Source organism: Rana temporaria, chromosome 13, assembly GCF_905171775.1.
Source record: "Rana temporaria chromosome 13, aRanTem1.1, whole genome shotgun sequence".
Taxonomy (NCBI): Eukaryota; Metazoa; Chordata; class Amphibia; order Anura; family Ranidae; genus Rana; species Rana temporaria.
This window is the reverse complement of record NC_053501.1, coordinates 50,068,670-50,212,848: the sequence shown is the minus strand read 5'-3', so window position 1 is coordinate 50,212,848 and position 144,179 is coordinate 50,068,670. Positions and strand designations below refer to the sequence as shown.

At 43.9% G+C, this 144,179-nt stretch overlaps 2 protein-coding genes across 7 annotated transcripts in view; both read right to left on the bottom strand.

The window, feature by feature from the left end:
- Window positions 1-15,577, bottom strand: part of PAPLN (papilin, proteoglycan like sulfated glycoprotein) — a 144,049-nt gene extending 128,472 nt beyond the window's left edge. For 2 of the 4 annotated variants that reach the window (XM_040333468.1, XM_040333470.1), the window contains exon 1: window positions 15,190-15,575. The gene's annotated coding sequence lies outside the window, so the exon portion shown is untranslated. Of the gene's footprint in view, window positions 1-15,189 lie in introns of all 4 variants that reach the window. The other 2 variants (XM_040333471.1, XM_040333469.1) reach the window with 2 other exon arrangements.
- Window positions 15,578-47,372: 31,795 nt separating this feature from the next.
- On the bottom strand, window positions 47,373-131,039 carry PSEN1 (presenilin 1). Of its 3 annotated transcripts, none has more exons than XM_040332760.1 (12): window positions 130,942-131,039; window positions 117,941-118,057; window positions 116,798-116,915; window positions 101,815-102,047; window positions 85,720-85,861; window positions 68,615-68,682; window positions 66,731-66,951; window positions 64,190-64,288; window positions 60,903-60,989; window positions 60,092-60,268; window positions 56,264-56,382; window positions 47,373-47,890 (listed from the first exon to the last, which is right to left on the bottom strand). In XM_040332760.1, the coding sequence occupies exons 3-12, from the start codon at window positions 116,879-116,881 to the stop codon at window positions 47,735-47,737; spliced, it is 1,386 nt and encodes a 461-aa protein (XP_040188694.1). In that variant the 5' UTR covers window positions 116,882-116,915; window positions 117,941-118,057; window positions 130,942-131,039; the 3' UTR covers window positions 47,373-47,734. The 3 variants fall into 3 exon arrangements, with proteins under 3 accessions (XP_040188694.1, XP_040188695.1, XP_040188696.1); XM_040332761.1 differs by having other exon boundaries at window positions 117,941-118,054; window positions 130,942-131,032; XM_040332762.1 differs by lacking the exons at window positions 116,798-116,915; window positions 117,941-118,057; window positions 130,942-131,039 and adding an exon at window positions 108,667-108,769.
- Window positions 131,040-144,179: the final 13,140 nt, after the last annotated feature.

Below are 144,179 nucleotides of genomic sequence, written 5' to 3'. Positions count from 1 at the left end.
GTTTACTAAAGCTAGCAGTAGACATGGTTTTATCTTGAATTCCAGGACGACAGATATGGACAGTGGGAAGAAACATACATTTTATTGTTGTACAGAATACATTTAGGACATTACTTGGTAGCTCCAAAGCAGGGAGAAAAAACAGCCAGATCAGAAACTAAAAGCATATTGCACACAATGCACATTGTTAAGCACACGGTTAACCCCTTCCCAGCTAGTGTCATTAGTACAGTGTAGGTGTACAGTATTATCACTGTGTTGGTGTCACTAGCACCATCAGTGTCAGTTAGTAACCCTCCCATATAGTGTTTCTTAGTGCCAGATTGCCCACCAACCTATCCCAGTCACACTATGTCGCTGATCACGGTAATCACAATATAGTGTTTATAGCTGCGTAAATTCCAGCATATACCATAGTTTGTAGACATTGGCCCAGATTCAAGAAGCACTTGCGCCCGCGCAACCATAGTTGCGCGGCGCAAGTGCTTACTTGCTCCGGTGTAACGAGTGCTCCTGATTCAGGAACCTCGTTACACCGAATGCAGCCTAGGATGTGACAAACATAAGCCTCCTTATGCCTTCACATCCCAGGCTGCATTCTTGCGTTGGCCGCTAGGGGGCGGGGCCTTTGTGATCGGCGTGTAGTATGCAAATTGCATACTACCACCGATTCACAAAAGTTGCGCGGGCCCTGCGTACGCAAGGTACGGAGTTTCCGTACGGCGCCTTTAGCATAAGGTTGCTCCTGCTAATAGCAGGCGCAGCCAATGCTAAAGTAAAGCTGCGCCTCCCGCTCGCGACGTTAAAATTTCACGTCGTTTACGTAAGTGAACCGTGAATGGCGCTGGACGCCATTCACGTTCACTTACAAGAAAATGACGTCCTTGCGACGTCATTTGCCGCAATGCACGTCGGGAAAGTTTCCCGACGGAGCATGCGCTGTTCGCTCGGCGCGGGAGCGCGCCTAATTTAAATGATTCCCGCCCCCGGCGGGATCATTTACATTAGGCAGCCTTGCGCCCGGCTGCTTAGCATATTGCCCGCGCAATTTACGGAGCAACTGCTCCGTGAATCGCGGGCAAAGCGCAATATTTGCGTGGGCGCAGAGAAAAAAATTTGCTCTTTGCCCACGCAAATATTGCGCAATTCTACTTGAATCTGGGCCATTATAACTAGGGTTGTCCCGATACCAATACTAGTATCGGAATCGGGACCGATACCAAGCATTTGCCCGAGTACTTTTACTTGGGCAAATGCTCCCGATGCTTCAGCCGATACTTGTACTGTCAGGGGTGATCAGTGCATGGGGAAGTTACAGGCAACAAACACCGCTATATAAAGTATTCCGGCGTGTATCCCGCCGTTTATTCCTCCGTGTATTCCCGCCGTGTATTCCTCCGTGTATCCCGCCGTGTTTCTCTCCCCTTCCGTGCTCCTCCTCCACCCCCTGGAACTGTCAGGATGGAAATCGGGGTAGGAGCCAGTAAATCCAGCTCCTTACTGACTCGGTCCATTCACATAACTGAAACATCGTAAACTGTGATTACAATGTTTCAGTTTATGAATGAAGAGAAGACGCTGTCTTCTCTCCTTTCATTTTCAGCGCAGCCGAGAAAGGGACTGGGGAACATGTGTCCCTAGTCCCTTTCTCTGTCTCAAAAGGGGAGATGTCAGAGGTCTGTTAAGACCCCTGATATCTCACCAAAGCCCCCCAACAGGGCTGAAAAAAAAAGAAAAAAGAAATAAAGAATAAAAAAAAATAAAAAAAAATAAAAAATGAATAAAAACATTATTGTAGAAAATAAAAAAATAAAAGAAAAAGCACACTGACACGGTCCACCCCCCCCCCCTTAAAAAAAAGAAAGCATTATAAATAAAATAAAAATTGTAAAAAAAAATATATTGTAAAAAATTAAAAACAAATTGTTAAGGATAAAAAAAAAAAAACTACTGACACATGTGGTGCTGTCACATGAGATTAAAAAAATATATCGGTATTCGGTATCGGCGAGTACTTGAAAAAAAGTATCGGTACTTGTACTCGGTCTTAAAAAAGTGGTATCGGGACAACCCTAGTTATAACTTTTGCACAAACCAATTGATATACACTTATTGGGATTTTTTACCAAATACATGTAGCAGAATAAATTTTGGTCTAAATTTATGATGAAATTTTACTTATTTCTTTATTGGATATGTTTTATAACAGTAGAAAATTTCATCATTTTTTTTTTATTTTTTTATTTCAGTCTTTTTTTGGTTCATATAATAAAAAATAAAAAACCATCAAAAGAAAGCTCTAATTGTTTTAAAAAAAAACGTTTTAAATGTAATTTGCATACAGTGTTGCATGATCACACAATTGCCAGTTAAAACAGCAAAAAATGCTGTGGTGATGAAAGGGGTAAAACCTTTCTGGAGGTCATGAGGTTAGAACAAAAAAAAAGCATATACGTAATTTGGCCACGTGCCTCTTTCAAAAAGACTGTTCAGGTATTATTAGAGGGCAGTTAGTTTGCAGACCCCACTAATGTAAGGTTACACATATATAAATGCTTCCACGCACACTCCAACAGGGCCGATCCTAGGGTCACAGACGCCTGGGTGCAGAAATATTTCTGGCGCCCCTACATGGGCGTGGTCATCTTACCAACTCCTCCCCTTTACAAATGTTTCTATGGCAACGACAAACACAGAGATGCTCCCCTAACATGGACAATGAGAACACGGTAGGCACGGACCGCACCACACCCCCCCCAGCGACGTCACTGCACAGCTGGTCTCTCTCCACACAGAAACAGCCGCTGCTTCACTCTCCTCCTCTGACAGGAGGAGGGAGGGGGACGGACTTGAGCAGGAAACACAGTGGTGGCAGTGGTGACGGCGGAGAGAGCCGCCTCTGGACACGGACAAGGAGAGGAGAAGGAGGGAGGGGAGCACTCTGGTGCTTCAGTGCCCCCACCTTTGTGGCACCTGGGTGCACTGCACCACACGCACCTGCCTAGAATCAGCCCTGCACTTCAAATATTAAAGTACATGATTTTGTTGAGATTGATCTACTGTAACTTATGATGGCTCGGGAAGGACTTGAAGCAGTGGATGAGCTGCTAAAGGTATTTAGAATTGAATGGTTGCAAAAGCTTTGTGTTTGGTAGCAAGAACATCCATTGTGCAGAATCGCTCATCCTTACCTATGTGCTGTATCAACAATCAAAGCAGGGACAGAAATAAGGTCATCCATATTAAGAATGCCCAAAAATTCTCTCTCATGAACTATTATATATAGTCTTTGGAGTCAGCAATTAAAAGAGCTTCTAAGCTTTTGCCCCTTTGTAGGGAAGACTAAAGAAGACATTTAATTATATTTAGTTATGTTACCAGCTTTAATTTAACATAATATCTGAATGATATCTGGATGTTTAAATTAGATGGGAGTATTTGTTAGCCGTTTATGCAAAGAAGCAGACCATTACATAAGCCACTCAATGGTAAACTTCCATGTGTGTGTGTAGCCAGGTGTGGGCTAATGTTATAAAAAAAAATCCTGGGACACTTACAAGCAGGACTATGGATTAAGTATTTTACTCTAGTGCTCAGTATTTGGGTAATTACATCACTTCCTGTTAGCAGAGCAGATCTAAATCCCCTGGGACAGCAGAGGATCTTGAGGCCTGTAGTCCCGCAGCTAATATATACTGCATTCCTGAATGCAGACTAAACAACATATCGCAGCAAGCTGGTGGAGCAAGGAGGATTCTGGGGAAGCAGATATAGGCTGGCTGTCACACTCACTCAGAGACTGCAGGTCTTTGCGACCTAATTGGTGGCTGTGATTATTGGAGACATTGCTGTGGCGCAGATCACTACACTGAGACCGCATCTGATCTTCTCCGCTCGGGGCCTGCCACCATAAATTCCCGCACAGCTGCTGCTGCTACACTGCACAACTTTTCTGAGATCCAAGAGCCTGTGCAAGCACCCTCTATTCCCTGGAGAGTGTGTGATTAGCAGGATTGGTGAGCAGGTGGATGCCTTTCTGACATCCATCCGGTAGAGGCACTGCATGCAGACAACTTTACACCTCAGCTATCGAGAAACCTTTACCGTAAGCAGCTCAGTTGTTCAGCTGTTTAACCAAATTGGTCTACAAATACTCAATAGTATCCACTGGCCCCACTATTACTAGCAGAAGACAACTGTTACCGCCATATTAAAACCTGTTCAAGCAACACAGGACCCTCTTAACAGAGACCCTAGAGAATAAATTGGAGATTGTTGTAATTTATGTCATATGGTATTTGCACAGCTATTTTCCAAAAGCAATTTTTTTGGGAAAAAATACACTTTTATGAACTAAAAAACCCCCACAACATTTACCCCAGTTTTTTGTATAATGTGAAAGGTGATCTTACACAGAGTAAATAGATACCCAACATGTCATGCTTTAAAATGGCACACAGTCGTGGAATGGTACCAAACTTCAGTACTTAAAAATATCCATCGTCTATTTTTAAAAATCTTTACAGGTTACCAGTTGAGAGGTAAAGAGGAGGTCTTGTACTAGAATTATTGCTTTCACTTTAACGTTCACGACAGTGGCGGTGCGTCCATAGAGGGTGCAGGAGCGCCGCCCCCTCTAGCTCCTGCACCACCACTGAATACAATACACAGTTTCATGCATTGCATTAATCTATGTATTGTTGCTTCCGCCCACTATTCAGATGGCCGGCCCCCTGGTGAGCGCTGGCCATCTGAATAACGGCAGCAGGTTGGCTTTGGAAGTGCTTATCAGAGCCAGCGGCTCTGATAGGCTTTCCGATTACAGCCTGAGGGCTGTAATCGGCTTCCAAATAGTTTACAAGGGGACGCACAGGGGTGCATTCCCTGGCCAACACTGACGGGCGTCTCAGCCAATCAGGTTACCGGTAACCTGATTGGCTGAAGCGTCATAGAAGGCGGGAGAAGACATCGAGGGACCGTGGAAGGAGGGTGGCTGACCCCAGAAAGGTAAGTGTAAGGGCAATCTGGCAGCATTTTACAGGGCACAGTGGCGACAATTGATGGGAACAGTGGCGACAATTGATGGCACAGTGGCTGCGTTTGGCATGGCACAGTGGTGACAATTGATAGGCACAGTGGCGGCAACTGATGGCACAGTGGTAACAATTGATGGCACAGTGGTAACAATTGATGGCACAGTGGCTGCATTTGATGGCATGGCACAGTGGCTGCGTTTAGCATGGCACAGTGGTGACAATTAATGGGTACAGTGGTGATAGATGGCACAGTGGCTGCATTTGATAGCATGGCACAGTGGCTGCATTTGATGGCATGGCACAGTGGCGACAATTGATGGCACAGTGGCAACAATTGATGGCATGGCTGCGTTTGATGGGCAGTGAGGCTGCAATTGTTTTTTTTCGTTTGTTTGCGCCCCCCAAATATTTTGAGCACCAGCCGCCACTGGTTCACGGCGATACCTCATATGTGTGGTACGAATGGCGTTTACATATGCGGGCGCAACCTAAGTATGCGTTCGCTTCTGCGTGTGAGCACGAGGGGATGGGGACACTTTTAAAAAATCATTTATTATTTATTTATTTTTACACGGTTTAATTTATTTATTTTTAATCACTTTTATTCCTATTATAAGACATGTTAAAATCATTTGTAATAGGAAAAATGCATGACAGATCCTCTTTATGGAGACATCTGGGGTCAATGAGACCCCAGATATCCCCTCTACCCTAGAAAGCATGAGATAAAAGAGAAAAAAAATAAAAAACAACACACATCGATCTCATCTTTCCAGGACAAAAAACTGTCAGTGTTTACATCATGACATCGCTTTCGGCCCCCCACCAGATTTATGGTAATCCGGCTTCCTGATCGCACAGGAGAGCCCAGAAAGGCTCCAATGGGCAGCGGTAGAGGACGCTAAATAGCTGCTAGGATGGCTTTTACATTAAAGGGAATCGCCGGCTGAAAAGAAAGATATCTGAATGATGCCTAAAGCTGCAAGCATCATCCAGATATCACCACTTCAACCTAAGGACGCCATATGAAGTGGTTAAACCTGTTAAACATTGATAACTGATTTATGCCATTGTGTTTAGTATATACTGCTTCTATGCTCTGAATGAGACTGTTTATACTTGTCTAATTACTTTCATCTACTTGTTGATCAAATTCTAATTTAGAGGTGTTACTAAAGAATTATGTCTCCTGCTTCATTGTTCTCTATTCTTAAAATATGTCTGAACCTAGAATGTCAGAAGGGTCGGATAGCTTGCAAGGTCAGGACAACTGGGGACAAACATCAGCCAGCGGTCCCTACGGGGGTAGCTCTACATGTGTAATGTAACAGACATGTATCATCTAAGATGTACGTATGATACCACCTCAAATCCAGCAGACTGATCGTATTATTGTAGTTTTGACTGCAATATCCTATTAAATATATATTAGAAGATCTGCAGCTGAAACAATACATCTTCTTATATAAACATGAATCGGCTTGTTTTCTTAGGCTATAAATAACCAGACTCCCAAGATTGAAAACTGCAGGAAACACTGGGGGAATTTCTAGCTTCTATTTTCAGCAGACCTAAGGGAAAAAGATTGATCAGGAAAAGTACTAGATTGGTTGGTTATTTTTTGTGTTTGCTGAATTTCTACGGACAATAGTCTTTACATATATATATTTTAGAACATAAACCTAAAAATATATGATATAGGTAGAAAACTTGGGAAGGGGAAATATATTTTTGAAAGACTGACAAACGTGAAACAATAATTTGAGCATATATATTGATAACCTCTTAAACTGTCCATACACGGGGGTGCCTAGAGCAATCCCTCCTTCTCTTGACATGCAAGTTCATTATAAACATTCGACTTCTCTGTGTAGAATCTGCAAAAGGCCCCGTACACACCATAGAATCCATCCGCTGAAAAATCCCAGCAGATGGGTTTCAGCGGATAGATCCTATGGTGTGTACACGCCAGCGGATCTGTTTCCGCGGATATTTCTCCCCTGGGATGGATTCCAGCAGATCGAATATTTGCTGACATGCCAAGCAAATCCATCTGCTGGAATCCATCCCAACGGATGGATCCGCTGGTTTGTACAGACTCACCGGATCCATCCGTCCGAAGGGATCCCCCGCATGCGTCGTAATGATTAGACGCATGCGTGGAATTCCTTATATGACAGCGTCGCGCACGTCGCCGCGTCATAATCACGGCCGCGACACGTCATCGCCAGAGGATTTCGGCGCGGATTTCAATGCGATGGTGTGTACACTCCATCGCATGAAAATCCGCCGAAATCCTCGAGAGGATTTATCCGTGGAAACGGTCCGCTGGACCGTATTCGCGGATAAATTCTCTCGTGTGTATGGGGCCAAAGTGTAAGCTGAACAGGACTTTCTAACCTACTGTACCCCCCTAAAATGATATTGACCATAGCCTATAGAGTGGTACTTTGAATTACAAGCATTCTTCTGTAATGAATTATGCTCGTAATCCAAAGCACTCGTATATTAAAGCGAGTTTCCGCTTTAATCAATGGAAACTCAGATAATTTGTTTCACAGTCACTTCTATTGTATGCAGTACCAGATATGGCCAGAGGTGGGGGGGCGCTACAGACGCTCGTAAGCCGCTCGGATGCACTCAGAAGACACTTAGAGAGTTTACAAGTGTTTCCGAGTGGCTCTGAGTGGATCCAATCGGCTCCAAGTGGCCCAGAGTGCCACTTGTGCCCCCGCACCTCTGGCCAAATGCGGTACTGCACACCACAGAGGCTTGAATCCTGCTAGTTTTGCGAGACAACGCTCGTCAGGATTTTGTTTAAATAATAGCTTGTATTGCGAAACGCTCAGAGGTATTACTGTACATACAAAAACATCTACTGTTTACTAATGTATGTCTTTTATTTAGCTTTAATTAGAGAGCATTTATTCTTAAGTGCACTAATCCAACCAATTTACTCTGCTAATCTGACTTCATCAGATTGAATTAGTTAGAGTGTATTATTTGCCAGCGGTCCAATGAAAAAAAGGATCCAAGAGCTGCTGAGACTTTGATGTGAGATTATACAATGTGGCGAGAGGACAAAAACATTCATAGAGCTCACTGGCTCAGGTAAGGCATTATACAACAGAAAAGGATACCCTCCAGTGGGTACCCAGCAGGTTACCAGAAAAAAAACATGGAAATAGCATCAGACCAACGAATGGGTGTCTCATAAAGCATTTCTCTATAAGAAATAATGGAAACTCAGAAGACTGCTTCTTTGAGCTGCAGTGGGCATGAGCCCTTAAAGTCTATGGACACAAGTCGGTTAGAAGTCGCCTTGAAGTAGTCAAAGTTGGAGGGACTTCAGTAGTGCTAATTATTACAGTTTTCATTAACTAAAATGGGACGTGACCCTACTCCTATTTTATCAAGTTAAAATTTATAATAAAAAAAAATGCTTGTCTTGTAAAACACTCATAGAACAAGTTACTCACAATCTAAAGTTTTACTTTGTATCTTATAATTGTATTAAAGTGGTTGTAATTCCAAATGAAAAAAAAAAAAAAGCCTGCAAGACAGAAGACATAATGAGCTAGTATGCATTGCATACTAGCTCATTTTGAAATATTTACCTTAGAACGATGCTGTTGCAGCGGTCCCAACACACCGCTGTGACCAGGGACAGCTGAAGAAATGGCACGAGCGAGCCCTTTCTTCAGTGCGCATGTACCGATGACGTTGGCACATGCGGATACAGAGGAATTCATGGTACCTACAGATAAGCCTTTTTATAGGCTTACCTGTAGGTAAAAGTGATTATACAGGGTTTACAAACACTTTAAGAAAGTACACATCTGATTGCAGCTGGGGCAGAAAATAAAATTCACAATATTGATTCTGAACAAAGCCAATAATATTGATTCACCTTGTCTGCTCCCACCATTGAAGTAGAACGCAAGTTCTAAGGACCTTTCACTTTCAATACATTTTTTTTTTACGTTTTAGCAGAATGCAAGATGTATCCCGTACCAATATAGAATGAAAACCAACGCATCAGTGTGTATCAGTAGTGTGATTAACAAAATGTTGTAAAATATGATAACTAAAGGAAAACAATAAGTATTCTGGATTGTAGACAAATAAAACAACGGAAAGGGATTTTTAGCCCTGCTTAGCATCCATAACTATCACAAAGTAAAAAGAGCATGTAGCTCTCACACATCCACCACTTGTGAGAGGGGTGGATGAAAGGAGGTCGATATCTGCTTATGGGAAGGTAAAGGAAGTAGCTGTAGCTATATATGAGTGTAAAGGACCTCAACCCTATATACAACACAAAGGGAAAATGCTAAAGGCAGAAACTCCTCAAGCTTAGAGATTTTTTACCAGATAAAAAGTAGGGTGTGACACAAAGAATCACTATCAGAGGTCATAAATAATTCTAGCCTGAGAGCCCGGAGTCAGAGGCGTAACTACAAATCATTGGGCCTCATAGAAAAATCTTGACTGACTCTCACTGTAGCAGCTTACAATATTTGTCATTGATCTTACCATTATGTTTGCCCGAAGGACAAGGACAGGCAGCAGAGAAAACAGACAACTAGAGACCAGAGCTTTGAATACAAATTATAGATGTAATAGCCATGTTGCCATTTTTTGTCAGTCACCAGCCCCGCACTTACCCCATCTAGGTCGTAGGCAGCGCTTCCTCCGGGCGACGGGTGGCGGCTTCCCCTGCATCTCCTCCTCCTCAGCATCACGGCGGCTTCTGCCGTGCGTCTCCTCCCTCCTAAGTGGCCAATAGGATCGCTTCTCCTATCGTCCAATCAGGTGACGGGTCTTAGGACCTACTTCCTGATTGGCCGGGAGGATAATCAGGAAGATAATAGCGAATACGAATTTGCTATTGTCACACAACTGGTAGGGCTCAGGGCACAGTGCTCTGCACCCCAAGCCCACCCTTTTTGAAGCCTATTAAAGCCTCTGGCTCTAATCACATGCATCAAAAAAATAAAAAATAAACCATTGGAATCAATGTATCCGGCTCCCCGCATGTAGATTAGGGGGCCGGACGCATGACTAGGGGGAGGGGGGGGCGGTGCCCTCCATTACATGCCGTCGCTGGACATTGTATTCTGCCAGGGGGTACTCTCCACTGTGAGAATACACTGAGAATAATTTTGCCGTTTAACAGAAGTCGATCATTAGAGGGAGCATATGAACACATAACCTTACTGAAACTGCTGAATTTCAATCCATTTATAGCCATCTTTAGTTTGCAAGTACTGGTTGCAGATGATCACTTGATACATCACATATGCTTTTAGATACTTAGGTTGAATGTGCTGCCACCTGTTCTACAGGTGACTGCAATCAAGATAGACATCAGTGATGACTCACAATACGTTAAGTTCCGCCTGCAACTAATGTGTGGCATGTACAGTTTTTCAAAACTAGGGGGGAAAGCATTCATGATACTTGTGCAGACAAGGCCTAGAACAGAATAGTCATGGCTAGCTTCAACTATCCTGTATTGTCAGTATAGTAATCATTTTTACTAAACAGCTTTTTAGAGAATAAAGCCCATCCACATACATTATCAGACCCACTAGGGATCCAGGGTGTGGTTGTAATAGGATGTCATTTTTAAGAATTGAATTCCTTGTGAATAATTTGGAGATTTACAATCTAGCAATATTAAGTATATTGTAAGAAGACAGTGGGATCAGTACAAGGGTATGAATGCACAAGGCACAGACAAGTTTACTAGCCTAAAGTCAAAAGGTAGGAATGCCTGCTGTAAGCTTTAGCATCAGTACGGTCATCAATCAAACTAACTACATATGCAAGCATTATTAAATGATGACACCTTTCTGATCCTGCATTTAACAAGAGGTCAACTAGTGCATGTATTGAATAACAGGAATATAGTTTTATAAAAGCATACAGAAAATTATTCAAAAAGTTAAAAATATATACTCCATGGATCAGGGCTCAAGTCCTGCGGGAACGCGTGGGAACGGCGTCCCTGCACTTTTTTCACAGCAGGAACGCAGTTCCCATTGCAGGACTAGAGCAGCCGAGAGCAGCCGAGCCGCCCGAACCAATCCTTCACTAAGCGGCGATGCCCAGCTCGAGTTACTATCAGGGGCAGGCGAACCTTAGTAATCCTTTATGTTACTGGCCGCTTCCTGTATATGGATTCATCGAGTAGTGTGCAGGTATTCCGTCACTTCCTCGATGCTGCAATGTCTCCTGGGAGCTTTTGTCATTGTTCCCAGGAGACATTGCGGAGGTCTGCCACGAGTTATCACGGGATTTAGAAAGAACTTGCTTAAAGTTCTTTCTAAATCCCGCGATAACTCGCGGCAGACCTCCGCAATGTCTCCTGGGAACAATGACAAAAGCTCCCAGGAGTCATTGCGGCATTGAGGAAGTGACGGAATACACGCACACTACCCGATGAATCCATATACAGGAAGCGGGCAGTAACATAAAGGATTACAAAAGGTACAGTGGATCGGAAAAAAAACAAACACACGCGGTTTAGTAATTATGCATATGAGCGTATAATTTTTTATTTTTTTGGTGGGGAAGTGGATCTTGGGTGGGACTTCCCACACTTTTTTCCCCAGGACTTGACCCCTGCCATGGATGAAACTAAATCTGAGACCTGGAACTTTCATTTCTGTAAAGTAAATTTAAAGAGCCTATTTACAAAATTAAAATAAAAATATGAGTGGAAAACATGCTTGTATTAACCAATCAACGGGACAGGATTTCCATGGATGGAGCCTGTAGGCACATAAGTTTTGATGCCTAAAACACCCCTTTGCTCTAATTATTATTTTTTACACAAAAAACCTTTGTGTTTTACCGATTCCATTCTATATTAATATATGGTGACAAAGCTCAAATAATGTCCTTGAACTGACTGTATTTCTAATCATGATGAAAAACTTTTTATACTTCTATTTTTTATGGAAAATTAAATTTATAGGGTTGTCTTGCATAACATTTGCATGTTGCATACAAGAGAAAGCATGGGAATATACTGAATTGGTTTTTACTCTACATTAAAAAAGTTCTTTGATAAAAAGTGACTTGTATAGACAAAGTTATTTAGCTTATTGTTTCACGTCTGAATATGGTTGTGAAATATAAATTCCCATATTAAAATAATGTACCACTCAGGTGGCACACAAAACCAAAGTCAGTATGCTATATATATATATATATATATATATATATATATATATATATATATATATATATATATATATACACACACACACACACACACACACACACACACACACATACATACATACATACATATATATATATATACACACACACACAAACACACACATACTGGCATCAATGACTGCACAGTATAATTCTCCAAGTGAATGGGAACTACTAAAAACCATTAAAGGGCCTGCATTTTAGCAGGAGGTTGCTTCCTGTGACAGAAACATGAACACTCTCACTCTCTGAAGCTGCTTGCATTGAAACTCCCTTGTGCTGTGAATGGCAGGCGCATTGTGCTGTGGAGTATAGGCGTGCGCAAAGGGTGAGCCAGTTGTGGGCACACCCTAATCCCCTTGTAAGGTGCAAATTTCCCCTGATTCCTGGCTCCCTCCATCTCCCCCTGCAGTGCTGCCAGCTTCTCTCTTCTTCTCTTCTTTCCTCTCCCTCTGGCTGCTGTGGGGGATGTAAAAGGATGGAGAGCGGGGAAGGGGCTGGTAAATATTACACTTACCATCCCCTTCCTTTTCTGAGTAAACACATCGAGCAGGATGGACCAATTCCTCATATGTTCATTCTTAACCATTTCAGCCCCGAACCATTTCGCTGGCCAAAGACCAGGCCACTTTTTGCGATTCCTCACTGCGTCGCTTCAACAGACAATTGCGCAGTCGTGTGACGTGGCTCCCAAACCAAATTGACGTCCTTTTTTTCCCACAAATAGAGCTTTCTTTTGGTGGTATTTAAACAATAAGGTAAACTGTCAGCGCGTGTGTTTGACGTCACCACGTTCTGACCCGATCGGTTTTTGGAACGATGGTGTGTACACACATCAGACCATCAGGCCACTTCAGCGGTGAACCGATGAAAACGGTCCGTCGGACCATTCACAATGGTTTTGTCCGACCGTGTGTACGGGGCCTCAAAGGTCAGTTAAGCCAAAATTCGGTATTTCAGTTTTGGGTCAATGCAGGTAGGCGGAACAGTATTCCAGGTTCTTACGTCACGCAAGGTCTGGCAAAATTTCTGTGCCTGAATGCGAAGATCCATGCACCGACTCAAGCCATTATGACAAGACGATTTCCAAATGTATGTAAGGGTGTAAGCAACTGAACCATACCACCTATAAACTTAAATATCAGTTTTGGTCTTGGGTGAACTTAACTTTGAGTCAGAACTGCATTAATGCTCTAATCTGTAGCAAACAGTTTGTACTTTATGTTTTTGTATGTTAAATATAAAGTTTGCACAATTCACAGATGAAATGTGCTTGAAATTGTGTAAAGTCTTGGTGATATACAAGTATATGTGTTATTTTCATACAATAAGGATAGGATTTGATAGAGTTTATTTGTACGCTTGTATTGCATGTAGATGAGCTACAGAGGTTATGCCAGAAAAAAATGATGTATTTGCACAGATTACCATAGTGCCACCTTCCAAAAAGTTAAACAAATGCATCAACTCATTTAAACTACTTAGCTCAACATCTTTGTTTTGTAAGTGATATTACCATGTCGCTGAGATTTATTGATTAAAAGCTACGATAATGTGTAAAAATGCAATAACCATTGGCAACTTGATTATTGTAAGCTGAAACGATAGGTTCCCATAGGTTATTACACTTAACACATTTATTCCATGTTGTGCTGCCTTATTAAATAAACCATGTCGCCTTTATTGATTATAGAACCATTTCCAAACCTCGGGGCACTTTATTTCAGACATGTTTGTCAATCAAAGAAATATAAAAGCAGAACAATTTCTAAAAGATTATACTGCAATAAAATTCTGATACAAGATGTGGAAATGCTAGTTAATAAAATTAACTCCAAGCTGTTCCAAACCACCAAATGGTCAGTATCAGAACTGCTGTATTAGATATTCCGGTAATGAACACAGTCAACAATTTGGGCACAGCAATTCTTTACCATATGATAAAACGGCAGCAAGAATAATAATAATAGCCCACAAATGGAGAGATAACAAAAGCCCTAACATCACAGAATGGGTATGTGAAATGAATGAAATACAATATATGGAAAGACAAATAAGAGAAGGATATATAGAGTATCAAATGCCAGAAATATGGCAAAAATGGGATGAATTTCAGTCCTCGATAAAAATGAATGTTTACAAATGGAAAACAAAGTAAAAATATAAAAAGGGAGAAGAAGATTGAGTAAAACTTTTTTTTTTGGGGGGGGGGGGGAGAGGGCAATAGGATGAATGAGTACAGAAGAAAGTAAGAATAGTAGGATTGTGAATGGATAAACATTTTTATGATAAAGAAGCTTATAAATATTAAACAAGGTTCTATATTTTGGATAACGAGTGAACAAATGTACATTGCAATGAATCTTGTATAAATGCAACATTTTGTATAAAGAAAAAGATCAATAAAAAGAGAAATTGAAAACAATTTGGGCACAGCATAAAATTCAGAGATAAAATACATTGCAGGGACATTCAAAATCTAGTTTACACTATATAAATTATAATGCTTTAAAAGCTATATATTTCAGGGCACTTGAAGTCTCCAAGACCTCACATATAAATACATATTGTATAACAAACTTAAGTTCTATTTGAATCTAAATAAAAAAAAAATATATAAAAAATAAATACAAAAAATTAATATAGGGTCTTTGTTGCATGAACCAATGCCAAGCACTGCTTTATACTTGCCCATAGCAGTAAAATACCTGCAACTACAATCACAAATAATGGAATATCAGTATGACTTAAAACTTGGCTCCTCTAGTATATAGTATAGAAATAAGTCTATTTAATACGTTAAAGAACCTTTAAATGCACAGCTTAGTCCTCTTTTTAGATTTACATTAACAAACCTGGAATCTCTGAAACACATCTGGCAGTGGTACTCAATAATGATCACCATTAGTTAGCGTCTTACCTTGGGCCTGCCTGGAGGGGAGAGTGCTGAAGAGCAGCTGTTATCTCCACTGGCTCAGGAAAAAAAAATCACAGCTTCCCAAACTTCTGTTTCTTCTCTGAACCCACTGTACACCAGTAACAAGAAATCTGCCTCTGTTGAACCTCTGAAGTTTCTTCTTTCAGTGTTACAGCCAATTCCAGAGCACAGACAAGAGCACCCAGCACACACTCAGGACCTTGCTAGGGGAGTAGATTCCAATCAACAAAAAAAAAAAAAAGTGTTCTCTTTCACCTTATTTTTGTCTTTCGCAGCGGCTCCTAATGTTGCTTTCTGGGTGGGACCCACTCTGCTAGTTTTATTGTAGCCCTGAAACACTAGACAAATGGGACTTGAGACAGCCTCTGTATTCTGTGCATTGCACACGAGAATGAGGAAGTGTCTCTGGGTGTAAGCAGAGAGGAACACATCACTCATCTAAACACGGACTTTTTTTTTATTTATTTCTTTTTTAGAAGTACCGCTTTTCTTAACCATTGTCAATAGTATGCAAGGAAAAAGATGAAGAAACTGCACTAAATTTCCTAAAAAAAACTTAGTTGCATTAATCTACATTCCCTATAATTATAAACATTTTGGAGCATGTGATTAATTGTGTTACCAACAGTAATGAGACACTAAACAGTGGTTTAAAAACAAAAGTACTAGGGCTGTTACTGATTAAAATTTTTGTGTTCGATTAATCGTTTTTTTTTTTTTAATCGATTAATCGACTAATTTCGATTAATTAACGCACATACAGATACAACTACTTTTAGCTGATCTCCTTACATTGCAACTCTGCATTAGTCAGTGGTAAATGTGGTATACACTATATACAATCACTCGACACTAGTTGGTTTCCACAATCCATGACTTCCCCCCCATAACGTAATATCCACATCTGCCCCCCCCATACCGTAATATCCACATCTTCCCCCCATACTGTAATATCCACATCTCCCCCCCCCCCCCATACTGCAAGAATATACACATTTGCCCCCCATACTGTAATATACACATCTGCCTCCCATACTGCAAAAATATACACATCTGCCACCATGCTTTATTATACACATCTGCCTCCCATACTGCAAGAATATACACATCTGTCCCCATGTGTACATTACAGCATGGGGGCAGATGTGTATATTCTTGCAGTATGGGGGCAGATGTGTATATTAAAGCATGGGGGGCAGATGTGTATATTACAGTATGGGGGGCAGATGTGTATATTACAGTATGGGGGGCAGATGTGTATATTACAGTATGGGGGGCAGATGTGTATATTCTTGCAGTATGGGGGCAGATGTGTATATTAAAGCATGGGGGAAGATGTGTATATTACAGCATCTGCCCCCATGCTGTAATATCCACATCTGCCCCCATGCTTTAATATCCACATCTGCCCCCATGCTTTAATATCCACATCTGCCCCCATGCTTTAATATCCACATCTGCCCCCATGCTTTAATATCCACATCTGCCCCCATGCTTTAATATACACATCTGCCCCCATACTGCAGAAATACACATACACCGGCTCATAAGTATAAATGAAGCATCTGCCCCCATACTCCATGAATATATACATCTGTCCCCATAATGGTTGTCCACTCTTACCTGACCATACATCAGGCAAGCAGACCCGTCCGCAGAGTAGCTGATGGACACGTGCGGTGCGCAAGGGAAGATGATACAAGCAGGCAGGCAGGTGATTATGACGTCAGCGCGCCGCTACTTAGCTGCCGCAGGGTGGACCAAGATGGCCGCGGCTCCGGAGCTAGGCCGAAGACGCGGCCTTTCCTATGGGCGAGACCGCGGAGCTCACTCCGCGGATCTTACTCGATCAAATTTTTTTTAATCGATCAAAGAAATTAACGATTAATCGACCAATTAATCGTTAATTTCCGCAGCCCTAAAAAGTACATACATACACACACACACACATTATATTATTATTATACTGGATTTATATAGCGCCAACAGTTTATTACCAAAAGTATTGGGACGCCTGCCTTTATATGCACATTGGGCCAGATCCTCAAAGAAGTTACGCTGGCGTATCTATTGATACGCCGCGTAACTTCTAGTTTGCTCCGGCATACCTTTGTTTTGTATCCACAAAACAAGATACGCCTGAAGCTGTGCTAGATCCGACTGGCATATGTCTTAGTACGCCGTCGGATCTATGGTGCATATTTACGCTGGCCGCTAGGTGGCGCTTCCGTCGAATTCCGCGCTGAGTATGCAAATTAGCTAAATATGCGAATCCACAAACGTACGTCCGGCGCAATTTTTTACGACGTTTCCGTAAGGCTTTTTTCGGCGTATAGTTACCCCTGCTATATGAGGCATACTCAAAGTATGGCCGTCGTTCCCGCCTCGAATTTTGAATTTTTTACGTTGTTTGCGTAAGTCGTTCGCGAATAGGGCTTTGCGTAGAATGACGTTCACGTCATAAGCATTGGCTTGTTGCGGGTTAATTTCGAGCATGCGCCGTTCAAAAAAAATGTCATTTACGTCGGGTCAAGACATATTGACAAAAAACACGCCCCCATCACATCCATTTGAATTGCGCGCCCTTACGCCACCAAAGTTGCACTATGCCGCCGTAACTTACGGCGCAAATTCTTTCAGGATACAGAAAATACGCTGTAAGTTACGGCGGCGTAGTGTATCAGAGATACGCTACGCCGGACGGAAAGATGCGCTAAGGTACGTGGATCTGGCCCATAAACTTTAATGACATCTCAGTCTTAGTCTGTAGGGTTAAATATTGAGTTGGCCCACTTTTTGCAGCTACAACACCTTCAACTCGTCTGGGAAGGCTGTCGGTTTAGGAGTGTGTCTATGAGACTATTTTACCAATTTTCCAGAAGTGCATACATAAGGTCAGGCACTGATGTTGGATGAGAACACCTGGCTCACAGTCTCCACTATAATTCTGTCAGGTTGAGGTCAGGACTCTGTGCCCTCCACCCCAAACTCACTTCCTGCTGGAAGGTGAACCTGCACCCCGGGCTCAAGCCTTTTTCAGACTCTAATGGAGTTTCTTCTAAGATTGCCCTCTATTTGGCACCATCCATCTTCCCATCAACTCTGACCAACTTCCCTGTCCCTGCTGAAGAAAAGCATCCCCACAACATGATGCTTCCTACCACCATGTAATAGTGTGTTTAGGGTGATGTACAGTGTTATGCCGCGTACACACGATCTGACATTCCGACATCAAAACCGTGGATTTTTTTCCGACGGATTGTTCGCTCAAACTTATCTTGCATACACACGGTCACAAAAATTGTCAAGAACGCCAAGAACGTGGTCACGCACAACACTACAACGAGCCGAGAAAAATTAAGTTCAGTGATTCCGAGCATGCGTCAAATTGATCCCGAGCATGCGTAGGATTTTTGTGCGTCGCAATTGGCTACAGACGATCGGAATTTCCGACAAGAACTTTGTCGGAAAAATTGAGAACCAGCTCTCAAACATTTGTCGTCGGAAATTGACAGCAAATGTCCGATGGAGAAAACAGTCGGATTTTCCGACAACAAGCTCACATCGAACATTTGTTGTCGTAAATTCCGACCGTGTGTATGCGGCATTCGTTTTTTTGCGCCACACATAGCGTTTTGCTTTTAGGCCAAAAGTTAAATTTTGCTCTCATCTGACCAGAGAACTTTCTTGCATATGTTTGCTGTGTCCTCCACGTGGCTTCTCGCAAACGGGACTTCTTTATGGCTTTCTTTCAACAATGGCTTTCTTCTTGCCAGTCTTCCATAAAGGCCAGATTTGTGGACTGCACGACTAATAGTTGTTCTGTGGACAGATTCTCCCACCTGAGCTGTTGATCTCTGCAGCTCCTCCAGAGTTACCATGGGCCTCTTTGCTGCTTCTCAGCTTAAAGGAACACTAAAGGCAAGACACTTACTTCCACTGTGCAGTTCGTTTTGCACAGAGTGGCCCGATCCGTGTCTTCTAGAGTCCCCCGGCGGCTGTCTCTGCTCCTCCTCGCAAAAGCTTTCCACCTTCATGCGAGCTCCCTCGCATGGTGGAAAGCTTTTGCGAGCGCGCTCCCGTGATACAGCGGCGGCCATAGCCGCCGACTGTATCACTCGGCCCGCCCCCCGAAGCGCCACGTCATCCGCTGTGATTGACAGTAGTGCCAGCCAATGGCTGCGCTGCTATCAATCCACCCAGCCTAGCCAATCAGCGGCCAGGCTGGGAACCGAACAGGATGACGAGGACGTGCCCTGGACTTTCGAGGGGTGAGGCAAGTAAAACGGGAGGATGCATTAAGGTAAAAAAAATTTTACCTTTACAACCCCTTTAATGATGTCTTTGCCTGGCCTGTTAACTTAGATGGAAGGCCATGTCTTGGTAGGTTTGCAGTGCCATACTCTTTCCATTTTCGAATGATGGATTGAACAGTGCACGGTGAGATGCTCAAAGCTTGTTTTTTTTATAATCTAACCCTGCTTTAAACTTCTCCACAACTTTATCCCTGACCTGTCTGGTGTGTTCCTTGGCCTTCATGATGCTGTTTGTTCACTAAGGTTCTCTAACAAACCTCTGAGGGCTTCACAGAACAGCTGTATTTATACTGAGATTAAATTACACACAGGCGGACCATTTACTAATTAGGTGACTTCTGAAGGCAATTGGTTCCACTAGATTTTAGTTAGGGGTAGCAGAGTAAAGGGGGCTGAATACAAATGCACGCCACACTTTTCAGGTATTTATTTGTAAAAAAAAAATTGAAAACCATTTATAATTTTCCTTCCACTTAACAATTATGTGCCACTTTGTGTTGGTCTATCACATAAAATCCCAATCAAAAACATTAAAGTTTTTGGTTGTAACATGACATGTGGAAAATTTCAAGGGGTAGGAACACTTTTTCAAGGCACTGTATGCACACTACTAATCCCATAGTCCCTTGTCAATCCTGGAATGAGCTAGAGAGGGTAGCTATGTTTCTACACACAGTGGGACAGGGAAGGGCTGGCAGCCTTAGGCCTGGGGGGGAAGTCCAGTCAAGTGGCCCATAGAGCGTGGAAAAGTGATGGATCGAGGAAAAGTGTCTACGATTTTTCATGATCACAAAGGTGGGGGGGAGGACAATGTGGCCCTCCAGAGCCCCTTGCAGGGGCTGACTGGCACCTTTTGGCCCAGGGGCAAGTATAACCCAGAGGCCCATGGTGGAGCAACTCTGCCCCACTCTCCCTCTTCTCTGCATCCTCCCAAATCCCACTTTTGTCATCCATATTAAATTTACCTTTTCTTAGCCAGAGCCATTTTTGCACACATGATAAAACAATTATTTTAGGCCTGAAGATTACACAAAACCACCAAACATTATATATTTCCTGAAAGCAGACACCATAGACAAGAAAATAGTGGTCGTTTTTTATATCACACGATATTACCGCAAAGGTCTAGGAAACATAAATTTTCTGTTAAAAAAACACACTAAAGCGAAATTTAGGGCAAACAAATGCAATAAATTACCCAAATTTAAAATGGTGGCAAAATTTAGTACCCTATATTTTCTATAGGAAACGCTTCAAAATCCCCCTATAGGTATCAGTTTAGTGTTACGGAGGAGGGTCTTGTGTTGCTCTCATTCTGGCGTGTATGGTAATATGTAAAATGTATCGCAATCAACGTTTAACGCGTAGGCTCCCCTGAGGCATGCGTTTACGTTCGTTCATGTGTATATGTGGGGGTGGTTATTTTTTTTCCATCACATAAGGGACAAAAAGTCCCCTATGTGATGATTTTAAGGTGACAGGAGGCGGGATGAAGAGAGAAGCCTGGAGTGCCGGCGGGGGACCCCAGAAGAGTCTGGGCTGTTCTGTGCAAAACCCTTTGCCAGAGCAGATAAACATGGCAAGTTTGTTATTTTTATATAAAAAAACAACAACATTTACAACCACTTTAATCTACAATGCTGTTTGGAATATGCAGCAGGGAGGGGGGATAATGTATTGCTATCAGTGGCGGCCCGCACATAGGGGGCGCCGCCCCCCCTCCTGTAGGCACAAAAAAAAAAAAATATATATATATATATATATATATATATATATATATATATTATTTTTTTTTTTTTTTCAGTTGCCCCTTTAAGAAACTTGAAAAAAAAAATGTTTTTCCTTTATTTAAAACATGTTTGAGCGCCGGCCACCATTGCCCTATGAAGCGCCGTGTCAATGCAATCTTTAGATTGCATACATGGTGCTTCATATGAGGCTTTTCAATCCCCGCCTATCGAGCGCATTGCAAAGCGCTGATGAGCTTCCCGTCCCCCTGACAGTGCTTCTATTGGCGCTGGGAGGCGGGAGCATTGTTACTTCCGGCCATTCGTCTTTTAGACGAAAAGCGGAAGTGACGTCACGCGGGAGCGCACATCATTTCATACAGCCCGAGCGGAGTGTAAGCCGATGGATGCCTGCCTGGGTTGTTGTGTCACGTCACGGCTGATGACTTTGGGGGCGATCAAGCCAATCCTGCACTACTTGATCCCCATCCCGATTGGAGCCTGTTATTGTAGTTAGACTGCTGGGACTTGTAGTTCTCCATCTTCTCATGGAGAAGATGGAGATTGGAGAACTACAAGTCCCAGCAGATTATACATACAATAAGGCTCTGAGGTGGATGGGTGTGTGGATTGCATGCACCTATCAATCCCCGGGGGGGGGGCAGGATCAGATAACACTGTTATCCGATCCTGCACACCCCCCCCCCCGGGATTGATAGGTGCATGCAATCCACACACCCATCCACCTCAGAGCCTTATTGTATGTATAATCTGCTGGGACTTGTAGTTCTCCAATCTCCATCTTCTCCATGAGAAGATGGAGAACTACAAGTCCCAGCAGGTTTCATATACAATAAGGCTCTGAGGTGGATGGATGTCTGGACAGTGACAATTGATGGGCACAGTGGTGACAATTGATGGGCACAGTGGTGACAATTGATGGGCACAGTGGTGACAATTGATGGCACAGTGGTGACAATTGATGGCACAGTGGTGACAATTGATGGCATGGCATAGTGGTGACAATTGATGGCATAGTGGCTGTGTTTGATGGCATGGCACAGTGACTGCATTTTATGGCACAGTGGTTGCGTTTTGATGGCACAGTGGTTGCGTTTGATGGCATGGCACAGTGGTTGCGTTTGATGGCATGGCACAGTGGTTGCGTTTGATGGCATGGCACAGTGGTTGCGTTTGATAGCAAGGTAAAGTGGTGATAATTGATGGGCCCAGTGAGGCTGCAATTGTTTTTTTTTTTTTTCCGTTTGCGCCCCCCCAAAAAATTTGAGCACCAGCCGCCACTGATTGCTATTGGTCACTGACCAGTGGCAATTAACCCCTTTATGCTGCATTAGTTGCAGTGGCACCAGTGTCAGTGCTAATTAACTCCTTAAGGCCCCTTTCACACTTATACGACTTGTCCCACGATTTGTGATGGCAAAGTAGCATGACAAGTCGTTTCCCATGATTTCCAATGACAACCATTCATATTAGTACGACTTCAAGTCGCTCTGACTTCAAATTAGTCCCTGCACTACTTTGGTCCAATTTTGATGCCACTAAAGCTGCATTCACATCTGAGCGACAGCCGCGTTCGCGTGTAGCGGCGTATTTTGCCACGAGTACAAAACTTTCACTTTTTTTTTTCTCAAAGTCTTCCCATTGCTGTCAATGGGAAAACGCCTATGTCGCCTGAAAGAAAGGGTCCGGGACTTTTTTTCAGGCGACAGGCGTTCGGCATCTATGAGATGTGAACCATCTCCATAGACAGCAATGGGAATTCTCCCCTCGAGCGACAGAAGCGTCCGGCGTCGGGCGTTTTGTCGCTCAGGTGTGAATGGGGTCTTACACAGGCATTCCCTGAAATTGCGGCTGCAAAATTGCGGTGAAGTGTGAAAGGGGCCTTATGCTGCAGCATGAAGGGGTTAATTAACTTCCACTGGTCACAAATGCATCAGTGACCAATAGCAATACATTAACCCCCTCCATGCTGCATATAACAAATATCATTGTAGATTAATTAACCCAATTTATTTATTTTACCACTTCAGTAAGATCAAAGCAGTGCAGCAATGTTCAGCCGTTCGCTCACCCACTGTAGTGGATGCTCCCCGCAGGTCGCAACAGAACTCCTCCTCTTCCATCCCAGCCTCTGAATGACATCATGATGGGCAGGAACTAGGAAGCTCCTGTCGTGCGAAGATCCCTGACAGGGAGAGAATTATGGTACACTTGCCAGCAGACTGACAACACTCAGGGCCCCCGGACCAAATAAAGCAAAGGCCCCCTGTCAGGCCCCACCCCTGCCCATGACCCGCCCCTGGCCTCGCCCCCACATTTCATGCAAAGTACAACAGAGTCTTTTAGAAAGCTTCTCCTCCAGGCTTCATTAGAGACTACAAAGTAGTATAATGGAACCTGAAGGGGGCCTCTTTCTAACAGAGTGTACAGTGAACACCTTCATTCACTCTGGTCCTCATGGGACCCCCTTCTTTTACTACGACTCTCACCCCTGTACATTACATACTCCTTACCCCTGTACCCTATAAAATTACATACTCCCAGAATCCTGTCCATTACAAACTCCTGACCCCTGCACCCTGTACATTATGTTATGTACATCATTATGTAAGCATCGAAATCGCCCCCCCTTACATCAGAGTCTGCACAGAGGCCCCCCTTACATCAGAGTCTGCACAGAGGCCCGCCTTACATCAGAGTCCGCACAGAATTTCCACTTACACTGTAAGGGGGAGGTCTGTGGATTCTAATGTAAACGGGAACCCTGATTTAAAGGGGGGGGGTCTGATGTAAGGGGTGTGCTGGGAAACTTGATTTAAGGGGGCATGCTGTACACTCTGGTGTAAAGGGGGTCTCTGCTCACCAAAGCCTGCCCCCCTCCCCTTTAACAAAGTCCACAGAGCTCCCCTTTTTATACACTGAGAGGCAGGAGAGAGGGTGAGCTTACCAGGATGGAGGCTGAGGCGCAGGCTGTCTGCTGCTTTTCTGGGTTTAAACTTCCTGCCCAGTGCCCACACATGCCCGGGGAGTGTCGGCGGGGTAGACTCAGAAGGAGGACGACTAGATGAGCTTTATCTCTCCTGTGCAGAGAGAGAAGGGCATGTCAGCGCTGGTGTGCTCTGAGGCGGAGCTATGCGTGAGATGAGACAAAGCTCAGCCCTGTAGCCATCTTCCTCGGAGTTGACACAGGCACGGATGCACAGCAGGAGGTGAGCGGCGGCTGTGATAACAGAGTTCCAGCAGGCATATTCCTACCACTCTGCAAACACAGCATTTGGTAGCGGAGGCCGGTGGCTGTGCATAGTGTCACCGGCCTGGGGGAGATTGCCAACTGCCCTCCGGCCCAGCCCGCCCCGCGACCATGCAGAATGAAACTAGCCACCCTCTAATAGGAAGTCTGATCATAGCAACAAAAATAAAGGAAGTATTTCTGGCAAGCTGGATCATATATTCACTTCCAATGGCTTGTTCATTCACTGGCCCGGAATCCCTAGCCATGTAAGCAGAAAGGTACTGCATGACATCAGTGAACAAATATTTGGTTAATGACCTCACACTTGCCCCTTTGTTTATTTTTAGTGGCAGGGCCCCGGGCAATGTAATTCGGCAGTAATGGGAGTGAATGTGTCTCTCAGCAAGACTTATTTTTGCATGCTGTCCCCCTTGAGATCCATAGCAGTCTCATCAAGAATAAGGGACTGGTATTGGAGCAGGGTGCTGAAAAATGTGTGTGCGGAGGGTGTCGCGGGGTCCTGAGAGTGTCATGGGGTTCCGAGAGTGTCACAGAGTGGTGAGAGTATCGCAAGGAGAGCTGGGAGTAGTGTAGGGTACCAATAGTAATATTTCTTATTATTCCCACTAGAATAGTGGGTAACATGTCCAACAAGATTGGTGATGCCACATCGTGCACATCCTGTTCCACAACAGAGAGGCAGCAGGAGCTTAGGGAACTGGACAAGTGGCTGAGGAACTGGTGTAGGAAAGAGGGGTCTGGGTTCCTGGAGAACTGGGCTGACTTTTCTGTCAGTTATCGGCTTTTAGTAAGGACGGGTTGCACATTAATGTGGATGGTGCAGCTCTATTGTGAAGAAAGATGGCCACAAAGTTGGAGGGGCTTTTAAACTAGGTATTGGGGTGGGAAGGGGTCAGAGGAAGCATTTGCCGGCAGCGAGCAGAGGGCAATAGTGGTGCCAGCAGTGATGATAAAGCTGAAACATCTAATCCTGGGGGTGAATGCGTGGACAATTTGAAAAACAGAGCCAGAGGAAATATAAGGACGAAATAATATGCACTCATACAACACTGAGAGGCATATACACAAATGCTAGGAGCCCAGATAACAAAATAGAGGAACTGGAGCTGCTATTACACAAGGACTTAGACTTTGTAGGAATAACTGGAACTTGGTTTGACAGCTTTTATCGGAAGGACAGGGAAGGTAGAAGAGGGGAGGGGTGTGTCTGTAAAAAATGGATGTAAGGGTGGCAGAGAGGAGTGACATTGTGAATAGGACGAGGGGGAGGTGGAGTCAGTGTGGGTAGACTGAAAAAAGAAGAAGTGGGAAATTAAAAGTGGGGGTATGTTATAGGCTCCCCAACCTGAAGGAGGAGGAGGAGCTGGACCTACTATCACAGTTAGAATTGGCAGCGGGACAGGGAAATGTCATCATAATGGGGAACTTCCTTATATAAACATCCACGTTTATATGTGCATAAACGTGGGGGACTTAAATATTTTGGAGCTTTTTTTAAAACACTGACACTGACCTGACCCCTACACTGACACTGACCCCCTACACTGACACCGACCCCTACACTGACACCGACCCCTACACTGACACTACACTGACCCCTACACTGGCACTGACCCCTGCACTGACACTGACCCCTACACTGACACCTGCACTGTCACTGACCCCTACACTGACACTGACCCCTGCACTGACCCACCTAACTCCTACAGTAGAAGTCCATCCTCTGAGTCCTCCTTACCTGTGTCTGCTCTTCTCCAGAGACTCCTCCAGGACGGACAGGACCCCAGCACTGGATGTGCAGAACTGCTTCGGACGGAGTTCCGACTCTCTTCCCCGCCGGCCGCCAGCACCATCCACCCGCAGCTCGCTCCATGCTGCAACTCCCTCCACACACTGGCAGCGCCGTACCGCAGAGCACCAGAGCGGAGGGGAAGACGGCGCCGGCGGCTCACACTTTCCGTGCCTGACGTCTCCCGACGGCCGACGCCATTTTCAGACTTTCCCGGCGCTCTGCGATTGGACGTATGGCGGTCATGTGCGGAGGCGGGACTTCCAGCCCCACTCCTCACATGACCCCCATATGCCCAATCACAGGGCGCTGGACAATACACATGGTGGCCGCTGGCCGCTCGGGACATCCGTGTCGCGGTGACACGGGAAATTACAATTAGGAGGAGGCACGGAAAGTCGCCCCCCTAAATGGTTCGCCCGGGGCAACAGCACCCCCTGCCCCCCCCTTCCTACGCCAGTGGACAGAGGGGACAGCTCACTCATTAAAGGCCCGTCATTTCACGAATGTCTTAAAGGAGAACTTCATGTTTCAATTGGTGGATTCCCCAACTAGAAAGAATGCCCTGCTAGATCTATTAATTATGGACTACCCAAGTCTGATCTCAGATGTGGCAATATGGGACAACTTGGGATCTAGCGATCATAGGATGATCGCATTTAACGCAAATCATAGAAAAAGGAGGCGTGAGGATAGCACAAGAATCCAAAATTTTAAAACGAGCCAATTTTTATGAACTGCCGTCATTACTACCGACTGTTCCGTTGACCATGGCCATAGGGGCTTTTCACCATGACATAATCCAATTCCAAGTTATTTCCTCACCTCATTACCCGGTGGTTATCCTTGGTTACAGAGGCACAACCCCTCTTTTGAGTGGCTTTGTGCCAAGGTTTTTTCCTGGTCGTCACAGTGCAGTCTTCACCCTCCTCCTTGCCAGAGGAGTACCGCAAATTTAGCAATGTATTTGACAAGGGTTAAGCCGGTAGTTTGCCTCCATACCATTCGTATGACCTTCAACCTGGTGCTATGCCTCCTCGTGTCGGAGGATAAAGATATGGAGGACCATGTTACGACACACTTTCTCAAGGGTTTATCTGCAAATCCTTGTCTCCTACTGGTGCTGGATTCTTCTTTGTGAAAAAGAAGGGTGGTGAAATGAGACCTTGTATTGATTATAGGGGTCTCAATTGCATCACGATTAAAGCAGTTGTATAGTCCCCAAAAGTTTTTTATTTTTTTAGTCACCTGTAAGGCTCAAAGGCATAATGAGCTAGTATGCACCGCATACTAGCTCATTATGAAATACTAACCTTAGAACGAGGCATCGGTAACTTACCTGGTCCACGCCGAGGGAGATGACATTTTGCCTCGACGTGTCTTTCGAGTATCGCGGCTCCAGCGCATGCATAAAAGATACTGCTGAGTTCCATTTTTGGACTTTTACTTACAGGTAAGCCTATAATAAGACTTACCTGTAGGTAAAAAAACAATCTCCTAAACCTTTACGTTTAGGAGATATTCCCCTCGCAATGAGCCGCTGACTGCAGCGGCGCAACCTACCTGCTGAGTTCCTTCAAAAATTGTGTGCAAGTGTACCTAGAAGAATTGATGCGGTTTGGAAAGCAAAGGTTGGTCACACCAAATATTGATTGGATTTCTCTTTTGTTCATTTACTTTTACCATTTTGTTAAATTGATAAAAAATAAGCTATTAGCACTACTATTTTCGCACATGCATAAAAGATAGGGGGAAGGTAAGCCTGGAGGGAGCCCATCCATACTTAAAGGCATAAGGCCCCTTTCACACGGGTAGATAGATCAAGTTTTTAACTGCAGATAGATCAAGTTATCTACCACAGCTAAAACTCACACAATGCTTTCCTATGTCCCCATTCACACACTGCATTTAGTGAGTTTCGTTACAGATACAAACAAATGGCCATTACCCCCACCTATAGCTGGCCTTCACAGCAAGGAGCACATGGAAGGGTGACTCATGTCAAACAAAACCAAAGAACATTCCAAGCTCAACCTACCAACCAGCCTGCAACAAACCAAATTATCCGGTCTAACAGTGTGTGCTAAAAACAGGGGTTTAGTTTGCACACATCTGCAAATACATGCTTATGCTGCAGAGCCTTTTCACGGCAACCGAGTATTATCTGCAGTCCCAACTCTATATAGTTTTGAGAAGCACATGCATAATAAAAGGATAGATAGAGGACAGGTAATCCTGGAGGGAGCCCACCCTTCCTTAAAGGCAGCACACTGGACACCTAGCATATAGCACAATGGCAGTAAAGGTGCCCAGTGCATCCCCTCCCCAGGGATAATTCCTGTCCTGTAGTTAGACAGGATAATTCAGTTTGTTGCAGGCTGGTTGGTGAGTTGAGCTGGGAATTTTCTTTGGTTTTGTTTGACATGCGTCGCCCTTCCATGTGCTCCTTGCTGCAAAGGCCAGTTATAGGTGGAGGCAGTGGCCATTTGTTTATATTTTTACACACCTGCCTAAAACCTTTGCACAGTAATTTATATGTGAAGCTGTCATTTTCAGTAAATTAAATGCAAATGTTAGCTAAACCATCAAAACTGTATTCAAAGGGAAGTCGAGAACGAGAATTAGGGAAACAGACATACAGTATTCAGAAATTATGATAAATGACATTGACAGTGATTGACTGTAGACCTAATTAACTACAATCTAACTTATTCATCTTGCCCATGTAGTAAAATCATGAGGTCTACACAAAGTCACCTATCATTCCATTTCAGTTAAGACACTTCATTTTCCCACACCCTGCCCTTTTACAGAAATGTTCAAAATGTAAAAACTCCAACAAAACTGGTTTCATTATTTAAAAAATAAATCAATCAATCACACCAATATAGATTCTGTCACATCATACACATCTACTGTAATGTTAAAATGATTCTGGATTCCCTCTAAAGCTAGATATGTTTTGACACATAAGAAACTTTTAGTCAATATGCTATCACAGGGTAAGAAAATCTTTGTGCCCAAAAAAGGCAACATTCTACAAAAAAAAAAAAAAAAAGAGGAATTGGCAGAATTATGTTAAAGTTTAGATGCAAATTAAAATCCACATTTTACATTTCCAAACACAAAAAGGCCTATTTATAAAGCAGTGAATGTGACTGTCACAAAACCAGAGGGGTTAAGTGCAGTGTTTATTGATGTTATTGCAACATTTTTGCCATATTGGTTTACCTCCACATATCCAGGTCATGCATTTTTTTTAGCACCAATTAATATAATAATGTCACTGGTCCCCAAAAAGTGACATGTGAGGTCAGATTTGTCCGTCACAATCCCGCAAAAAAAAAAAAAAAAAAAAAAAAAAAAATCGCAGATCACCACCATTACTAGTAAAAACAATAAACAAAAGTCCCTAAATCTGTAGACGCGATAACTTTTGCTAAAACCAATCAACATATGCCTATTGCATTTTAATTTTTTTTACCAAAAAGTATGTACAAGAATACATACATGTATAGTGAAACAGTGCAGCGCAAACAAAATACAAATATAAAAGTATAAATATGAAAGAAGGCCTGTAGAAGTCAGAGCGTGTAGCCTGTTCTCCCCAGCTCCCTCTCCTCCTGTGCTTCTCCTGCTTCCTTTTCCTGTGACATCATCTCCTGCATTCCACGCTGGACCTAGCTGACTTTCTGGTGGCCACAGGATAGATTCCTCCTTACATCTGCCTACCCGTGGAACCAAATGCACCTGAGACTGGATCGCACCGTTCACTGGAGACACAGATGAGCCTTTTTTAAACTTCTGTCTATATCCTCTTGGGCCCATTATTGCCATCCGGAGATGTCTATTGACCTGCCGACTGATATTATCAGGACCCGTGATTTTATACCATGCTCTGTGACTCCTTGAGGGCCGAATGAATGAGGTGAGAGGCCATCTGATTTTCTTGGTGGAGGATCTTTCTTTGGTCACTTGATCTGAATCTGCACCGTTTAATGAAATTCATTGGGATTTCTCTTCTACACATTCACTTATGGACTTTTAATTTCATATTTATACTTTTATATTTGTATTTTGTTTGCGCTGCACTGTTTCACTATACATGTTCATTTGGGAAGTTTATTTGAATTTATCATAAGTGCTGGCTAGCATTCCTTTTTCACTTATTTTTTATTATTGTACTATTTTTCCAGCGCTGAAAACTTTTTACTATTTCAAGAATACATATCAGCCTAAACTGATGAACAAAATTTGTTTAAAATATTTTTTGGGGATATATATTATAGCAAAAAAAAAAATTTTTTTTAAATTGTTGCTTTTTGTTTATTTTTAAAGCAAAAAATAAAAACCGCAGAGGTGATCAAATACCACCAAAAGCAAGCTTTTTTTGTGGGGGAAAAAAGGAGGTCATCAATTTTGTTTGAAAGCGGTGCTGTATTGCAAAAAATGGCCTGGTCATTAAGGGGGCAAATCCTTCCAGTCCTTAAGTAAACATCAGTTATAGCCAAGTTAATGGATACACTCCTGAAAAGGATGATTTATCACATAAAAACACACAACTTGCTGGACCCAAAGCAGCATGGCTTTACTGAGGGCAGATCATGTCAAACTAACCTGATTGCATTGTTTGACTAGATTTCCAATGTTTCGGACCAGGGTGGTGCTGTGGAAATATCATATCTCCATTTCAGCAAGGCGTTTGTTACAGTTCCACATAATGATCCAATACAAAAGCTGTACAAGACTTAACCCTTGGTTGGTTCATGCGGTTGGCTAAAGGATACCAGTGTGTGGTTGTAAATGGGGTTCACTCATAACAGAGACCAATCATGGTGGTGTACCACAATGCTCTGTATTGGGTCCTGTTCAATTTAATATATATGCAAGTGATAAAACTAAAGGTTTGTTGGCCAAGGTATGTCTTTGCTGATACAGAGGTGTGTAATAGGGTTGTTATTCCTGGGAGTTGTCTAACATGGAACATGATTTGGCATTTTCGGAAGATTGGTCAAAGCAATGGAAACTGCAGTTCAATATTTCTAAATGTAAAATACTGCACCTAGGGAAAAAGAATCCCTTGAGAAAAGTACAACATTGGAGGTACATTGTTGGCCAGCACTAAAGAGGAAAAAGATTTGGGGGTACTTAATTCAGATGATTGCAAAATGAGAAAACAGTGTGAACAGGTGGTGGGAAAAGCGAATAGCATTCTAGGATGCATCACTAGAGGGATCACCAGCAGGAGAAAGGAGGTCCCGATTCCCCAATATAGATCATTCAGAATACGGTATCCAGTTCTGGAGACCTCACTTATAAAAAATATATTGATAAGATAGGACAAGTTCAGAAAAACAAGTAACAAAAATGGGGAAAGATTTGGGGGATAAAACATAGAGGGCAACTTCAGGAACTTGACATGTACAGTCTGGAGGAAGGAATGGAAAGAGGAGGCATGATTGAAACCTTTAAATACATCAATAGAGTGAATAGGGTTCAAGAGGGCAGTATTTTCAATATGAAACCAAGATCTAAAACATGCAGACTCGATAAACCACTTGGTCTTTTTTCTGCCGTAACTTTTCTATGTTTCTATACCAGTTAAAAAGCTGAAGTTAGGCTGGTATATTAATTTCTTGATTTTGTATTTACTAAGCATATTCAATATAAAAAGCTAAAAAAAAAAAAAATTGGTTACTGGAATTAGTATACATTTATTGCGTATATGCCACATGAGTCGATATATAGTGGTCATTTTCGGGTCTAAGCATCTGGGCTATGACTTTTCTTTTTATGATCATGGAACATTTAAAAGGATCACAAAGACACGATCGTTTTTCGGCATGAAAAAAAATGACGTTTTCAAAAACGTCATTTAAAATGATTGTGTGTGGGCTTCACATCGTTTTTCGGCTTCTGAAAACCGACAAAAAAAAAATTCAAACATGCTGCATTTTTTCATGTCGTTTTTTTAAAATGCAGTTTTTCGTGTTAAAAATGATCGTGTGTGGGCAAAAACGACGTTTTAAACCCGCGCATGCCCAGAAGCAAGTTATGAGACGGGAGCGCTCGTTCTGGTAAAACTACCATTCATAATGGAGTAAGCACATTCATCACGCTGTAACAGACAAAAAAGCGTGAATCGTCTTTTAGTAACAAGGAATCAGCTAAAAGCAGCCCAAAGGCAAATAGAACTTCCCCTTTAGAGTGCCGTCGTACGTGTTGTACGTCACCGCGCTTCGTTCATCATTTTTCAAAAACGATGGTGTGTGGGGTAACATCGTTTTTAATGATGAAGTTGGAAAAACGTTGTTTTTTGGACATGCTGAAAAACTATGTTTTTTTTTAATGCCGAAAAACAATCGTGTGTACGCGGCATCAGAGCGAGTTGGCATACTTTACAGAAATAATCCCTGTTTTTTTTTTTTTTTGAAACTCAATGGGTGGCGGCAATTTCCCATTCATTTCACAGCCGTTATCGGACGTCTACTTAGAGCTTCCGTCGATGGAGATTGGGTTGGATCGCCTGTAGAAAAAAGGTATGTATACTGATTTTTTGCTTTTCAGGGCTAGATAGGTTAGTGTTAGAATGTTAGTGGTTTCACCATTTTTTTAAATGTCTCTTAAAAGAACAATTCTGTGGCGCAAAAATGCCTTTCCTACAGGGAACTCTAAACCCAGGGCACCTGAATATTCAAATAATAGTTTGCACTAGGGTCCAAACTAATCGATTAATTGACAACTAATCGATTATGAACGGACTTTAAACACAAAACGGTGCCATTTTGATTTTTTTGGTTCAATATTCTTCAATGGAGAAGCTGCAGAAAAGCATGTAATGTGTTTTTGCGGCAATTTGTTGTGTTTTGTAATTTGCCCAACAACAAATTGGTCCCAAAAAAAAAAAAATGCAATTTTTTTTTAAAGGCTATTATCCGATTAATCGAAACAATAATTGGCCAACTAATCGATTATGAAAATAATCGTTAGTTGCTGCCGTAGTTTGCACATTGATGACCGGTTCATACCCCGCCGACTCTCCTGCCTCACAATTGGTCCTTAAAAGCAATCAGCAGTATCTAGAAAAATATTTGATCAAAGTGGAGCTCCACCCTAAAATAAAAATATACTTCACTAGCTTACTTTAAACATGATTAAACAAGTTCTGAAAAAAATAAATGTTTTACATGCCTGGAATTCTCCCTGTTGCTATGCAGAATTCCTAATCTGCCCTCTTCCTAGACCGCAGTCTTTCTCCTCTTCAACCTAAGCTGTACAGACTCCTGGGAAAGGAGTGTCATAATTTCCCAGGAGACTGTGCGCTCCTCTGTGCCTCTGTTATTTACGTACGCATAACAACGGGGCGGGACATTCCTCCAACGCCCCAGTTGTCATGACAACGGCATAAACAACCTGCGCTACGAGCAGCGCTCTACTGCACATGCCACGAAGGGAAGAAAAAAAATGTTCTGGGCTTCGGATGCCCACACATAGAATGGAAACGGCCACAGAATAACGAGCAGCAAACAAGACAAGTGTTAAATATATTTTATGTTAAGTGTATTTCAATTTAACTGGCCAAAAAATAATAATGACCGGGACCCTGCTTTAACTTGACTTTGGGGTCCAAGGGCACTCCAGAAAGCAATCAGAGGTGCAATCTTACCATTATGTATTTGTCAAAAAAAAGCTTTTATTTCAGTACGGTGTGTAAATATAACATTTATGACACTTGGCACTTTCCAGGTTCCAAAGATTGGTGTATCTGCAAAAACATATAGAATTACCAGATATTTTCATAGACAAATATATTTACTGTACTCTTGGTCTACAGTCACAAAATGTGATCAAGAGGAATATTTGGACATCTGGCGATGAAGGTAACCTAGATGAAAGGCAAGTAATCCTTATTAAACGTGATGGGCGTTCTCTTAGAAGCCGATTTCAATCCTTATACGCAAGATTTGCAGCAGAGCTCAACAAGCAGTGATTAATATTGCAGCGTTGCACTCATGGAATAATCAGTGACACTGCATTAAAAAAAAAAAAAACGTACTCTGAGAAATATGTACTATTTTTTTAGTTGTCTAGCTGTTTATGGTGTCAATAATTTGGAGACATACCCTTGGAACAAATGCAGATCTGAAACATTTGTCACGACGTAACTGTTGTGAGTTAATGATTGAAGATGTTATTGGATCAGGCTGACAGTGAAAGAACTAGCATTTTCAGAAGAATGGGTCAGCAATGGCAACCTCTATACTTCCTCATGGAAGTTATGAAACTGAAGAAAGATTTCTCATTAAAATTTTAACTTACAAAACATTTATCACGGATCCCATATCACAAAGCAACAGACAAATAAGGCAGATGCACTAATTCTGCAATATTCAAAACTGCTGTTGACTAGGGTCAGACAGCAAAATACAGACCTGCATTGGTCTATTTTACATACATAGAGCTCAGAAGATGTCCAAAGTCTACACAATATTTGTAAACTTACATAGACCAGTCTTGATATGGCAAAAGGAGTGAAAGAAAATGAACAGATTTCATATGATACTAAAACTACAAGAATACCACAACTATCTGACTAGTTATGAATTAATGCATAGTTATGAATTAATGCATAATATTTCTCTTTGCACTGTGCTCCTAAATAAAATGCTGTGTCAAAAAAAACAGGATTTGATGTCGAAAGCTAGCAATAGTTCTGCAACTAAAATACACTATTCTGTGTTGTGCGGATGTATTTCAGACAAACCTGTACAAGGATTATTACAGAACAAAATTTGATCTATTAACCACTTGCTTACTGGGCACATATACCCCCCTCCTGCCCAGGTGAAATTTCAGCTTTCGGCACTGCATCGCTATAACTAACAATTGCGCGGTCGTGCGACGTGGCTCCCAAACAAAATTGACGTCCTTTTTTCCCCACAAGTAGAGCTTTCTTTTGGTGGTATTTGATCGCCTGTGCGGTTTTTATTTTTTGCGCTATAAACAAAAAAGTGAGACAATTTTGAAAAAAATACAATATTTTTTACTTCTTGCTATAATAAATATCCCAATTTAAAAAAAAAAAACATTTTTTTTTCTCAGTTTAGGCCGATACGTATTCTTCTACATATTTTTGGTAAAAAAAAAAAAAAATCGCAATAAGCGACTGGTTTGCGCAAAAGTTATAGCGCTTACAAAATAGGGGACAGAATTATTTTTTTTTTATTATTTTTTTTTAATAGAAATGGCGGCGATCTGCGATTTTTAATGGGACTGCGACGTTATGGCGGACACATCGGACACATTTTTGGCGCCATTCACATTTATACTGCGATCAGTGCTATAAATATGCACTAATTACAGTATAAATGTGACTGGCATTGAAGGGGTTAACACTAGGGGGTGAGGAAGGGGTTAAATGTATTCCCTGCATTGTGTTCCAACTGTGGGGGAGGGGGGGTGACTGGGGGGGTGACCGATCTGTGTCTCTATGTACAAGAGACACAGATCGGTCTCCTCTCCAGAGACAGCACCGCTGTCTCTGTGTAAAACGGCAATGAGAGATGATCTCATATGTTTACATATGAGATCCTCTCTCATTGGCCGCACAGATCGCCTCGCGAACGGCCACTCTGATTGGCCGTTCGCGGCGATCTGTAATTGGCTGTGTCCGAGGGACACGGCCAACACAGATTTTCCCCGCAGCGCGCTCTGGAGCGCGCGCGGGGACCGCCCTAAGGGGCGGCCGTCAATTGACGGCAGTTTGGAAATTGGGATCCGCACTGTAGCCGTCAATTGACGGCAGGCGGATCCCAAGTGGTTAAAGGATCTTTAAAACACACAACCAATAAAAGGGAAAACTGATTGACACAATACTTGCAAATAGTGATTTTAGAGGCCGTTTACTTGTTTTTTATAAATAACAAACATGTTATAGTTACCTATGTGCAATGCTTTTGCATAGAGCAGCCCTGAACCATTGCCTGCACTCTTTCCTCCTCCATGTGCCCCTATAGCAAGCTGCTTGCTATGGGGGCACACATGCAAAGTTCCCCCTGAGCTGGGCTGGGGGCGTCCAAAGACAAACAGCAAGGCGCAACCTGCCCCCTCCTCACAAGGCCTCTTGCTGCTTTCACCCAAGCTTGTGAGAGCCCAGAGAAGGTGAAGAAGAACTGAAGCCAGTTAATGAGGTGTCATAAGTGTAAGAGCCCTTTCACACTGGTGCGTTTTACCGCTATTTTGACGCTCCGCTATAGGCGTTTTCAGTGTGAAAGGGCTCTTAGGGAGGGGATCTGGGGAGCACTGTTATTGGAAGTTTTTTTTTCTACCTTAATGCAGACAAATGCCGATTGCCCCACTTCACACTATTTGAGTGCACTACATTAAAGCAGTCTGTTCATTTTGTTTAGACTGCCAACACACCTAGGAGCACTTAAACCTTTTTTTTACAGTGCACCGCATGGCAATGCATGGTAGTTGCCTTACAGTTTACTGTGGTTCATTGCTCTAGTGCATTGGGTGCCATTTAAAATGAAGGCCACTACAAGGTACTAATGCGTTCATTACTTTGTGCTTTACGAGATATGAAGCGGACCTTATTTTCCTTAGGAGTGAATGTCCAAATACATTTTGTTTAAATGATTTATTAAAAACACCAAACAAATCTATATGTGCATTTCAATTTTGCATTTATTTTGCCAATTTCCAATTATAGTGGCATATTTTTCGATATAAAATTAGCAAACAGTTTTTTGCACAATTGAACAAGCATTTTTTTTATCTGGCATATATAGAACATAATGTATATATGAATGAAAACATGCAGATAATCATTGATATGCCATACAAAACATAACAAAGCTAAAATAAAGTGGTATCCTCCCAATTTTAAATTTGTAACCTGTACATGAGTAGCAAACAAAATATGAGAAAAAAAGAGAACCAAATAATTAAACAGAAAAATAATAAAAGACATGTAATACATACGAAAAATAAAAATGGTCAAACATGCACTGTGAAAAGGTTACGAATCTATTTTGCGAAACAAAATATAAAAAGTAATTAGCCAGTCCACATAATAATTTAAGATTGAATGAAAACTAAAAATACTATGTAAAAAGTGGTATTGCGTTCTTCCTTCCAGTGCCACTGTTAATAGGCATCTGAAAGATTCTGGGCTGCAAAAGGAGTCAAACTATACATCTTGGTTCTTGACAAACAGAATATAATAAAAGCTCCAGTTTTCGTCTTTTGAATATTATGATATGCTTAGAAGTACTGTAGAAAAAGAGCTTGGAAAGAAGACAATAGTTTCTAATTGCATGCCAATCTAAAGTCCACTTACAAATCAAAACATATCCATAAGTGTTGTGTGAATTTTTCAGTTCAGAAGTTGAGTATCACAGAAGAACGGTGAACTACCTACACGCAGCGCATGTTGCCATCCATTCTTCACACATTTTCCTCTGATAATTTGAGTCCATTTTATTGCCATGAAAAACAGCTGCTTTCTTTCAGAGAGGTAGTTTCCATTACATTTAAGGATGTCTTCTGTCATTGTTATTTGCTCATGGTTTTCACAGCTGCCTGCTCAGTTTCTGAGCCTGCCTTTCCTTTGCTTCAAAGGCAAACTTGGTGTCTTGAAGTTGCCCAATGGCTTCTTTTGCCTCCTGCATGTCTTGAGTTATTTGAGAGTACTTTTTAGCCAAGTCCTTATTCTCTTTCCGAAGGTCTAGCACAAGCTGGTTGACCTCATCGGTTTGCTTGGAACAGTGAACCTTTAGCTGTTCAACTTCAGACAACATGGACTCCATGGTCTTGACCAGCGAGTCTAACTTCTCTTTAGACATATTGCTTTTGTTCTTTAACTGGTCAGAAGCAATGAAAAATCCCCTCAAATAAACAGAGAGAGAAAGCACTGGACCCTGGCAATCAAATTTCTGTCTGCTAAAACCGTGATTTATAGAGCCTGTGCACTCACTCTGTTTTACATCATCAGTAATCTTCTTTCCTAGGATAATCTATGTCCTCCACTAACAGTGGAATAATCCATTAGGATTTGAGCCTTATGCTGACTGCTACAGATGTAACGCAATACAGAGAAGTACAAAAGTATGTCATCAGTAATGTTTTGACCATGATGAACCTTTAGCCCCATCACAATTTTAATCAACTCACTAGTAGCATGTGGTATACACCCAAAAGGAAAAATAGGTTAAAGCAACATAAAGAACAGTATAAGGAATAAGAGGGAAACCAGACTTTAAAGTCCAATTTCAAATAATATAATTGTAAGTTAAACATAAAAGTAAATATATGCTGTTGTATTTTAAGAAACTTTGTGTATACATACATGGAAACAAAAGTGAAATCCAAGACAAGTGAAAAAGTTTAATACAGGCACATTGTATCAAACAAGTACAGAATGATGTATCCAATTTATTTATTTATTTTATTTTTTAAAAACAACTCTGGAACAGGTTTAGGCCACTTTCACACTTGTACAACTTGTCCCGCGATTCGAGACTGCAAAGTAGCGTGACAAGTCATTCCCCACAGTTTCCAATGACAACCATTTAATATGAATGACAACCATTCATATTAAATAAAAAAAGGATGTCTACACAGGCGATTGGCATGTGATTTGACATGTCAAATTGCATGCCAAATCTTACCAATGTGAACCTAGGCTAAATCTCAGAACTAGAAGGAAAAACATACAAATACCTGGCAGGTAAAACTGTTGCCATATATCTATTTCAACTGTATATTTATTTTTTTATTCAGATATTGTTTATTAGAAAAAGATTTTTGTTTTCAACATACAAGTTAAGTATGTTGGCCATAAAAAAAAATAAAAAAAAATAATAGGTAAGCATAAAAAAAAAACGAAAATGGAAGTTAACAGGTGTCTCCAGAAGATGCAATAATTAAAGTGATTGTAAAGTCATTTTTTTTCCTTTAAAAATAAACATGTCATACTTACCTGCTCTGTTGCAGTGGATTGGCAGAGTAGCCCAGATCCTCCTCTTCTCTGGTCCCTCTTCTGTGATCCAGACCCCTCTCTCCTGATCAGTGCCCCCATAGCAAGCAGCTATGGGGGCACATGAGCTAAATCACAGCTCCCTGTGTCTATTCAGACACTGAGCCCCAACCAGGCCTCTCTCTCCCCCGATTGGCTAGCTGACTTTGACAGCAGCGGGAGCCAAAGGCACTACTGTGTCTCAGCCAATCAGGAGTAAGAAACTCTGACGACTGAGACGCTCCTGGACATCGCTAGACAGAGAGGTACCTCAGGTAAGTTTTAAGGGGCTGATGCACACTGATGGATTTTTATCTTCATGCATAGAATGCAAGAAGATAAAAAAACAAAAAAAAAAAAAAAACTTCTGCCTTTGTAACCCCTTTAAGACATACTTTTACATAGTATAAGGGAGATATCAAATATAAAACATATACCAACAAAGTACAACTGTATATTTAGTGGTGTGACAGGAGTAGCTTTAAAGCTCGATTCCAGCTTCAGCAAGACATGCAGAATGGATGCCTGAAGCCCAATTACAGCTTCAAGAAAAAAATGCAATGGATGCCAAGACAGCCTGTGAAATTCAAAAGGCAGCTCCAGCTGCTATACTTGCCTCCTTGTCTAGTGCCGTTTCCCACAGACTTTCACCTGTTTAAGGAACCACAGCCAGTCTTTTTGCAGGTAAATGACATCCAGCATAATTTACCCACTTACTGTAACAGTAATTTTCTGCACACTGCACAATAAAAACGAAAAGCGTTTGCCCTGAAACCAGTGGATCCAACACTCCAGATGAAGAACATTCAATACAGGGTGAGATTATCCTTCTCTGTAGCCATCAGCTCATTCAAAGTCAAGACTTTGCAGATGGGCATGGATTTCTCAGTAAAATACAGCTTTATGTCAAAACTGGAAAGATGGCTTCTTCCAAAAAATCATAAATAGTGAGATCACGCTTAAATAAAAAAAATAAAAATAAAAAAAAATAAAAGAAAGAAAAGATAAAATGCATGTCAGAAAACCAATATGTTGGCAATTTTTATTTCTACATATATTATTTTTTTAATTGGATAGAATAAAATATCTAGAATTTCCAAAGAAATCATGTTCTTGACAGGTTGGGGATGGAAGACTGTTGGATCCCAATCTTACAAAGCATTAAAGTGATACTAACAGTTCACGTTTTAAAAAACAAAAAACAACAAACTTGTCATACTTACCTCCACTGTGCAGTTCGTTTTGCACAGAGTGACCCCGATCGTCCTCTTCTGGGGTCCCACGGCAGCTCTCGCGGCTTCTACCCACAATTGATAACCGCCTCTGGGAAGCTGTCTCCCAAGGGGGTTACCTTGTGGGCGTGCTCCTGTGTCATACACTCGGCGTACATGGCTGCCAAGTGTATGACTCGGCCCCGCCCCTGGTGGCCACGTCAATAGATTTAATTGACAGCAGCAGGACCCAATGGCTGCGCTATCAATCTATTCAATAAAGAGCCGGGAAGCCGCGGGGAGAACGATGCGGGATCACGCCCATGAAAATTTGGGGCTCAGGAAAGTAAAAAACGGGGGGCAAGGTGTTTTTTCACCTTAATGCATAGGATGCATTAAGGTGAAAAAACACAAGGCTTTACAACCCCTTTTACACGTAGTTAGAATTTTCCAGCTACTCTAGGGCAGCTCCCTCCCAAATAAATGTACCAACACATCCACATCTGCAAAAAAGGAATTGGGTATCCAGGTTGGGCAGTTGCGGAAGACATACAGAAATTTAGAAAGGAATAGCATCTTAAGATGATTTATACATCCCATAAGATTTAGTAGCAGGGAGGCCCACCTAACCCGAAGCTGGGACAGGACCGGAAGCAGGTTTAGTAAAATGAAGCTCGTTAGATCCCGCCGAATCTGGATACTACCTAAATTGATCCACCCAGAATAACGGGACATCTGCATTGGGACCCCTAACCTGGGGGTCCAAAGGGAAAATGGTTGATTTAGACCAATTTATACAGATTCCCGAGAACCTACCAAATTCGTCAATTAGCTCCAGCGCTGCCTTCAAAGACCCGTCTGCGTCTTGTAGATATAATAGAGCGTCAACCGCTTAGAGATTTCCTCCTTCAGGAAGCCCACCCTCAGTCCCCGTACCCTTCCAGAGCTCCGAATTAAAATTGCCAGGGGCTCGAGCGCCAGGGCAAAAAGATGCAGATGGCCCATTAGCTTGGATACGAGCCTTGGGTGCCCAGTATAGCATACGTATCCACTGAAGGAACTTGGGGCCAAAACACAGCAACGACTCACACAGGAAAGTCCACTCCACGGAGTAAAATGCCTTTTCACCATCTAAGGAGGAGATGACCAGACTACCATGATTTGCATGGGATAGCAAAAGATTAAGAAAGAGGCGGTGGAGGTGGATATCGGTGCCCTTCCTAGGCATAAACCCAGTTAAATCAACATGGACTACATCCTCTAGGACCGCAGACACCCTGTTTGACAGAATTTTGGCCAAAAACTTGGCGTCCACATTTATGAGGGAATTCGGTCTGTAGGAGGAGCAGTCCTCTGGGTCCTTTCCCGGTTTGGAAACCAACACCACCACCACCTCAGATATGGAATCAGGAAGAGCTTCCAGTGAGAAAAACTGAGCAAAGAGGGACACGAGTCGTGGGGCCAGCAGGTCTTGATAGTGGAAGTAAAACTCTGTTGGGACGCCATTCATCCCAGGGGTCTTTACCGCTTGAAATTGCAAAAAGGTAATCTGTACCTCCTCCAGGGTGATACAAGACTCCAAGTTCATGCACAACTTTTCTCCAAGAACTGGAAATGTAGTAAAAAAAGGTACGAGGAGAGCTCTTGAGGAGTATAATCCACCCTGGAGGAATACAGGTGCTGGTAGTATTGCGAGAATCTTCGGTTTATGTCACTAGGTGATCTCTGCCTACCCCCTCAGAATCCTTTACACTGCTAATGTAAGTAGCCAGCCATGCCAACAGGCAGCCAATCCAATTGCTGTACTTAAAAATCCTTTGAGCCGTGTTAAGTGATTTCGGTGTCCTCTCCACTCTACACAGGCACACCTCTCTCAGAGCAAACTGCCAGGCTCCTTAGGCTACCTGGTCAGGATGTGCTACATAGGCTGACTCCATTTGCCTCTCCAGAGAATGCACTGATCTCCTACGTGCCACAGAAATACAAGCAATATACTCTCCTCTGGTCCAGGCCTTAAAAAGCATCCCACAATACCAGAGGAGTAGTAGAGTCAACATTATCCAGTAGTTACAGAGCTCTTCCTGAACAGCCTCTTTAATCCCCTCATCCTCAACCCAGTATCTGAACAGCCTCCACAGCCTCTCCCAGAAGGGCCAAAGGGACAGTTTAAGCAGTAGGGGAGCATGATCTGCGATTCCCCTGGGGAGGATAGCAATGTCTGACTTTCCCGAGTATAGTGTGAATGGCGTAGATCACATTTATGTGGGAAGAAGTCCAAAAAGTAGTGGAGTGGCATGAAAATTCCCGAATGGAAAGGTTGAAATGGCACCAGACATCAGTTAGAAAGTACTTGCCCAGTTGGGAAGGCCAGGGACCCAGCGAGAAGCAGAGTGGAGTCTGTCCAGGTCCGGGGAAGGAGTGAGGTTTAAATCTCCCATCACCAATATATCCTCCACCCCATAGCCGAGTGCCACCTGCCTAACTGTATATGGTGAGGCGGCAGATAAATCGCTGCGAAAAAACACAAGGACTATTAGCAATGAAGGCATGTATAACGATATATCATCCCCCTGGGTCTGTCCTGATATCCAAGAGCTGGAAAGGTAGCTTCTTGTGTATTAGGAATACTGACCCCTCTGGAGTACGTTGTGTAATAATGTGAGCTCACCCAGGTCTTCAGGCTCAGGATCCTGGATCCAAGTAGGTGAGTTTCCTGTAAAACACAAATTTGGGGGGAATATTTCCAAAGAAAGCTGAAAACCAGTGATCTTTTATGGGCATAATGAAGTCCTGGCATGTTCCAGAAAACTATGGAGACATGTGCCATGTTGGTGTAGTTGTGCAATAACAGCTATATGGAGCCATGAGGAAAAAAGTACTCCATCCCTCCAAGGGAGCAGCCAGCTATCTCCTGCTATCCCAACCCGCCCCCGCACTGTAGTCAGAGAGAAGAAATAAGCCACGCCATAAATGGAACACACAAACCTTTTAAAATTGCAAAAATACACCCAAATAACATACCCATAATGCAAACAAAAAATGACTAGCAACGGCTGGCAACCCCTTTCGCCCCACCCCTGAGATCCCACCCAAGGCAAGGCTGCATGAATCTCAATTAACCTGCTCGAAGGCAACCAGCATCTGGGAGGAGTGTGTGTATATGTCAAGAGCCCAGCATCACCTAATCTCCCGCAACAAAAAGGAAACAAATAGGGGTAAAAGACAAAAATAGAATTTTGTTGAAAGAGGAGACATATTCCTTAAAAGATGCTGCAATAACATTGTAACCGGGTTCGTAAGAATCACCTGGACAGGGCCAGGGGGACTTCACTTAGTAGCTTATACTCCAACGGGAGATATAGTACAGTACATGTGTCCAGTGCAAAGCATTTAAGAGCAAGGTCAAAAGCTAAAAAGGGGGTCAGCCGACTCCCAGATATCAGGAAAATGACTGTCTATACCTGCTTTGCAAAGAAGGTATAGACAGTCAGTAACAAACCAATAGTACATACCCCATCCAGGGAAGTGAGAGATTCAAAATGATATACCAGCAGAACTTTTAATAACGCAAGGGGGGTATAGTCTCCAGCCAGTCCACGGCTTCCCTTGGGGAGGTATAAAAAAAAAATCCTTCAAAGTGAATTTAATGGAAATCAGTTGTGCGCGTCAGTAATGTGACAATGAAGACTCCAAGCAAATGTGTGAAAAGGTATTAAAAAAGCACGAGTCGGGGAGAATTATTATTGTAAATATACTTAGCATATGCAGGTATAATATATCTTGTCAAGTGCTTTTAGTTACCAATTATAGGAAACTATAATTAAGACAGTTCAATGGCACTGTAAATTGAATGGTTTCAAAACAGGTAAAGTTTTATTAAAGTTAGTGTTTAGCCAAATAACAGGCTTTATAAGCCAATATGTATAAATTAAAAGAGACCGAGGAAGCAAAACTATTGTTAAGCTCTGAAAATGTCCAATCTGTGTCTTTCATTAAGTAACAGTTTTACTGCAGCAACCTGTGAAGTATGTTTAGAGTCACGGTTTCAGAAATAGTTTGTGCACAAAGATTCACTAATATCCTAATTTCTGTAATTCAATTTCGTATACAAACACATCTAGTCACCAGCTCTGGCAGGGTATGTAGATGTAAACATATTTACATAAAAACAAACCCAGTAGGTGTGTAAGTGAAGGGCAAATGGCGTAAGAAAAATACCAGCTAAAATTTACTCTGAAGCGGCGGTCTTCCGCTGTAGGCTGTACTATGGGAATTTTGCTTTGGTCCCAAATTCAAATCCTGGACTTTCTTCCACAGCTGGAATAACTATTGAAGTACTATCACCCACATTTATACTGCATAGGGAAATGAGACCGGGCTGCCACCTCTCACCAGGGCCATTTTCCCCAACTCTAGAACCACTGGCCATACAGCTGCAACCTTCAGAGATGGTACAGGGCACACAGTGGATATAAAAAGTCTACACACCCCTGTTAAAATGTCAGGTTTGTGTTTTTCGAAAGAAAAAAAAAAAAAATGACAAGATAAATCATTTCAGGAGATTTTTCCAATTTCAGTGTGACTTATAAACCTATAAACTGAGATGCAAAATCTGCTCTCATCAGAAAGGAGGACTTTGGACCACTAAGCAACAGACCAGGACGCTTTTTCTTTAGCCCAGGTAAGACGCTTCTGACGTTTTTTTGTTCAGGAGTGGCTTGACAAGAGGAATACGCCATTTGAAGCCCATGTCCAGGATCCGTCTGTGTGTGGTGGCCCTTGATACACCGACTCCAGCCTCAGTCCACTTCTTGTGAAAGTCCAACTCTTTTGAATGGCCTTTAGCCGACAATCCTCTCCAGGCTGCGGTCATCCCTGCTGCTTGTGCACCTTTCTCTTCCACACTTTTTTCATAACTTTCTATTAATGTGCTTTCATACAGCACTTTGGGAACATCCAACTTTTTTGGCAATTACCTTTAGAGGCTTTCCCTCTTTATGGAGGGTGTCAATGATGGTTTTCTGCACAACTGTCAGGTCAGCAGTCTTTCCCATGATTGTGATTCCTACTGAACCAGAGACCATTTAAAGGCTCAGGAACCCTTATGGTTTAATTAGCTTATTAGAGTGGGACACTGAGCCTAGAATACTGCACCTTTTCACAACATTCACATTTTCTGAGATTGTGGATTTGGAGTTTTCATAAGCTGTAAGCCATCACAATTATGACAAATCACGGCTTGAACCATCTTACTTTGAATGTAATAAGTCCATCTAATATTAGTTTCACCTTTGCATTAGTGAAATAAACAAACTTTTGCACAATATTCTAATTTATCAAGTTCACCTGTATATGAGATGAATTGCATCGTGATAAGATATGCATTTTACATTTGGGCAAGACAGATTGTGTCCTCCCCCCCATCCTCCTAATCTACCAGGTATGCCCAAGAATATGCATGTTTCTTATTGGGCCATTCTTTTCTCTACTAACCATGTAGGCATCTCTCATCTGGTGATCAATAAATCGCACTTGCATTCATTCGGGGGAGACATCCTCTTTGGGAGGAGCATTTTCTTATGTCGTGGGTATTCAAAACGCTGAAATTAGACTAGCCTTATTCTTTATATTCAGTAGGATAAATCCTCTGATCTGTATTTAAGGGAACTTGTATGTAATATATATTTTTTATTTCTAGACTATTTCAGCCTTGAGCACAACAAACCTTAGAAAACTTACATTACCTAATTTATGGGGCTCCCCCATAATCTATAAACATTCAGATTTGAAGTTAAATTTACCCCTCTTGTACATTTTTCTTGTACAGTTCCCCTTTGAACTGATACCAAAGCCTTTGCTCTGATAGGTATGACACCATCAATGCCCCCCCCCCCCCCCCCAATATATAGAAAAGCTTTACATTATTCTTTGCTTTTTGAGTGGCCAGATAATCTTTTTTGGCTACCTTGAGGAGTGCATCACTGCTGGTTTAGTATTGGGAGTTGGACATCTTTTTTGTCACCTTGCCTCTTTATGGAGGTCTTTCTGCCTCTCTTGGATTCGTCCCCACGTCTTTGAGGTCAATCAGGCAAGCATTATATTTAACTTCTTATAATCCCCCCACCCCAAAATACCCAAATAATTCTCAAAATATAAATGTTTTAATAGATATTTATGAACTTTTCTTAGTCTATGTTTTGTTTAGTAGCATCTACCCAATCTGTCCTGAGGAAGAGTGTGTGTATGTATATATATAATATATATATATATTTACACACACTCTTCCTCAGGACAGATTGGGTAGATGCTACTAAACAAAACAGACTAAGAAAAGTTCATAAATATCTATTAAAACATTTATATTTTGAGAATTATTTGGGTATTTTGGGGTGGGGGAATTATAAGAAGTTAAATATAATGCTTGCCTGATTGACCTCGAAAAGACGTGGGGACGATATATACACACACACATATACACACACATATACACACACATATACACACACATATACACACACATTTTCTTATTTAGACTGCGAATTTAGAGATAGTTTGGCATATAAGGATTGACAAGTCCTACGTACTAACAGACTCCAACAGTGTTTATTATTGGAAGATCATGTTTGCTGTACAATATATTGCTTTATATTACAGTGTTATTCACTCCCAGCTTAGTGGGAATTCCAGTAAAAAAAAAAAAAAAAAAAGCCCTGTTTGTTCTTGAGGGTAAAAGCGAATCAGACATCTCTAATGGTCTGCCTTCCATTTGAATATCCACACTTGAAGGTCTTCACTTTCACACAGCTGCTGCCGAGCCTTTTTGAATGTGTTTTTTTTTTAAGAAGTGGCACATTCAGTAGGTGAAGATTATGATTGAACTCCCTTTTCTCACCATGTACACTTTTCATGAGGCAACACATTGCAGGTACAAAAATGCCACCACAATGAAAATTTCAGATGTCTGGGACTCCTTTCTTGATAATGGGATAAAAAAAAAAAAAAAAAAAAAAAAAAAAAAACACAACAACCGTACCTGCTTAGTACTAGAAAGAGGGCAATCAAACACTTTCCCTCAGATTTCAGGGATAAAAATCAAGAATTAGATGCGCTTTTCTGTTAGCTGTTCACATATGCAGTCACTTTGAAGAAGGGGGGGGGGAGGAGTCCCAGGAAAACAAGTGTCCAAAAGTTAAATATAAAACTGGTGGAATGCTAACTGGTCCATAAAGGGCTGTACTAAATTGTCTGTGGCAAAGTAAAATACAAGACCAAATGTTATTGAGATGGGCAGGGCAGGTAAAGCCTTCTTGAAAATGGCAAGGAGTAAAAGAGTAAGGCACAGACCCTGCAACGAAAAAAAAAAAAAAAAGCAAATGGGGATTACAAGAAAACACTTTGGAAATTTTTTTTTTTTACTGTGGGACAGTGAAAGTAATATTTACAGTAGCCATTTGCTTTTTTGTACTTAGGGCTAATTTTAGATTTTTTGAAAAAGAGAAACACACAGATATTGGCGCTGCAAACCCCGGTATATATAAAATAAAGGGATTTTTAATACAGCTTACCTGTAAAATCCTTTTCTTGGAGTACATCACGGGACACAGAGCGGCATATTCATTACTATGTGGGTTATATGGAGTACCTTCAGGTGATGGACACTGGCAATCTCAAACAGGAAGTGCCCCTCCCTATATAACCCCCTCCCATAGGAGGAGTACCTCAGTTTTGTAGCAAGCAGTATGCCTCCCAAAATGGTCCCCATAAGAGGGGTGGGAGCTCTGTGTCCCGTGATGTACTCCAAGAAAAGGATTTTACAGGTAAGCTGTATTAAAAATCCCTTTTTCTTTCTCGTACATCACGGGACACAGAGCGGCATATTCATTACTATGTGGGATGTCCCAAAGCAATGCTTACAATGAGGGGAGGGAGAACATCTTCCCAAGACAAAAGGATTTAATTTAGAGATATACTTAAATCATAATAAATCCAACTTAGTTGAGAAAAAATAATTTTTAAATTTAACTCAAAAAGGGAGCCCCCGGAATCCGAGGGTCTCAAACTGCAGCCTGCAGCACTGCCTGCCCAAAGGCTGCATCAGTATTCCTTCTTACGTCCACCTGGTAAAATTTAGTAAACGTGTGGACAGAAGACCAGGTTGCCGCCTTGCAAACTTGAGCCATAGAGATCTGGTGGTGTGCTGCCCAGGAGGCGCCCATGGCCCTAGTAGAATGAGCCTTTAATGATAACGGAGGAGGCAACCCTTTCAAGCCGTAGGCCTGAGAGATTAACTGTTTAATCCATCTCGAGATGGTGGATTTTGCAGCTGCTTGCCCCTTCTTGGGCCCATCCGGTAAAATGAACAACACATCTGTTTTCCGGATCTTCTCTGTAGCTTTAAGATAGGCCTTCATGGCCCTGACAATATCCAAGGTATGCAGCAACCCTTCCTTTCTGGAAGTAGGTTTAGGGAAGAAGGATGGTAATACCAAATCCTGGTTTAGATGAAAACTGGATATAACCTTCGGTAGGAAGGAAGGATGAGGGCGGAGAACGACCTTGTCCTTATGTAAAATAAGATATGGTTCCTTACAGGATAAGGCTGCCAGTTCCGATACTCTTCTGTCGGAAACTATGGCGACCAAAAATACTAACTTCCTTGTTAGTAAAACCAAAGGAATTTCAGCCAACGGCTCAAAAGGTTGTTTCTGTAAACTTGACAGAACAAGATTTAAATCCCATGGACAAAGCGGGGATTTAACTGGAGGATTAATACGTAAGACCCCTTGAAGGAAGGTCTTAACTAGCGAGTGGGTGGCCAGCGGCCGCTGAAACCACACTGACAAAGCTGAAATCTGTCCTTTGATTGTGCTTAATGCCAGTCCTTTATCCACTCCTAGCTGGAGAAAACTTAATACTCTATCGATGGTAAATTTGCGAGAAAGCCATCGCTTGGACTCACACCAGCCTACATAGGCCTTCCAGACCCTGTAATAAATCACCCTAGAGACCGGTTTCCTGGCTCTGATTAGGGTAGAGATTACTTTCTGAGACAGACCTCTACCCCTGAGAATCAGGGATTCAGCTTCCAGGCCGTCAAATTTAGATGCCGTAAGGCAGGGTGGAGGATCGGACCTTGCGATAGCAGGTCTGGCCGTAGAGGAAGAGTCCAAGGGTCTCCCACTACCATCTTCAGGATTAGTGAATACCATGCCCTTCTGGGCCATGCTGGAGCTACCAGGATGACTGGTATGTGCTCCACCCTGATCCTGCGCAGCAGGCGGGGTAGTAACTGGAGCGGGGGAAATGCATAAAGAAGTTTGAACTGATGCCAAGGGCAAACTAACGCATCGGTTCCGCAGGCTCTGGGATCCCTTGTGCGGGACATGAACCTGTCTAGCTTCTTGTTTAGTCTCGATGCCATGATATCCACGTCCGGCACTCCCCACTTCTGGCAGAGTGTCTGAAAGACCTGTGGATGCAGAGACCACTCCCCCGGCAATAGAGTCTGGCGACTTAAGAAGTCCGCCTGTAGGTTGTCCACTCCGGGAATGAATATAGCCGATATGCAGGGCACATGGGCTTCCGCCCACAAGAAAATCAAGCTCACTTCTTTCTGAGCGGCTTGACTCTTGGTTCCCCCTTGGTGATTTATGTATGCCACCGCCGTGGCATTGTCCGATTGTATTCTCACCGGGAACCCCTGCAGTTTGGACGTCCAAGCCCTGAGGGCTAGTCGGGCAGCTCTGAGCTCCAAGATATTGATGGGCAACTGCTTCTCTGCCGCTGCCCAAGTGCCCTGGCGAGTGCAACCATCCAAAATTGCTCCCCAGCCGATCAGGCTGGCGTCTGTGGTTACTATCTTCCAGGTCACAGGACTGAACGTCTTTCCCTTCAGGAGATTCTGAGGGTTTAACCACCAAGATAGACTTTGCCGGACTCTTGGTGAGAGTGGCAAAGGAATATCCAAGGCCTGAGGCCTCTTGCTCCATGCTGACAGGATGGCTGCCTGCAGGATGCGAGTGTGGCTCTGAGCATACGGTACCGCCTCGAAGGTGGCCACCATCTTGCCTAGTAGCCACATACATAGGCGAACAGTTGGCTTTCTCTTGCTCAGAACTATTTGTATTAGCTCTTTGATGGCCTTGACCTTTAATAGAGGTAGGAACACCCTCTGTTGTTCTGTATCCAATCTCATGCCGAGATATTCCAGCTGCCTTGTGGGCCGAAATGCTGATTTGTCTCGATTTAGGACCCAGCCGAACCTCTCGAGTTACTGAACCGTGAGGGCGACTGCTCGTTCCAGGCCAGGAAACGAGTGGTCTACGACCAAGAGGTCGTCCAGGTAAGCTAGGACCGTGACCCCTTGGGTCCTTAGATTGGCTAGGATTGGGGCTAGGACCTTCGTGAATACCCGGGGGGCCGTAGCCAACCCGAAGGGGAGCGCCACAAATTGGAAATGACGCTGAGCCACCGAGAAGCGTAGAAATACCTGATGTGGCTGAAAAATTGGCACATGAAGGTAAGCATCCTTTATGTCTATGGACGCCATGAAGTCGTCCTTCTGGAGCACGGCGACAGCTGACCGAATAGTTTCCATCCGGAATGAGCGGACCTTTAGGTACGCATTTACTCCCTTTAAGTCCAAAATTGGCCTGACATCGCCGTTGGGCTTTGGGATGATAAACAGGTTGGAGTAGAACCCCAAGCCCTGTTCCTGGACTGGTACTTCTACTATCACCTTCTGGCACAGCAGATGATTCAATGCCGCCATCAACGCGGCTCCCTTCACCGGGTCGCCTGGTACTCTTGACTCCTGGTAATGAGGAAGAGGGAATTCTGAAAATTCTAGTTTGTAGCCCGTGGCCACGGAAGACCGTACCCAGCAGTCGGGAATGCTGGCCTCCCAAACTTCTGCAAAGAGACGTAGCCTTCCCCCCACCATCGTGGGTGGGGGCGCCCCTTCATAAGGCCGACTTGGGGGCTGGCTTCGCAGGCTTGCGGTACCACTGCTTCTTGCCCCCAGTGGCTTGGCCTTGTGGCTTATTGTTAAAGCCTGATCCTGCAGGAGGCCGTCGATACTGTCTGGTATTAGAGGGCCCCTGTCCCGGGGAGGGCTGGCGCTTAAACGCGGGCCCTCTGGCTTTCTTCTTGACTGGCAAGAGAGTGCTTTTGCCGCTTGATATAGTCTGAATATATCTATCCAGATCTTCTCCGAAGAGTCGTCCTCCATGGAAGGGAAACCCTACCAGGAGCTTTTTGCATGGGGGCTCAGCCTCCCAACTCTTCAACCATAAGAGCCTTCTCATATGGATTAGAAATAAGGATAAACGTGATGCCTGCTGGATGGAGTCCTTGATAGCATCCACCGTAAAGCGTATAGCCCTCGGTATATCCGAAAACTCCTCTGCCTGCTGGGCAGGGATAAGTTTAAGCATTTGCTTAGTCTTATCTGATAATGCTTGGGTAATTCCAATAGCAGCCACAGCGGGCTGAACTATCGCCCCCTGCTGAAGTAAAGGAGGCTTTCAGTAATGTTTCCAAGCGTTTATCAACCGGATCCTTAAACACCTGTACGTTTTCCACCGGACAAGTTAAAGATTTGTTCACATAGGAGATGGCTGCGTCCACCGCCGGGGGCGCCCATCTTTTGGAGAATTTCTCCTCCATAGGATATAAAACAGAGAATTTTTTAGGTGGTAAAAAGACTCTATCTGGCTTAATCCACTCCTGAAACATGACCTCCTCGAGTAGAGGATGGATCGGGAAAACTGCGTTGCTTTGAGGCGTTCTTAAAGAGCCTTAAGCTGAACCACCGATACTTGAGGTTCTGGTATGGGTAACTTAAATGCCTCATGGACCATGTCCGTTAAGGCCTGAACCCACAAACTTTCCCCTTGGGAGGCTGAACCAGACCCCTCAGTATCCAGATCCTCGATCTCTGAACCACCCTGGTCAAAAGCGTCAAGTCTATCCAATTCCCCTAGGGAAAGGATTTCTGTGTCTGAGGGTTCTTGCTCGGGTGACGGAGACCTAGTCCGCTTTCTACCCGATATAGCTTTAGCTATCCTTTTTGCCATTCTTTTCTCTAGTTCACCTAAAGAAACAGCAAGAACTCTCTCAGTGACAAAGCCGGGGTTGGACTGACCTGGATCAGCCCCAGCACCAGATCCCCCAGGTCCCATCAAGGCGTGCCCTGATATGTCCTGTGGGGAGAGCAGCGGCATAGCCGTGTCTGAGCCCTCGGATTTTGCGGGGGAATCCCCACCCCTTGTACCCTCTGACCCAGAAGGCATGGTACAATACCGAGGTACACCTGCTATCACCCAGCCACAGACGTAGCTAAGGGGATCTGTCGGTTTGGGAGCGATAGAGACTAACGCCCAAACTGAGAAGGGAGATCAGCAGTTCTTTCCCTTCTTCTTTTTCTTTTTTTTTTTTTTTTTGAAGAGGAAAAGAAACCACTCTGTCTCCCACTAAGTATTGCCAATAGCCATCTGCTGAAAAAAGGAAAAGAAAACCTATCTGTAGGTTTGACAGTCCTTAGAAAAAACTGCAATTCTTCCTTTCGCCACCGGGTGTCCTCGGCGTGCTCCGCTCTGTGTCCTCCTCTCCTCTAGCTCAGGAGGACACTGAGCTCTTGGCAGCTAATGGAAGGACCTCCCCTTCCTTTATTTGTGATTCGCCGCCCACCGGGACGCGCCCCCACCACGGAAACGGCGCGAAAATCGTTTATATCTCGGGCACGCGCGCCCGTCGGCGGGGGCCATCACACATGGGAGGACGGAGCAGCGCAGGCACCCAGGCAGGTAAGCCCTTTAGGTAGGTCACAGACCTCCTTTTAGCATGGGAAAAGACTCCCCTCTTACAGAGATCCCACACCTAGCGCCAGCAGCCCAGCTAAACAACACTTACCAGGGAGGTCACATATTACTGGGGAAAAAAGATTGAATCATCCTGTCTCTGTCATAGACATAGTGATTCCTTGAAAATGCAGAGCATACCCAGGCCTGTCCCCCTGTGCACCCCCTGTAGGGAACCTGCTAAGAACCAAGTTCCGCAAGCTCCCCCAATACTTACCTGCTCCATGCCGCAGGACTTTTGCACAGCAAGAGGTCCAATCTTCCCCCATCTCCGTGGGTGGCGTCTAGACCTTCAGGCCCTGGGTTCCTATGAAGGAGCCACTGTCCTGGGCCTATATAGCACCCTGGCAACAGAAACATTAGGCCCCCAAAGGTTTCTAAGTTCTGGGCCCAGGGTCCAGCTCTCTGAACAGAAAGCATTATGGGCTACACCCCAATGGTTTGGGGTCCGGTTGCTGACCACTTTAGCACTGAGGCCTTTGGACAGAACCGGTTAGCCCACCTTAATCCCAAGGATGTGGAGGTAAGCTAAACCATGACCAACACCTAAGACACTGGCGAAAAAACTGAGGGAGGGGGTTATATAGGGAGGGGCACTTCCTGTTTGAGATTGCCAGTGTCCATCACCTGAAGGTACTCCATATAACCCACATAGTAATGAATATGCCGCTCTGTGTCCCGTGATGTACGAGAAAGAAAGGACATTTTCCCCGGTGGGGCTTTGGACAGCAATATAAACGTGATCGAAGAACTATTTGTAGAATAATAGTATAAAGCATATTTATTTGAGAGTTGTCAAATGTCAAAACGGTCTGGCCAAATAAAATCCTGCATAATCCAATATTGCCATACATACAAAATGTAGAACAGGAGTACCATACATGCAAAGTGTAAAACAAGATTGCATAGCATATGTAGTCAGGTATATATCCCCGATGCGTTTCGACCATGGGGTGGTCATCTTCAGGGGGATCGTTTACTCCAAGAGACATATAAAATCATTCCAAATATTCAAAACATATGATCATACATCACAGTGCAAATATGGCGTGGCGATATAGTTACCGCTTAAAAAGAGGAGTAGACAGTTGCATGGCCGGGCAGGTCAGGAAACTGTGGAGCAGTCTGGAGGATCCTGCGGTCACCCGCCACCCCCCCCCCACACAGGGGGAGGGAGCCCAACCCTGTGGGCTTACAAGAAGCCACACCGGTGACCGTGTGGCTTCTTGTAAGCCCACAGGGTTGGGCTCCCTCCCCCTGTGTGGGGGGGGGACACACACACACACACACACACACCGCACGATCCTCCAGACTGCGCCACGGTTTCCTGACATGCCTGGCCATGCAACTGTCTACTCCTCTTTTTAAGAGGATGCATGTATGGTACTCCTGTTCTACATTTTGTATGTATGGCAATATTGGATTATGCAGGATTTTATCTGGCCAGACCGTTTTACATGTTTTATTTATTGTAATTAATTATGACATTTGACAACTCTCAAATAAATATGCTTTATACTTTAACAAATAATTCTTCGATCACGTTTATATTGCTGTCCAAAGCCCCACCGGGGAAAATGTCCTATTTTAGTTTTTTTAACCCTATTATGTTACTGGCCGATTAATCGATGAAAATTGTAATCGATTAATTTCATAATCGATTAGTTGTCGATCGATTCGTTGTTTTGGCCCTACACAAGACACATGTTTTGAATCATGGTGTGTTCACACTTGTGGACTTTATGCTACCAATTTAAAGCATTATATAAGGTTTGTGTTTTTCTTATGACACTGTAGGTATGATGTCTTTACTGTCAGTTTATGATCGTTGGTCACACATGATTTTTCATAATTAAGAGTTTAAAGAGATTGTGTTGCACTATTTTTTGATTTATATATCTTACTAGCCTTTACCACCAAGTGTCAAGAAAAAAAAAAAAAAAGTCAGCACCAATCATACATTTTATGAGCACACATGAACTGGTGCATTTTATAGTGCTAGTAAAGGAGATGTGTTAACTGCAAAAATTAGCTCAGCATACTCTGGCAGTCATGTCCCTACTGACCATTCTTAAAACAGGTGCAAATCTCAGAGCAAAAACACCTTAAAGCGGGGGTTCACCCTATAAAATAAAAAAAAAATTTTTTTTTTCTTCTAGCCTAAAATTCGGCATTGTAGCGCGAGCTACAGTATGCCGGTCTTAATTTTTTTATCGCCGTACTCACAGTGTAATCGTACATAGTAGATTCCATCTGCCCACGGGGAATGGGCGTTCCAATCCAGACGGAAGGTGATTGACGGCCGGCTCTGGCGCGTCACGCTTCTCCGGAAATAGCCGAAATAGGCTTGGCTCTTCACGGCGCCTGCGCATAGTCTGTGCGCAGGCGCCGTGAAGAGCCGAGACCTACTCCGGCTGTCTTCGGGGAGCGTGACGTGCCAGAGCCGGCCGTCAATCACCCTCCCTCTTGAAAGGAACGCCCATTCCCCGCGGGCAGTCAGAATCTACTATGTACGATTACACTGTGAGTACGGCGATAAAAAAATTAAGACCGGCATACTGTAGCTCGCGCTACAATGCCGAATTGTATGCTAAAATGTTGTTCTGCAGGGTGAACCACCGCTTTAAGACTTGGGTATGTGGATTTCAGAGTCAGAAGGCAAAAGGAAATATACACTTTAACCTGCTTTCGTCCTGCTTCCGAGTGGTTTATGATTAGCTTATGGATTTTTCTAAGCTGCTTTAGCATTTGTAGGGACTGGATTGGGAAAAAAAAAAAAAGTGGACAAAGACCTATGTACACAGGTACTTTCTACTTTCAGAACTTTCACTGAGAAACAAAATGTGTTTCATACTTACAATTAGAATGGCAACAAAGCAAGCCAATGTTGTGTTCCAGTCTCCACTAGCTGTGGCTGAAGCCTTCCCAACAAGGACACTGTAGAATATAAAGTCGCCTAGTCCCAGTTTCACTCCACCTAAAGAGAAGTTTACAGAGTACAGATAAAGCTCATCAGATTAACCTATGCTAAAACACAGGTATAAAAAAAAAGGCACCTACAGATGTTTGGCTGGATCATACATGACTCAAATGGCAAACAATCAATCTTAAGGAACAGGCTCAGAAAAATTAGACTCAGGAGATCCACTTATCTCCCTGCAAAAAGAGAACCTACCAACATTCAACCTAGCTGATAAACTTTTTCTTCCTTCATCCTTCAAAATGGAGAACCTATCAACATAAAAACACCAAGGTTATGCTCCACAGGTCATGATACTAAGGTTACTTCCACACTGAGGCACTTTGCAGGCGCTATAGAGCTAAAAAGCGCCCTGAAAGAGCCACTCCTTTCACTCCAGTGTGCAAGTCTGAGGGCTTGCACACTGGAGCTGTGCGCTGGCAAAACAGTAAAAAAAAAAAAAAAAAAAGTCCTGCTAGCCGTATATTTGTGGTGCTGTAGGATCAGTATACACCGCTCCTAAAGCGACACCCCTGCCCATTGAAATCAATGGGCAGCGGCGCTGAACCGATGGCAAAGCGCTGTTTTGCGGGCGGGTTTTAACCCTTTTTTGGACAGTGGGGGTTAAAAGTGCTCTGCTAGTGGCCGAATAGCGCCGCAAAATGTCAGAGAAAAATGTCAGCTGCTCAGCCTTCTAGAAATCCCTGAGATTTTTTTCTGCCAAAGAGATCTGCAGCTGCGTATTCACAAAGACTAGTACTACGATTTGGGGAAGGGGGAGTGAGGGGTTATTCTGAGCAGATGTGATTTTATAGTTAACCAGTAGAAAGTGGAGAAGTGTGTTATAAAGTGTACAGTGTTAAAGTTCAAAAGTCCATGTAAAGTGAATAAGATTTTTGAACAGTCCTTTAGCTCTTAAAGCGACACTAAATTCCTATTTGAATGCATAGTCTTAACTCCAAAAAAAATATTATTGCTCTCTGGATTTTTTTTTTTGCTGCTGCGTTCCAACTTCTTGTTAGAGGGTGGCTATGTTCAATCTCCCACATTGGTCCCAACTGTATGTAGGAAGGTTGCCATCCCCTCTTGCTTACTCCCATGATGGACTAGGGATTATGGAATTAATAGTGTGCATAGAACAGTGCAAATCAATGCAACCAACATGCACTGTTCGTATCAAACACCACAGTAAGAAATTATTTAATGAAAAAAAGATTCCACCGCCATTAGATGTTTATAGATTATTTTTGAAGAATAAAGAATTTCATTTGTGTGTCACTTTAAAGCATTTTTAGGGATTCCCAGTACAGAAATATAGTCTGTATAATTACAGGCTAGGTTTTGTCCTGTGAAACAGATACATAGGCAACAGCTCACACGGCGGCACAATGGCTTTCCTGTGCGAATCGCCATAGGTGTACGGGAACAGTGGTCAGGAACAGCTGTCAATCAAATCCAATAATGCGGCCACCGGGGGTGGGACCGAGTCATACACTCGGTGTCTATGGACGCCGACTGTATGACACGGGAACGTGCCCGCAAGGAAACACCCTTGGGGGAGAGCTTCCCAGAGGGGGTTAGCTATTGCGGGGAGGAGCCAAGAGAGCTGCCGTGGGACCCCAGAACAGCAGGATCGGGGCCACTCTGTGCAAAACTGCACAGTAGAGGCAAGTATAATAGTTTTTTTTTTTTTTTTACAAAACACCTTTACAACCCCCTTTAAAAATAAGCAAAAGGCCTCTCCCTTTGAATATAGAAGGGAAAAAAAAATCTACATAAACAGCAGCCCCTAAGGAAAGCAGACAGTCCAATGAAAAATTTTGGATGATCATTTTAAAATTCTGTAGCAGGGCTTTATCTTATAGCCACTAAACTGCAGAACATCTGTAGAATAAAATATGTATGTGTCTGACCTACTGATAGAAAAGCTGTGCAGTGTTTGTAGACCTCCTAGAGACTTTCCTGAGAAATGTCTGTGGGCTATGAGGTGGCTCACAAAGCACAAAAGAGTCTTGTTACATTCCTCATAAGGGAGAGAGAACAGATTTGAGGTGGAGAAACGTGTCCTGTAACAGCACACACCTGGGAGCACTAATCAGAAGAGACAGCTTTACTTCACGACAGGTGTGGTATAGGAATTCTCACTATTCTCTTGAGCCCAGGTTCACACTGGGTATGTTCTGCTTCGATTTGAGATGCGATTTCACATGTGAAATCGCATCTCAAATCGGCGGCATTTGCCGGCAATGACACTGTCCTAATCGGTGCGACGCCGCATCTGTGGCGCTGCACCGATTTAAAAAAGTAGTTCATGTACTACTTTTTGCGATTTCGGGCCGCGATTTACATAGACATCTGTGCAGAAACCTGCACAGATGTCTCTTAAATCGCGGCCGAAATCGGGACTGCCGGCGGGAGTGAAATCGTGTGAGTTCAGCTGAACTCGCACAGGGCTTCACTCCCGCAGCCCAGTCTGAACCAGGGCTAAAGCTTCTTTGCAGTTGGATAGCTTGTTTTCAGCACCAACATGTATTGTGTGTGGCCAGGTTATTCCATAAAGGTTTTCAGAGTCAATATTCTGACAAATGTAATTGTTTTCATTTAAGCTGGACTTCATTCACATAAGAAAACAAATGAACAAGCATTGTATGGTGTTTTATTCTGTTAAGACTTCGGAGTTGAAGCGCGTCCAGCAATTCCCTGAAATAGATGATACCAGCAGAACCAAGAATAATTTTGCTCCTCAGACGTCGTCCGTTAAAAAGTTGGCGACTATTTCCATTTTGCTCAATGAGAGCAACTGTAGCAGTTCCGTTTTCCATGAAAACATTGAATTTCTCTGTCTTAGAAAGCCATTTTCACAACTTTCACTAAAATGGTAACTATTAGATCAATGCCCATCCAGAAGAAAGCAATGGGTTTGTTTTAAAGGCCCTCTGTCCAGGAGTGCATACTCTCCTTTCCTTCACTCCCCCATAGCTCCATTCAAAAGTAGAGTAAAGAAAGAGCATAGTGTTGTAGTTGGAGCTTACACTAAGGTGAGGACTCCTTCCACACTCATGTGATAGGGCTGGGCCAATGACAGAGCACTGTCATACGTTCCTTCATAACAGAAGTATTGAGTTTTGATTTTTTTACCTCCCAATGGCTGAATGGAATAGCAGGGGAAGAAAATGTGAGCGACTTCGCTATAGGAGAGGGACTTAAGAGGAAGTAAACCTCCCTGGTTTGTTTGTACCTATAGGTAAACCTTACCTATAGGTACTTTAAATATCTCCTAAACTTGCACCGTTTAGGAGATATTTACTGTATACCCAGCTGATGACATCATCAGCGCATTCACTCTGAAGGAGAGGCCACACGTGCAGTTTCTTCAGAGCCCTGTTTCCCGTGATCGGCAGCTCCCGCAAGAGTGACATCATCGTGGCTGTGGCCACTCAGCGCCGAGCCCACGAACCCAGAAAAACAAAAACAAACACTGTCTCAGCTGTGTGCAGGTGTCAATGGAGGGCTTCGTTCTAAGGTATGCAATGCCTTAGTCTTACAGGTTTGTGTTTCCCCAGGGTTTACAACCTCTTTAAGCAAAATTTTTAACAGTCAACAGTTTTCCTTCCAATTAGATTTATAAATATATTCATATTTGGTAAACTACCATCGAGTACAGAAAACGTAATCTTATCCTTGGAATTTATTTTCCACTTCAATCATTTTATGGCAATCTACTTACGTTCTTCAGGGTCTTCACTTGGAGGTGCATTACTTGGGAGGGCTTGGACAACTGCTCGAGTTTCTGCGGTGGAACCAATTGGTCCAATTCTTGCATCCATGTGCTCCTCCCACTGAGAATCAAAGCCCCCATTATCATCAGATGTAGCAGCATCACTGCCTTCCTGGACTGCAGGCACTTTGTATGTAAAAATCCAAAACCAAATTAAAGCACGAAGATATATAGAACAAGCATGTATAATTACTGTTCAGGATGAAAGGTTAAACTAAATTTAGGACAAGATGATGCGATTCATTTTCAAATGATGCACTGTACAGTATACCATGCAATCTGGCAGTAAAAATGTACATGTTATAATTCAAGCTTGCCTTGCTGTTGAATATCAATAGAACTATGTAATGTGTGGACATGCATTCATAGCAATCTAATACATTAAAAGGAATGCTGAAAGATTTCTTTACACGTATATTTCGACTGCAGGCAAATTCCATTTATGGGAGAAAGCCAACAAAAAAAGTGATTGCAAATAATTCTTAGAATCTGTATGTATTTATATTAAGAAGTCGGTTTAGATGACAGATCCCCCAGATAGGCTATCACAAGGCACTGCTTGAATGTCATGGATTTATTTAAATACATTCCAAAATGTTTGAGTCTTTACTAAAGCACAATAATTGTATAGACTTTTGTATTCAAGGGTTTGTGTGTCTAGAATCTAAAGTGTCATTTAATGCAGAAAACACAGTGAGAAAACACACAGGACATGATAGTTTTTCTAAAGAGTTCTACTCCTTGAGAGATGAAACCCTACCTTGCATGTTGTATGTTGGCTTCTTTGAAACACTTTGTATGAATCCAGGATCCCCATCAGCCATCTTCACTAACCAGATCATTGTAGCTGTTGATGACATAAGATTCAATTACATACTGACCTACACTGGCTGCAACCGTAGTGAAGGGACACTGCTGGAGCAGTTTTCTTCCCAGGAAAATGCAAACTGTATGCTTTAAAGCCCATCTCCAGACAGATTTTTTTTTTTGTTCTGCATACAGCAGAATAGAGTTAAAACCAGTCAGTTCTCCTTTCCATCTTCCACATACTGGGGAGATTTCCACTTACTCCCTGCTGTCCTACAGCAAGTTAAGTGGACCTTATCCAGCAAGGTCACAGACCACAAAAAAAAAAAAAAAAAAATATTATATTATATATATTTTTGATGTTTTAACTCTTTCACTGCTGGTGACTTTGCCATTACTTCCACTTTACTTGTACACTATGGGACTTCTATTGTAGACCACGGGATGTCCCCAAACAATGAATTGAGGGGTGGAAAGCATAGCAAACAGAACTGCCAATGGGCTCACAAAGAATGTGAAAACACTCATAACGCTGACTAAGGTGGGAATAACTGACAAAATATCCATATTCTATAGGACCAAGTTTCAACAGCCTTGCCACCAAGGCACCTCTCACACTGGGGCGGGGGTAAAGCGTTGCCATTTTTAGCGGGGCTTTACCGTCAATTTTGCTGCACTTTTCGGCCGCTTTTACCCCCCGCTAGCAGCTGAGAAAGGGTTAAAACCACTGCAAAGCGCCTCCTCAGAGGCGGTATAGCCGCGGTGCCCATTGATTTCAATGGTCAGGAGCGGTATACACACGGCTCCTTCACTGCTCCAAAGATGCTGCTAGCAGGACTTTTTTTTACCATATTGCTAGCACACCGCACCGCTCCCTCGGGGCTTTCACACTGGAGAGACAGTAGCGGTTTCAGGTCGCTTTGCTGGCGCCATTTTTAGCATTATAGCGGCTGCAAAGCGACCCAGTGTGAAAGGAGTCTTAAGGCAGCAACTGAAAAGCAGGATGGAACTGGAGTCAATAGGCCACCTCCGAGTACCCGATTCTTCTGGCCCAAATTTGATGCAATGGTACCCTGACTGAGTGACCTTGCAGAAGGGAGAGCTATTACTGTAGAGACAATCTGATGGCTTTCCGTTAAGTTGATGGGGAATTCCAGCTCCTGGACAGTAGGGGAGCTGAAATCTCCTCCCCAGTCTCTAAAGCTGGAAATCCATTGTCGCCATCCTCTAAGGCATGTGAAGGAGTGACTTTACCAATTCCAGGGCAGGATTGGAGATCCAATATGCTAGGAAGAGTTTTATTTTGCTTGCTTGTCCCACGTCGTGGATATTTTGGGTTGAAGGGGTCTGGAGCGAGACGGGGCAAAGGTAACTGCCTCAAAAAGGAAGCTTGCATTATGTTCAGGACCTTTATGCTGAGACAACCTGAGGGGTGCAGATATGACGATGATCCACATATGGGAACTTAAGGAATACAATTTTCTCCTGAGGAAGGAAAATTCTGACTTGGGCTGTGCCCAAGATTAGACCAAGATAAATGTGTGAGGGCTTTAAAACAGAGTTTGGAAAGTTGATTTTTCAGTCAAAGGTTGGAAGAAACACAATAATTTGCACCCTTTTGAATTCAAAGATTGCACCCAAAAAAGGACATCTCATGCCAGAGTCGTACAAGGAGTCCGGGTGCCCCCTCATTGTGGGGATGACTTCTGGATAGGCTTGGGGGACATACGAGTCCAGAATTTGGAATGCAAGGAAGTGTTAAGCCTTGCACAACTGCGCAAAAACACAACTGTGCCACACATTAGGTATTATGTATGCCGGAGCAAGAGCGATCAATTACCGCTAAATTGATAAGCTGTAAACTTTTAAATCATCATCTATGGACGATTCAATATTAGTAGTTTTACAGGCATGCACAGTAGTGAGGCTTGACATATTCTGCATTCATGTACTCCATGCAACCTCATCTTTCATATTTTACGCAAAAAAGGGTACAATATTGAATTTGTGTGCACTAAAATTAATTCAAAGGGAAATTTTTGAACATTTAAAAAAACAGTAGTGCAATTACCATGCGACGTAAAAAAATGTAAATCATTTTATTCTACACGATCTAAACTGCGGGTTTTAATTAAAATTTAAAGTGTTTGTTCCCCCCCAAAAAATAGATTCTATTCCCTTAAGGCATGCAGAACAGCGCAGTGCTTGAGCAGTGTAATTTGGCCTCTTGTATAATTTAAAATACCTGGCTGATCCTGCCTGGTTCTGCCCTCCCCTATGTAAATGGTTTGGTTCATCATGGCTGCTGAGCCCTGACACCGGGGTCAGTTTATGTGTCTCCATGACCCGCAGACTGGGAGAGGATAGCAGTCATGTGAGCGCTAGGTGGCACTCGAAATAGATATTTTTTTTATAAAACACGTACTGTGGGGAACATAACGTGATTTAAAACAGAGGGGATTGTATGTTCCTGACAAAGTGGCTTTACAACCACTTTAAAGACTCACCTTTGTTCACTTATATTTTTCTAAATTCCAGCTCTCCCATGTACCAATATAGTATATGAACTTATTTTGCAAAAATAAAACAGCTTTTTAATTCTACACAGGCTTACCTCACTCTCTCCATAGCTGTTTAAACACACTACTCGATTACGGTTTTACTTCCTGGTCAGACTATAGGTCATGACACAGTAAGGAGTTGACCAGCTGATCTCATTAGCACACACTGCATCATCTACCCTCAGCTGGTCAACTCCTACCTTTGTCATGACCTATAGTCTGACCAGGAAGTAAGGCAGAACTGTGTTTTAACAGCTATGAAGAGAGTTAGGTAAGCCAGTGTAGAATTAATAGAAAACGGTTTTATGTTTGCAAAATAAGTACATAAATGCTATATTAGTACATAGGGGAGCTGGACAAAAAAAAAAAAAAAAGGTGGTGGTGAACTTAGCCTTTAAGTCAAACTTGGATAGATAAAATGCATCTCACTAAATTGGTACAGGCGACAAGGCTAGCAATTAAACCTTTTGCGTCTAGAGCCATTTCTGTATTTTATGCAAAAAAAAAAAAAAAGGCATTAAAATGATGTAAAACTCCCAAAACATAAAATATTTTTCAATAGCAGAATGCCTAAAGAATAAAAAATAGCTCAAATTTTTATGTCACTCAGTATTGGCGCAATGGTTTAGGAAACGCTAATATTCTGTGAAAAATACACCATTTAATCTAGTATACGTACAGGAATAGATTAAGGCTGGGAAGAGGGTTTCATTTCTCTCCTGGGCAGTTTCCACCAGCATACGAAGAGGCCCCTTCGGACACAAAACAGCTACAAGATCTAAATAAGAACACTGGATTAGCTAGGCCACAGCATTTATTTTTTACATCTTTTCATTGTAATCAAATTCCCCCCCCCCCCCAAAAAAAATTGTCCACAAAACCACCAGAAGCACTTATTAAAATGCAGATATATACACAGTACAAAATGTCTTTAACTTGTAACAAATTAACCATTAATCCTTTTACGACTGAAGGGTTTAGAAGCTTGGATGCCCAGACCAGGTTTAGCAGTGTTTGTAGGTGTCAGTCAACCTGCAGGTCGAGGAACACAGTTGCACATTCCTATTATTCTGCTGCAGAATTAAAGTGGTTCTAAAAGGCAGAAGGTTTTTTACCCATAAATACAAGTCCACTCTAACATTAATATCTCTAAATCTACTGGCATCCACGATCTGATGCCTAGCACGGGAAAAGGTAAGTCGAAAAAATCCCGAGGGGAAAACAGAGAACCTGCTCTCTACTTTTCCACTGTACAGACAATCGGTCGGGAAAACTCAGACGAGAGCTTTTCCTCAGGAATCACGACCGTGTTTATAACTCCATCTGAGTTTTTCCCCACAGGAAAACTGACAAAAATGTCCGGTTTCTGCTACACACGGCCGGGTTTTCTGACGTGAAAAAGTCAGTCGGGAATCCCGGCGGGAAAAGAGCTCATTCTGTGTCTATAGTCGCCGAATGTATGGTTAGCCCCGGTCATTGGATTTGGATTGACAGCAGCAAGAGCCAATGGCTACGCCGCTATCAATCTATCCAATCAAGAGCCGAAACCACATGGAGAAAAGGACAGCACGTCCCCAACGGGGGTAATTTGGGGCCAGTCACTGCAAGGTGTTTTCTTTACCTTAATGCATAGGATGCATTAGGGTGAAAAAAACACAAGGGCTTACAAGCCCTTTAAGGTAAAAAAAATCCTCTGTATGCAGCTCCCCCTGTCAATCCCACTTCTAAAGGCAGTTGGGCATACACAAGCAACCTTTTGCATGGATGCCATGCAAGCAAACCTTTTATTTTACTGAACATTGAGTCCAAAATATATGTAAAAATCATAAAAATAAAATCCACTTTGTAAAAATAAAATCAGCAATGTCAACGACTGTTTTATATCAGATTTACTATACACCTACAATTCTATTTTGCTAAAATGTACCTCCTCGCTAAATCATAATTTTAAATTTGTCAGACGCAAGATAGTATCAACATTGAGAACCAACTACCAAAAATCTCTTTCAGAACATGTGTTAAAGTGGTTGTAAAACCGCTTTAAGGCTTACCTGTAGCTACCCAGGATATCTCCTAAACCTGCACGGTTTAGGAGATATCCCTGTGTCTGCATGTGCCAAAGTCATCAGCACATGCGCACTGGGGCAAACTGAAGCAGTGGCACCTATGCACAGGAGTGATGTCACCACGGCTCCGGCCAATCACAGCGCCGTAGCTGTGATACCCAGAAGTAATCCGGGACGACATGACGGCAGCCAGAGGGGGAGACGTGGACCGATGCGGGGGCTTCGATCAGCGGTAAGCAATACATAATGAGCTAGTATGCTATGCATACTAGCTCATTATGTCTTTGTCTTGCAGGGCGTTTTGTTTTTGGGGAGGGTTTACTTCCTCTTTAAATCGATATGCATGCATCATCTATAAGTGCTAGTTTGTGCACTGAGAAGACATCTCTAGCAAAAAACACGGTAAAAAAGGGAAATAAAAGCCTAAACCAACCAAAGTCTGCTATCACTTAATGTATGTAGATAACATTAGCGGGTCCAGTGTGGCAAGCCCTTGCATAGCTATGCAGAGCTTGCACTCTACAATAACTAGAGATATCTTTCCTAACTGGGAGATTCCTTATGAAAAGCAAACATACAGATTCTACATACGGACTTATAAACTAAGGCTGGCTGTTATGAATCCTAGCGCCCTGTTTTCTTGTCTTCTTATAGGAATGAGAGCTTGGAGAAAAAAAAAAATGCATAAACTCCTTGAAAAAAAGTACAAAAGGTACTCAAAACTATTTTTTTTGGATGGGGTTTTAAAGGTTTAGAAACTTGGGCAAGTTTTTACTGTTGCCTCTATTCCCACTAGGACCTTCAACTTACTTGCCAATCCCATGGCATGATGTCACAAGGAATAGAAGTAAGGGGAAACCTGAAAAATTACAGATGTCACCTGAAACGAACAAGTAAAAAAATCCCAATAAGGACGCCTGTTCCAGAGGAACTTTTCTAGGGCAGAAATTCCTCACTTCGGGTATATTTGCGCTCTTCCTTTAGAGAGTCAAGTGAGGGGAACCTCCAACAGGAATACAAAACAGCAATAAAGACTTTACAGAGGTTCTAACCCCATTTCCTATTAAAAACAAAACAGTTTGTTAGAAGCTTAACTTAAATTTTTATGATGCAGACTTTGGCAAAAGACCCTGATTTATAAGAAGCACACTCACCATAAACCGATATTACTGCCAGGATGAGCCAAGCTGTCCATTCCGGAAGATATTTAATAAACACTAAAGCCATGAGCGCACTGATCATAATGAGATAGGCCTGCTGTAGAAGAAGGGGTCCTTTCCAGTGAATGCAGATCATGCCAACCACTCCAAAATTCCAGATCATCAAGGCCAGTGTAATGTAATCCATGGCAACGTTGTACGTCTTAAACACTTCACTGTAAAACAAACAATTTTCACATTCTATTTCTTCTAGACTACTAAACAGGACGGAAAAAAAAATTCTACAGCTTACGCTAAACAGTGGAGAATGTTTTTGTGAAAGAATCTCATACATAGCCAAACATGAGGATTGCCCTGTTAACCTTTTTCTAAAAACAGTTGTCTTCCCCCATCATATCAGTCAAATAGCTGTATTACTTTTTGGTCACTGACCCAGAATGTGCAGCACAGGCGTTCTGACTAAACTGTTGTATACTTGTTCTGAGTAAGCAAAATTAAAATGCTAAAAGAGATACAGGCAGGTAAACAGCATTTTAAAAATCAGTTCAGCAGTGGAAGCCTACTTATATTTTTCAATTCAGACCACATTTAAGAGCAATTCATGTTTCCCCCCGCCCCCCCGGGGGGAAACAAAAGAAATGTATCCTCCCGGAGATAAAGATGCCAAATGTGGGCCGTGCCGCAAAAAAAAGGGGTTTATTGATATAAAAATTTAGCAATCACATAAATACAGACACTTTGACACCCCTCACCAACACCCAATATAAAAATTAAAATGATTAGATAACGTTATCTAAATAGACACTGACTACATATGGGATGCATGCATGCAAAGTTACTCAGACTGGAAAATCAGCTGGAATTTGTCTTCAAAGCTTCAAACCCCCAGGGACGGGGGTGAAGACTGTCCTGGCTATATTACACTGCACACGGCAGCATGCTGTCTCTTGATTCTCTATCAGAAGAGAGGAAGATTTTGCAACATCAGCTGATTTCCACATATAACCTGGTCTGGTGAGCGGACTTACGGTCCTATTTCCATCTGTGTCTCCTATTTGATCACGTTGGCACTGTGCACTTAACTACATTGCTTGATGACTGTTGCTTCATTCAGCTGATCATCTAATTGCTATGCTGATGAACTTGATCTTAATGCCGCTATATTGCTAACCTGCTTTCTGCTTATATGACTTGGCTCCACAGTGTCCTTGACCTTCATGAATGCTATACCATGATAGCCCTCTCATATTGGACCGTGTGTCATTGAGTTGCGATATTCAGGTCACGATATCATTCATTGGTCAGCCACAGCGCATAGCTTGTTTAACAAATATTGAATTACTCTGATATATTGTCCTGCTTGGATTTGATCAGCTCAGAGGCTGATCATCCAACCAAATGCTGGGTAGTCGGCTGGACAAATTCCATCTGATTTTTCCAGTCTGAGTAACTTTGCATGCATGCATCCCGTATGTAGTCAGGGTCTATTTAGATAACGTTATCTAACTATTTTAATTTTTATATTGTGTGTTGGTGATTGGTGTCAAAATGTCTGTATTTAGGCGATTGCTAAATTTTTGTATCAATAAACCCCTTTTTTAAGTGGCACGGCCCACATTTGACATCTTTATCTCCGGGAGGATACATCTTTTGTTTTCCCCCCCGGGGGGGTCTTTTTGTATTGCATTGTAATCTGCCAATGGACACCGCACCTTAACTGGTGAGTCCGCAACCAACGGGTTGTGGTGACAAGAAGAACATCCTGCACAGTTAATTAAAATAGTGAGCATAGGACCTGCTCTCCTCTTTTTTTACATTTAAGAGCACTCGGACTGGAAAATGCTGCAAAGTTTGAGACCACGTTTCTTTTACACTTACCCCAGGTAGATGAAAGAGAAGAAAAAAAGCAACAACAGTGAGGAAATGATGAGCCAGCCGTGAATGACCTGGATCAAAAAGAGTGAACATTACTTTCTGAGAAAAGAACGTGGTACATTTGAAGTATTTTTTTTTTTTTTTATAACAAACGTATATTTGAAGTATCCTTGAGACACAATCAGATTAGCCATATGTACTTAATACTACAAGGAACCTCATAAACCACTTTAGTCAACTACCAAGTAGAAACTATTCAACGCATCTCTTGCCTGAAATCATTTTAGGCAATGCCGCTGGTGTCTCCTGGGAGACTTCCAGAAGAGCCAGCAGACATCACAGGTCCCATAGCGTGTTGGGCAGAACACCCTTTTGTCAAACTCTATACTGGAAATTAAAGTGATTCCAATTTTGTTTTTTTACATCAAACATGTCATAATTATCTGGGGGTCCCCCAATGCTCCTGGCTCCTCTTTCCTTCCATATGCCTCCATAGCATGCCACAGAGAATGCATTAAGGCAGGGTTTGACAAATTTGCTTGGAATCTAGGAGCCAGCTAAAAAAGTTAGGAGCCAGAAAACGCACCCCGTCCCGCAGAGCTTGCGCACAGAAGCGAACGCATACGTGAGTAGCGCCCGCATATGTAAACAGTGTTCAAACCACACATGTGAGGCATTGCCACGATTGGCAGAGTGAGAGCAATAATTCTAGCCCTAGACCTCCTCTAACTCAAAACATGCAATCTGTAGAATTTGGAGATTTTAAAGGGTAAAGGTTTGTCGCCATTCCACGAGCGGACGCAATTTTGAAGTGTGACATGTTGGGTATCAATTTACTCGGCGTAACATTATCTTTCACAATATAAAAAAAAATTGGGCTAACTTTACTGTTGTCTTATTTTTTAAATTAAATAACGTGTATTTTTCCCCAAAGAAGTGCGCTTGTAAGACTGCTGCACAAATATGTTGTGACAGAAAGTATTGCAACGACCGCCATTTTATTCTCTAGGGTGTTAGAATAAAAAAATATATATAATGTTTGGGGGCTCTAATTAGAGGGAAGGAGATGGCAGTGAAAACACTGGGGAAGCTCAATTAGAATTGCTGGCCGTTTGCCAACGGCCACCACAAGATGGCGCAAGATCACAGAAGGAAGCTTAGGCCTGCAGAAGGCCGCGGCCTCAATTACCTGCTGGCGCGGCCCAATGCGATCGCACGGCGGGGGCGCACAGAAACACAGGATGGGGTATCCTGTGTCTGTGTGCCCCCACCGCGCGATCGCGTCGGGCCGCGCTGGCCTAAGCTTCCTTCCCCGAGCACCAGGTCGCTAATTCCAGTCACAATTGCGACCGGGCCCCGGGATTTTGTCGAACCTTGCATTAAGGTAAAAAACCTTCTGCCTTTACAACCACTTAAGGAAAGGCCAAAGAAGCAGATTACCAAAGACAAAGTAGCATTTACCCAACAATAGTTTGTCACTCAAAATAAAGGTTACTTCTCCTGCAACTAAAAGCAAAAAGGAAGGCATTCAACCAAAAAATGGTCGCATGTTATGGCAGTTCCAGAATGATCCCATTCCATCAGATCCAAAACCACACAAAATTTCAAGCAAGGTTGGCCTCCCACTTTAAGGCTACCTTAAATTGTTTCTATTAAATACATGCACGATGAACAAAGGCAAATTCAAATAAAAATGACCAATAGATGCCCCCCTCAAAAAAGAAAGTAAATGAGAAAAAAAAAAAAAAAAAAAGCAGCCAAAACACCGCTGGGAAGAAGACGAACACTTCTGGTGGTGATGAATTCCAGGTCCCCCCCCCACCACGTTCAGTTGACCCTTCTGATGATCACCACAACATTACAAGATAGAGTAGTGACAAAAAGAGGGGGAAGGAAAGAAAATACACTGCCAAAAAGTATCAAAAAGGGGTTGTTTCCAGAGCCCCCCCCCCCCCTATTACCAGAGCCCGATTGTTCCAGTGACAGGGACGAGTGCAGTAGCTCCAGACGCCGTCTTGGGTCCTCATTGGATATATTGATAACAGCGGGAGCCATTGGCTCAATCAAATTCAGTAACACGGGGGCAGGGCAGAGTCCTGCTGTATGTGTCAATGTACACAGCAGTAGGACTTAGGGGAGTGCGCCCTCGGAAAGTGGCTCTCCGAGGGGGCACTGGAAAAGAGGAGCCAGGAGCGTTGCAGGGGGACCCCAGAAAAAGGAGGATCGGGCCACTGTGCAAAACCCTTGCAAGTATAAAATGTTTGGACTTTTAAAGCAATAGGGCCTTTTAATGTAATGTTAATCTGAACTCCAGCACTCGTAGAAAGTATTCACCATGACACAATGCAGGATCTCAAAAAGGTCTGTAAATGGTTTTGGACAGATCTCCATCTCATATAGATATTATAGACCTGAAAGGCATGCAGGACTTGACAAGTCTCAGGAAGTAGGCAGCTGATGTGCCTAAAAACCGCTGTTGGCAAAATCATCAAGCAAAAGGCAGACAAGTTATTTAGACAGGATACTAGCAGCTGTATCACTGGTTATTTTAAAACATAGCTGTATCACAGACTATAGCACAGACTATAGCTCAATGAAACAAAGTAGTCAATCAATACTGCATGTTCAAGTTACATGTTGACATGCATTGAAAAAGAATGTATTCCCTTATATATTTTACAATATTAAAAAGGCATATTCGTGGATTCTCTTAAAAACGCTGACATTAGGGATACATTAGTTGCATTTTAAGGAACATAAAGGCACTTTCCATTATGAAAAATAAATGTGAGCGGCGTGTTAACTGTGCATGCTCCAACTACAGCTAGATCAGATGTTCATTCTCAGAGATTTCCGTGATCTCCGATTGCGCAGTCCAGGCCGGGCACCATCTGATAGGGGACTCATATTCATAGAACACCGGGACTGTTGACATTACTTCCAAGATGTCAGCACCCAGCAGTATTCTCTGGGCTTTTATATCCTTATAGTGTTCAGGAGCATGACACCCGTGATCTGCTGATTATAAATGCTCTGCGGGCCCCTTAGACAATAAATATTGCCGGGTAAAAAAAACATGCATGATTTTTTTCTCAAAAGGTGAACTTGAAACTTTAAATGCACAAAGAATACTGTGAAAAGATTTTTGTTGAAATGGTCTGTCTATAACTAACTAAATTATAATGAAATGCATAAAATGTGATTGATAATTTCCTATACTGGGTGCCTTACTATCAGTAATCCCACTGAAGAAACAAGCCCTAAAAGTAAAAAAAAAATTTACCAAAAAAAAAAAAAAAACAACATCATCCCTAAAACGCAAGGACTGATAAAAGAAATAAAACAATTCTGGTCATGAAGTGCTCTGTGCTCCTTGTTACATGTCTTAAAACTACACATGGTGATCTATGAAACGGACCGAGCCAGCAAACAAAGGCAATTTTCCAAACTAATTTTGTCTAATCACAAAACACAGGCTTGTTTCCTCAAATAAAATGTGCCCAGGGCAATTTGTGTCTTATTATTCAACAATGTTCTTGTTGTCACTTTACACTGTCATCTCAAACTAAGAAATGCATTAGTTGTGAGAAGTAAAATTGCTGAAAGCTACCATTTTACCCACAATTCATATGGTTGCCCAACATTCTGAACATAGTCTATGGTTCAGCTTGCATTCTCCCTGTAGGCACATTTCTGGGTGGTTAGGTTATTTTGACTTTGAAAATGCATTTTTACATTGTATTAGTCCTTGACGTGGTCTTGCAACATTTTTGAGAGGTGCAGAGAAGCCCCAAGGGTAAGGTCCGACTACAAATATTTTATGAAAAATACCAGAACATTTTCAGATAATTTATATGCAGGTATATCTCCAACTGAATCTACAAGCTAGCTGGAACCTGAATTAACAATATAGAATAGTTACTGCAAGCAAACACATCACAGCAACCCTTGAGCCCAATTCCTCCCAAAACATTTTTTTTGTTTTGCATATAGTGGGGAAGGGTTCCACCTATCCTCCTAGGTTCTCATTCTAATGTGCATCCAGGACTTGCATACACAGAGCCCCTTATCACACTTGCATGCATTTTAGTGCAGGAAATTGGACATCTTAAAAAATGAAAGGGCAACAAAAGGAAAAAATAAAAATCAGTCCTGTGTAGCTGGGTTTAAATCTGTGCCCTGCAACTTTTTAATTCATCATTTGCTTTTTTTGGGCACATGAGTTTTAAAGGGGTTGTAAAGCTACAATTTTTTTTCCCCCTAAATAGCTTCCTTTACCCAAGTGCAGTCCTCCTTCACTTACCTCATCATTCCATTTTGCTTTTAAATGTCCTTATTCCTTCTGAGAAATCCTCACTTCCTGTTCTTCTGTCTGTAACTCACCACAGTAATGCAAGGCTTTCTCCCTGGTGTGGAGTGTCGAGCTCGCCCCCCTCCCTTGGACTACAGGAGAGTCAGGACGCCCACCAACACACAGCTCCTTTCTCCATCTGCAACGTAGAGAGCGTCCTGACTCTCCTGTAGTCCAAGGGAGGGGGTGAGCATGACACTCCACACCAGGGAGAAAGCCTTGCATTACTGTGTGTAGTTACAGACAGAACAGGAAGTGAGGATTTCTCAGAAGAAATGAGGACATTTAAAAGCAAAATGGAAGGATGAGGTAAGTGAAAGAGGACTGCACTAAGGTAAAGGAAGCTATTTAGGAGAAAAAAAACTGTACCTTTACAACCCCTTTAAGTTCTAGATAGCACAGTATGCTAAAGCAAATGCATCTTTCCCACGGAAAGCTCCTATTATAAAGGTTTCTCAGCTTTCAAGAAGTATGTATGGCCAAAGCTATTTTGGCTATACTTCTCCTGTGGGTCACATGAATTCACTTGGTTCTGCACCCAGATTCAGCTGACAGTGGGCTGATGTCACAGATCCAGCCCAGGCTCTGCAGGGATCCTTCCAGATGCCTGTCAGACAGCTGGCTCAGCCTCTTAGCGTGCTACTGAGAGCCTGAGCCAGCCGTTTCTGCCCCTCCATAGCCTCAGTGAGTGCTGAGGGACAGAGCAGAAGGTGGTAAGTTATAGTCACCACTTTCTGCCCACTGAAGACCGAGAACCAATCAAACAGAGGTCTTTGATCGTTCTCAGTCTTCTTCCTCAGCGGGGGACAGATGCAGCATCCACCTAGGTTACCATGTATATTTTTTTGAAAACCTGCACTTCTCTTTCAAGAAGCTTTTGGGCTGTATTTCTGGCATATGCTGCTCTACTGTCAAAGTTATGCTATGAAAAACACCCTCAGGCCCCTTTCACACTGGGGCGTTATTCGAGCGAAGCCTCATATGCAATCCCAATGTGCTGGTAAAGCACCACCAAGACCCTAACGTTTTTGCAGTGCCTCAGTGTGAAAGGGTAAAGAGTTTTTACAGCGCTTTCAATTTATTTCAATGTAGAGGGGCGTTTTTGGAGCGTTTTTCAGCGCCCAAAAGCTGCGCCAAAGATGCTGCTTGCAGGACTCAGTGTGAAAGGGTCCATTAAGATGCATGGAGAGCATTTTAATAGCGCTATTTTTAATGTTAAAACGCTGTAAAAACACTTCAGTGTGAAAGGGGTCTCATTGCTTGCATAAGTTTTAAAAGAGAAAAAAAAAGAAGAAAAAAAAAAAAGAAGAAGTTATGCAGGATACTTTAAATGTTTTAGAAATCCTGCTGGTGGAAGCTGCCAACAAGAATGTAGGCTGCAGTTTAAAATAATTTGTTCATATTATTCTCAAACTATAGTCCGTCCGTATTGTATTTTCTTTTCCATGCATGGGATCGAGTTTTCTTTGGAAAGCGAAGCTTTACCTCATTCACCAAGCTCTGGAGCAACTTTGCCTTTAATAAATTGCCGCCAAATCAAAATGAACATAAACCTAAAAAAATGTTTTGCTATATTACAAGGAACATCCAGAAATGTTTACTGTGCTCTGAAAAAGTTTCAATTCATTTTACACAGAGTAGTTCACTTCCTGTCCTAGGCACCTCTATAGTTAAAGGATCAAAGCAGTGCATCTGCTAAAATATCAGCTACAAGAGCCTACAGGCAATACCGGTGAGTGGTCCTTTGCCCTCTGGCTGCCTTTTTGGAGGTAAAGCTTCTCAGGTTTTTTTTCTTGTTAAACACTGTCCACTGGCTTTACAGGCAGAGTTCGACGAATTACAGGTCGCAATTACAACTAGAGTTAGCGACCTGGCGAAGCATAGGCCTGCAGAAGGCCGCAAAGCCGCGGCCTCAATTACCGACCGGCGTGGCCCGACGCTATCGCGTGGCGGGGGCCCATGGAGACACAGGATACCCCATCCTGTGTCTCTGTGCGCCCCCACCGTGTGATCCCATCGGGCCACGCTGGCCCGTAATTGAGGCCGCGGCTTTGCCTTCCTTCTGTGATCTGGAGCCATCTTGTGGTAACCGCTGGTATGACAAGACAACCAGCAATACAAATGGAATAAACAAGTGGGTGACTAAAGCGCTAGCCAACAGTGAAAATTAAAAGTGACCCGTGAAAAACAAAATGCTGCTCAAATCTAAAATGTGCTAACAACAAATAAAGGTCTGAATAAAGAATGATGAGCGCAAACTAAAAATCTAAAAGTGAATATAAAGACAGTCCACAGGGGACTGATAACAATCAATAAAGATATGCAGTGAATTCAAAATTAGTGAAATAACCCAAAACTGATAATAAATCCAAAAATAAAAGTCCAAATATATAAATCAAAGTTTGGATAAATCAATCTGGTGTGCCAGTGATAAACAAAACTTCTGCACTTGTAGTCTGATGAAGTCACGTGTCGTGACGTAATGCATAAGGTTAGACGTGACCGGAAGTGACGCGACACCCTGACCGTCCACCGGAAGTGCCGCTGTTTGGCGTTTTATTCGTTTTTTCAATGTAAGCACATTTTTACCTTTATTAAATTTTAAAGTGCTTGCATACTTCACCATGAGAGCTTTTTATTTCTACATTTGCTCCTGATACACCTTGTGGCTATCCTGTGGAGTCGACTTCACTGCGCCTGGACCTATACTGGTATTGGATACAGAGAACGCCCCTCGACTCTATCTCAGCACTGGGAAGATTCTGTGCAACACGAGTTATCCACTGTTTGGATTCTGTTCCAGTTTTGGGAGGATTTCGTTGACACGCATGACCTAGTGTCTGGAGGTAAGCGCTCTGTGAGCGCAGGCTAAGCAAAGAGTTATCAAGATTGTCCACATTGATGCCCGAAGTGCAGAAGTTTTGTTTATCACTGGCACACCAGATTGATTTATCCAAACTTTGATTTATATATTTGGACTTTTATTTTTGGATTTATTAATCAGTTTTGGGTTATTTCACTAATTTTGAATTCACTGCATATCTTTATTGATTGTTATCAGTCCCCTATGGACTGTCTTTATATTCACTTTTAGATTTTTAGTTTGCGCTCATCATTCTTTATTCAATACAAATGGAGCTTCCCCTGTGTTTTCACTGCCATCTCCTTCCCTCCAATTAGAACCCCAAACATTATATATTTTTTATGCCAACACCCTAGAGAATAAAATGGCGGTTGTTGCAATACTTTGTCACACCGTATTTGCGTAGCGGTCTTACAAGCGCACTTTTTTGGGAAAAAATACACTTTAAATACACTTTAATTAAAAAAATAAGACAATAGTAAAGTTAGCCCAATTTTTTTTTTTTTATATTGGGAAGGAGGTTACTCCTAACATGTCACGCTTCATAATTTCGTCCGCTCGTGGAATGGCGTCAAACTTTTACCCTTTAAAATCTCCATAGGCGACGTTCAAATAAATTCTACAGGTTGCATGAGTTACAGAGGAGGTCTAGGGCTAGAATCATTTCTCACGCTCTCACATGTGTGGTTTAAACACCGCTTTCATATGTGGGCGCTACTTACGTATGCGTTCGCTTCTGCGCGCAAGCTCGGCAGGATGGGGCACGTTTCTGGCTCCTAACTTTTTTAGCTGGCTCCTAGATTCCAAGCAAAATTTGTCAAACCCTGTCTACAGGAGTAGAAATTCCACAAACCATTACCTGTACAATATTTTGAACCCTAACCCATGATAATTTTGGAAATATATATTTCTGTAGCCAATTTTTATCTCCAAATAGCCAATGATTACATTATATAGCCTGTTTTTCAAACACCGCTGAAAACGAGTAAAAATTAAATTTTACCAACAATTTAAAAAATTTCAGATCTTCTTTCCATTGAAACAATTACTATATTTATTGGCGTATAACACGTGTCGAGGCATAGCACACTACAATTTAAAATTTAAGAGGGAAGTTTTTTTTTTTTTTTTTTAAATAAACCACTTTGAAGCAAAATAATGGTCAGTGAGCATCAATCCAGCATAATTAGTGCCCATCTGCAGCTTCAGTGCAGCCCGATCTGTGCCCCGCTGCAGCCTTGCTCCTCACTGCAGCTTGTTCAGTGCCCATCTGCAGTCTCACCTTTGCCATTAGTTTCCAGATTATCCCTGCTGTCTCTGAGGGAAGAGGAGGAGTGGGCGCCGCTGAATTACATAGAGCCACAATCTCCTTCCTGTGTACCCGACGCTCAGTCACTCACAGCCACGCCCCCTGCTCATATGACAGACAGTACAGTGGTCCAATGCGGGGCCAGGAGGCGTGGCTGTGCGTGACTGAGCGCCGGGTACACAGGAAGGAGATTGCGGCTCTATGCAATTCAGCGGAACTCGCTCCTCTTTCCTCAGACGGCAGGGATTGGCGTATAACACGCACCCACTATTTCCCCCTGATTTTAAGGGGAAAAGGTGCGTGTTATACCCAAGCGGTTGTCTCCGCTGCTTACCAGACCTGCCGGTACCGGCGGAGATGATCGCGCACTCTCGCCGATGCCTGGCTACTGATTGAGGGGGAAGATGGCCCCCGCTCGGCTCCATAGCATGGGAGGGCAGAAGCGATGTCAAAATTCACTTCCACCCATAGATCTTAAAAATTTGAATTTTTGTTATTGCATTTTAGTGTAAATATGAGATCTACGGTCTTTTTGGCCCCAGATCTTATATTTAATAGGTCCTGTCATGCTTTTTTTCTACACTCTGTTCCAAATTATTATGCAAATTCTATTTCAGTGTCACAAAGATTAAATGTTTTGTTTTTCAGTTTAACTCATGGATGGGCATTGTGTCTCAGGCTGGGCTCACACTGGTACGGTAAACGCTCAGACATTGGGAGCTCATATCGCATGAGGTGTGAAAAAATCAATGTTTCCCTATGGGAGCCATCTTAACTGGTCCGACACATGTCGGTCCGACTATTAAAATGCTCCCTGTAATACTTTGGTCCGATTTTGATCCTACTTCAGCCCATTGAATATCATTGAAGTCGGATCAAAGTCGGAACGCCGTCATGCATGCTCCGACTTTGGCATGCGACTTGTACTCTGCTGATCTTGAGGGAACTCCACGCCAAACTTTAAATAAAAGACCGGCATGGGTTCCCCCTCCAAGAGCATACCAGGCCCTTGGGTCTGATATGGATCTAAAGGGGGGGGGGGGGGGGAACGGCGTTGGGGTTTCCCCCCAAAATCCATTTGAGACCCTTATCCGAGCACGCAGCCCGGCCGGTCAGGAAAGGGGGTGGGGATGAGCGAGCGCCCCCCCCCCCTCCTGTACCGTACCAGGCCGCATGCCCTCAACATGGGGGGTTGGGTGCTTTGGGGCAAATATGGTGGTTCCCATAACTGAACAAATTGAGGAGTAAATTGCCTGAGTAAACCATGTGGCCAGTGAGGTCAGACCACAAATATAAAAAAAGGGGGGGCGCTGAGTTAAATTATGTCCTCAAATGGACACAAAAAAAATAAAAATAAAAAAATACATAAAATAGCTTGCATCAAATGGATGACAGTATTTAGGACCAAATAAAGAGATTTTTAATACAGCTTACCTGTAAAATCTTTTTCTTGGAGTACATCACGGGACACAGAGCGGCATTCATTACTATATGGGTTATATGGAGTACCTTCAGGTGTAGACACTGGCAATCTTCAAACAGGAAATGCCCCTCCCTATATAACCCCCTCCCATAGGAGGAGTACCTCAGTTTTGTAGCAAGCAGTATGCCTCCCAAAATGGTCCTCAAAAAAGAGGGGTGGGAGCTCTGTGTCCCGTGATGTACTCCAAGAAAAAGATTTTACAGGTAAGCTGTATTAAAAATCTCTTTTTCTTTATCGTTACATCACGGGACACAGAGCGGCATTCATTACTATATGGGATGTCCCAAAGCAATGCTTACAATGAGGGGAGGGAGAACATCTCCAAGACAAAAGGATTTAATTTAGAGATATACTCAAATCATAATAAATCCAACTTATTTGAGAAAAATAATCTTAAATTTTAAATTTAACTCAAAAAAAGAGGAGCCCCCGGAATCCGAGGGTCTCAAACTGCAGCCTGCAGCACTGCCTGCCCGAAGGCAGTATCAGTATTCCTTCTTACGTCCAACTTGTAGAATTTTGTAAATGTGTGGACAGAAGACCAGGTTGCCGCCTTGCAAACTTGAGCCATAGAGATCTGGTGGTGTGCTGCCCAGGAGGCGCCCATGGCTCTAGTAGAATGAGCCCTTAATAATACTGGAGGAGGCAACCCTTTCAAGCCGTAGGCATGAGTGATCAATTGCTTAATCCACCTAGAGATGGTGGACTTTGCAGCTGCCTGCCCCTTCTTGGGCCCATCCGGTAGAATAAACAGCACATCTGTTTTCCGGATCTTCTCTGTAGCTTTAAGATAGGCCTTCATGGCCCTGACAATATCCAAGGTATGCAGCAACCCTTCCTTTCTGGAAGTAGGTTTAGGGAAGAAGGATGGTAATACCAAATCCTGGTTCAAATGAAAACTGGATATGACCTTCGGTATATGGATGAGGGCGGAGAACGACCTTGTCCTTATGAAATATAAGATATGGTTCCTTACAGGATAAGGCTGCCAGTTCCGAAACTCTTCTTGCGGAAACTATGGCAACCAAAAACACCAACTTCCTTGTCAGTAGAACCAAAGGAACTTCAGCCAACGGCTCAAACGGTTGTTTCTGTAAACTCGACAGAACAAGATTTAAATCCCACGGACAAAGCGGGGATTTAACTGGAGGTTTAATACGCAAGACCCCTTGAAGGAAGGTCTTAACCAGCGAGTGGGTGGCCAGCGGCCGCTGAAACCACACTGACAGGGCAGAAATCTGTCCTTTGATTGTGCTTAATGCCAATCCTTTATCCACTCCTAGCTGGAGAAAACTTAAAACTCTATCTATGGTGAACTTGCGAGGAAGCCATAGCTTGGACTCGCACCAGCCTATATAGGCCTTCCAGACCCTGTGATAAATCACCCTAGAGACCGGTTTCCTGGCTCTGATTAGGGTAGAGATTACTTTCTGAGACAGACCTCTACCCCTGAGAATCAAGGATTCAGCTTCCAGGCCGTCAAATTTAGATGCCGTAAGGCAGGGTGGAGGATCGGACCTTGCGATAGCAGGTCTGGCCTTAGAGGCAGAGTCCAAGGGTTTCCCACTACCATCCTTAGGATTAGTGAGTACCAAGCCCTTCTGGGCCATGCTGGAGCTACCAGGATAACTGGTATGTGCTCCACCCGGATCCTGCGCAGCAGGCGGGGTAGTAACTGGAGCGGGGGAAACGCATAAAGAAGCTTGAACTGATGCCAAGGGCAAACCAGAGCATCGGTTCCGCAGGCCATCGGATCCCTTGAGCGGGACATGAACCTGTCTAGCTTCTTGTTGAGTCTCGATGCCATGATATCCACGTCCGGCACTCCCCATCTTTGGCAGAGTGCTTGAAAGACTTGTGGATGCAGAGACCATTCCCCCGGCCATAGAGTCTGGCGGCTTAAGAAGTCCGCCTGAAAGTTGTCCACTCCGGGAATGAATATTGCCGATATGCAGGGCACATGAGCCTCTGCCCATAGGAGAATCAAGCTCACTTCTCTCTGAGCGGCCTGACTCCTGGTCCCCCCTTGGTGATTTATGTATGCCACTGCCGTGGCATTGTCTGATTGAATTCTCACCGGGAGCCCCTGCAATTTCGACGTCCAAGCCCTGAGGGCTAGTCGAACAGCTCTGAGCTCCAAGATGTTGATGGGTAAAAGCTTCTCTGGCTTTGCCCAAATACCTTGGCGAGTGGAACCATCCACAATCGCTCCCCAGCCCGTCAGGCTGGCGTCTGTGGTCACTATCTTCCAAGCCACTGGGCTGAAAGATTTTCCCTTCAGTAGATTCTGAGGGTCTAACCACCAACACAGACTTTGCCGGACTCTTGATGAGAGAGGCAACGGGATATCCAAGGCCTGTGGCCTTCTGCTCCATGCTGACAGGATGGCTGCCTGCAGGATGCGAGTGTGGCTCTGGGCGTATGGCACCGCCTCGAAAGTAGCCACCATCTTGCCTAGTAATCTCATACATAGGCGAATAGTCGGTTCTTTCTTGCTTAGAACCAGTAGGATTAATTCCTTGATGGCTTTGACCTTCCTCAGAGGTAGGAACACCCCTTGTTGTTCCGTGTCTAATCTCATGCCGAGATATTCCAACTGCCTTGTGGGCTGGAATGCTGACTTTTCTCGATTTAGGACCCAGCCGAACCTCTCGAGGTATTGGACCGTGAGGGCCACTGCTCGTTCCAAGCCGGGAGACGAGTGGTCTATGACTAGGAGGTCGTCCAGGTATGCTAGGATCGTGACCCCTTGGATCCTTAGTTTGGCTAGGATTGGAGCTAGGACCTTCGTGAACACCCGGGGGGCCGTAGCCAACCCGAAGGGAAGCGCCACGAATTGGAAATGACGCGAAGCCACCATAAAGCGTAGATATCTTTGATGTGGCTGATAAATTGGAACATGAAGGTAGGCATCCTTTATGTCTATGGACGCCATGAAGTCGTCTTTTTGGAGTGTGGCAGCTGCTGACCGCACGGATTCCATCCGAAATGAGCGGACTTTTAAGTATGCATTTACCATCTTTAGGTCCAAAATTGGCCTGACATCTCCATTGGGCTTTAGGATGATGAATAGGTTGGAGTAGAAACCCAGCCCCTGTTCCAGGACTGGTACCTCTACTATTACTTCCTGGGAAAGTAGACGATCTAGAGCCGACCTTAATGCGGCTCCTTTCTCCAGATCGTTTGGAATCCTCGACTCCTGGAAATGAGGAGGAGGAAACCTTAGGAATTCTAGCTTGTAGCCTGTGGCCACGGAAGACCGTACCCACTCGTCGGGAATGCTGGCTTCCCAAATCTCCGAAAAGAGTCGCAGCCTTCCCCCCACCTTCGTGGGTGGGGGCGCCCCTTCATGAGGTAGACTTGGGGGCTGGTTTTGCTGGCTTGCGAAACCACTGCCTCTTGCCCCTAACAGCCTGTCCTTGTGATCTGCTGTTGAAGCCGAAGTTTGTTCTTGCAGGAGGCCGTCGATACTGCTTGGTATTAGAGGGCCCCTGCCCAGGGGAGGACTGTCGTTTAAACGCAGGTCCCTGAACCCTCTTCTTAGTTGGCAAGAGAGTACTCTTGCCGCTTGAAATGGTCTGAATGTATTTATCTAAGTCCTCTCCGAAGAGCCGTCCTCCATGGAAGGGAAACCCTGCCAGGAGCTTCTTGCATGGGGGCTCAGCCTCCCAGCTTTTTAACCATAAGAGTCTTCTCATATGGATAAGGGATAATGATAAACGTGACGCTTGTTGGATAGAATCCTTGATTGCGTCTACCGTAAAACATATGGCCTTAGGGACATCCGAAAATTCTTCTGCCTGCTCGGCAGGAATAAGTTCAAGCATTTGCTTAAATTGATCCGATAAAGCTTGAGCGACTCCAATCGCAGCCACGGCTGGCTGTACTACTGCCCCTGCAGAAGTGAAGGAGTTCTTAAGTAGGGCTTCCAAGCGTCTATCAACTGGATCTTTGAAAACCTGTACGTTTTCTACAGGACATGTTAACGATTTGTTAACACATGAGATGGCTGCGTCTACTGCAGGAGAAGCCCATCTCTTGGAAAACTTTTCTTCCATAGGATATAAGACAGAAAATTTCTTAGGTGGAAAGAAAACCTTGTCTGGTTTGTTCCACTCTTGGAATAAGACTTCCTCCAATAGAGGATGGATCGGAAACACAGCACTGCTTTGAGGCGCCCTCAGTGAGCCCAAAGCTGAAACCGTCGATACCTGGAGATCTGGTACAGGCAGGTTGAATGCCTTATGGACCAAGTCCGTCAAGCCCTGAATCCACCAGCTCTCCCTCAGGGAGACTGCCCCAGACTCCTCTGTATCCGGATCTTCGATCCCTGAACCTACTTGGTCTCTGTCCAAGAGGTCCAATTCCCCAGAGGAAAGGACCTCCTCTTCCGAGGGTCCGCGCACGGGTGACGGAGATCTATTCCGCTTACTACCCCGCATGGCTGCGGCTATCATTTCTCCCATGCTTCTCCGCATCTCATTTAAAGAGGCGAGTAACACCTCCTCCGTGACCACCTTAGGGTTGGGTTGACTCGCGTCAGCTCTAGCCCCAGACCCCGATGGCCCAAAGGCTCCCTGTGGGGAAAGCAGCGGCATAGCTCTATCCGAGACCTCAGATTCTGCGGGGGAATCCCCACCTTTTGTACCCTCTGATCTTGATGCCATGGTACAATACCGAGGTACACCTGCTACTTATTGGTACCTGGGACTTATAATAGTTAAATGCCCAAACACCTGTTTGGGGAATAAAAAATGTTTCCTCTACCCTAGATGACACTTTTTTTTTTTTTTTTTTTCAAAGAAAAACTTTTCTTTTTTTTTTTTTTTTTTTCAATCTAGGCAAGAAAAAACATTCTATCCCCCTGAGTAGTATTGCCAAAGAAAAGACTATGAGATGGAAAAGAAAACCAGCCTATTCCTAGGCTAAACCACAATCTTCTGAAGACTGTAGTATTCTTTCTGGCCACTGTGTGTCCTCAGCGCCCCGTGCTTCACTCCAGTCCTTCCTCCCTTAAGCCAGAGAAATGAATGAGCTGTGGCATCTAAGGAAGGGCCGCCCCTTCCTTTAAACCACTGACCCGCCCTTCCCCCCCAGCTAAAACGGCGCCAAATGCGTCTATAACACGTGCACGCGCGCCCGCCGACGGGGGGCGGGGTTGGGAGGAAGGGCCTCTCTGTTCCTGCAGCCGCAGGCCTGGAACACACGAGGAGGTCAGCGTTTTGCCTGCCTTGCAGGCATGAGGGAGAGGACTGGATAGAGCATCGCCTGGAGGCTTGCAGGTAAGCATAGCTCTCTGACACACACATACACTTGTACATAAAAGGCCCCACTCACAGCTTTTCCAACACTACCAGGGAGGTCACTTTTTATGGGGAAATATAACATATAGAGCCATCCTATCTTCATGATATGTGACTGGTTTGCCAGATGCAATGCATAACCTTAGGCATGTCCCCTGTGACCTCCCAGAAAAAACTTGCTAAGAGCCAAGCTCCGCAGGTTTTTCCCCTTACTTACCTGCTCCATGCCGCAGGACTTTGCCAAGCAAGAGGTCCAATCTTCCCCCATCTCCGTGGGGATGTCTAGACCTTCAGGCCCTGGGAACCTTCTTCTTCCATGAAGGATCCACTGTCCTGGGCCCATACAGCACCCTGGCAAACAGAAAACATTAGGCGCCCCAAAGGTTTTCTAAGTTCTGGGCCCAGGGTCCAGCTCTCTTAAAAAGAAAGCATTATGGGCTATACCCCAAGGGTTTGGGGTCCGGTTACTGACCACTTTAGCGCGCAGGCTTTTTTGGACAGAACCGGTAGCTCACCTAATCCCAAGGATGCGGAGGCAAGCTAAACCATGACTAACACCTAAGACACTGGCGTAAAAACTGAGGTACTCCTCCTATGGGAGGGGGTTATATAGGGAGGGGCATTTCCTGTTTGAAGATTGCCAGTGTCTACACCTGAAGGTACTCCATATAACCCATATAGTAATGAATGCCGCTCTGTGTCCCGTGATGTAACGATAAAGAAAACTCAATGAACATAGAACGATTACATAGGTCTAAAGTTCAACAGTGTATAGGACTCATAATGACCTGCAAAATCAAGTGATGCCCCGATACTATGGCTAGGGAAAACGCAAACAAGACTTTTACAAACTGCTTGGGGCAAAACAAGCAGTAGAGAATTTTAAGAATCTATTTAAAAACATGCTATGGCATGTGTTCCCCACTGACAATGATGCTTAGTCTGAGCATTTAAAAAGGGGCAGAATACTGTGGTACTAGTTTGATTCTGTTACAGTTTCAAGTTTGAAACTGTGTTCAAGCCGAGTCTCTTATGCCCTGTACACACGATTCGAATATCGTACGATAATTGGATCGTTGGTACAGAGATTTCGAGAGCGGATCATGACAGTTCATCCGATATTATTTTAATCGGACATGCACGAAAATTTCTTGTACGGTACCAGATCGTACGATTTTCATTTAATCAGTACAGTTCTTGTCCGAAAATACTATACAAATACATTACAACACATGACACCACTTCCGATTTTTTTTCTGTCGTACGAGAATTTGTAACTTTAAAGCGGGGGTTCATCCAAAAAACAAAGTTTTTAACATTAGATTGAGGCTAATTGTGGGAAGCACAACGTCGGTGCGCAGGCACCGTATAGAGCCGCACCGACGTTCGGCTTCTTTCGGCAACGCGTGACGCGCTGTATGCGACGGTCGGAAGCCTGTCAATCAAATAGGAACGCCCAGTCCCGAAGGTCATACCCGGAAGCCACGGAGAACATCCATCTCTAAAAAGGTATGTACTTTATGGATTTAAAAAACACACCCGATTGTGCTTCCCACAATTAGCCTCAATCTAATGTTAAAAAAAAAAATTTGGGTGAACCCCTGCTTTAATAACCTAATTTCTACTTGCGACTAGTAAGCGAAAAAAGTTGTACGATCTGTCGTACGATATTCGGATCGTGTGTACAGGGAATTACGCAAAAAGCTGGACTAAAACAGAGTACAATATACATAACACCTTATTTCGAACAGTCCTCTTTTTAGATATATATTAGAATAGAAGTAGAAGGTAGACATTACCTTATAACACCTATACTTGTAGAGTACCACTAGGAGAATGGTCATGACAATGATTACACTGATCATGATTGCAGCATTAAGAATGGAGTTGAGAGCCCTCTGTCCCACAGTTTCAGTATCTTCTGTGAATGGAGTGTAAATTCTAGAGGGAAAAAAAATAAAAAAAAAAATTGAGAATGCCGCAGGAATTTGCATACAATCCTAAATTTAGATATTTTCAAGTTTCAAATCAGCTTTTGATATGTGCAATCACAGCAAACATATCTGCAAAAATATGATCTTCACAATTATAAATGTGTCTTGTTAAAACACACACACCTATATATATATATATATATATATATATATATATATATATATATATATATACACACACACACATATACATATATATACACACACATATACATACACACACATATATATATTACACACATTATATTTATATATATATATATATATATATATATATATATATATATATATATATATATATATATATATATATATATATATATATATATATATATATATATATATATATATAATGTGTGTATGTGTAATATATATATATATATATATATATATATATATATATATATATATATATATATATATATATATAATGTGTGTATGTGTAATATATATATATATATATACACACATATATATACACATACATATACACACACACACACACACACGCATTAGGTAACTGACATCGTTGCCAGAGAAAGCATTATGATTTAGGCCTGCTTTGCTTCTCAAGTCTGTGGCAGCCTGAATGTTGCTCATTAAAAACACAACCCATTTACAACTGTGTGTATCCTGTCCATGTGAGGGGGGGTATGCAATTTTAACTAGAACGGCATAATGTGCATAATATTTTGAGGAAGTACGGTCAACTCTCCTGAAGAGACACAGAGGCTCTTACCCTTCCAATTGTTGTATACACTATCACTTTCCTAATAGTTTCTCCTGACACATGCAGTCCTGTAACAAGAGCTTGATCATAAAAACAGAGGTGGACCCTCAATGGACACCAAGAAATGGATTTTATGGTAGATACAAAAATGCACAAATAAAAACAGTGAGCAGCAAAAACTAAAAAAGGATATCCTCTCTAATGATATGTGGTTTGCTATAATTTACTAAAGTGAGCAAAAAAACAAAATCAATATATAAAAAAAAGTAGTCCACAGTGAATAAATTAAAATCGGTCCCCTTTAAGAAGAACATAGTATACCCGGATGCAGGGGATGCCACAGGAGCATTGTTTGGGATTGAAGGTTGGTCCGAACGGAGGTGGCGGTGGTGCAGGACGGATGACAGGCCGTCCTCGGTTACCCGCACTGCTGTACCTACCTATAGGCTTGGTTTAAATATGTCACTACACGGCTTCGGCTGGACACTTCGTGTAACTGCCATCTCCATGTGTGTATCTGCTTATGACAACTGTTCTGTATTTTCGCTGTGGTCCATGTGGGCCGGTCTTCTATTTTGTATAAATAAATAAAATAAAAAAAATAAAAAAAAAAGGGAGCATTGTAAAAGGTTCCCTCTTCATCCAATTTCGCCAGTGAACCCATCACTACAGTGAAGACAAGATTTAGGCTTACAAAAAAAAAAAAAAGGACTCCCTTATTCAGTGGTTTAAGCGCTTTAACTACTTGCCCCCCGGACCATATTGCTGGTCAAAGACCAGAGCACTTTTTGCGATTCGGGACTGCGACGCTTTAACTGACAATTGCGCGGTCGTGCGACGTGGCTCCCAAACAAAATTGGCGTCCTTTTTTTCCCACAAATAGAGCTTTCTTTTGGTGGTATTTGATCACCTCTGCGGTTTTTATTTTTTGCGCCATAAACAAAAATAGAGCGACAATTTTGAAAAAAAATTATATTTTTTAAATTTTGCTGTAATAAATATCCCCCAAAAATATATAAAAAAAATTTTTTTTTCTTAGTTTAGGCCGATACGTATTCTTCTACATATTTTTCGTAAAAAAAATCGCAATAAGCGTTTATTGATTGGTTTGCGCAAAAGTTATAGCGTTTACAAAATAGGGGGTATTTTTATGGCATTTTTATTAATATATTTTTTTTACTAGTAATGGCGGCGATCAGCGATTTTTTTTCGTTACTGCGACATTATGGCGGACACTTCGGACACTTTTGACAAATTTTTGGGACCATTGGCATTTTTATAGCGATCAGTGCTATAAAAATGCATTAGATTACTATAAAAATGCCACTGGCAGTGAAGGGGTTAACACTAGGGGGCGGGGAAGGGGTTAAGTATGCCTGGGTGTGTTCTTACTGTGGGGGGGGGGGGTGGCCTCACTAGGGGAAACACTGATCTTCTGTTCATACAGTGTATGAACAGAAAATCAGCATTTCCCCTGCTGACAGGACCGAGAGCTGTGTGTTTACACACACAGCTCCCGGTCCCCGCTCTGTAACGAGCGATCGCGTGTGCCCGGCGGCGATCGCGCCCGCCGGGCACACGCACGGGAGTCGGGGGTGAGCGGGGGGCGCGCTATACGATAGGACGTATAGCTACGGGCTTTCGCCCAGGAGAGCCGACCTGCCGCCGTATAATGACGGTGGCTGGTCGGCTAGTGGTTAAATGCGTGGCCACAGCTGTAACTTCTCAAATCTTAAACGCTCTTCCTCTCCACCGCGCATCAGATAGATGGTAAATGCAGCACGGCAAGTAAAGATGTAGTCGGAACCACATCCAGACACACAATGTAAAGCTCAAAACTTGAGAATTTAAAGTTTGTTTTGAGAGAGAAGGCCTGTGTCGTGTTCAGAACTAGACCCAGATACAAACAATGAGTCTGTTCAAGCAATGATTTCTAGGATCCATTCGAACCATTGTAATGCCTGAACAGTTAAGACCAGGTTATGCAACAAAGCTTGCACCCACAATTCCCTTAAGAGGAGGTCATCCAAGTATTCCACAATGCGGGATGCTTTGAGATCCATTCTCAGATGAATGCCCCCTTTGTGTTTGGAAATGTGAACAGATTGGATTAAAACCCAGAAACCAAACCATTCTGTCACAGGACCTGGGGCGATTACATCTTGGTCCAAAAAGATCCAAGAGGGTTTGATGGGTATCTGTTCATCTGTGGGGGTGACACAGGAAGGTTGGAAGCAGGAAACCGAGCAGAGGCAGGGAGCAAAACTCATGGGGTTTGGCAGAATTATTCTTAGACCTTTCATGTCGACTGGGAACTAGGAGGAACCTAGGAGAGCTGCATGGGGAGGTATATGACTGGTAAAATGAAAGCCCTTCCTCAACCATCAGCAAGGGAAGAGCCTTCTCAGTCTGTGCCTTTGACTTCTTCCACAAAGGAAGATGGCAGCCATAGCATCCCCTATAATGGTATCCAGAGTAGATCTGTAGAGACATTGCATTTTAGAGGCCACACAGATCAGATGCGGGTTCCTCAGCTTAAGACTTTAATGTGTCTTCTGCATGCGTACATAAAAGGAGACGACCAGGAAAAATAAGATGGAAACCCTCCAGCAGTCATTGCAATTGTAGTGTAAAGTAACAAGCATTTGCATCAAACATTCTAGGAACAAGGGATCAACTGCAGCAGTGGCAAGATCCCTTTTGAGTGGGATTTGATCAGTCAGCAAAATTATGACTAAAGGGTAGATGCAGAGCAGGACCAGTAGAGGGTTTTCAAAGTATATTGGTTGGGTACCAAACACCTTGTTGACCACCGTACGTATAAAAACATCCCATCAGCAATTGGTTATAGCCATAGGGTCACCAGGGCATCAACTGTTATGGCATAAGGATCCCTGGATTCAGCTAAAACAATGAAACCATGCAGGCTCACTATGGCAGAGGCAAGAGAGCAATTCAGGACAGCATTAACCTCTGGAGGTGCAGCCAGAAAAACTAGCACAAAAAGCCCACACCAGGGGCAAGGCACTGTGACTTACTGTAGTGGAGGCAACCTGCAGGTAAAATGCTACACAATGAATATCTCTGGATTTGTGCAACTAAAATGCAGACTTGATCCAACTGCTGGCGTGTATATAATTTTGGGGAACAAAATAGGCATTACATGTTAACAGCCAAATTTCGGCTTTGAAGCAAAAATGATATGGGCAGCATTATCACTTTTACAGGGCTCAAAAAAAGGTACTGTCCCTGTCTCCACCTCCTTAACTGTATGTTTTTTTTCTTCATTAACAAGATGCCTGTTTTTGACTCTTCCCCATCCCTTGACCTTCACTGTATGGTTTCAAACCTTTCCTTTCCCTACCAACCCTTCCCCTCTTTTTTTATTTTTGTGTGTATAACTACGATATACTCAAATGAACATATAATTAAGGGAAATAAAGCCTTTACAGAGCAACATGGATGACTCCACATTAAGCATGCATCCAGTTTGTCTGAATTGGGAGCAAAAAAATGCACACTCTTATCAGATACAATATAGACCTAAGGCCTAGTATACACCATCAGGTTTTTTTTCCCCCTATTCAAACCAGCAGGCTGAACAAAAAATATATTTTAATATATTGTTTTTTTTATAGAGCTTGGGAGGAGATCCTGTACTAACAATTTGATGCTAGTACAGCGATCTTCCCAGTTGAGCCATTTTGCTTTGACAGTGGGATGTCCCCCTGCCAGAACAATTGTACAATCTGTTTACAATAAAATATGTGATTTTTCTACTTTTATAAAATTATGTTGGTCCAATCTGCCTTCAAAGTACAACTTAGTGGGTTTTCCCTCTTTTAGTTCAATGTCAATATATGGATGTGGCTTATGAGTGACAATAATATTTAGATACTTTAAAAAACAAAAAAGGTGATTTCTAAATAAAATGCTTACCAAATTCACACAACTCACGTGCAAAGTGTGTGGATTCTACATGGTAATCCAACTTTTAGTGTCAATTAGGTTTACATGTAAACTGCAACATATATGCCACCTACTGATAAATTTTGGTGTTGCAAGTAACAGAAAAAAAAAATTAAATATATATATTTTTTTCTGTTACTTGCAACACCAAAATGTATCAGTAGGTGGCATATATGTTGCAGTTTACTTTTTTTTTTTTTGGTGTTTTATCTTTTGTGTACATGAGTGGGAAGGATTGAGTGGATTAGATGTCATGGATGTAGATACTATGTATACGATTTGTAAATATTAAGGAAAATGTGAGTGCATAAATAGGTGCAAGGTATAGAAATGTAGGAGGGGCCCTCGGACAATTGAGAAGTTTGGGGGGTGGAGAGGAGAGAGAATCGGTGTTTAGGCCCCTTTTTGGGGGGTTTGACTTTAAAGAAAGAGGAAACCCAAGAGTATTATAAGGGGGGAGATGGGAGGGGAGATTAAACTGCCCGGGGGGAGAGACACACAGTCTTTGAATGAAATAAGAGCTCACCAGTAGGAACGGTCAGAGAAAAGGGACTAGTAATCTGCAGAAAGAAGGAGAGGTCGGGGTGGGGATGATACCCCCGCAACGAGTTCTCTCCCGCCCTCATAGGGTGGGGGAGTTTTTTTTTTTTCTTTTCTGGTTGGTTTTGGCTTTCTCCTCCCTGGTGCCCCGCCCTTGGGTCGCTTGTCCTTTTTTTTTTTTTTTGTATAATCAGTATTTATTGAAAAATTTAAAGGGAAAACAGAAACAAAAAGGGGGGGAGGGGGGAGAGCGTATAAGCCAGATGTCAGATACGCCCAACAGGTTGTTATTACATAAAGATCTGACCACGCAGGGCCACCAAACATTGGAACAAAGTATCAAACAGTGCACATTGTGTGAGCGGGTATGGGCCACCTGTGTCAAACTCAAACTCAGTCGTGGGGGGGGCCGAATCAGCAGCCAACACCCCACGGTCGTCCGCGGCCGGCCCGACCTCCCCCCACAGCATGGGGGCCACATAGGGCTCCATCAAAGATGTTGTGGGAACGAGCATCTAAGGTGTGATATCTCGGGGGGGGAGGGACAGAACTCTCCGTCAGACCCCCCAAGCCCGGGTATGAACCAGGAGGGAGGTCCGCGCGAGAGCCCCGCCAACCCAGGCGAGCCGTAGGGCTCAAAACCGAACCAGAAGCCCACGTCCGGGGCGGAGGGGGGGGGTACTGAGACCTCCAACTAACCACCCACCACCCCCGAGTGAGCTCCAGGTCAGGGCCAGGAGTCGGCAGGGGCCCCCAGGCGGGCTATGGGGCACACCAAGGTCTAGCAATTAGCTCGAACTAGCCCATCACCACATTCGACATTCTCAAAGAATAACATTCCATCACTGGTCACAAGCTGCATCAACAAAGAAGGGGGGGGGATCGGGCTTCTGGGAGGGGAGAGGGTGGGGGGGAGGTAAGGGTCTGGGAAGGAGAAGGAGTACAGGTAAGACATATAGGGAGGAAAAGAGGGGGGGAAAGAGGGAGAGGGGGGGAAAAGACAAAAAGAAAAGAAAAAGAGGGGGGGGGAGTAGAGAAAGGAAGAGTGCGTACCTTATCAGTAAGAACAAAACCTGTCCGCCTCCACACCGCGCGCTCCACTCCAACTACCAACACCAGTGCCGGGCGGCCATCTCCTTAACCAAGTGCTGGTGGGTCCAGTTGCTCTCCAGCGAGAGCTTGCAGCCTGCGAGTCTTAAGGGAGGGCTCCGCCAGTTCCAACAAAGCCACGTCTAGGCTAGAGGGGACAAAAACAGGGTCCGAGACATAGTCTGTCCACGGTGCCCACACGGTCATATGTCGGTCCTGTCGGTCGCGACAGGTCGCCACCCATCTCTCAGCCTCTCCGATGTCACTTACCGCCCGTATCCAATCCTCGCGACCAGGTACTCTAGTCTGCTTCCAATACACCGGAAGCAACCTCCTGGCCGCATTGAGTAAGTGTGGAATTACACTTTCTTATATTGACTAAGAGGGATTGTTGGGACATGGAGAAGGAAGTGCACCGGAGAGAAGGGTATGTCAACCCCGGTGATCGTCAGTATCTGGTCTCTAACGTCCGCCCAGAAGGGCTCAATCAGAGGGCAGTTCCACCATATGTGGATGAGTGTGCCCCTGTGCCCGCACCCACGCCAACACAGCCCGGACTCAGTTGGGTAAATACACGCTAAGTCCGCCGGTACACGGTACCAGCGAGACAATAATTTAAAATTTGTCTCTTGTGTTTTAGAGTCCACAGAGGAAGAATGAGTGAGGCGATATAGATGGGTCAGTTGTGCGTCCGTAAGGACCTGATCCAAATCTCTCTCCCATTTCCGTATGTAGGCGGGCACGGGCAAAGGGGCAGCAGATCCCAGCAAACGGTAGAGTTCAGACACCAGGTGTGGGGTAGGTTCATCAGCAATGAACAGATCCTCAAACGGGGTGACAGAAGAGGGATCTCTTATCCTGTGACCCTGTTTTTCAAAGAAGTGGTGTAGCTGCCTGTACCGCCAGAAGTTCATCCGCGGCCCCTGTCTTCCCGTCGGAAGGGTCTCGTAATCCAGGAGCTTACCATCCTTCATGAGGTTCCCGCAGCTGGCGTTTCCGTCCTCCACCCATGGCCCAAAAAAGGCCATTTGTTCCCCCGGAGGGAACCAAAGGAAGCCACCCAGTGGGGCCAGCGGCGACACAGGGGGAGACAATTTAAGCGAAGCGTTTAATCTATCCCAGAGCGTAAGCACATGGGTCGTCAATGGGGAGGTTGTCTCTGATAGGCCTCTGTGTTCCCGCTGTAACCACGGTGCGTACGATAGGTTCCGCCCCGCAAGGCATTTCTCTAGAGATACCCAGAGCTTCGATTGAGAGTGGAAACGCCAGTTCAGTATCCTTTGGAGAGCGACTGCCCTATAGTATCGTCTAACGTCAGGAAGTCCCAGCCCACCCTCTGTCTTAGAGCGCTTTAACGTCTTGAGAGCTATTCGGGGCTTACGCGTGCTCCAGATAAATTCAGTCAGCATGCTAGAAAGGCGATCAAAGAACAGTCTAGGCAATCTAATCGGGAGCATTTGGAAATAGAAAAGGATACGTGGTAGAATATTCATCTTCACCACGTTCACCCGGCCAAACCAGGTGAAGGCAGTGCGAGTCCATTTAGTGAGATCATCTTTAATCGCAGCTAACAAAGGGGGGAAGTTTGTCTTGTACAAGGCTTCATACCTATCCGTGAGTCGTACTCCTAGGTAGCGTAAGGAGGTGTTGGCCCACGAGAAGGGAAAGGCAGCTTTTAGTCTGTTTGTTAAATCTGGGGTCAGGTTAATGGGGAGGATCTCCGACTTGTCAAAATTTATTTTGAAATTGGATAGGGTGCCAAAGTGGGTAAGTTCCTTCAACAGGACCGGCAGTGAGAGCAGTGGGTTCGCGAGATGGAAAAGAACATCGTCAGCGTAAGCTGAGAGTTTATGTTCCGCATTCCCAACCTGCAAGCCCCTGATATCACCATTAGCCCGAACTGTACGGAGTAGGGGCTCCAGTACTAGAGCAAAGAGGAGGGGCGAAAGTGGACACCCCTGCCTCGTGCCGTTCCTGATGGGAAAGCGAGCGGAGAGGGTACCATTCACCTTCACCTGTGCACATGGATCAGAGTACAGAGCCAGGATGGACGCCAACATACGGGGGCCCAAGCCCAAGTGTTTAAGTACCTCATGCAGGTACGACCAGTCCACCCGGTCAAATGCCTTTTCGGCATCAGTGGAAAGGATGAGGTAGGGCTGGGGGTCTGCACAAGAGCGGGCCCAGTGAATGAGCTGGACCGCCCGTATAGAGTTGTCCCGCGCCTCCCTGCCTGGGATGAAGCCTGTCTGATCAAGGTGCACAAGTCCTGGCAACAGATGTTTGAGCCTATTAGCCAAAATTTTCGCTAGGATCTTCACATCTAAGTTAAGGAGCGAGATAGGGCGGTAACTCTGTGGGGCGGCGGGATCCTTACCCTCTTTTGGGATCACGGTAATGTGGGCAAGTAAAGCTTCCGACGGGATTGCCGTACCCCCCGCTATAGAATTAAAATAGCGTAGTAGTGGGTTTTCCAAGTGGGTGAGAAAGGTCACAAAATATGCCTTGGTGAACCCGTCAGGGCCCGGGCTCTTCCCAGCGGGTAGAGACCCAATCGTCGATCTGAGTTCTGTCAGGGTGATTGGTTGTTCCAAAGCTGAGGACTGTTCGTCCGTGAGCGAGGGGAATGCCGACGAGGCCAGGTAGTCACGAATCGCCTGACATTTCGCGGCCCGTGCTGGGGAGGAGAGATCAGGGTTTAAATCATACAAAGCGGCGTAGTACTCCCGGAATCCCGCTGCGATTTTAGAGGACAGCACCGTCGTTGTCCCTGAGGGGGGATTTAATTTGTGAACATGCATCTGCGCCGTTCGTGTCCGGAGCGCCCGTGCTAGCATGCGACCGCATTTGTTTCCGTGTTCGTAGAATCTATGGGACATGTGGCGGAAACGTTTGTGTGTCTGCCTGTCCAGAAGCCGCAGGAACAACTCCCGCAGTTCCGTCAGGGTACGCAGTGCCTCTGGGCCGCCCGTTGTTTTATGGTCGAGTTCAGCTTTCTGGAGGGCGGTGTACACCCTGTGAAAGTCCGCCATGCGTTCTCGCTTCAGACGGGAGCCTTGAGAAATCAATGCCCCCCTGATCACGGCCTTATGGGCCTCCCACAACGTGCCCTCACTCACGTCAGCCGTGGAATTCTCGGCAAAATAGTGGGACAGAGTGTCTGCGATTTCTCCCACCACCCCCGCGTCGTCTAATAGGTTGTCATTCAGTCGCCATGTCCAGGATCGACGTGAGCCAGAGGGTAAAGCAAAGACCGCCGACACCGGCGCATGGTCCGAAATGGTAATCTGTCCTATGGAGGCAGATCTCAGAAGCTCCAGGGAGTTCCGGTCCACATACAGGTGGTCAATGCGGGTGTAGACATCATGTACCTTAGAATAGTAGCTAAAGTCGCGGTCAGAAGGGTGTAATGTTCGCCAGCTATCCGTCAGAAGGAGGGATTGGAGGGACTTACGGAAGTGCTTAAGGAACGCGTAGGAGTGTGTGGGTCTAGCATGAGAAGTGTCAAGTAAGGGGTCAGGGCTGACATTGAAGTCCCCCCCCAGGATCAGGGAGCCCTCTCTAAACTCGCCTAGACGTTCCAACATAGTGTCAAGGAACCCCAGCTGATTAACATTGGGGGCATAGATAGATGCGAACGTGTAGGTGTGTCCTGCTAGGGAGCCCTTCAGAAATACGTAGCGGCCCAGGGGGTCTATTCGGGTGTCAGTGGGTTGAAAGGGGCATGACCTGTGTATAGCTATTGCAGTACCCCTGGATTTAGGGGTTGGGGATGTACTAATAAACCACTGGCTAAAGAGGTGTTTAGGGAGCCTGGGTAGCGACTGAGGCGTGAAGTGGGTCTCCTGCAGGAAGACCACCTGCGTTTTGAGCCTCTTCAACTCCCACCAGAGCTTGCTGCGCTTGTGGGGGGAGCATAAGCCTCTAACATTGTAAGAGCTTACCTGTAGGGTGGCCATAGGTGTGTACGGAGAGGATGGATTCGCTGACAGATACGGGGCGCACGGTGTGGAAGGCGGAGCAGCAAGACGCACCTAGGAAAGAGAGGAGTAGGAGAAGGGCAAGGGGGGGAGAGAGGGAAAAGGGAGGAAGGGACAGATGAAAGAGTGGGAGGAGTGGAGACAAAATAACATGCATCAATAATCAGGAAATGCATTGTAAACACGGCAAAAAAAAACAGTAAAAAAAAATGTAGGAAAAAATAAAAATTAGGTGAGAGGGGGGGAAAGGTCGAGACCAGACGGTCTAGCCAATTTACTATGGACCCTGTCCGGGACCCCAATCCTTAAAGGAGGGAGGGCCCGGACCCTAGTCCAAGATCCCAAAGGGGATCAGTACCCAAAAAATAAAAAAGGGTAGCCTACTGGGGGAACGTGGCTAACACAACAGGAGGGAGAGGAGGGGGCATCCGCCACCGACCACCGCACCAGGCGTGGAGCGGCATGTATGGGAGGAAAGGGAGCTAAGTGTTCAAGGTGGCAGTCTCAAGGGGTATAGGCATCAGGGAGCCCAAACAGTCAGGAGTGGGCACATCGGTATAGGAGTCATCAAGCATCTCCGGCCGGAGATGAAGTAAAGGAGGATCATTCTCCAACTGGAGCAGGCCCTTGTGAGGACTCGGAAAGGCGTTGACTCCGTCTCCGTCTGCGGTTCCTGCGTTTAGCCGTCTGCCAGGGGCCCGAAGGCGGGAGGGTGAGGTTAGGGACTTCCGACGACGTCCGCCAGTCCGGGAAGTCCACCGGGTCCAGGTCAAGAGATGAAAGGAAGTGTGGCAAATCATCTTTCGTGCGGAGAGTCACAGTTCTGCCGTCTTTGGTAGCTTGAAGATAGAAGGGGAAACCCCAGCGGTATGTCAGGCCTGCATCTTGTAAGGCCGCCAAAAGGGGTCGCAGCAGCCTTCTCTGCATAAGGGTGCGCCTTGAGATGTCCTGGTAAAAAGTTAGACGGGCACCATCAAAATCGTAGTGGGTTTTACCTCTCATCTTCTGCATTATGCGGTCCTTAAGTGTGTATTTGTGGAGTTTGCAGATGATGTCACGCGGGTTATTCACGTCTTGCGACGGTGGTTTAAGTGCTCTATGTGCACGGTCAATTTCCACCACAGCCGTTGCAGGCAGGCCTAAAATGTCCTTAAATATGTCTTCTAATGTAGGGGTTATATCCCTTGCTCCGGTCGCTTCAGGCAGGCCCCTTATCCTGATATTCGCCCTTCGGCTGCGGTTCTCCATGTCATCTAAATGACACAACAAGGCCTCAATTTGATGGCTCTGAGCCGAACATTTCTCCTGTAGTTGCGATATGACCGGGAGCACGTCTTCCAGCTTCTGCTCCAGGACTTCTACCCTATTGCCCAGATGGGTAGTGTCCGCCTTTAATTGGGCCACATCTTCTTTCAGGGCCTTCTCGACCCGGTCTGCGAAGCGCTCTAGGTCCGCTTTGGTGGGGAGGGCCCAAATATGGCGCCTGATGTCTGCGTCTTCCAGGGGGTCAGGCTCATCAGAGAGGCCCAGGAGAGAGGAGGGCGAGTGCGGGGAGATCGGGGCCATCGTGTCACTCACCAGCGACGGAGTAGGTCCGGGGGAGCCCGGTTGCAGCTGGGATCGGGTCGTCGGGGCCTGCGAGGCTGGGGCAGCGCTCTGCGATCTCCCGGTCGGCGCCATCTTGAGTGCCTCGCGGCCGCCCCTGGTCGGCTCCACGAGGAAGGAATCGAGCTGTCCCTGTCTCGAGCCGCCTCCCCGAGGGGTCTGCGGGGGTGCCCGGTTCTTCTGCGACATGTCAGGGGATAGACGGCAGGCAATCCTCCCTTGTAGCTCAGGTTAGGTGCGGCGGTGGATCGGAGCGGCAGACACACGCGTCCTCACTCCTCCATAGCCAGGACACGCCCCCGCTTGTCCTTTTCTAAGAGAGGCGTTTGACCGGGGAGTCATAGGGAAGGGAACAAGAAGAATGGCAACTAGAATTAAAATAATTTCATACAATGTGAGAGGTCTTTGTTCAAGTGGTAAGGGGGGTCGTCTGTGGGAAAATTACAATGGTCCCAAAAATGTGTCAAAATTGTCCGAAGTGTCCGCCATAATGTCGCAGTCACGAAAAAAAAAAAAAATAAAAAAAAAAAAAAAAATCGCTGATCGCTGCCATAAGTAGTAAAAAAAAAAAATTAATAAAAATGCAATAAAAATATCCCCTATTTTGTAAACGCTATAAATTTTGCGCAAACCAAATCGATAAACGCTTATTGTGATTTTTTACCACCTGGACAGTATTTCCCCTGGAAAACCAGAGTGTGGAACTGGGCATACAGTACCGCCTTGAAGGAGGCTACCCACAGGCCCCGAACCAGCAAGCGCCCGGAGAGAAGACAGATTGCATGATGCCAATACCTTCACCGCAGACTGAAGAGTCTGCAATTCCTCCAGGGGAAGAAGGACCTTTCGCCACAAGGAGTCTGGATCAACACTAGATACTCAAACGCTGAGTCGGAACCTAGCATGCCCAGCATTTAAACCCTGGGTCGCACACATGGAGGGCAGGCTTGCTGCCACTGAGCTACACCTTCTGGCCTTAACGTTTAACACCCTTTCGAATCTTCGGAGGGTTTGAATGGGAATAACACATCCACTAGGTTGGAGACAGCTGCTCTCAGAAGAAAGTCGTCCAAGTAGCCAATGAGGCAAAGCCGCGCTGTCCCAACAAAGCTAGGATAAGTGCGAGCTCCTAGCTGAAAACCCATAGTACTGACGCCAGATCAAAAGGGAGGGCCACAGGCTGACAGAGACCCTCTCTCATCACGAAGCACAGAAAAAAAAAACACTGACATGCGCAAAACAGGACATGCATGTATGCGTCCCTAATGTCCGAGGACGCCAGGACGTCCCCCGGATGGAGCGCAGCTACCACCGAACAAATGGATTCCATGCGGAACTACTCGACGTTCACAAAGGTATTTAGGGCCCGAGACCCATAGAAAACCCCAAACCTCTCGCCCTGCAGGAAAGGTAAAATTACCCCGCAGCTTAGCAAATCCCACACTGCCCAAGGCAGACCGACGGGTCAGGAGAGGAAGACACGAGGAAAGAACTTTGTTCTGTGGATAGGAGGAAACCCTATCTAGTACTCCGAAGAGACCACCTCGCAGACCCACTGGTCGGAGAGCAGGGAGGTTTCACCGAATTGTGAACCTGCAAGCCGCCCCTCCCACCTAGAGACAGGGAGGGAAGGCTACATACATTGGCAGGATCTGGGTGCCGGCGTGATTGGCTTACGCACAAAGGGACGGATTAGTCCCCCAGCTGGGCCTTTGACGGCCTGGGAGGGTTGCCCCTAAATAATAAGTATGTTATGTAGGTGTATGCACACATGCCTTTGGAGGAAACCGGAGTACCCGGAGGAAACCCACGCAGACACAGGGAGTGACAATGCAAGCTCCAGGCAGATTGGCGTCAGTGTCCGGATTCGAACCAATGACTCTCTTGCTACCAAGTAATGGAGTTAACCACTACACCATGTGCATAAAACCATTCTGAAACAGAAGCCCTGGATAACAAGGGCGCAGCATTCAATGAAGCATCACAGACCTATATGAGGCCCAGGACCAGCTGGTCCGCTAGCCTAATAACTTCGGGAGAGAGTCGGTGCTCCTCCACTGCCTGGTGCAAATGCTCACTCCGTGAGTTGTATGCAGCACTAGGGGTCAGGACTACTCCAAAATGGCCGCCGAGCATTCAGAACGCGGCCACAGGAAAATGGCTGACCGCAAAGTAAGCTGCGCCATAGCGCAGCTATGACAAAATGGCCTGCCAATGGGAGTTTTCAATGTAATTGAAAAATCTCCCAAAAAACGGCACCAGCGCCGACTGAGACCCCAGAGTAGTGGCCACAATAGGTCGCAAGTCACACCCCAGCATGGTAAACCTGGAACGGGTCAGTACTTCGGATCTTCTATCAGACAGATCCATATACTACAAAAGCCCTCAGCGGCTTTTCTCATTCCGCATCTCAGAAATTACCAAAGAAGGGCACAGAAGGAAAAAACCTACACAGAGCAGTCCGATTTGTGTGATCCAAAAAAGACAGAGCCCTCGGCGGAAACCCAGCTGCACTATCCAGCTTAAGAGCGTCCCTTGCAGCAGTAAAAAGCGCACCCATAAATGCCTTGGCATGTTTTTTTTTTTACTACCCAGGTAACAGAGCATTCCCCAGGGGATAAACGGAGGAAGGGGGCACTCTTTTACCGCCCATCCACAGTCCACCCCCACCCTGGCACAAACGTGTCCAGGACTAACAATAAAACCTCTGTGGGAATCCCAGGTGCTAACACCTGCTGCCACCACCAGCATGTGGGGAAGGACCCAGATATTGACACCAAATAATAATATCTACATAGTGTGTATTATAATATGCACACCTGTCCTTACAAATAAACAAAAGCTCCTAGAGCCCTATTCAGGGCCTCTCACCCACTTGCTGCGCTGACCAGGGGTAACCAGGGGACTCGCCTCAGGAGGAGACTGCCCAGCGCTGCCGTCCGCTCTCAGCACACAGCGTGCGAGAGGAAAAGAACCGTGAGCTAACTGTGTGGCATCTGCAGGGACCTGTGTTTTTTTTTTTTTTTTAAGGATACATTGCAATGAGCATAGGAGATATAATGACCATACAAAACCGTTACAGGTGGGTAAGGATCACCAATCAGTCAGCGTCTAACTACTCGCTGAAGTATAATACAGGGTAATCAAACATCTGTGCTCATCACAGGGCTTTTTAACAGTGAAAAAACACAGGCCAGATAACAGTCCCCTCAGGAAGCCCCCCCCCCCCCCCCCCCCGACAGCGGCAATGTTAGCAATGCAGCAAGGGAAAAGGGGAAGGGAGGAGAAGAGGACCCCCGAACCCCAGGAATGCCCAGCCGTACCAACCCACCGAAGCAGAAGGGACTGTACTTACCCGTCCGAGCAAGGACTCGCTGACGCATTCCTGACAGAACTACAACCGCAATGGAGGTAGCTGTCGGCCCGGTCCACTGTGAGTGAGACAACACCACAGCCCAGTCATATGTGGACCTCGGAGCAAAGCTCACCGGCCACCCCAGGAGTCATGGGGTATGCGTGGCAGACCCAGCCTCTTTGCAAAGGTGTGCCCACACTTGCTGGTCGGACTGAGTAGACTACAAGGATCTATATTATCCAGCCTGTCTCAGCTGACAGTTGAAAAAAGATTCTTAAAAAAAAAAAAAAAAAAAAAAAGTAAAACAACATCTCTCCTCAGGGCGCTGGGCACAAAGGGAGCCATACGTCCTTCTCCTTGCTAGGCAGAACGAAACTGAGGCTGCAGTGATGAGGGCTATGTCTGGAGGTACCGCCCCCTGGGCGGGGCTGTTCAACCCTGTTAATGTAACATGTATTTAATTATCTAACATGTTTCTGCCTAGTCCTCTCCTGTAAACAGGGAACATAACCCACTTGTCAAGATTTAAGGAGCTGTGTCCGTCAATGGACGATGAGAAACACACTTAAAACAATGCAGACATGGATATTTTGAAAAAGGTATTAACAAACTATACATAAAACTGTACTCACAGCTGTCCATCCTTCCGTGTGTAAAAGCTGACAGACTTAATTGTTGCCACAACCACAACCATGCAGAGGGTAACTGGCACAAACAGCATGATGACATGCTTGGCACCATATTTTAATGTAAGCTCCTCATCTTCTTCCTCATCCTGTTCCAGCACTTGTTGGGAGCTGCTTTGGGTCTGTCCATTGCTTTGAGATTCACTGCGTTCATTATTTCGCCTTTCATGGCCATCATTCTAAAAGAGAGTAAAGCAAAACCAACTTTTGAAATGGGAGAAATAAAAACAAAAAAAGGGGAGGAGGGCAAAAATATTTTGTAACATAAGCATGGTTTCATTCTGGTAAAGTCACAATCAATAACAATAGTCATTAGTATTAAACCAAGTCATATTAGCATGTACACATCACATTATTTGCAAAGCATCTACAATGTAGCTATCCCAGTCAAAAACAATACGTAAAAACAGAGGGTGGAGGAAGAGAGCTGGAAAGATTCAGTCTACAGACATTTTGCACCTGTAACCTGTCATATCAATCTGCCATGCCACTATGCACAATACAGAATTCAAAATTAAACTTCAGCCTCTTAAGTGCTTTGTACAGCTGTACAAAGCACTTCTCTTGTACTGCAATTGTTTACTCTGGATTTCACTACAACACCGAGCTTCTCACTGTCTACATTAGAAGCTACAAGTCAGATAGAGCCCATCGCATGTTCTGGCTGGAGGATGCGCAGCATGATATAGTCTTTTCCTCTTGTTTACACCCTAGTCCTCGCATTTGGTGTGTGGTTTTGCATGCATGTTTACTACATGCATTTATAATGCAATTGGAGAGCATTTTATTTTAATAGCTTGCATTCATGTGTGTTTAGGTGCATTCCAGCATGAAAAAAAATGCAACACACTGTAGTTTTTGTAAATAAAATGCTTATGAAAGCACTGCAATGGTGTAAACTAGGCTGACTGAATTGCATTTTTTTTTCTTCAATCATTGAGGCCCCCTGCATGCAACAAGGCCGAGGGCTCCAACCAATGTAAATATGTATTACAGATCATACCTGAGTTCAGCCTTTTTTCATTAGCATATTGATGAGGGGGGGGGGGGGGGAATCGGGAAAGACAAAATGTAAGCATATTGAACTTTAGCGTCAATCTAAGAAATCTGTTGCGTTAGGCTTCAGCTGCTGTGCATCACCTGCTAGGGTACGATGAGCTTTACAGTGCCTGAAATGCTGGCACACAAAGACTAGGCTTGACAAGTTAGAAAAATAAAGCTGAAAATGTCTGCAACCACTTTACTGTTATTTATCAAGTGACTCAGGGAAGTATTATCTGAGCCGGTCTGAGCTGCCCCTCAGCAACCAGGCATCCCCCTACTATTGTGCCACACCACAAAGGAAGAATATGATTTGTATGTTAGGCAGCACAGTTTGTAGCAATTTGTTTCCCAACTACTTTCATAAACTACTACACCAATTGTAAACATAGAATCTAGGGTTGTCCCGATACCAGTATCGGTATCGGGACCGATACCAAGTATTTGTGGGAGTACTCTTACTCGCGCAAATACCCCTGATACTAAAAAGAATACTCCAATCCCCCCCCCCCCCGCATCGCGCCGCCACATCGCACCGCCGCATGGGTTAAACGCTGTGCGGGAACATCACAGCTTTCATTTGAATAGCTGTAGTGTTCCCACGCGTATATAGACACTCCCCCTTGCCCGGGATTGGATGGGTGATCGTGATCTGTCCAATCCCGAGCAAGGGGGAGTGTCTATACGCGCGGGCAACACAGCTATTCAAATGAATGCTGTGCTCTTCTCCATGCGGCGGAGGCAAAGGTATGGGGGACATGGCTAGAGGGGCATGGCATGGCTAGAGGGGCATGGCATGGCTAGAGGGGCATGGCATGGCTAGAGGGGCATGGCATGGCTAGAGGGGCATGGCATGGCTAGAGGGACATGGCTGCATATGTGAGGGACATGGCTGCATATGTGAGGGACATGGCTGCATATGTGAGGGACATGGCTAGAGGGACATGGCTGGGGGGGACATGGCTGCATATGTGGGGGACATGGCTGCATTTGGGGACACATTTAAAAAAAGTATCGGTATTCGGTATCGGCGACTACTTGAAAAAAAAGTATCGGTACTTGTACTCGGTCCTAAAAAAGTGGTATCGGGACAATATTAATCGGGAATTAAAGTTCAGGAAGTGGTTTATCTACAATATTCCAGTAAGAACGACAGGCAGGAAGCTGGCTATAACATTAATTCCCCTTTCTTGTTGCATACAATGCACATTTCTTGCCATCCTTAAAAAGGAGGGAGAAAAAAAACAAAAAACAAAAAAAACACAAGGTTCACACTTTCTCAAAATACTGCTGCTTAACAAACGTTCTTATAGCATTGCCAGTTGTTCATAGAGTTTGTCATGCGTTAAAAATGCACCCAAAATGCCTTTTTTGCTTTTGTGAACAAGGCTTAACTTGCCGCAGACGTGCTGTTGGCACGTTTATGGTGCGTTACCATAGACTTGAATGGAAGGAATTGAGATGCTTCAACTTCTTCTAAAGTCCACATGAAGCTTCATTATTGAAGCACAGCAATGCGACTCAAGCGCTTTGTGGTTTGATAACGTAAACAGCATTGCGTGCTGTCCATACTAATTGCAAACTACTTTATCAGAAGTTTGAGGAGCATTAAAAACCATGCCTCAAACTCCTGCTTTTAATGCCAGTAAGAACAGGGTCTTACAGTGCAGGTTGTGAAGGTGTTATAAATTCTGGAATGCAGAAATTTCATCAAGAATAATGTCAGGCAGGAGAAACCTGTACACGCGTTTTAAAGGACAAAATAGAAATAAAAAATAAATAAAAAGCATTTCTTCTTTCCTCCAACAACCATTGAGGTTATTCCTATTTTATCATGCTGTACCTGAAATATTAAAAGGGCTTGTTTGTAAAGGTTCGGTTTTTATTTTCCTTCGATTTCCCTTCCAAATGTTTTTTTTTTCCTTTGTTTTCTTTGTCAGAATTTCTCACTTCCTGTTCCTCCTCAGTAAGCTGTTCTGGCTGACTAACCCCCGCTCGGATGATGGTGGCAAGCTTACTGAGGAGAAACAGGAAGGGAGAAATTCAGACAAAAAAAAAATTTAGAAGGGAAATTGAAAGAAAAGGTAAGTGAACCAACAATGCACTAGCTTAAAAGGAACCCATTTTGAAAATAAAACTAACCTTTACAACCCCTTTAACCACTTCCATACCGCGCCTATTCTGGCACTTTGCTCCTTCATGTAAAAATCATAATTTTTTTGCTAGAAAATTACTCAGAACCCCCAAAGATTATATATATTTTTTTAGCAGACACCCTAGGGAACAAAATGGCGGTCATTGAAACTTTTTATATTGCACGGAATTTGCGCAATAATTTTTCAAACGCCTTTTTTTGGGGAAAAAAAAATTGAAGGTTTCACGATAAAAAAAAAAAAAAAAACACAACACAGTAAAGTTAGCCCATTTTTTTAGTACAATATAAAAGATGTTACGCCGAATAGATACCCAACTTGTCACGCTTTAAAATTGCGCACACTCATGGAATGGCGCCAAACTTCGGTACATGGGGTGACCATGTGTGGATATGCGTAAAAATGCGCTCCCGGATATGCTCTCCTCTCTTTTCACTCCCTCTCTTTTCTCTTTTCACTCCCACTTTTTTTTTTTTTTTTTACAAAAGAAATTCACACAATTTGAAGGGGTAAAATGGGGATGAGGGGATACAAGATCTCCCCTCTTGAAAGTAAAGAATATATATATATATATGCACATAAAGTGGGGTAATTATAGGTGGGTGGGGTTAAAATATGCTTAGACACAAAGGGAAAGGAAAAAGAAAGGATTTTTTGGGGGCGGGGAGGGGGTTGGTTGGGCTGCCCGGGATCTGCCTTTTTTTGATTTCTGATCCCTCTGTTCCCGAGAGGTCTTGGAAGATAAAGAGAATGCGCTATGGTATAGATAGAACTACTCTAAGCGCATGCTTCGAAGGCTGGATCCTGCTATGTACCTATACATGTATTGTATGTTATGAATGTATTTATGTGAATTTTAGAAGTTTTGTCATTTCATAAATGTTGTTTGTAAAATAACGTATGTAAAAAAGTTTTTATGTGAAAAATACAAATAATTTAAACAAACTTCGGTACTTAAAAATCTCCATAGGCAACGTTTTTTTTTTTACAGGTTACCAGTTTACTTACAGAGGTTGTCTAGTGCTAGAATTATCGCCAACGTACGTGGCGATACCGCACATATGTGGTTTGAATGGCGTTTGCTTATGCGGGCAGGACTTACGTGCGCGTTCGATTCTGACTGCGAGCTACTGGGGACAGGGGCGTTTTAAATTGAAATATATATATATATATATATATATATATATATATATATATATATATATATATATATATATTATATATATATATATATAAATAATCACTTTTATTCCTATTACAAGTAATGTAAACATCCCTGTAAGAGGAATAGTGTGTGACAGGTACTCTTTATTGAGAGATGTGGTGTCAACAAGCCCCCACATCTCTCCTCCAGGCTGGGAAGCAGGAGACCGTGAAAGAAAGAAAAAAAAAGAAAAAAAATCACGATCTCATGCTTTCAGCCGCGACTGCGGCTTTGTTTACTTGCGTGACAGGGCCTCCGACCGTCAGAGATGACCGGAAATCTCTATGCTTTTCATCCAGCGGCGGCCGATTTGTTCTCTGAGCCTCGGATGGCACGGGAGAGCCTGGAGAAGAACCAGATGGCGGCGGGAAGGGGGATGTCCCCTCCTGCCGCCTAGAAGAACGATCAAGCGGCGGAATCGCCACCTGAAAACAGTGATATCTGAATAATGCCTGTAGCTGCAGCCATCAATCAGATATCCCCCACTGATGTCCAGGACATCATATGACATACTGTGGTATGGAAGTGGTTAAAGATGCATCAAATGACATCCTTAGGACATTTTTATTCATGAGACCTATTGTAACAGGGTTATACAAAAACACGAAAAAAAAAAAAAAATGTGTGCCGGAGAGCGTTGGAAATACTCTAAAAGGCTCGGAGACAGCGCGGCTGAACTCGGAAAAGCTTGGGAACTGAGTTTTTCTGAGTGAGTATTTCCACGCGGCTCTGCCTGGCCACGGTGCCCCCGCACCTCTGGCCAAATGCGGTACTGCATGACCCATTCGCTTGAATTCTGCTTGTGTTGTGAGACACTCAGTGCAAACAGTCAGAATAAAAAATAAATAAAAAGTTGCTTGTAAACCAAGGTTCCACTGTACAAAAAATCTCAATGTCTGCTCTCAAGCCCAAATTATTGTTTTATTTTGTTTAGAATAGAGACGCACTTGTAGCTTCTGGCAAAATAGGAAGTTTCTGACTCCATTGAGGAGATTTCCCCTCACTCTGTCACTTTGATGACTGGACAAGAAATGGCAGCAAGGAACAGGGGATGGATGGACGGAATAGTGATTTTAATCTTTAACGATTTTCTGGCAGTCTCTTGAAGTAGCTAAACCATGCAACTAAATGTTCTAGTGAACTGCTAGGTAAGCAAGCGACCACTAAACAAGTGGAACACATGGCTCCCTATTGTGCAGGCTACACAAGAAGCATGCCGTAGCACTTTGTAGCAACCAATCACACATTGTGTACCCTGCTCTGTAGTGAGCCATTGGTTTATCAGTCTTCAGCTAGCACATATGGAAATTTAGTAGCAGGATGGAGCTACAAAAAAAATCTCCTGTGTAGCTTTAGCCTGTTCTGTGACCATCAGCAAATGATTAAATGGTTTTAGTAGCAAGATGTCAAAATTGCCAATGTAGCTCTAGCCTAAGACAACAGTTAAAAAAAAAAAAAAAAAATTATTGAAGTTCTAAACCTTTCCCCAACAAAAAAGTGTAGCCACTGGAGACATTCCCCATCACTTCCTGTCTCTATGACATGCTTTCCACAGGGCAAAAAGTAAGGGGAACAAAATGTCTGGCATCAGCCTAAAGGGCACTTGTATAATACAACAGACTGCAGATGGCAGCAGGTAAAATATTTTTTTTTTACAGTGGACAGTCAAGAAATTATGAATTATTCACGTGACTGGCTAACAGGTAGCAGCAGAGTGCTTTGCTTTTTTTAAGGCCGTTTAATCTAAAAAAAATTAAACATCAAAGGATTCTAAAATATCCAGTACACTCTGGCTCTCCCCCCCCCCCCCCCCAAAGTATTACTGTTGATTTCAGGCTACTTTCTTGTGCTCGCTCTTGATTGTCCACAGATGGACAGCTACTGGTATAGCGCAAGCAGTGCCGTTATTTCTGGGCACACGCTGCGCCAAAATTCCCATAGATCTCAATATGTATGCACATAGATTTGTAGTCCATCTCGGGGGGAGAGTATGAAAGGGTGGCCAAGTTCACATACACAAGCAGGCATTGAGAATGAACAAAGCCACCTTCGAACAGGAAGGGAGAGATCGAAGGTACATGCTACTTAAAACATACTGCATTTGTATTTAAAAAAAATTGAAATGTATAATAGAGATTTATAGAAAACTATATTCCAGTTTATTTTGCCTTTTCAGTACCCACTGTAGACAGCAACAGACGCCTGTACCACTTGCACTGGCAAAAACAGGTTTCAGGATGGTCAAAAACAGAGCTTACACTCTTTAAAATGACGTGCCTGACTTCACTTCCTCATCTAGATTCATAATCCTAATACGAGAATGAAGAATCCGCCCTTACAGGATAAAACTACCAGTAAAAGTTCAAAGGGTCAATTGGGCCTTTCTCCCAGAATACTCACAGACTGCAGTACCAGCAGTGGAATGGATTCCTCGTCTTCCGACATATCTTCTCATGTGGCCTATGAGTAAGCAGTACCTTGGCTCCAATGAAAAACGCCCAGTATGATAACAGACCACACCGGGAAATGACTCTGGTTAAGTATTAACCCTAAACATGTTTCTCTGAAAAGAGAAGTTCACTCAGACAAAAGATCTGCATATACCAGTATATATTTGAAAATGTAAAGTTAACCATGGGACTATATAAATCTAAGCAAAATATATAGGACTAGACCTGTATAAAACGGATGCACAAAAACCCACAAGTCAGTCGTACACAAGAGATCTTTTTAATGGAAACTTGTTTGGAAAGAAATACAGGGAGGCTGCCACTGCTGACTTAGCTCTGAAAAATTGACGCCTGACTGTCTCTGGCGTGAATCCAGCCTAAGAGGAGTCACAACTCCTAACTGGCATACTTTATACTATACAGGTATAACTTAACATCTCGTGCTCCTAAAATAGTTTGCTATTTTTCAACAATCTTGTGGGAATCATTGAGTCCCTGTATGAAAAGTTTAAAAGGTAAAAAGCATATTAGGGGCATTTAGTAGAATATGGTCATTAAGTGAGTGTAGAGCAGCTACGATTATTTGCAGGACCCCATTTGCACTCCACATTACACCTAAATTTCATGACTTCATCATAAACAGACGAACGAGGTGTGAGGCCTATAAAAGTACAACGATTAGAGGAGACCAGTCACAAGACTTGAAGTTACCCGACTCTCCTCCTCCGATGTCCTCTCTTGGCCACAGTAAGCTGGCTTTATAAAATGGAACCCAATGTGTGCCATGTTTAACTATATGGGTAAAACTCAAGCCAGGGAAAAGCCCAGGGTCAGAGGGCCTACCGGTTAGTTACTACAAGACCTTTGCCAATCTGCTACTCCCGAAAATCCTTGCAGCATACAATGCCCTACCCGACTCCTCTTCCCACACCAGGGACCTGCTAGAAGCCCACATCTCCCTAATCCCCAAACCGGGCAAAGACGCCACGATTGTCTCTAATTATCGCCCGATATCGTTGCTCAACGTAGACATAAAACTCTACGCCAAAATACTAGGTAACCGCCTGCTCCCATTGCTCCCCAAACTCATCTCGACCGAGCAGGTGGGTTTTGTCCCTGGAAGAGAAGCCAGGGACAACACCATCAAAGCTCTCAACGTGCACCATTGGTTGACTTCATCCACGAGTGCAGGGTTCCTCCTGTCATTAGATGCCGAGAAGGCATTTGATAGAGTGGCCTGGGATTACATGTCGGCGGTCCTACACAAAGTGGGTCTACCGAGATCCATCTTATTCAAATGATACTAACGCTATACTCTATCCCTACTGCAAGGATTAGAGTCAACGGCAGACTGTCAGGTGTCTTCTCCATAACCAAATGGTTCACGTCAGGGTTGCCCCTTATCCCCCCTCATTTTCATTCTTACGATGGAACCCCTCCTCCGTAGGTTGCGTGCAAACCCTGCTATCAAAGGTGTTGAGGTTCTGGGGAAACAGTGTAAAATAGCCGCTTACGCGGATGAGTTCTTAATGTTCCTTTCAGACCCGATCACCACGATCCCCAACCTTCTCAAGGACTTCCAACTTTTCAAGTCCCTCTCAACCTCCAAATTAAAGCGGAGGTTCACCCATAGAGAACACATTTCCCCCTTAGATGAATGCTCGTTTTGTCTAGGGGAATCGGCAAATTGTTTTAAAATATGACCTGTACTTACCGTTTACGAGATGCATCTTCTCCGCCGCTTCCGGGTATGGGCTGCAGGACTGGGCGTTCCTTCTTGATTGACAGTCTTCCGAGAGGCTTCCGACGGTCACATCCATCGCGTCACGATTTTCCGAAAGAAGCCGAACGTTCGGCTTCTTTCGGCTACGTTGAAGATGCTTCAATCTCGAAAACGGGTAAGTACTGCTCATATTTTAAAACAACTAGCCGATTCCCCTAGACAAAACGAGCAGGAATCTAAGTGTGTCTTGCCTACAGTCAAGCATGGATGTAGGAGTGTCATTGTCTGGGGCTGCATGAGTGCTGCAGACACTGGGGAGCTACAGTTCATTGAGGGAACCATGAAAGCATTTTTTTTTCTGCAAAATTTCTATGATGTTCCATTAATTACAAATTTTTGATACAACTCTGACTATATTTGCGGGATGACCAGTATGGACAATTTGCTGAGAAACCACCTTTCCCTTCCTAATGAGATTAAGTGGAATAATTCTTCTTTAATTTTAATAATTTTTTTTAAAAAATGTTTACATTTATTGGGGGGAATAAGGATTGAGTGTGTGATTTTTGAAAGAATGTTTTTATTTTATTTTATGTATTGGTATGTGGATTCCAGTTAATATGGTTATTCACCAATTTTAGATTTTTCTTATATGCATCATATGTATTTATACAGCATATTTTTGCAAATGTATTATATATGTATTTCAATATGCATTAATGTTTGCCGTCACGATCTCTGTGAGATGCCAGGAATGCTTCTATGTGTCGAGTTCTGCATCTGGAGCTCTCTCAGCAACTTTTTTGTATAGACCGCGCTGGTGACACATGCAAGCCTGTTCTCGGATTTGTTTCCGGTGTATCTCCACTGTTCCCGTGCCATTTCTTGCTATATAAGTAGCAAGATGAGTGATGCTCCGATACGATCTCCTTTCTCAGTAGAATCCTTGTATGGGGAAACGCGTCAGTCACTACTAAATACGTCACCACGCACGAGCCGGTCTCGTTGTATGCCACAGCTGTGTTATTAAAACTTTTCCTGGTTCACAGCAACATATATATGTGTTTTATAAATAAAACCCCTTTTTTCAATGATTGCTGCACCATGAAGCTTTTTCTTCTCTATTTAAAACCAAAACTGGACCTAGAGAGTGCAATTGAATATCTATTTGCTTTAAGACTGGAGGGATAAGTTGGAGCCCAACACAGCACGAGCGGAGTTTCCTTAACACCTGAAAAAATTCCTAGATGGTCACCTGTGGTCGGTTGAGTGTCTCTCGATATGCTTATATGATCTCTATACCGTGAGATCCATCTAGCTGGTAAGCGGTGGTGATCACCTTTATATTCTGATGAACGAAACACCTTGATTAATCTACAGTCAAGCTGTTTTTTCTCTGTATTGACTGTTGCCAGCATATACGGACATTGGAACCGGTGTTTGACTGAATTGAATTTTCACCTGATCAACATGATCTATGCGGTTGGCATATGCACGTTTATTTGTGGACTTTTGATTTATCACTAATGGTTCACAATATAAATTTTTACTAATTTTCACCTAATCTTATTCACCAATTAGTTTTGTGGACTCATTTAATATTTGTGTGGTAGCGCAACTGTTTTTATATTTGTATTAACTGACTTAAGGTTTTTTCGTTGCAGCACTACTAGTTTGGTTTCACCAGTGCGATTTGATTTTTATATTCATTTTGTCACAACAAATTTATTTTATTATACTTAATTCATCGCATGGAGATTTTCACATTATATTGATTAAATAAGCGATTTTAGCGCAGATTTTTTCCACCTTTAACCATGAATGCCAACATGTTCTGTGGCATACTGAAGCAGAGCATGATCCCCACCCTTTAGCGACTGGGCTGCTGGGCAGTATTCCAACATAACGACCCCAAACACACCTCCAAGATGATTACTGCCTTGCTAAAGAAGCCGAGGGTAAAGGTGATTGACTGGTCAAGAATGTCTCCAGACCTAAACCCTATTGAGCATCTGTGGGGCAGCCTCAAAATAGAAGGTGGAGGAGCGCAAGGTCTCCAACAGCCACCAGCTCCATGATGCCATCATGGAGTGGTGGAAGAGGACTCCAGTGGCAACCTGCGAGGCTCTGGTGAACTCCATGCCCAAGAGGGTTAAGGCAGTGCGGAAAAATAATGGTGGCTACAAAATATTGACACTTGCTTTTATTGCCAGTGGTTTAGACATTAATGGCTGTGTGGAGTTATTTTGAGGGGACAGAAAATTGACACTGTTATACAAGCGGTACACCCACTACTTTACATTGTAGCAAAGTGTAATTTCTTTAGTGTTGTCACATAAAAAGATATGAATAACACAAAAACAACATCTTTTACTCATGGTTAACATTTGGCCGAAGCCATTTATCAATCAACTGTGTTTACTCTTTAAATCATAATGGCAACTGAAACTACCCAAATGACCCTGATCAAAAGTTTACATACCCTGGTGATTGGCCCGATTACATGCACACAAGTTAACACAAAGGGGTTTGAATGGCTATTAAATGGTAACTCTGCTTGTAGTGTGTGCGCGCGCACGCATGCGTGTAAAAAGTCAATGAGTTTCTGGACTCCTGACCGACCCTTGCATCTTTCATCCAGTGCTGCACTGACATTTCTGGATTCTGAGTCATGGCGAAAGCAAAATTGTCAAAGGATCAGCTGAAAAAGGTAGTTGAACTGTATAAAACAAAAAGGGGATATAAAAAGATATCCAAGGAATTAAGAATGCCAATCAGCAGTGTTCTTCTAATCAAGAAGTGGAAAATGAGGAGTTCTGTTGAAACCAAACCACGGTCAGGTAGACCAACTAAAATGTCAGCCACAACTGCCAGGAAAATTGTATAGGATGCAAAGAAAAACCCACAAATAAACTTCAGGTGAAACACAGGATTCTGTACTTGAAGAAAGATGGGCTGCATGATCGAGTCGCCATTATGATGCAATTGCCACAAAGTATCCCGCTTACAATTAGGGCTGCAACTAAAAGATTATTTTCATAATTAGATTAGTTACCAAAAACTTGTTGTTACTCTGGGATTTCAACCTCTGGGCTAACTCCACCCAGGACCCCATTACCACCTCCTGCATCAACCAACTGGAAGAACTAGGTCTGCAGCAACCGATAAATGCCCCCACGCATTGTTCAGGTCACATTCTTGATCTCATCTTCAAACAAAATATGGTCATCAACACCCTGGACAGATCACCACGCTATTAAAATTTAAAATCACAACCAAACACCATCTCCCAAAAATCAAAACACTCAATAACACACTGGACAAGAGCTCAGAAGAAACTACACTCGGAACTCTTCAAAACTACACTATCAAAAAACATAGGAATGCTAAATCAAAACCAATTAACGAAACAAACACTCAACTCCTTTAACGAAGTATTACTATAAACAGCAGATACAGACGCTCCGAAACGTAGAGCTATCATCTGCAAAAACAAATTCGGGCCCATTCATTCACACTTTACACATTTACTTTACTAAAGCAAGAACCCCGACGGAGCTGAAGGAGCCTGAAGAAATCCAACAAAAGGAAAACCACAAACTACAAAGCACTCACTAATAATTACCACAAAGCAATATTCAAAGCAAAAAAAAAAAATTCTCAAAAGCCATAAACCGACCTTGTGAACTTTTCAAACTAGTCGCTCAGACTATGAACCCCACCTGCGTAGAGCCTCCAACAAAACTCAAGAATTCTGTAATGAGTCAGATTTTCTTTAATCGACAAAATCGAAAAACATTTGTGAAATAATTCAACAGAAAAAAACAACCAACCTCACTCAGCCAAAGCAAGAAGAGGAAATCAATACAAACATTATACAATTGACAACATTTCCACTGGTCCCGATCACCAGACACCACCAAAAACATCATCAGAAGCCTCCGAGACAGCACATCACCAAATGACATAATTTCTACAAAACTCCTGAAAGAATGTACAGTCATCCTTGCACCCACCATAACACATCTCGTAAACCAATCGTTCAAAGATGGTATTGTTCCGATCTCCCTCAAGCAAGGCATAACCAAGCCCCTCCTAAAGAAACCCAACCTCGACCCCAAAGACCCAAACTACCGCAGACCGGTAACAAGTCTTAACACCTTCTCCAAGATCATGAAGAAAGCAGTAGTACAACCGCTACAACTTCATTTGGACACCCACAAACTCTTGTAGTGGTACAATCAGACTTCTGCCCAGGCCATGGCACAGAAACAGCACTTCTTAAAATATGGGATGACGCCCTCGGAGCAGCAGATGATGGAAAATCATGTCTCCTGGTGCTGCTGGATCTCAGTGCAGCATTCGACACTGTAGACCACATACGCAGATCTACCTTGGTTCACATCCTTCCTAGAAAATCTCTCTCAGACAGTGAAACTAGGAGCCTTCACCTCTGAAACTCACAATTTCTTGCAGAGTGCCTCAAGGATCACCCCTGTCACCCATGCTCTTCAATATCTACCTCCGCCCACTCCTCAAAATTATCAGCAAACAGGACCTGTGCTACCACTCATACGCTGACGACACTCAACTCTACTTTCGCCTCACATTGATCGATGATTGGATGACAGAGCTCCCTCAAACTCAATGGATCCAAACAGAGCTTTTCCTCCTCTACGCAAACCGAAAGAAAAAAGCCAAGACTTCATGGACACCACCCACCATCCTTGGACAGACCATTACCTCGAGCACCAAAGCCAAAAGTCAGAGTCATCTTTGACTATGAGATGTCGATGGATGCACAAATAGGATCAGTAGTGAGTGGATCTCACCATCTCCACCGACTGCTGCGTAGACTCATCCACTTCATACCAGAAGAGGAAACAGCAGTAGTAGTTGTAACGATCGTCAATTCCCGACTAGACTACGCAAACTCCCTCTACATAGGACTACCTAAATACCAGATTTTGCACCTCTTCTGAAGGATCAGGACAACACTGGATGGAAATAAGCGCCTTGAGGCGATTTAGTTCGCATTTGCAGCGCTATACAAGTTACTCAGATGGCCGATTAATCGACTATTCAAAACAATAACCTTAAAAAAAAAAAAAAAAAAAAAAAAAAGCGTGGTGCATAATTTATATAATATGTAAAAGAAAAAAAAACACAAACACACACACACACACACACACACACACACACACACACACACACTTATTCTTTAATATCCAGATGAAGTGGTAAATATAAATAACTATATGGTAAAAGAGAGAAATCTCTAATCCACTCTGATAATAACTGACAGAAGAGATCTAATGTATACAGTATACTATTAGAGGTTGGATCTGGTAAATAGACTCAGATCAAATTTTATTTAAAATAAAAAAAAATTATAAAAGAAACAGAATTGTAATACATTATATGCTAGCCATACAATGTCTTTCGTAAAAAAATAAATAAATAATAATATATAATTTTAAGAACGTTGGTTTGATTTTCTAATCGTCAGTGGGGTCAAATCAATGTTTGTTTTCAACCACAGTGACAGGAAAGTTTAGAAAGAATAGAAAACCTCTTTGTCAAATGAGTTTTCAGACCGTGTATGTGGTTTTCGTTCAGAAATTAGATTGATTTTAAAACTGAATGTTAAAAGCATGTGAAAATCTCAAAGATTCCTTTCATTCAGCGAATGTACAAAGATTTTTTGTATTAATATAATATAAACAGTAGCGATTATTTGCTCTTTTTGTACTAGAAATGGACAATTTTTTTTTTAACCCCATTATGTTACTGGCCGATAAATTGATTATGAAAACGGTAATATATTTCATAATTGATTAGATGTCGATCAATTTGTTGTTTTGGTCCTACTTACAGTATGCCAAACAGCACAGAGACAAGCCTCAAACCTTCTGGCACAAAGTCATTTGGAGTGAGGAGACCAAAATTTCGCTTTTTGGCCACAACCATAAACGCTACATTTGGAGAAGAGTGAACAAGGCCTTTGATGAAAGGTACACCATTCTTACTGTGAAACACGGAGATGGATTGCTGATGTTTTGGGGATGTGTGAGCTACAAAGGTAGAGGAAAATTTGGTCGAAATCGATAAGGTGAATGCAGCATGTTATCAAAAAAACATTTATAATGGCCTTTTTTCTGGACTTCCACCTTTAAAAGTGTGGCCTAAATAAAAGGTGCAAATGAGCATTTTAGGTCACTTTTGTTTGCTTGTTTTTGACAGAGTGGGAAAGATCTGTTTTTGTTGTGTCTCAACGAGAATACATCTCTTCACTCTCTGTCCTTTTGAAGTATCAATGTTACTAAAGTGAATATGTACCTGCTTTCGGACTACATACCATGTTTGAAGCGTGGCTTTCAACAAAGTCTTCTTGTACTTGTCCTTGCTGGACCTGAGTTAAAGATGCTGACAATTCAGTCATTCAGACACGTTGAAATTTTCTTCTATAGTAAAATCTGTAAGGAAAAAAAAAAAAAAAAAAAAGCCCATAAATATACTTGCTGTTTTTTTTTTTTTGGGGGGGGGGGCGGTAGTTCAGGTGCACAGACCACTGAAGCAGTCACAGAACTAAGCTTCCCAATAAAACATTCTCCTTATAAAATCCTATGAGTACACCATCCATTCTGCACTCAATTTAGTGAGCACCCAGAATACTACTGTGATAGGTGTGCCCTGAATGGGACCAGAACTAAAGGCATTGGGTGGTGAATGCAAGATCATTAAAATAAATGGACAACATTTATTTCCATTACAAATACATAAGTCTCAATTTATTTAGTGCAAAGGGATGAAACTAAGGGGAAAGTAATACTGCGAGTATGCCAATAGGCTATTCAGTTCACCAGACACTACCAAAAACTTGTACAAGTATGATATTAAAATGCTCACAGCATGTGTCGTGTTGAGCTGCATTGTGGGTACATTTTCTGATACCGGAATAGTGCATTGGTGTGACATTCAAAATTAAAGTGGCTGTAAAGGCAGGTTTTTATCTTAATGCATTCTATGCATCGAGATAAAAAGCCTTCTGTATGCAGCAGCTCCCCTCAGCACCCCCTAATACTTACCTGAGGTCCATCTCAATCGTGCGATGTTGCACGAGAGACTCATTGGCTGAGACAGCAGTGATGTGCCATTGGCTCCCACTGCCGTCAATGAGCCAATGAGGAGAGAAAGGGGGCAGGGTCGGGCCGAGGCTCCATGTCTGAATGGACACAAGGAGCTGCGGCTAGGCTCAGGTGCCCCCATAGGGACCCAAAAAGGAGGATCTAGGCTGCTCTGTAAAAAAAAAAAAAAAAAAAGTACAAAAACTGTTTTTTTTTTGTGTTTCTTTAGTTAAATACTAAAGTCCCGTTTTGTTATTCTTAAACTGCAATCGTAATGTGAAATTGTTCACATTACCACAATGCACAACTGTGAATATACACCCAAACAGTCCTCAATACAAAGTGTTTTAATTAACCAAATTTTACTTACATACCTGTACAGCAGAATTCTGTGGTCATCTACATAAATGATTGCTTAGCTTGTTACTTTGAACTACTCATCATAGCAGTAACCCACAACTCGTGTGCTGATCAGCGTAGAACTGCCACTGCTGGAGACAAAAAAAAAAAAGAAGACATGGAAATTTACTTTATGGGCTTCAATGTGATATTAAAAGATAAATATGAGCCAGACTATCAGTCACACTTTTCAGACACCCCTCCCTTTCAACAGAACATTCAAAACAGGCATTATATACAAAAACCTTGCGACCTGTTAAAATAGTTTTTGGCATTGCTCAAAGTAAGGGTGACAGCATATTCCTGTGTCCCAGAGCATGGAGTGCAAGCTTGTCCTGATAACAATCCAGAAGGCAGGGATCTTTACTGTATGGCCTGCCCCACTACACAGCTTCTACCTGTAATATTCAGGGTCTTGCCCTCCCATGTGTGCCACAGACTATTTTAATGAAAAGCCTGTCCGTCAGGCTTTCAGGTAGCAGTGCACCTGTGGTGGTAAACCTCTGACGATTTCTGGCAGAGGGTATTGTAGGCAAGACCTATTATGAACAGCACCACACATCCTTTAATGTCCAGACATTGGATTTAACCAACAAATGGTTTAACCAAAACACAGGTGCAGAAGTGTATACTGAACATAAGAGAGTGGACTTATATTCATGTAACACTGCAATGCGCATACAAGATTAGGCATGCAAAGTAAACTATTTGTATGGCTTTTAAGCAGAGCAATAACTTTAAACATAGTATTTCTTCAACCTGTTGACAGCACAATATTTCAAGACACCGGCAAAGAAAGCTGTGGATGTACACGGAATACAAGCATTTGGAACTTGGATTATTAGCAAGTCTGGGCTAATCAAAAAAGACAAGAGGAGGCATGCCCGTTTCCTTACACAACATCCTGTAACAGGGTCAGCTAGGCTAAAAGCAGGGTCTCCTATAGACAGGCATCGTTGGATGTTGCCTTTTGGAAGTGACCACAGCACTGATTAAAACCAGGGCTCGACAAATTATGAAAGATAATGTTACGCCGAGTAAATTCATACCCAACATGTCACGCTTTAAAATTGCGTCCGCTCGACAAACTTTTACCCTTTAAAATCTTCATAGGCAACGTTTAAAAAAAATTCTACAGGTTGCATGTTTTGAGTTACAGAGGAGGTCTAGAGCTAGAATTATTGCTCTCGCTCTACCAATCGCGGCGATACCTCACATGTGTGGTTTAAACACCGTTTACATATGCGGGCGCTGCTCACTTATGTGTTCGCTCCTGCGCGCGCAAGCTCGTCGGGACGGTGGCGCGTTTTCTGGCTCCTAACTTTTTTAGCTGGCTCCTAGATTCCAAGCAAATTTGTCAAACCCTGGATTAAACACATGCGTTTTAAAACAAAACGCGCCAAAGGCTGCGTTTGACCTGCTTTGCCTACCATGCAAATGCATCTCAATAGGTCATGCTTCACTCAAAGAAAGGCAACGAAGAGCTCAGAACAGTCATCTACACCCAACCACTGAAGTAAATGGGGATTCGCAGAGATGTCTTCTCATACACACGATTGGACTTCCAACTGATTTTTCCGTGGATTTTGCACCGAATGGGCGTTGGCCGTGAACTTCGTATGCATACACACGGCAGGACTTTCAGCCAACAAACACGAACGTAGTGACGTAATAGACATACTATGTGGTTTTTCTGCTCTTTACCGCCACCCTTTGGGCAACTTCTGCTATTGTTGTCAGATATTTAGCATTGGTTCAGAGCATGCGTGTTTGTACTTTGGACTTTAGTCCAATGGACTTGTGTACACACACGATCGGATTAGCCGACGTAGGACATTTGTTTCTTGGAAAGTTTGTGTTCTCACAGCGAACATTTGTCCGATAAAAAAGCAGAAAAAAAAAAAAACGTTGTCCGATGGAGCTTACACACAGTCAAATTGTCCACAAAAAGAGGTCCGTCGGATAATTGTTGTCAAATAATCCGATCGTGTGTACAGACCTTTAGAAACATGCGTTTCAACTACAAAGCCCAGCCACCCCAGAAGAGGAGGATTGGTGCTGCTCTGTGCAAAACCACTGCACAGAGCAGGTAAGTATAATGTTCGTTATTTCAAAAAATGTCAGCGCCAACATTTATTTCACAATAGATTTACATGTGGACCGCGGAGCCCTCTGATATGGCCTTCGACCTCCTGCTCTGGGATGGCAGATTGTCAATCCCAGATTACGGGTTGCCGACCTGCCACCCCAGAGCAGCAGTTTTGTGAATGAAGCAGCTGGTAGAGGAAGCAAGTGGCTGCGGAGCATCAGTGTGAAAGCAGCCTTGGGCCCCTTTCACATGATAGGTCCGACCCAATCAGATTCACCATTTACCTCTATAGAGCAGAAGATGTAAACAGGCTTGTGTCTGTTCACACCCGCGTACCTAAAAAGTAGAAAGGGATCTGCCCCCTTCCGTCTGGGCAGATCGAATCTGAGGGCCCATAGAATAGAGTGGGCTGTGTCCATGGACACAGACCTGTCATCCTCCCGCTCTGCTCATTGTGGCCAGTTACCAATTTGCTTAAGTGGCCCTCGCTCTACAAAAGTTTGGGCACCCCTGGTGTATACCATTTACGCATTTCATGACACCTGAAGCCTAGTTAGTTTCACACTGGGGCCGCCCATGCGTTAGCGGTAAAGCGCTGCATCAATTTAGCGGTGCTTTACCGCTGTACAAGTAGCACTTTTTGGACTCTAGCAGGGTGCTTTTAACCCCCCCCCCCCCCCCCCAGCAGCCAAAGGGGTTGTATACAGCACTCCCAAACTACCCCAAAGGTGCTTCTTGCAGGACTTTTTCTAATGTCCCACAAGCGCACCGCTCCAGTGTGTAAGCACTCAGACTTTCACATTTGGGCAGCATGGGGGGGCAGTTTTCAGGTGCTTTATAGGCACCATTTCTAGCACTAAAACACCTGGAAAGGGGTCTTACTGCTCACGTTCACCACCACAGGAGTGAGCTTTCACACGCTGAGCTCAGAACTACTGCATTAGGGGAGAGAACGTGCGTGTGATGGGGTTTGAATCAGAGAAAGAGCTCACTCCTGTGATGGTGGATGTGAGCAGTAACACTAGGCTTTCCTTAGCAACAACCTATAAGTTTTCCAGTCAGGCTTCATGAGGTACATAAATGGCCTACATTTATAGCAAGGGCATTATTCAACAAAATCTACCAATTGAGTTTTTCTACAGACACCCCTTATCTGCATAGGCAGTTTTTGCTAAAGGTGAACTAACCCTCCAACAGAAGAAAGCTTAAAAGCTTCAAAGGCAAGTCCATTCCTTTGATAAAAATGGTAACAATAAAGTTAAAGAGTTTGGGGTACTATAATGCAGAATTTCCACTAGCATCTAGCGCTTAGGCGCAGTTCTTGATCTGTATTTGGCGCTTTACAAAAAATAAAATCAAAATTTGTCCTACTTCCTCCAATGGGTTTCCATATTGATCAGTGACCTCATCCAATACCAAACATGCAAAAAACAAGGCTCCGACTTCCTAGTAGGAACATTGTAGTTGCATATTAGTGTCAGTTTTACAGGTACGCTGTATGACAACTTGTTACGCAGTAAGCAGCTGTGACTACCAGAAATCTTTCAGAGGCAAGGAAGGTTGGAATGGTTCTACCATTATGTATAAACACTTTGGAATATGGTTGTCTGATATAAATGAACACATTAGATGAAAAAACATTTTCCTAGCCCTTTAAACACATGTCCCAGTGCTCATCAGAGAACTATTCCAGAGCTGACCTACTGTATTGCATGACAACATTACAACTGCAAAAACAATAAAAAATAAAATACTATCTTTTTTTTTTTAATTAAGAAGTCAAAGTTTATTGAGATGTAAATACAAAGTACACACATACAGCAGTACGAATCAAGAATGTACAGTTATACAGTAAATGCATGTCATCAAGTCCTTTCCCGTCTATACAAATACAAAGTTTTCTGGCCAAATATTCACTGAGCTCTACACCTCCCACATTTCAACTCTTCTAGCAACGGGTAGCAACCCATACCTTATGCATCTATTAATATCTGGGACCATACCCACCCTCCATTACCCTTCTCTCTAATCTCGAGATGCCACATATTCATCATCCTATACTGTGCACGTTTCTCCATCTTCTAGCCACCTGTCCCATACATTGGAGAATTTTTGTGGCCTGCCCCGGTGTATGTATATAAACTTTCTGTATGGCAGGGTGGTGTTCACCTCCCTTTTCCAATCCTGTAGAGATGGGGCAGTTGCTCTCATCCATACTTTAGCCACCACTTTCCTAGCCATAAACAACGTCTCATTAATGAATATGGTCTGGTATTTATCCGCATCAATATCTGGGAAAAGCCCCAATAAGCAAATCTTCGGGTCCATGCCCACCGGGGATCCCATGTTGTCATGTAAGAATCGTGTCACCTGCAACCAGTACGCCTGCATATCCGTGCACTCCCATATCAGATGGAAGAAAGAGCTCGTGTTGGAGCTACACATGGGACACCTGGAGCTCCTTGCTGATTGAAACTTAGCCAGTCTTCCCGGTGTCAAATACGCCCGGTGGACAATGTACAGTTGTGTCAGTCTATCTGAGAGCTTAGGAGATGCCAACTTGACCCCCTCCAAAATTTCACTCCAGTCCTCGTCCTCTATGGGTCCTACGTCCTGTTCCCACCGTATTTTGGCCACTTGTGACACCTCTCCTATCTTCTTTTGTCGAAGAGCATAGTATAGGTTGGATATGAGTTTGGTTGACTCCGATCCAAAAATAATATTTAACACCGGTATTGGTCGTAGGTCTACTGCTAAATTGGCTACCTGTCTCCTGATTGCATGTCTAAGCTGCAAATATCGGAACTGAAATTGTTGGGGAATTGCAAATTCCGCTCTTAGTTCTGAGAGTGATTTAACTCCTGTCTCTGTTAGTACCTGCGAAAGAAACTGCACCCTATATGCTGCCCATATTTGTGGATCTGGCACCCTGGCCAGTTCAGGCAGGGAGTCATTATACCATAACGGCGTGTGTGAGTGGAACTGAGATCTTCCCTGCCTCTTGAGAGTAATGTCCCAAATTTTCTGGTGGTGGCTTAGTATTTCTGCTTCAAATCTGGATGATCCACCATTTCCCTTACCCTTCCTAAATATTGCCTGTGTGGGAGTGTGAAATATACTGCCAGGTTTGTTACACACCAGGGCCCTGTACCTCTGTGACTCTGAGGTGTTGTAAAAAAACACATGAGATAGTTGGGATGCCACATAATAGTCTTGTATGTCTGGTAAAGCGCATCCCCCCTCCTCCGTGGGATTCTTAAGAATGTGCCAGGCTAGTTTATGTCTACTCGATCCCCATACAAAAGAGTTCAAAATTGCCTCCATCTGCTTAAACACCTTCTGCTGTATATATAAAGGGGCATGCCATATTATATACAAAATTTTGGGTAATAGTATCATTTTCACTAAGTTGATCCTACCCATTACTCCCAAGGGCAGTCTCGTCCATGCCTGTGTTCTAGATTTAATGGTATGAAAGAGGGGTTCTACATTTAAAGGGACATATTCTTTAAGGTTTCGTGTAACTTTCACCCCTAGATATTTAATCTCATCTACTCTTTTCAAAGGTAATTCTGGCACAATCTCCTGCGGGGGGAAATGATCTAATGGGAGGATCCGGGATTTATCCCAGTTTATTTTAAGCCCTGAGTATTTCCCAATTGTCTCTATAATATTTAATGCTGCCTGTAGTGAGGGGCCCTGATCGGCCAAGTACAATACTGTATCATCCGCATACAGACCTATTTTGTCCCATGTCTCCCCCTTCTTCAGTCCTACCACATCCGGGCTCGTTCTAATGGCCATCGCCAACGGTTCTGCAGCCAGTGCATATAGCAAAGGCGACAGTGGGCATCCCTGTCTTGTTCCTCTCTCTAGTGAAATCTGTTCTGAGAGCCAGCCATTTACGAATACCCTGGCTCTGGGGGTCTGATACAATAACTTCACCCACCTGATATATTTAGGGCCAATCCCATAATTTTTCAAGCACTCCCACAGATATAGCCATTCAACGGAGTCGAATGCCTTAGCTGTATCTAGCGCTACCACCACCCGAGTACCTACATTATCGTGTTGGGCCTGAATATTCATAAAAAGCCGTCTAATATTCATTGCTGTGTTTTTCCCAGGCATAAACCCAGTCTGGTCTGGGTGTATCAGGGATAATATGACTGCATTTAGTCTAGATGATAAAATTTTAGCTAGGATTTTAATGTCCACTGGTAGCAATGAGATAGGTCTATAGGACTCTGGGTACAGTGGGTCTTTACCCGGCTTGGGCAAAACAATTATTTGCGCCTCCTGCATAGAGGATGGGATTTCCCCCCGATCAAACATGGATTGAAATAGTTCTTTCAGCTTAGGGACAAGAGTCTCAGAATACGTAGCATAAAATTCTAGGGGGAGGCCATCTAACCCCGGGGCTTTGGATTTAGCTAGTTGCGAAATCGCTGTGGCTATTTCTTGAGTGGTAATAGGGGCCTCCAGCTCCCGTGTCTGTTCTACTCTCAGTCTGGGGAATCTCAACGTATGTAAATAGGCCTGCACCTCCTGTGTAGTATGGTGACTCTGTGAGCGGTAAAGATCTTCGTAGAATTGCCTAAACTGTTCAGCCACCCTCGGCGGATCCGTAATGACCGTACCATCAGGCCCCGCCAATGAGACCACTACCGGTGGCCTATCCTCTAAATGTGCCAGGTATGCTAGCATTTTCCCTGCCTTCTCCCCATGTTCGTATACCCGAGTTTTACAGAAAAATACCCGCTGCTTGGCCTTCTCTAGATGCAGTTGAGATACCACCCTTGCCTGTACCTTCACTTTTGACAAGTTCTCAGAGGACGGCTGAGTGTTATATGCCTCTTCCAAATTCTGAAGCACCTCCTCCGACTTGCATATTACTAGCCTTGATGATTCCTTCAGTCTATTAATTTTAGTATTAAGAACTCTACGCGCCTGGATTTTAAATTCATCCCACCCGGAAGAAACCAGTTCCCCCCCACGCCCCTCGGCCAGAAGGTAATTAAACTCTCTTTCTATGCTGTCATGGTCTGTCAGTGCTGTCAACCAGAATGGATTAAGCCTCCATATACTCCGGGGTGAGTCTCCCGAGATACACAGTAGAATCCAGCAAGGTGCATGGTCCGATAAGGCCCTAGGAGCAAATCCAGCCCCCACCACCCTGGGCATGAGCAATTTCGACACCATCACATAGTCTATGCGGGACATAGTGGCATAGCTAGTCGAGTGGCATGAGTAGGCCCGGGTCCCCGGGTTCCTCTCCCTCCATACATCTACCAGGGCAAATTCTGTAAACAGTCGGCTTAGTCTAGTTTGTCTGATCACGTCATCTGTTCTCTCACCCCTTTTTGGCCTATCCATGAAAGGGTCCATCGTCATGTTGAAATCCCCCATCCACACTGCCTGTACAGTCGGGTGTTGTGCCATAAAGGCCAATCCCTCAGATATGACTTCCGAACTGTACGGGGGGGGGATATAGCACACTAACAGTAGCATAGGCAGACCTCCCAGGTTCACATGGGCAAATATATATCTCCCTGAAACATCAGATCTTACAGATATGGGCTCAAACGGAGTGGATTTTGTCACCAGCAGTGACACCCCCCTGGAAAAATTGGTGTGAGTACTATGATAGGCCCATCCTACCCACGGGCGCTTCAGTGCCGATTGTAAGTGGCCCGTTACATGTGTCTCAGTGAGCGCTATAATATTGGCTTTCTGTGCTTTTAAGAACGCGAGTGCTGCTGTGCGTTTAATTTTATTCCTCACACCTCTGACGTTCCACGTCATAAATTTAAGTGTCGTCATGGTACATCTTCACACCATCTTGCCCCTCGGCTATATCTGATCCCTGGGCCATTCAATTCTATCATAAACATCCTGGTACACTTCCCCATCATAACACTGGCAGCACACTGTACATATTCCTTTACATCTCTATTGTTTAGTACGTATTGTTCAACTTCCCCTGGTCCACAACGGTGGCCCAACCTGAACCCACCCCTCCCCCCTCCCAGCCCATCACCTCCCCAACTTGGCGTAGGCATTGGATCCCCCAACCTAAAACCAAAAAGGTACAACACCAGAAACATCCAGCAGCCTAGGCTAACTGGAGGCACATATCTTATTTTCAGGTCATTACATATCTCTGGTGCAGTAAACATTCCCTCAGGGGCGATTTCCACTGAACCCCACGTGTAGTATTAGCAGGAAATATTCAACTCCTATTACACAACCAATAAAAAGGGTTTCCTGAAAAAAAAAGGAAAAAAAAAACCCTTCAATAAAGAAGAAAAAAAAAAGGGGAACACCGGTTGTACTGGTCTCTGCTCCTCCTGCTGTGCAATATACACGGTGCATTTTCTCGATCACAGTTCCATTCTGTACTCGCATTCTGGCGACTCCATACTAGTTCACCACCCCGCAGGGATGCATCCCCGGCCAAACTCTATATAACCCCCCCCCCCCTCCCCACCCCCCAAAAAAAAAATATTGAGAAACGACCTCCATCACTCCCTTCATACAATCCTTCCATCCCCCATGTTTGTGCTCTGTTCCCTTTAGGTAAATAACAAGGTGCCTATTGGGGTATAGCAGGATGGGCAGAACAAACAGGATACCTGTTCTCTGGAGGCCATCTTCCACATAATTTAAGCAGGCCTTCGCATCCCACGCTTCCGCTGGGTCCTGCACATGCCACGATTCAGAGGCCGCTTACTCTGTATACTCTCCCGAGCAAAATAGAATATAAAAAAAAAAAAAAAAAAAAAAAAAAAAAAACCCAAAAAGGGGGGGGGGGGGGGGGACAAACTAGTTACCCCAACTCTCTCACCCCAGCAACTGTACTCACAGCTTCCAGACTATACCCGTCTGCCTTTTCGATCCAACCATTCCGCGGCCGCTGCTGGGGTATCAAAAAACTGTGGTCGACCATCCTCTTCTACTCGCAGCCTTGCCGGGAACAGCATCGCATACTTAAGATGTAACACGCGTAGCCTCCGCTTCACGTCTTGATATTGAGCTCTCTTCTTCTGTACTTCTTGAGAGAAGTCTGGAAAGATCGCCACCTGCCCGTTTCCCACCTTCATGTTGCCCTTCTCTCTTGATAGACGCAGGATTTTATCCCTGTCCCTAAAATTTAGGAACTTGGCGATTAAGGTACGGGGGGGCGCCCCCTCGGGCGGGGGTTTAGCTGGTATCCGATGCGCCCTCTCCACCGCGAACATACTCGTGAATGCCTCCCGCCCGTGTTCCTTCACGAGGAGGTTTTCTAGGAACTCCGCCGGGTCTCTCCCCTCTATCTTCTCCGGTAACCCTATAAAGCGTAGGTTACAGCGGCGCAATCTGTTCTCCATATCGTCCTGGTGGGAATGCAGCTGGTGTATTCGGCTCTGCATGTCCTCCATCTCGTCCTGCATCGGGTGCACAATATCCTCCACCTCTCCGATACGGGTCTCCGCCTCGGTCACTCTATCTCTCACTTTAGACAGGTCCTGTCTCATCAAGGATATGTCAATCTTTACTTCATCGATTTTAGCGGTTAACGTGCCTTGTAGTGCCGCTATAGCGTCTAGTACCTTGGCCGTCTCTGCTGCGTGGCGATCATCTTCCGGGGCCTCCTCGGCGCCATCTTTGGCCTGTCCCTCGCCACCCTCGTGGCGATGTTTAGCCATCTTGTCTGCCGCAGCGGAGGCTTTCTTTGGAGGTGACATGGTCCGCCTCTGTCCCGTGGTCTCCAGGCAGTTTTCTGGGTGTAAAACAACCCTATTAAACGCACAGACTGTGTTGCAGGATTTTAGGCAAGAGGAGCTCTGTCTTCCCACGTCCTACTCCATCGCTGGCCAGGCCACGCCATAAAATACTATCTTTAAAAAATAAAATCATCGACTTAAAGCAGTTTTTAAGCCACTTTGAGAAAATGTGCCTAAATTTCACAAGCTAAAGAGAAATATTTTTGAATACATTATCTTCGTGGTCACAGAAAGTCAAGCCGTCTAGAAACGTTTGTAAAAAGTGAAGGAAATTTTCTCATTTTTCTGAATTTCTACATAAGACTCGATTCACATCTATGCATGTTGTTTTGACCGTTTCTGCAGTGCATTTTGCTGTGCTTTCTGACAGATATTTTTTTATGTGTTTTTTTGGGGGCGGGGGGGGGGGGGGGGGGGGGGGAGACTTGTTGGACAGATTTTAAAAAACGGAAATCGTGGCAAAATCACGGTAAAAACCGCACTACATGCTTTAATGCAGCTTCTCCATTAGAATCTATTGAACCAAAAAAAAAAGCACCGTTTTGCATCTAATAAAGTCTGACTCTTTCCAGAAACGCAGAGGCACAAAAATGCATTGTTCCCATGCATAGGAACCCATGTAAAAAAAATGTCCTGTATTTCTGCAAAAACAATGAAAAAAGGCATTTGTGTGAATGGAGCCTAAATGGCTTTTATTTAAACGTGCACAGAATAGTATTAATTTCCGTTCAGCCCAAAAAACCTGATAGTGTGTACTAGGCTTTATTTTTTTTTCTGGAACAGGTTGAGATACATTTATTATTTGGGAAGTGTTACGTTGCACATTGACTGGGTGGGAAGGAGGTATTGTGCGGAGCGGTTTACGTATTTATCAGTGGTGTTTGTGGGAATGCACTTTGTGTCGGCAGCAATACACAGCGATTTAAACTACACAGTAAGGGCATTTTCACACCACGTGTTTTTTTTTTTTTCTTCATCAAAAAATCATGGAAAGTAGGTTATATGGGTTTCAATGGCACCAGCACAGTGCTTTTCAGTTACAGGAGAAGAAAAAAAATAAAAGAACATGCTGCTTTTTTCCAGAACAGAACTGTCCTGGAAAAGGGTAAAACGCATCAAAAATAAGTTACAAAAGTGCAGATGGAAATGCACCCGGAACAGATCTTGAGGATGTTTTTGTGGTGTGAACGGGCCGCAAGTTGTCATAATTGCGCTGGGGTTTTGTCTGATTCAGGCTTTTTTTTTTTTTTTGAGATTATAAAACCCTTTGCTGGAAGTGCAATCCCCTTGCCGGGGAGAGGGAGACTGAACACATTAAAGGGCTTGTAAAGGTACAATTTCTTTTTCCTAAATAGCTTCCTTTACCTTAGTGCAGTCCTCCTTCACTTACCTCTTCCTTCCATTTTGCTTTTAAATGTCCTTATTTCTTCTGAGAAATCCTCACTTCCTGTTCTTCTGTCTGTAACTCCACACAGTAATGTGAGGCTTTCTTCCTGGTGTATAGTGTCGTGCTCGCCCCCTCCCTTGGACTACAGGAGAGTCAGGACGCTCTCTACGTTGCAGAGAGAGAAAGGAGCTATGTGTTAGTGGGCCTCCTGACTCTCCTGTAGTCCAAGGGAGGGGGTGAGCAAAACACTCCACACCAGAGAGAAAGCCTTGCATTACTGTGTGGAGTTACAGACAGAAGAACAGGAAGTGAGGATTTCTCAGAAGAAATAAGGACATTTAAAAGCAAAATGGAAGGATGAGGTAAGTGAAGGAGGACTGCACTAAGGTAAAGGAAGCTATTTAGAAAAAATGTTTACCTTTACAACCCTTTTAACTGTGTGTGTGTAAAATTATATATATATATATATATATATATATATATATATATATATATATATATATATATATATATATATATATATATATATATATATATATATATATATATATATATATATATATATATATATATATAGTGTCTGACCAGGTGACAAACTGCAGGCTGACTTGCATGCCAAGAACACCAGAGACAGCACCGAACACATGCAAGAGTCAGGGGTACAGTGCCTCACACATCAGTGTAGCATCTCACAAACCACCCCTTCCAGGGGCACAGATACACACATCACGACTGACACGTACGTAGCCCCTCACACAACCTTCTGTGGGGCAGGCCTTATACACCAACTAGGAGAGTCAGAGCTCCACACACACACACCATCCAAAGTGAGGGCACGTGCACACTCGCCAAGAAAGGGCGCCTGAGGCAAGGGACCACCCGCCAGGAAAGGGCACCTGAGGCAAGGGACCACCCGCCAAGAAAAGGCGCCTGAGGCAAGGGACCACCCGCCAAGAAAAGGCGCCTGAGGCAAGGGACCACCCGCCAAGAAAAGGCGCCTGAGGCAAGGGACCACCCGCCAAGAAAGGGCGCCTGAGGCAAGGGACCACCCGCCAAGAAAGGGCGCCTGAGGCAAGGGACCACCCGCCAAGAAAGGGCGCCTGAGGCAAGGGACCACCCGCCAAGAAAGGGCAAGGGACCACCCGCCAAGGGCACCTAAGGCAAGGGACCACCCACCAAGGGCGCGTGAGGCAAGGGACCACCCACCAAGAAAGGGCAAGGGACCACCCACCAAGAAATGTCAAGGGACCACCCACCAAGAAAGGGCGAGGGACCACCCAGATGCAAAGACTTGAGGGCAAGGGACCACCCGCCAAGAAAGGGCAAGGGACCACCCGCCAAGGGCACCTGAGGCAAGGGACCACCCACCAAGAAAGGGCGAGGGACCACCCGCACCACGGCAAATACTTGAGGGCACATGACTGACTGCCCCCCTCCCCCTCGGCAGGCCTCACAGCAGGCAGTGACATCCCCGGTATGACATCCCCTGGATTACAGACAACATCAGGGTGTCTCACACACATTACTATCATGAGGCACTGAATGCCGGACACACACATCTCCCGCCGCCCTCAGCACATGTTATGGTTCTAAAGAGCCGGGGGACGAGCGCTGGTTTCCGGTGATGAGACTCTCACACAATGAGTTTTCATCCCGAGAAGACGCATGATGGATCCGCCCGCAGTATCGCCTCTCCTCGGTCCATCCCTCACCCTCCGAGCCCCATACACTCACCTCAAAGGACCCGAGACACCCCCCGACACCAACAACAAAACAATTCTGTAATTAGGTGTCCACAACGAACATTTCCGGTTCATGCCGCGCCCCAGAAGCGTCATTGGTCGTTTCTGTGCTGACATATCGGATTGGAAGGAGGAGAATAGGACAAGCCTACATACAACTTGTAACTCTTTCGCTGCCGAGGCCGGTTTTTTTCTTGCACACATGTTCAAAAATGTATTTTAGTCCTGAAGATTAGGTGAGCCCCCAAACATGTTATATTTTCTGGAAGTAGAGACCCTGGAGAATACAACCGTAGTTACAATATTTTATTTTACAGGTAATTAGTGCAATGGTTTTACAAATCACAAAATCTCAGGAAAAAATACACTAAAGGTAATATTTGGGCACATAAACGCAATATATTACACAATTTGTTTTCAAGAAAAACATAAAATATGAGGTTGTGCCTCGTAAATAGATATCAAACATGTTTTAATATTGTGCACCCATGAGATGGCGACAAACTTCAACACCCAATATGTTCCAGAGGCAATGGGGGTTATTTACGAAAGGCGAATCCACTTTGCACTACAAGTGCAAACTGCACTGAAAGTGCACTTGGAAGTGCAGTCGCTGTAGATCCAAGGGGGACATGCAAGGAAAATAGAAAACAGCATTTTAGCTTGCACATTATTGGATAATAAAATCAGCAGAGCTTCCCCTCAATTCAGATCTACCCCTCAGATTTACAGCGACTGCACTTCCAGTGGATTTGCCTTTCGTAAATAACCCCCAATGCTTTAAAGAAGGTCATCAGTTTAGAGCTAATGGATAAGTTCACGTTTTGTAACATGTTATATCCATATTCAGGGTGTAACATGTTAAAAATCTACTGGCCCCCGACATGTGGATCTTCTACCCTCCTACCGTTCTGTCATAATCTGCAAAGAACATGGCTATGCAGGACTCCACCCATATCATTCATTCACGGAGTTCTACGATTGGAAAACTACAAGGTCCTGCAGCTTTTGCGGCTGTCCACTTATAGTTCTCAATGGACTACCATGGCACTGTTAAGCGCTGTGGTCAAGGCTGCTGATAAGGCAGTACAGCCGACCCTCCTGTACTGGGCCTCCTTGAGTTCAAAAGAGGGGCCCAGGCACCTGTTGAGCGGGAGAGTCGGCTCTTCTGTCTTCCACCGCAGCACTGACGGTTTCTCCTCCTCCTCTCTCCGTCTGAATTGCAAGGGGATTGGTTCTAGCACATACACCTCTTCCATCTGCTGTCCAAGCCCCCCTGTGTGCCCCTTTGCCCTGCAACGCTGCCAGCTTCCCCTTTTCCCTCTCCCGGCGGCAGCTGCTGTAGGCACACAGAGGGATGTCATTTACTGGCCCCTTCCTTTCCTGAGTGAACACAGTGAGTGATCGCTACCAATTACTTATGTGTCCATTCATCACTAAAGCATAGTAAACTGTGTTTACTATGCTTCAGTTTGTGAATGAGCAGAGAGAGCTTCCTATTAATTCATCTATGCAGCTGAGGCTGTAGAGAAAGGGACTAATACATCTATGTACTCAGCCACTTTCGGCCACAGGAGGTGGGGGGGGGGCTGTATGGGGCCCCCTGATTTCTAACAGCAGCCCTGGCTGTGGTAGTTCATTAATTCTTCCTGGTAGTGTGTAACTGCCTGCCCATACGGGGTACAGTCAAACAGATTAGACAGAGTTTGCAAGAGCCCTGCATTGCACTCATATCTGCTGATCGTGGGTGCAATGCGTTTGAAGGCTCCTAATACAAAAAATAATAAATGCACATTTTTTTTATCTGCAAAGAGATGTGCATTTATTATTTTTTGTACAAGGGTGAACTTATCCTTAAACTCTTCTATCCATTACAGCCAGGGGCGGACTGACCACTCGGACACTGCCCGGGGGCCCCATGCCACTAGGGGGCCCCATGCCACTAGGGGGCCCCATGCCACTAGGGGGCCCCATCAGAGTTGCCAGCCTCAGTAAAACCAGGGACAGTATGTAAAAATCTGTGTTGTTTTTTTACATCTGTCCCTTACCGTTATCCTATTGGTCTAAGAATCCAAGATTATAGCTCCCCAGTACCTATTCAGTGTATATTGTGTGTCTGTATACTGTGTGGCCCCATAATCTATTGCCTGGGGCCCCATAATCTCCTATTGCCCGGGGATCCCATGAGTTGTCAGTCCACCCCAATTTACAGCCAAACCAGCAGATTCTGCTTGATCTAAAACTGCCTTTGTGCTGTATATGTAATCAGTTATGACACTAGCCGTTTGATGGTTTGACAGTTTGGTTGAGGACACAAGCAAATGTGACAGTTACATTCCTGAATTGCCAGGATTGCTAAGGCCCCTTTCACATTGGGACGTTTTTCATGCGGTACAGCGCTAAAAATAGCGCTGCTATACCGCATGAAAAATCATGCCCTGTACTCTTCAATGTGAAAGCCCGAAGGCTTTCACATTGAAACGATGCGCTAGCAGGAACGCTCCAAAAGTCCTGCTAGCCGCATCTTTACCGCGGTATAGGAGCGGTGTGTTCACCGCTCCTATACCGCGCCTTGCCATTGAAATCAATGGGAAAGCGCGGTAATACCGCTGTAATACCGCGGTAATACCGCCGCAACGCGGGCGGTATTAACCCTTTTTCAGCCGCTAGCGGGGGTTAAAACCTCACCGCTAGCGCCCGAATATCGCGGTAAACGCGATGGTATAGCCGCGCTACAAATAGCGCGGCTATACCGTCACCGCGGCTGATGCTTCAGTGTGAAGCCAGCCTAACAGTTTTTTGCAAAAAGATGTGCATTAATTTATATATAAAAAAAAAAAGGTGAACTCATCCTTTAATGGATAAATTCACCCTTTGTAACATGGACAGGTTGTAACATGTTACTTTGCAGAAAGTCCCCTGTACCCCCTGATCCCCCTCTGTGACATTTGATGGGGGATCTTCTCCCTGCACCCACTGTCATATTTTAAAAACAGCGCAACTGTGCAAGGCTCTACAGAGTTCTGTGACTTAACCACTTGCCTACTGGGCACTTTTACCCCCTTCCTGCCCAGGCCAATTTTTAGCTTTCAGCTGTGTCACATTTTGAAAGACAATTGCACGGTCATGCAACATTGTACCTAAATGCATTTTTTATCATTTTCTCCACATAAATAGAGCTTTATTTTGGTGGTATTTAATCACCACTGGGTTTATAATTTTTTTCTAAACAAAAAAATGTTGTTACAAAATTTTGCAAACAGATACGTTTTAGGCACTAGTAGGTGGCACTGATAGGCAGCACTGATAGGTGACACTAATTTAATTTTCGTAAGGGTTATGTGATTTTTGCTGTGCACAAGCGCAGTAGTCAGTCGAGCTTTGTGTAAGCCACTAAAAGCAGGTATGATGCGTTGCGCATGTGCAGTGCGGGCGATTTGCTCATTAAGCTGATTATACTTCACAGGAAGGGACTGTGTTGTAGATTCTGCCAGGTTGAGCAGTTTGTCACAACACCTGTACAAATGTATTTCCTGCAACCACAGATTGTGCATGATTCCCCCATCAACACAGACAGTGCTGACAGGGGAATCCCTCCTGCCCAGCAATTGTATTCTCCAGACAAACAGTGATTATCACTAGCGGCTATAGCAACCGCTAATGATAATCATAAGCAGGTCGATCAACTTGGTACATTCAGGCTTCTCATTAATGGTTCAAATGGCCAAGATTTAAACTATCTATAGCTGGCCTTAGCTCTTAGGCAGCCCATACATTGATCACTTTGTTTTCCATTCAACTATTAGGTTGAATGGAAAAAAATTAAATAAAAAAAATATCCAATTCCCCCATCTACATATTCCAGGTGGATGGGGGGATCCTCCCACTGTGGACATGCAGCAGAGTTACCAGGTTCGCTGTCCTGTCCCTGCTATTGACAGCGCTGGTCTCTGTTTCCATGGCAGTGATGACAGCACATTAGGACCCAGTGCTGATTACTTTATGGGGCTGATGCACAGGACCGCCAGCACAACTGGTTGTCAGAAATGGGATGTGTGTTTGAAATGCCACATGCCCAATCCCACCAGGAAACCGACACTGCACACGGCTAATCACAGGCAGTGAGGCATTTCCCGGATCTCAGCTGCACAGATTAGGAAATGTTTCACTGCCTGTGATTAGCCTTGTGCAGTGCTGGTTTCCTGGCGGGATCGGGCATGGGGGGATTTCAAACACATCCGAGCCCATTTCTAATGGTTGTAAACAGTTGATCACAGCTCGATCAGCATGTCAACAGAGAAGGTTATATAGCATTACTGCTGCTAGGTGACCAGCTGGGGGCTCAGCTCTCTGTAACCAATAGTACCAGCCTTCCCCTGCATGCACCCACAATGTCACCAGCACTGGATTCTAGTAGACTACCACCACTGTCAAGAAGACAGATGCCAGAACATTGCTGTCAATAGCAGGGGCAGGACAGCAAGAGGAGGCTGGGGAATCCTACAGTGGCAGAACGCCAGGGCCCGGTTGCAAGTGATACCTTTGCAACCCTGGTAGTTTTCTCACTGCTTTGGACCCTTGTATTTTCCTGGTGTGCTGGTGACATATCTCATTTTCTGCCACCCTGGGGGACCCCATTACAGTAAGAAAGGGGCTCACTGCAGCACATGTGAAAGGGTCCCATTGCGGGATCGTAATAAAGGACCCTGCAACAGAAGTAAAGGGCCCCAGGATATATATCTATAATTGCATTTTATAGTTGGCCCCTTACTTTTGTCCCTGTCCCGCCATGTGCCCCCCTAAATATGAAAGCTGGAGACGCCACTGATGTTTAACCCTCAACATCTGTGTGGTTTGCCTCGTGATTAGGGGGTTAAGGGATGGTTATAGCGAGTCTGCCAGCTGCAGGTGTGTTTGGAGAACAGGAGACACATGTCTGGCGGAGGTGCCCAACCGGGGTATCCAGGATCCGTCATATTGGTGGCAGTGGTGGGATTTCTCCTGCAGTCCAGGGCATCCAAACCACCACTGGGATTCAATATCCGGGCAGCCGCCGAGGAGTGGTACGGGGACTGACCAGCATGAGAGCAGAGTTCGGGAGGAGGCTACAAGGCATCTGGAAGCAGCATCAGGGACCAGTGGCAAAATGCACCTTGCTCGGCTAGGGTGGATGTGATCCGCCGGCAAATCTGGCAAGAGACGCTAAGCAACAAGTGGCACCATCAGGGGAAGATTCTTCCCTCCTCCACAGAGATGTACTGGATGCAGTATCATGCGCAAAAGGTGTTCCTAAAGGGAACGACTTTGAGACAAGTGAAAGACGGAGCTCAAAAGATTGGCCTGGGAGATGAGGCTGGATGCCAGCTACAGAGCCCTCCGGTGGTTCGAAGCTCAACTGTGGCCAGGTACAGCAGCCCGACAGAAGGCCTTGGCTACTGCAGTGTGGGATAGAGTGAAAAAGAACTACAGCGCTACTAACAAATAATCTCAAAGAAACCACACAAAAAATAACTAAATAATACAGCAGCAATCAAAAAACGGTGAACTAAACCAAATGATAAATGAATAAATACTGATGCGCTCGTATTAACTCATGTGCAATGTGAATCGTACATATACAATCAAGCAATTGGTAGAATACCCATGATTAAGTCACGTGACGAGTGATACATGTGGGGGAGGAGCCTACAGTGACGGACCATCGGATGTCTATCCCGAGTGAGGAGTCCACTTAAACTGAGCGGCAACATACCCTGTCTATATTATAAGCGAGGATACGCGAGTGCACTAAGTGCAACCTTTATCCACATCTATATGGTACAATATTGCGCTATGTTTCCTTTCCTCCTCTTTTGCATGTGACTGAATGAAACTGGAAACATCTGATCGCTGCTGGAGGTTGTTGTAACCTGATCACATTGAAGTGAGAGCTTGGCAATTAGGCAAGGAGCACTGCAGACTGACTGATTCAATCATCAGGTCTTTTTTCATGATCTACTCACATATATATATTAAGAGTTTTCTCACTAGGTCTTTTGCTTGATTGTATATTTACGATTCACATTGCACATGAGTTAATACGAGCGCATCAGTATTTATTCATACTACAGTGTGGGGCTGCTCCATCAAAAAATGTATGGAGACCCAGACTTTGGGAGCAACGGGAAGTGGCGGCTGGAAGACATCCTTGACTTCTGAGATGAGGTTCTGGACCTTCCCGAAGAGGTGTGTGACCTGAAAGAATTGGTGTTTCTGGTCGAGCAGGGGTGGGAGCTCAAGATTGCCTACAAGCGGCTGTTCGATGGTTTTCAGCAGCCCAGCATGGCTCCCATTGCCTGGGACTGTCCTTGAGAAGTAACGGACAGTTGCGAAAATGCGGAGGAAATGGGGCCGGGGGTGCCCCTACTTTTCCTGTCCTAACCGCAATTGAAGAAGCAAGACAAGCTGATAGCTTAAAAGTTGCTGAAGGGGGAGTTGAGACGGGTGCTGGAAGGCTGGTAGATGTTGATCAGCAGCAAGACAGAGGCAGAGCGCCGCTGGCCTCTGCCCACCCTCAGAGTTGGATCCGGAGAGTCCGAGGCATGGTCTCCGTGAGCTGTTTCCCCAGCAGCAGATATCCCAGCCGGGAGTAGAGAAAGCCATTCTCCCTCCCAGCAATTAGACATTACGCCAGCTGGCTACGGGGCAGAGCACCGCTGGCCTCTGCCCACCCTCACAGTTAGATCCAGAGAGTCTGAGAGATGATCACTGTGAGCCGTTTCCCCAGCAGCAGATATCCCCACCGCAAGTGGAGAAAGCCATTCTCCCCCCCAGCAATTGGACACTACCCCAGTGTTCATCACCACCAGCAGAGTTCCGCTGGCCTCCACCCAGCACTCAGTATGTTTTTGGAGGGTTTGGGAGACAGCCCCTGTCAGAAGTCGCCCCAGCAGATAATTATAGCTAATTACAGAACTGGAAGGGGAGAAAACCCTTCCCCCCTCTCCAGCGGCTGATCTCCACCTTTGTATCCGCCCCCCCCAACAGAAGCGCTGGCTACAGGGCAGAGCGCTGTTGGTCTCTGCCCAGCATCAGAAAAAAAGACGGAGTGTCTGGGAGACACAAGATACCTCCCCAGTGGCTGGTAACTACACCAGGAGAAAAGCAAGTACCTCTTACTCCCCAACGGCTTAGCACTACCAGCCTAAGTTCCCTACCAGCTGAAGCGCTGGCATCGGGACAGACAGATATTCACCTCTCCCCAATACCTGCAACCCAGCCCTGGATCACGGGAGTGCAGACAGCCGGTCCCACTCTGCAGCGGCTGCAAAGTCATACTGTTCCTTTTGCTGTTTGCCTGGAGTGGGAGTTTGTGACTAACACAGGTCCAGACCAGTTGAGGGTCAGGGACTTGGTCAGTCAGTTTTTAAAAGGGGAGAAATGTGACAGAACCCACTGTTACTGTGTGTTTTAACAACGCCCTCTCAGTAAAGTAAGCCTGCACTGTAGCCGTCATTCAGCTATAGCGTGGGAGGGAAGGGTTACTGAGTTACATGTCCTGTTTGCCGCTGAGGGCGCAGGAGCCTGACATTGCACCCGCGATTCACTGATCATGGGTGCAATGCCCTGCAGGTGACAGCGTAAAAATAAATTATTAAACCATATTTTTTTACCTTTAAAATCATGTGCATTGATTGTTTTATTTTTAAAAGGGGAACTTGGCCTTTAACTGTAAATAATGGCCCTAAAATCATTGGTCTCTCTCTGGGCATGCACAACAATATGTAACATGTGTACTGCATTGTTTTTCTTTTAAACATTTGCATTTACGTTCACACATGCATATGTGGAGGTGAGGATGGACTAATATTTTTATGGGGTGGGGTAATCTTTGGTGCCTGAGTGGAACTGTAACATTTTACACTTTTTAAACAAAAATATGTGAAGATATTTTGGATTTGGTGACAAGTTCCTATTAATGAGACATCAAGAGACCCCACTGTCTCAACTGTCCTCTAATTAAAATAATGCAGTGCAGATACTGGCTGGGGTAAATGACACGTTGACCTAGAAACAATTTACATAGCATTTCCAGGTCAGAAACAGGAAGGGGAGGCCAGCAGATGGATGTTCGCTAGTCTCCCCTCCTCTACCTGGCAGCAGCTCAGCGAAGCTGGCCCCCCTACAATCAGCACAAATAAAAACTCAAGTGTGTTTCTTTAGTGCTACGTTTGTGCTGTTTTGTGCCGCAAAAATTTACGTTTGTGCTGCTTTTATTTTGAAGATATTAGCAATTGTTTTTTCCAGACTATGACATCACACAGCCCCCCTACAACCCCAAATGACACAAAACTGGTCTCGTTGGTTAGTGCTACGTTTGTGCTGTTTTGTGCTGCTAATATTTCCATTCTATCTTTTATCTTTTTTGCATTATTAATGATTTATTAAAGGTCACCAAAGGTCACACAGCCCCCCTACAACCCCAAATGACACAAAACTGGTCTCGTTGGTTAGTGCTACGTTTGTGCTGTTTTGTGCTGCTATTATTTCCGTTCTATCTTTTATCGTTTTTGCGTTATTAATGACTTATTAAAGGTCACCAAAAGGTCACACAGCCCCCCTACAACGCCCAAATGACACGAAACTGGTCTCGTTGGTTAGTGCTACGTTTGTGCTGTTTTGTGCTGCTATTATTTCCGTTCTATCTTTTATCTTTTTTGCATTATTAATGATTTATTAAAGGTCACCAAAGGTCACACAGCCCCCCTACAACCCCAAATGACACAAAACTGGTCTCGTTGGTTAGTGCTACGTTTGTGCTGTTTTGTGCTGCTATTATTTCCGTTCTATCTTTTATCGTTTTTGCGTTATTAATGATTTATTAAAGGTCACCAAAGGTCACACAGCCCCCCTACAACGCCCAAATCACACGAAACTGGTCTCGTTGGTTAGTGCTACGTTTGTGCTGTTTGTGCTGCAATTTTTTTTATTTGTGCTGTTATGGTTTTAAAGTTATAACAGTTTATTTTTTTTTCAAACCCCACTCACTTTGCCCACCTTACAATCAGCACAGATAAAAACTCAAGTGTGTTTCTTTAGTGCTATGTTTGTGCTGTTTTGTGCTGTTTAAAGTTCCTTTCTATCTTTTATCATTTTTGCGTTATTAATGACTTATTAAAGGTCACCAAAGGTCACACAGCCCCCCTACAACGCCCAAATGACACAAAACTGGTCTTGTTGGTTAGTGCTACGTTTGTGCTGTTTTGTGCTGTTATTATTTCCGTTCTATCTTTTATCTTTTTTGCGTTATTAATGATTTATTAAAGGTCACCAAAGGTCACACAGCCCCCCTACAACCCCAAATGACACAAAACTGGTCTCGTTGGTTAGTGCTACGTTTGTGCTGTTTTGTGCTGCTATTATTTCCATTCTATCTTTTATCGTTTTTGCGTTATTAATGATTTATTAAAGGTCACCAAAGGTCACACAGCCCCCCTACCACCCCGAAAGGACACAAAACTGGTCTCGTTGGTTAGTGCTACGTTTGTGCTGTAATTTTTTTTTTGTGCTGTTATGGTTTTAAAGTTATAACAGTTTATTTATTTTTTTCAAACCCCACTCACTTTGCCCACCTTACAATCAGCACAAATAAAAACTCAAGTGTGTTTCTTTAGTGCTATGTTTGTGCTGTTTTGTGCTGTTTAAATTTCCTTTCTATCTTTTATCGTTTTTGCGTTATTAATGACTTATTAAAGGTCACCAAAGGTCACACAGCCCCCCTACAACGCCCAAATGACACGAAACTGGTCTCGTTGGTTAGTGCTACACTTGTGCTGGTTTGTGCTGCTAAAAAATTTATTTGTGCTGTTATGGTTTTTAAGTTATAACAGTTTTTTGGTTCTTTTCAAACCCCACTCACTTTGCCCCCCCCCGTACAATCTGCACAAATAAAAACTCAAATGTTTTAGTGCTATGTTTGTGCTGCTAATATTTTAATTTGTGCTGCTATGGTTTTTAAGATATAACAGCTTGTTTTTATTTCATAACAACCCACTCACTTTGCACCCCATGTTATTAAATCTTAAAAACAAACATACTATTTGTTAGTGCTACGTTTGTGCTTTTTTGTGCCATAAAAATACAAATTTGTGCTGCTTTTATTTTTAAGATATAAGCAATTTGTTTTTTCCCAGACAATGACACCACCCTGCCCTCCTGTCCCATACCTGGTTAGTGATCTCCTGGTTAGACAGCAGCAATTGGAGCACAGCGAGGTATGGGTGCCTGTGATAAGTCCAGTAGACTGCGTGGTGGCAGCAGAACCGGCTGGTGGCATATAAGCTGGCACTGAGCTTGGCTGGCAGCATACTGTGGGTAAGCAGCTGGAAGCAGGAGACAGGTGAGACCTTGCTGGACTGAAGAGCTGTAGCAGGCTTGATGAGCAGGATGCATAATGGTCCATAATGGTCGGACAGATCAGGCATAGACGGCAGACAACAGGATAGTCAGGTCACAAGCCAAATCAGCAACGGGAGTTAGATCAGGCAAGAACAGAAGGCAGAATCCAGAGACAAGCCATGGTCAGGGCAGGTAGCAGTCAAACTCCATTTTGTTTGTTTTTAAGATTTAATAACATGGGGTGCAAAGTGAGTGGGTTGTTATCAAATAAAAACAAGCTGCTATATTTTAAAAACCATAACAGCACAAATAAAAATATTAGCAGCACAAACATAGCACTAAAACATTTGAGTTTTTATTTGTGCAGATTGTACAGGGGGGGGGGGGGCAAAGTGAGTGGGGTTTGAAAAGAACAAAAAAACTGTTATAACTTAAAAACCATAACAGCACAACTAAAAATTTTAGCAGCACAGACCAGCACAAACGTAGCACTAATCAACGAGACCAGTTTTGTGTCCTTTTGGGGTTGTAGGGGGGCTGAGTGACCTTTGGTGACCTTTAATAAATCATTAATAACACAAAAACAATAAAAGATAGAACATAAATTTTAGCAGCACAAAACAGCACAAACGTAGCACTAACCAACGAGACCAGTTTTGTGTCATTTGGGTGTTGTGGGTGGTTGAGTGACCTTTGGTGACCTTAACGATAAAAGATAGAAAGAAAATTTAAACAGCACAAACGCAGCACTAAAGAAACACACTTGAGTTGTTATTTGTGCTGATTGTACGGGTGGACAAAGTGAGTGGGGTTTGAAAAAACAAATAAACTGTTATAACTTAAAAACCATAACAGCACAAATAAAATTGTTAGCAGCACAAACCAGCACAAATGTAGCACTAACCAACAAGACCAGTTTTGCGTCATTTAGGCATTGTAGGGGGGCTGTGTGACCTTTGGTGACCTTTAATAAATCATTAATAACACAAAACGATAAAAGATAGAACATGAATATTAGCAGCACAAAACAGCACAAACGTAGCACTAACCAACGAGACCAGTTTTGTGTCATTTTGGCATTGTAGGGGGGCTGTTTGACCTTTGGTGACCTTTAATAAATTATTAATAACGCAAAAACGATAAAAGATAGAAAGGAAATTTAAACAGCACAAAACAGCACAAACATAGCACTAAAGAAACACACTTGCGTTTTTATTTGTGCTGATTGTAAGGTGGGCAAAGTGAGTGGGGTTTGAAAAAATAAATAAACTGTTATAACTTTAAAACCATAACAGCACAAATAAAAAAAATTGCAGCACAAAACAGCACAAACGTAGCACTAACCAACGAGACCAGTTTTGTGTCATTTGGGCGTTGTAGGGGGGCTGTGTGACCTTTGGTAACCTTTAATAAATCATTAATAACGCAAAAAAGATAAAAGATAGAACGGAAATAATAGCAGCACAAAACAGCACAAACGTAGCACTAACCAACGAGACCAGTTTTGTGTCATTTGGCGTTGTAGGGGGGCTGTGTGACCTTTGGTAACCTTTAATAAATCATTAATAACGCAAAAAAGATAAAAGATAGAACGGAAATAATAGCAGCACAAAACAGCACAAACGTAGCACTAACCAACGAGACCAGTTTTGTGTCATTTGGGCGTTGTAGGGGGGCTGTGTGACCTTTGGTGACCTTTAATAAATCATTAATAACGCAAAAACGATAAAAGATAGAAAGGAACTTTAAACAGCACAAAACAGCACAAACATAGCACTAAAGAAACACACTTGAGTTTTTATCTGTGCTGATTGTAAGGTGGGCAAAGTGAGTGGGGTTTGAAAAAAATAAATAAACTGTTATAACTTTAAAACCATAACAGCACAAATATTTTTTTTTGCAGCACAAAACAGCACAAACGTAGCACTAACCAACGAGACCAGTTTCGTGTGATTTGGGCGTTGTAGGGGGGCTGTGTGACCTTTGGTGACCTTTAATAAATCATTAATAACGCAAAAACGATAAAAGATAGAACGGAAATAATAGCAGCACAAAACAGCACAAACGTAGCACTAACCAACGAGACCAGTTTTGTGTCATTTGGGGTTGTAGGGGGGCTGTGTGACCTTTGGTGACCTTTAATAAATCATTAATAATGCAAAAAAGATAAAAGATAGAACGGAAATAATAGCAGCACAAAACAGCACAAACGTAGCACTAACCAACGAGACCAGTTTTGTGTCATTTGGGGTTGTAGGGGGGCTGTGTGACCTTTGGTGACCTTTAATAAATCATTAATAACGCAAAAACGATAAAAGATAGAACGGAAATATTAGCAGCACAAAACAGCACAAACGTAGCACTAACCAACGAGACCAGTTTTGTGTCATTTGGGGTTGTAGGGGGGCTGTGTGACCTTTGGTGACCTTTAATAAATCATTAATAATGCAAAAAAGATAAAAGATAGAACGGAAATAATAGCAGCACAAAACAGCACAAACGTAGCACTAACCAACGAGACCAGTTTTGTGTCATTTGGGGTTGTAGGGGGGCTGTGTGACCTTTGGTGACCTTTAATAAATCATTAATAACGCAAAAACGATAAAAGATAGAACGGAAATATTAGCAGCACAAAACAGCACAAACGTAGCACTAACCAACGAGACCAGTTTTGTGTCATTTGGGGTTGTAGGGGGGCTGTGTGATGTCATAGTCTGGAAAAAACAATTGCTAATATCTTCAAAATAAAAGCAGCACAAACGTAAATTTTTGCGGCACAAAACAGCACAAACGTAGCACTAAAGAAACACACTTGAGTTTTTATTTGTGCTGATTGTAGGGGGGCCAGCTTCG

Coding starts and splice junctions, on each gene's coding strand:
- PSEN1 (XM_040332760.1), bottom strand. CDS start 116,881: ATGACTGAATTGTCAGCATCTTTAACTCAGGTCCAGCAAGGACAAGTA. Junction 102,048..116,797: donor AAAGCCACGCTTCAAACATG/GTATGTAGTCCG, acceptor ACTCTCTTTTAG/AATGATGGCCATGAAAGGCG. Junction 47,891..56,263: donor GCTTTGTTGCCATTCTAATT/GTAAGTATGAAA, acceptor TTTTCGTTGCAG/GGTCTGTGCCTTACTCTTTT.